The 144,179-nt window shown below is 44.3% G+C and overlaps 3 protein-coding genes across 4 annotated transcripts in view; 2 read left to right on the forward strand and 1 right to left on the reverse strand.

Annotated features, from left to right (window-relative positions):
• Positions 1–7,246, forward strand: part of Ier3ip1 (immediate early response 3 interacting protein 1) — a 13,629-nt gene extending 6,383 nt beyond the window's left edge. Inside the window, exons 2-3 of the mRNA XM_028871961.1 lie at positions 5,223–5,324; positions 6,102–7,246. Coding sequence (XP_028727794.1) covers positions 5,223–5,324; positions 6,102–6,157 — 158 coding nt within the window. The 3' untranslated portion in view covers positions 6,158–7,246. The remainder of the gene's footprint in view (positions 1–5,222; positions 5,325–6,101) is intronic.
• A 4,351-nt stretch (positions 7,247–11,597) lies between these two features.
• Positions 11,598–41,223, forward strand: Hdhd2 (haloacid dehalogenase like hydrolase domain containing 2). 2 transcript variants are annotated; one of them, XM_028871958.2, is made up of 7 exons: positions 11,598–11,701; positions 17,529–17,639; positions 22,125–22,333; positions 26,077–26,161; positions 35,202–35,418; positions 36,646–36,709; positions 39,869–41,223. In XM_028871958.2, the coding sequence occupies exons 2-7, from the start codon at positions 17,539–17,541 to the stop codon at positions 39,970–39,972; spliced, it is 780 nt and encodes a 259-aa protein (XP_028727791.1). In that variant the 5' UTR covers positions 11,598–11,701; positions 17,529–17,538; the 3' UTR covers positions 39,973–41,223. The 2 variants fall into 2 exon arrangements, with proteins under 2 accessions (XP_028727791.1, XP_037053103.1); XM_037197208.1 differs by lacking the exon at positions 11,598–11,701 and adding an exon at positions 13,661–13,851.
• Positions 41,224–46,759: 5,536 nt separating this feature from the next.
• Katnal2 (katanin catalytic subunit A1 like 2) lies at positions 46,760–117,884 on the reverse strand. Its single transcript, XM_028871957.2, has 16 exons — positions 117,630–117,884; positions 89,935–90,005; positions 88,803–88,969; positions 87,348–87,387; positions 82,287–82,401; positions 81,142–81,240; positions 78,250–78,348; positions 77,970–78,047; positions 75,168–75,266; positions 72,698–72,761; positions 72,462–72,580; positions 67,507–67,598; positions 64,626–64,736; positions 49,109–49,271; positions 47,846–47,948; positions 46,760–47,136 (listed from the first exon to the last, which is right to left on the reverse strand). The coding sequence occupies exons 1-16, from the start codon at positions 117,678–117,680 to the stop codon at positions 46,997–46,999; spliced, it is 1,611 nt and encodes a 536-aa protein (XP_028727790.1). The 5' UTR covers positions 117,681–117,884; the 3' UTR covers positions 46,760–46,996.
• Positions 117,885–144,179: the final 26,295 nt, after the last annotated feature.

A 144,179-nucleotide genomic window follows, 5' to 3' on the forward strand; every position in this document is an offset into this window, starting at 1 on the left:
GGCAGCACCAATCTACTTAAAGAAAGAAACGGAAAAAAAAAAAAAAAAAAAAGATGATGGGCATCAGAGAACCTCCATATAGAGTTTGCTTTCATTGTGGCAAAACTAGCCACTGGGTAAGAAACTGACCTTGCCTCGGCTGCTGGCAGTATTCAGGACACAAAAGAAGGTAACTGCCAAACTTTGCCAAGGTAGGGTAGTCCTTCAGAATTCCTGCTTCACAGAAAAGTCAGATATTCTAGACCTCTAGGCTGAAGATGGATGCCCCAACATTGCAGAGGAAACTTGGGTGATCGTCTAGGCAGCCAGATGTCTCTTTCATTCCTGTAGTTTTGAAAGTTATTTGCTCTGTACTTCCTGTTTACTCAGGTAATATTATATCCTTCTCAGGTCTTTGATGGGGTTGAAGATTAGATAGTTACAGTTTTGTTACCAGATTTAAAACAAACAAAAGAGTTGTAAAATGTATAAGGTTGAGAGACATAAATGCTTGAGTTGTTTAGGAAAATGTTTTAAGGTCTAAAAAGATATTTCTAGGTTGGTAATACAAATTATGACAGAAAGTGAATTAAGTACAAAACTTTGTACTTACCAAGATAGGATAGATAATAGAATACTTTCTCTGAAATTGACAAATACAAATGGACTGGACATTGTGAATGTAATTCTTACCTGATAATTGTTCTTATTATATATAGTTTTACTGTGTTAGAGTTAAACCCTTTCCTTTTTATTTAGACAAAAAGGGGGAAATGTTGTGGGGATATTTGTTTACACTGAAGGTGTGTCACTGTGGTTGGTTTAATAAAGAGCTGAATGACCAATAGCTAGGCAGGAGAGAATAGGCAGGACTTCTGGGCAGAGAGAGGAACTCAGGATCAATCTAGGCACGTGAGAGATGCCAGTGAAATAATGAAGAAGTTGAACATACAGTACAGGTGAGAGGTAACTAAGCCATGTGGCAGAATGTAGATTAATAGAAACAGGTTAATTTAAGTTATAAGAGCTAGTTGGGAAAAAGCTTAAGCTAAGAACAAGCTTATTTGTGAGCTGACAGCCCAAAGAGCACTTAAAAAGCATTCCATTGCTTTTCTAATCCACAGTCCCAAAGTCCATATTACTTCAAACAAAAACATGGTCCAGCCTATCACAGCAATACCTCAGTCCTGGTACCAACTTCTGTCTTAGTAATGTTAGGTTTTCTATTGCTGTGAAGACATGGTGACCACAGCAACTCTTATAAAAGAAAATATTTAATTGAGGTGGCAGCTTACAGTTTCAGACATTTAGACCATTACCATCATGGCAGGGAGCATGGCAGCTGCAGGCAGACATGGTGCTGGAGCAGGAGTTTTACATCTTGATATGCAGGCAATAGGAAGTGAACTGTCTCACTGGGTGTGGCTTGAGCATATATGAGACCTCAGAGCCCACCTCCACAGTGATACACTCCCTCCAACAAGGCCACAGCTCCTAATAGTGCCACTCCCTTTGGGGGCCATTTTCTTTCAAATCACCACATCCATCAATGTATAAAAAAACATTTATCATGACCAAATGGGGTTTACCCAGAATTGCAGGATTAGTTCAACATTTCATCAAAATAATGCCAGACAGTGGTGGCGCATGCCTTTAATCCCAGCACTTGGGAGGCAGAGGCAGGTGGATCTCTGTGAGTTCGAGGCCAGCCTGGTCTACAGAGTGCCAGGACAGGCACCAAAACAACACAGAGAAACCCTGTCTCAAAAAAAAAAAAAAAAAAAAAAAAAAAAAAAAAAAAAACCAACCAGAAATCACATGACCAACACAATAGGCACAGGAAAAACATTCAGAAAGCCCGGTACTCTGTTAATAGTATTCATCAAGGGTGCTGGGGAATGACTCAGTTGCTAGTGTTTTCTGCAAAAGCAAGCAGGTAAGAATTTGATCCCCAGCTCAATCATTCTGGGGAGGCAGAGACAGGAGGCTTGCTGGCCAGCTACTCTAACAGAATCTGCAAGCTACAGATAAATAAAGACAAATAAAGTGGGTAGTGATTTTGGAAGCCACTAGATTTTAACCTCTAGCCTGTGCATATACACATACATATACACACAGAAAACAAAAATAGTATTTATCAAACTAAAAATAGGAAATTCCTCAAACAGCTGTATATCTTCTATGACTAAGAATACAACATGGAGGTCCTCTCTTGCTATTTCTGTTTAACATTGTGCTGGAGATTCTGGCCAGGGAAATTTGACAAGAAGTAAAAGATCTACATTGTGAGGTTTAAAAGGCAGATAATATACTCTTGTGTATATAGAAAATCCTAAACAGTTCATTAGAAAGCTGTGAGGCTAATAATCCACAGGCTTATTAAGGTTGTACAACACAAGAAAACACAAAGACCTGTTGTTTGGGGCTGGAGTGACCGCTCAGTTGGTAAAGGGCCTCCCATAAAAGCCCGAGGACTTGATTTAAATCTGTCATCCACAAAAACACTGGGTGGGTTGGTGGCCCGCCTATAACGCTGGCACTCCAAGGATGGAGACGGTGGGGATAAGGGATGCCTGGAGTAAGCTTGCTAGCTAGACCAGTCAAATCTGGGAGTTCTGGGTTCAAGATACAAGGTGGAGAAGAGTCAGGGAAGCACCTGACGTCAGCCTCTGGTTTCTACATGTACACCACGCACCAATGCATATCAAATTCCTGAACAAAACAGTTGAGAAGTCCTGTGCAGCATTTAGAGAGAAACTGTCTGTGATATATTATCTCTTTCCCCTGGTCCTTCACATGTCATGTTTATGTTTGTCTGTAGACACATCCATATAGGAATTATCCCACTCATATTTCTTCTCTGGTAGATAGCCATCTTTATAGGCTTCTTTAAAACCTTTTATTATTTTTATTTTTGGTTTATCTTTCAAGTTTGTTTTCTTGGAGCTGGAGAGATGGCTCAGCGGTTAAGAGCACTGGCTGTTCTTGCAGAGGTCCTGAGTTCAATTCCCAGCAACCACATGGTGGCTCACAACCACCTATATAGTGCCCTCTTCTGGCATGTAGGCATGCATGCAGGCAGAACACTGTATATAGAATAAACAAATAAAATTTTTTAAGTTATTTTAAAATGTCTGTTTTGTTTTTTGATTGTTGTGTGTGAGGGCAAGCACACATGGAGATCTGAGGACAAACTCAGGTATATGTCCTTGTGTTCACCCTGTTTAAGACAGGATGTCCTGTTTGTTGCTGCACAAACCAGCGTTGCTGGTCTTTAAGCATCCAGAGAGTCTCCTGTTTCCACCTCCCATCTCTCCACAGGAACACTGGCATTACAGATGTGCAGCTGGGTTATGTGGTGCTAGGGATCTGAACTCAGGTCTCTGTGCTTGCTCAGCAAGTGCTCTACCCACTGAACCATCCGCCTAGTCCCTAAAACTGTTGTTGAAGGACTTGTTCATCTTATAATTCATGTGTATTAGGAATAAAGAAATGGGGTTATTCAGAGATTTTTATGATCCTAGAATTCACATTATCTTCCCTTTTCTCGGTTTAACTCAGTCTACTATAGTTAGTTCAATTCCACAGCCAAGAATTCATCTTATCTCCCATTATCCCAGATTAGCTCAGTCCACTGGAATTCAGTTCCTTGACCATTTGGTGAGTACTTGCTGTGGTATGGGGCAAAGTGGAAACATGAAGATAGGTGACTGAATTACAGCCCTGTCCTCCAGGAATTTGTAATCTAATGGGAAATTCTTGAAAACCCCTAACCAAGGAGAAGAAAGGCCCTATGATCAGTGGGATTTGGGGAACAAGGAGAAAGAGGGTTTACTGTACCTGGGCCTGGATGTGCCAGTCAGACCCAGATCAGAAACTGCCTTTAGCAGTTGATGGGCAATTGGCTGGGCCATTGACCCTTGGGGGGGGGGGTGCTCGTGGCTCCAGCTCACCTTAACATGCTCCACAGTGCCAGTTTAAGGGGTTTGCAGTCCAGTGATCATTGTCACTGAATTCTGAGTTTAAAGAAAATCTAAAGGGATTGAAACAGTGAGATTTAAGAGACATCTAACTTGAAAGTCTGGTATTAACAACTCTAATGGAGTGCACTGTGGAAGCAGAAACTGCTGACGCCCTCAAGAGCTGAAGGGCTGGAAGCAGACCCTCAGCCAGACTTGGGGGTCGGGGGTGGGCCCTAAAGTCAGCCCTGTGAAGTTGAATTTGAAATTGGTTTCATGCCACAACAGAAGTGCAGGACAGAAGTGCAGCCAGCCATTATTTAACTGTTATCTCAACCCAATAAGAGCTGATGAAGTGAGAGTTTCCTGACGCCTGGTTCCCTCGTGTATAAAATAGACTTGTTCTCCATCTTTAGGTTTAGAGGTTAGCATGCCAGGAATTAATTAACTCTGTAGTCATGTGAGAGTAACAGTGGCCCTGAAATGAGGACAGGAGAAGGACACATTGCTGAAATGAGGACATGTCTCTAGAAGAAAGACACAAAAAGAACTAGTAGATAACGATGAAAGTGTTTGCATGGGGAAATGACAGAGGAGGGAAAAGATTCATTTGTAGAGAATGGCTCAGAACGCAGAAATGAAGAATGATCAAGGAAAATGGAAAACTCTGTGCTCCGAAGGCGTGCCCAAACTGCACATTAAAATTTGCCCACATGATTCCCAGCTACTGCATTTCCATAAATACTTTATTAGATGATTTAACTCCCCCCCCACACACACACACAAGGTTTCTTTGTGTAGCTGTAGCTTTGGTACCTGTCCCAGACCTCGCTCTGTAGACCAGGCTGGCCTTGAACTCACAGAGATCCGCCTGGCTCTGCCTCCCCAGTGCTGCCTGGCTGATTTAACTTTTTAATTGAGTTAGTAATTCTTTGCCCTAGCATATTTTCAGTTCTGCACTGAAAAGGTTCCTTTGATAATTTTAAAGAAAGGGGGGGAAAAATCAGGTTGTGACAGTAACCGTCTTTGGTGAATTGAACACCATGGAATGATTTGAACTGCAGATTATTTTATAAACTCAAAGTGGAATGAAGAGAATATGATTGTTGCCACTATCAAAAGAGGGGAAAAAAAACTATCGAACTCAGTATCTTAACTTTAAGATATATGACTTTATACTTTGTCTTTACAGGGCTCAAACTAATCTTTTAAAAGATGAGTAATGAGGGAACAAGACAAGCACATAATACATTTAACTCAGCTAATCATCTTTATCTTGCACAGTTGGCTGGGGAACAGACCAGGGAATTGGCGGATTCGGAGAGGAGCCAGGGATTAAATCTCAGCTAATGAACCTTATTCGATCTGTAAGAACCGTGATGAGAGGTAAGAAGAAAACTGTGCAGGGCACTTTAAGGTACAGTTTTGTGGTAGGATTTAAGTAGCAGAGCTTTTGAGAGTGGGAACTATCGGGTTCTCATTTGTAGTGGGAACTCTTTGTTAACCTGGATTTACTGCTTGAAGGCTGCTGGTCTCTTTCTTACATTGCGTCTGATTTCTAGGAGATGGAATGTTACTAGTGACTTCCAGGTTGTAATGTAGAAATAAAGGTTCTACGTTTGCCATTGTATTGGACAATGAAAGAGTGCAGATGGCTTGTATTTAAAAATTGAGATTAGAGACTTTTCATGTCTTTACAGTAACTTTGGATTCAGTGTTAATAAGTTTATTCTTGATGGAACTGCAGAACTGTCTCTGCACTGTATTTGTGCTCAAGTGTGCAGCCATGTGGATATGCCTGTTCCTCTGTGTTCCCAGAGCTGCACCAGCCCTCCAAAGATGCCTCTATGCATGTAGACATGCAGTGTGGTGGTCCACACCTATAATCTCATCCCTTGGGAGGCAAGGAAAGAAGGTTGTTGCAAGTTCCAGGCCAGCTTGGGGTACAGAGGGAAATGTGTTAGGTTTTTATGATAGTGTATTTTTCTATTATTACTATTTTTTAATATTTATTTTTTTCTCTATTACTATTACAGTGTGATTATGATGGCATATTTTTAGATACTTCCATCCTCCTTGGAAGCTGCTTGCTACTGTTTAATTTTTTTCTTCTATTTTTTTTTGTTTGTTTTTTTATAATAACAATTTTTTTTTCCCTTTCAGTGCCACTGATAATAGTAAACTCAATTACTATTGTATTGCTTTTGTTATTTGGCTGAACATTGGGAAATCAGAGACTCAGAAGAGATGCCCCGGAAGTTGCTCTTTCCATCGTGACTGGAATATTCATGTTTTAACAGGCTCATCTTGCAGCTGACAAAAAAATGTAAAGTTGACAATAAAACCAGTTTCTATTTATCTGATTTTTTTTAATGTTGCACTTGTAGTTTCAATACAAAAAGATGAGATCATCAGAGGCAGGAACGCTCCAGGATTGCACACACTTGTTATGGTTAAAAAAGGTAGAGGTTGTTAAAGGGCTGATGCCTCTGCCTTGTTAGAGATACTGTTCTGCCTCACAACTCAGGGATGAACTTTTCTCCAAAGTTTTGGAATTCCTTGTCGTTTAGGTATGAATTAAGAGTAATTAACTTCCTATATAAACTTAAAGAGTTTTTTAAAGGAACAATTACATATAATTGACAAATTGGTAATTTTGGTAATTTATTTGAGCTCTTTGGTTAACTAGTCTACGTCATCTCTGCTATAAAGAAATGTATAGATAACTACATGGGGCAGTACCCTGATTTCAGGGAGAATTCTAATTCTGTAAATCAGTTGTTTGGTAACTGTGGTTTTAAGTTCTTTTTATGCTGCTGTTGAGCTGAACAGTGAGACCAGAGTATATACGTATTTTCATTGGTAGAAAGTCTTCCCTTTTTACAACAATGATCTGGTTGATAAAATCAGTATAACTGTTAGTTGGCAAAATCAGCCCATACAATCACAAAGTAAGCTGTTGGAGTAGCCCTGAAGTGTTCCCTGCTCCCAGGTCATATTTCTATTTCTTGGTGGAATAGCATGGTAAAGGTATGATTCTTGGATGCTCATTCTGTCTGTCAGTAGACCATTTATGCTAGATAATGTTTATTTTTTGTTGTTTTGTTTTTATGTCTTTTGTTAATGTTTTAGGCCAACTTTGTGAGGTTCTTTGCTCATCCAGTAGTACTACAGTACAGTTTTATATGGGAAGATTTAAACTGTGCAACTATTGTGTGAAATGTTTCAGTTACAGTATTTTAAAGGGGTGAGATGGCATCTTTCTGTGTAGGAAAACTTTTATAAATAAAGTTGACTTTTCAACTCAAGCATTTGGTTTGTGCTTTAGTATAAACCTAGCACTATTAATTTGTTGATGTCTGTTTTGTTCTTTATTGCAAAATTGCTGAATAGAGATATAATAAAATTAATATTCATAATTCATTTACTTCTTCAGTGAATTAACTGAATTGCTGACATAAATGAAGAGGATCCTCAACTTTTATGGCTTAAGTGACTTCTAAAACTGAAGCAGGTGCTGAAGACCTTCTGGTCATGTCTTAATTGGAGAGGGCTGATTTTTCATTTGGACGTAAGGATTGACAGCTGGACCACAAAAATGCCTTTGAATGCTTGGCTTCTATGAGGAACTAGCATATTTGGTACTAGAATGTTCCTCTAGCTTAAGAGTCAATAGGCCAGTCTTGGTGACTCACACCAAGTTTTATTTATTTATTTAAAGATTTATTTATTATGTATACAGTATTCTGTCTGCATGTATACCTGCAGGCCAGAAGAGGATGCCAGATCTCATTACAAATGGTTGTAAGCCACCATGTGGGTGCTGGGATTGAACTCAGGACCTCTGGAAGAACAGTCAGTGCTCTTAACCTCTGAGCCATCTCTCCAGCCCCAAGTTTTATTTTTTTAAAACATTGAAGATGATTAAGTTCAAGTTTGAGCCTCTATTCAGATCTTTAAAAAGCGATCAATTCAGGGCATTTCCTGTTTCTATGTACTGAGTCATACAAAATTTTCAGAGACTTTGGTCCTAACCCCACTGTTCATGTAAGACATAACACACCTTTCTGTTGATTTAGTTTGGAATATTGTTCAGGTTCACTCTACTCGGAGCCCAGCAAGACTAGCGTACTCTGTAGCAAAGCAGTTCTGAGAGTGTGAAGCACTGGCTCCAGAACATGTGCTTCTGGGACCATACTCATAATCTAGTTTTGATGTTGGCCAGGGGCCCTGATTTCCCTGGATGAGATTCAGAAACTGCAGTGTCTTTTTCTAGTCGACAATAGTCTGACATTCCCAATTCCCTCCCACATCCTCCCCCTTGTCCATTCTCAGGATTAACAGTATGTGATCTTCGTAGACTCCAAATGTTTTAGTAATTATAGTCCTTGTGTCTGGCCAATGTCTGTGCCTTGCTCTGTTTTCAAGGGTCTTGATACTACTCTAGACACTAAATCTACAACACAATTTTACTCAAGTACAGTGTAGTTCTCAGGCTTTGCTTACGAACTGCAGTCCCAGACTAGAAAGGAGCAGACCTATGATGCTCTGACAGGTAAAGCTCTACAAGGAGCTGATCTTTGACAGTGGTTGTTTCTGTAGGTGTTAGGCAGCAGTGATTGGAGCCGGCAGGCCTGTGGGAGGAGCATGAGAGGGCTGCAGACTGGGTGAGGGCCTCAGCGCCCTTAGTCCCCTTAATGTTACAACTCTGGGGTCGGCCTACCAAGTCAAGATTCAAAAGTTGCTGACTGTGTTCGGCATCATAGCATCCAGGCAGTCCTATGTCTCAGCCCTTGGCAGTAACCAGTGTTCCAGCTTTTGTCTAGGCCTAGGCATTTGGAATTTCTTAGCTCTAAAGACTCGGCTGTTCTCATGAACTATCCCAGTGATCAAACCTACAGTTTATCTTCTCTGGCTCCTTACAGGCTTCTGTTATTTTTGGTCTGTCTTGGCATTCTGCCATTTTGCTCTTTGGTGCTGCCCTTCCCTTTTTTCTCGCTCTGGCCACTCTGGCTGTTTAGCCTCAGCTGGCTGCCCCTATGTAACTCCACCGCGCCACCTGCGGAGCTGCATAAATGCCACTATTACTCTCCTGCTTCTTTGTTGGCATTACCACCTCACCCTACAGGAAGGAAGGAGGGAGGGAGGGAGGGAAGGAAGGAAAGAAGGAAGGAGGGAGGGAAGGAAGGAAAGAGTGAGGGAAGGAGGTAGGGAAGGAAGGATGGAAGGTTGGAAGGAAGGTTGTTCAAGAGAAGCCTTTCATGACACCTCACGTTGCAGTACTAGGAGAGGCGGCACAGGAGTCTCCCTGTTGATGCAGTGAACCTAGACGCTTCCTCCCAGAGCTGAGAAGGGATGTTGGGACCAGTCACAGCTCTGCCCCTTACTACCAGCTTACAGCCACTGGGGCTTGTGGTTGAGGTCAGTCACACTCACAACTGTTGCACCAGGCTTGTTAACAAAATGCCTGGTACAAACTCATCTAGGCCTGCCTCGGGTTGCACCTTCAGAAGGTAGGGTATTCAGGCATGACGGGGGTGTTGTATTCCTCAAGGTTCTCTAGAGTGGCTTACACCCTACTGGCTGACGGCTGTGGTCCAGCTAGTTCAACAATGGCCACCTATCAATGGACAGTCCGAGAATCCAGTAGTGGTTCACTCCACAAGGCTGGATGTCTTGGCTTGTCTTTAGTACATGCCAGATTTCCAAAGCAGGCTCTAATGCCAGTGTAGGAATGGACTTGCCAGCAAGAGCGGGCAGGCAAAAAGAACTACCTTCCTTCTGTGTCTATATAGGCTGCCAGCAGAAATGTGGCCCAGGTTAAAAGTGGATCTTCCTACCTCAAAAGATCAGGATTAAAGGTGGGTCTTCCCATTTCAAATGATTTAATTAAGAAAAAAGTTCCTCCAGTATGGGCTACATCAAGAGTTCCAGAACAGCCAGTGCTACACAGAGAAACCCTGTCTCAAAAAACTGAAAAGAAAAAAAATTGCTCAAGTATCCTCAGCTTGAGTTGTAGTGGATTCCAGATGTCGTCAAGGTAATAACCAATAATAGCCATCACAGTTGTCATCTCAAGACTTTTGTCTTAGCCACTGTTCTATTGCTGTGAGACACCATGACCAAGGCAACTCTTACAAAAGAAAGCATTTAATTGGGGGTGTACTTACAGTTTCAAAGGGTCGGCCTGTTATAATCATGGTGCTGGTGCAGTAGCTAAGCGCTTTACATCCTAATCCACAGGCTACAGGCAGAGAGAACCTGGGCCTGGCAGACCTGGGAAACCTCAAAACCTGCCCACCAATGACAAATGTCCTCCAACAAGGACACACATCCTAACCCCCTCCAAACAGTTCATCAACTGGGTATGCAAATACATGGGGGAAGCGGATCCTCATTCCCACCACCACTGGGTCTGTGGGGTGTTTGGGATGACTGGTGCTGGCATGGGGCAAGTCAGGACGGCTGTTTCAGGCTTTCTGCTCACAGCTGCCTGTTGCCCAGGGTCTTCGCTTGTTACAAAGTGAGTGCTTACAGTAAGGCCTGCTTACTACACAAAGTGATCTTAACAGATTTCTCCACCCCATTTCCTAAGCAGAGGTGGGTCTCCCTCATCTGTCTCAGTGACACTGTTGACTGCAAGACTGCGTAGAGAAAGTGCTAGATGGCGCTCTACGGCATACGGGTTCTGGGTCAGCATCAGAGCAGCAATCTCAACAAGAGGTTCTGTATGAGTAAACCGTCACCTCACACTGCTCCTGAAAAGTTAATTCATTTTCATGGTGTATTAATTACTTTTCTCACTACTGTGACAGAGTACCTGACCCAAAACAACTCAAGATGGGTTTGTTTTGGTTTAAGGATATGGTCTATCATAGTGAGGAAATGCATGGCAACAAAAGCATGAGGCTGCTGGTCACATTCATCCACAGGAAGCAGAGACAAATGCTGGCATGCAGCTGGCTTCTCTCCAAACCCTTTGTAATTAGCCTGGGACCTCGGTGCATAGGATGATGCGACCTACATTAAGGTTGGGTCCTTCCCTGGGATAAGCTCTGCAAACACCTTCATAGACAGGCCAAAGGTATGTCATTAGGCGATTTCAAACCTAGTTGACAAAATTAACCCTCACACATAGTGGACACATAAGGATGCCTATGCCTGCATTCAATTCCTTTGGCTCCAAAGGAGACAAGCAGTGTGCACAAAGGGGTGGTGAAGCAGGCCGAGGCAAGTGGACCGAGATCTTGCTCCCCTAAAAACAGGTAAGGCCCAGGGGAGCTCTCATGGAAGGAGAAGCAGACAAGGAAAGCCGAAGGCACAGTTTTGGATGGCGTGATGGAAAGATGCAGAGGCCTGAAGTTACTGGGACACAAGTAAACGCTAACACTACTGAAGTACCAAAATAGGAGACGTGGGGCATGGGATGCTGAAGGATTATGAAGACCTCTGAAGCCTCTGGAAAGGACAAGAAATAAGGAAGCGAATAGGCGGAGGAGGCTATGTTTGGGCAACGGTGCTGCAGTATGAGGTTCTATACCGAGGAACTGCGGACGTGACTGAATGCTCCCCCGCGCACCCAGGCTCATAGGCAGCTCGCTCGCCAGCTGCGGCCGGCCTCTTCCCCTCTGGAGGCGCACCAGAAACCCCGGGCGCTGCGCTGGGCCGCAGGGCGGGACTTCCGGCGCGTCGGGACTCCATCCGGGCCAGGCGTTGTGCACGGTGACGCGCTGGCCTTTCCAGAGGACGGCGGGGCAGCGAGGGTGAGGAGGCGCGCGCAACCAGGAGGCGGAGGGTTTGGGAGTGGCGGTCGCGCCCCTGCCGGAGGCTGCATCCCCTGTGAGCGGGTTGGGGAAACGCCAGCGACAGACACCCTGAGAGAACTGGCGCCGCTCGGGCCGGGCCTCCCCGCCCGCGTCCCGCCGGTGGCCGCCCCTCTGCGGCTTGCGCATGCGCAAGACCGGTCTCCCAGGGTTTGCCCTGGCGTTCGCCGGGCTGTGTTGCCAAGGCGGGTGTTTCCTATGTGGTCGTCATTTCTGCTGTCCTGCCCGGTAGAGTGCGGACGCCAGGCTTCCCAGACCCTGGAATTCGCGTTAGGGCAGAATCCAGGGGCCGAGGCTCCTTACCCCCGAGAGGTGGAAGCCATCGCAGTTGAGTTTGCAAAGAGGTCCTTTCTTGCTCTTACGTCTGTCTTCCCAGCTCAGAGATAAATGCACGAGTTCAGTTGATTTAAGAGTCTGTTTTGAGCGTCCTCTGTAGGAAAAGGCAACGGACCGCCCTTCCATTTTCAGAGCTCTGCAGTTTAATGGGAGATGTAAGCAGGGTGGCGCAAGGTTGGTAGACTTTATACTGGGGACGCACAGACGCCCCGAGAGAAGTTGAGGTTACCTGAGACTAAGCGCTGAAGGAGGTGGCCAGAGGGAAGGAGAATGGTAAGGGACGCGGCAGTTTTAGACAGCCACCCATGAGGGAAGCAGAAGTCTTAGCGCTGAGCAAACTGAATGTGGGTGTGGGAGTAAAGTCACATCGGTTGAAGAGGCGAAGGACACCGCCGTTCGCTGTTTGGACTTCCTGAGGGTATGGGGATCCTACAGAAGACCTAATAGGAGGATGGCTGGATGAATAATAGTATCATTTATTAATGCACATAATGGTTTCCCAAAAGGTCGGGAACTGTAAGAAAAGGGAGGCATTTTAAACCTGAGTGTCCAAGTGGCATTACTGGAAAAACTCAATGAGAATAATTTATTTGAAATTTCATGTTTTATCATATTTACCCAAGTTTTTATTTTAATTATATTCCACAAATACAAATGCTTTGATAGTTTTATCAAATCCCCAACTCTTGTATTTATCTTGGTGATTTTTTTTTTTTTTTGTAGCTATTATGGCATCTTTATGTACTCTTCCCTTCTCAACCTCAGATTACAGAACCCCACCTTTTCAAGCGTGGAGCACTGTCCATGCGTTTAATACTCTCAGCAATGAAGAAACAGGCTAAGCAGCTAAAATGTCCCGAGTTCATATAGGCAGGGTTCCTACCCAGGCATGTGCACCCTCTGTTCTTATCCTCAGCTGCCGCCCCTGCGTTCCAGGTAATGATTTGGACTGGACTGAGAGACATCGGAGAGGAGGTTTGGGATTTTCCTAACATAGTTAAGAGGTGATCTTAAAACTAAGATCGTTTTAAGAAAAAGCGGTTAGACTGAACACCGAAGGTGGTAGGACTGACTGGATTTAGCATCTGGACTCCTGGTACAGCCACTCATGGTTTACAGATGGAAGAGCAGCTTTCAGGTGAAGATTGAACTGGCCCGATGATTTTTTTTTTTTTAGGGCAGCTGCACTTTGCAGTATTGGATCAGTTCTGCTTGGTATAAAAATAAATGTGTTTTCTTCTTTGCCCTGAACAGTTCCCATCAGTCGTTTATGGGGTTTTTGTTTTATTTTGTTTTGTTCTTTTGTTTTTTTATCCTACCCTGGTAGTCTAGCTGTTTATAACTTTTAAAGAGGGATTCTATAGAATTTGTTCAAACTAAGGATAACGGGCCAGGCGGTGGTGGCACACGCCTTTAATCCCAGCACTCGGGAGGCAGAGGCAGGTGGATCTCTGTGAGTTCAAGGCCAGCCTGGTCTGCAGAGCGAGATCCAGGACAGCCAGGAATACACACAAAGAAACCCTGTCTGGGGGGGGGGGGGGACGACGACGGACACAAACAAACAAACTATGGGTAATGGACAGTGTTGGTCCCAGATTAGAGCAAAACTGTAGACTTCTTTGAAGCCCTTATATTTCTTTTCAGGTTGATACTCATATTTATCATTGCAGTTAGCCCTCCCTATCTGCAGGGTCTGTATCTGCACATTCAATCAACTGCCGATCAGAACTACTTCAAAAAAGCCAGAAGCAATGGTAGGCACCTGCAATTCCATCACTCAGGAGGCAGATTCATGGGTACAAGGCCAGCTTAGGCTGTTTTTGTTCTAGGAAAACCATAAAGGAAGGAGAGAGGGAGGGAGGGCAAGAAATATTCTAAAGGAGAAATAAAATTGTATTTATGCTAAACAGTATGAAGTTCTTGTCATCATTCCCTAAAGGAGTCCATATAACAACTCTACACAGCGTTTATTTACATTGTTTAAGTCCTGTATTGAAAGACTATTCCAGTTGTTTAGTAGGAGGGGATGGCTGTGAGCAGGTACTGTACCACGAAAAGGGATTTGAGGGTTTTGGTATCTCTAGGGGCTCTTGGGACCATGCCCACGGATACCAAGTTTCTTTCATCAAATACTAGTGTGTAGTTTAGTTAACAGGAATTTTAAAGGTTCAGAAGAAAGAACCAGGCATATGTGACCAAGGCTTAACAGGACTAGCTGAAGAAGTGGGTGTATTTTGAAGTTTGTCTGGAGCATCTAAGTTCTGTTTTCCCTTCCTCTCACATATGTGAAGTTCCAAAAGAACAAGGTATGTTCTATGGAAATGATAAAAAAGAAAAAAAAAGATGTAGACTTTTAAAATAACATTATACCTTTGGGTGCTTCTGGAGGAATTAAAACCATCAGTAGTTTGTATGATTATTCCCTGACTCTAATTGGATAGCTGTTTAAGTACAGTTCTTCCTGGTGGTATTTTTCTAGTCTTCTGTGCTTTAGTAATGTAACCTTCAGTTACCTTTTAGTGATGAGACATGGCCTTGCTAATTTGCTCATGTAGATCATGAACTTGCTCTACAGCCCAGACTGGTCTCTTGCTGTGGTCCTGCTGCAACCTCTCAAACGCTAAGATCACAGGGATGCACAACCATATCTTCATTTTGAGGTCACAATAAAGACCAGGATAGAATGTCATAAAGACTCATAAAAGGGAGAATTTTGCACTTGAGCCTTGGTTGACTGCAGCTTTTTTACGTGTGTGTGTGTGTGTGTGTGTGTGTGTGTGTGTGTGTGTGTGTGTGTACACCACTAAATGTATCTGTGTGCAGGCAGGAGCCCAAGGTAGGCAGAAGAGAAAGTCATATTTCCTTGGAACTGGGTTACTTGGAACAGGCAGTTCTGAACTGCTGTGTGGCTTCGGGGAACTAAACCTGGGCCTGTACAAGAGCAGTAAGTGGTCTTAACCACTGAACTGTCTCTCCAGCCCTGACCGCTGGCTGTTCTTAAAAAAAAATTATTTATTTTTATTTTTCGGTCTCTGCACTCTTCTTTCCCAGTAGATATTTGGCAAAGACAAGCAGAATTCGTTTTTTTTCTTTCCTTGGGGTGGGTTAGGGTGTCACGTCACCAGGCTGGCCTCAAACTCAACTGTGTAACTGAGGACGCTCATGAACTCTGGAGCCAGCATTATTGGCCTGCACCACCATACCCAGCCTTTTTCTTAAAATGAACAAATTCTTCTGTGGAGGAGTTTTGTGCTAAGTGTATAAAATGACACCATGATTGCAACTTAACAGTATTCTGTAAAGGGAGGATGAGTGTGCACCTTCAGACCCCGCAAGACCGCAGAGGAATGCACACTGGTATCCACAAGGAGACACAAACTTGTTAAAGGAGGAAAACTACAATTGTTCATGATTAGGAGAACGTAATTATATTGCGTTTATATAGTAGAATACAGTAGTAAAAATGAATGTCCAAAGCTACCCATAGTAACCTAGACATATCTAACATGATAGGGAATGGTGTGGCAAATTGCCAAGTGTACACAATATTATTAATATAAAACATTAATTGTATAAGAAGAGGACTTGGGAAAGAAGGAAATAAGAGGCTTTGACTGTATATCCCTATCTTCTGAAGCTGAATGATAGGTAAAAGGGATGATTTTATTGTTCTTAATACCCTTTTGTATAGCTGACAGTATTCTTTGTGTCCTGGCTAGTTTTATGTCAGCTTGACACAAGCTAGAGTCATCTGAAAGGAGGGAACCTCAATTGGGAAAATGCCTCCATAAGATCCAGTTATAAAGCATTTTATTAATTAGTGATTGACGGGGGAGGGCACAGCCCATTGTGGATGGTGCTACTCTTGGGCTTGGTGGTTCTGGGTTCTATAAGAAAGCAGGCTGAGCAAAGCCATGGAAGCAAGCCAGTAAGCAGCCCTCTCCATGGCTCTGCATCAGCTCCTGCCTCCAGGTTCCTGTCCTGTTTGAGTTCCTGTCCTGACTTCCTTCAGTGATGAACAATGATGTGGAAGTGTAAGCTGAATAACCCATTCCTCCCCCAAGGTTATTTGGTCATGGTGTTTCATCACAGCAATAGTAACCCTAATTAAGACACCTTGTAAAGACAAGAAACAAACAAATAGAAAAAAATAAGTGACTAATAAATGGATTAGCTAATTTAAAAAATTTAATAAATCACCAGGCATGGTGACAAATGTCTATAATGCTGGCACTGCGAGACAGAAGCAGGAGTATTGTTACAAACTGGAGGCAAACCTGGTCTATAGAATAGTTCCAGGTCAAGTATGGCTACATAGTGAGACCTTGTCTCAAAACAAACCCTTAGTCTCAAATCAAATATCATTCCTTCTCTTGAGCCTCTATATTTTAAGCCCACCCCTGCAATGATCTATAAACTGTATTTATCATTAGATGCTATAACTCACAATAGAGATTAATGGGTTGGGTATGATAGCACAGGCCTGTAACTCCAGCTCTTAGGAGGCAGGAGGATTGTAAATTCAAGGTTAGCCTGGGCTGTAACAAGACCCTGTCAAATAAACTAAGTATTTAACAAGTATTTGAGGGAGAAATGTGCAAAGTAAAGTTGCACATTAGAAAGTGAAGAAGCCAAAAAAACAAAAAACAAAACAAAAAAAAAGAAAGTGAAGAAGCGATCTTTAAAAATTGCTACATGGAGCTAGAACTGCAGCCTAGCTGAGACCATGCTATCCTTGCATGCACAAAGCCAGGACTCAATCCCCAACACTGTAAGAACCTGCTGGTATGGTGGTGCATGGCTGGGAGGTGGAGGCTGGAGGGTCAAGGTCATCCTCAGCTGCACAGGGAGTTCAGCCCAGACTGTATGAGACCCTATCTTAAATACACTTAGGTATGTATGGATATATGTGTGTATATTTATAAAGCTTATTTATTGTTACTATATAACTTAATTTTTCCACCCTTAGTAACCCACAAATACTGGCAGCTACCCGGCCACACACCAGTTCAGAACATAGCAGTGGCAACTAGAATGTTTTAATTGTCCATAACCAAGAATGAAAAGACCTTGTTAATGTAGTGTTCCTGTTTATATATTCATTATTCTCATACTTAAACGAATTACTCACCAGAGTTATTCTAAGAAACCTGAAAGTAGGTAGTAGCATCTCATTTTAGCATTTCCTTCCCAAGTTCTAACTCAAGATTAAAAAGAAAATATATAAAAACCTAAGCATTATTAAAAGTTTCATGCATTAAATGTTGGGGTTTTGATTTTTTTTTAATGCTATTTTTTTTTTCCAAAAGAGGAGCAGCTTAACACTAAGCAATATCTTCCTGGATGTGAATGGTATTTTTGATTGCTTACCAGTTTTTAATTGTCCATTGTTTGTTAAACTGTATTTTTAATTTCATTTGCTCTCTCCTAGGGAATGAAGGATGGCAGCGCGCCGTGCGTTGAAAGCTGTTTTGGTAGATCTCAGTGGCACACTTCACATTGAAGATGCAGCTGTGCCAGGCGCGCAGGAAGCTCTTAAAAGGCAAGCTATCCTCCAGGTTCAGATGACAAATACGTTTTTAAGTGCCGCTTTACCAGGGCGGATCATTAGCTAAATGGATGGCCTTGAGATGGCGTTTCACCAGCCTACCATACGTGGGGGAGCTGCCTTGGGTTTCGCTAGAAGATGTATGCATTGTAATATCCTCCGAACATTGTTCTCCCTGCCTTTATTAGGTTTGGCCTTTTGCTCTAGCCTTTTTCTCTCTCTCCTCCCTCCCCCACTCTGGTTTTTTAAATCGATAATGTAAATTGGGGATGAAGACTCAAGAAACTAAAATAATAATTTAATTCTAAAAAGATAGAATCAGTAGCACTGGAAAAAAATCACATGACTCCTGGGATCCAGCTGAAATATGTATATGTATGTGTGTATATATATATATATATATATATATATATATATATATATATATATATATATATATATACACACACATACATACAGGCACACGGGCATGTTCAACCTCCTGATCACCTAAGATCTAACATCTAACATTGAATTTGAAACTGTTGAAAATAATGCTTGCTTGAAAAACTTGGAATTTTTAGAAATATTTCCATCAACTAAATTTGATACTTCCAAAGATTAAAGACTGTCTTATATTTCTGATTCACCAATTACAGTACTAACAAGTACAAGTCTAGAAACAAGCAAACAAGCATGGTAAAGGCATGATAAAGAGAACTGAGGGCCGGGCGTTGGTGGCACACGCCTTTAATTCCAGCACTTGGGAGGCAGAGCCAGGCGGATCTCTGTGAGTTCGAGGCCAGCCTGGGCTACAGAATGAGTTCCAGGAAAGACGCAAAGCTACACAGAGAAACCCTGTCTTGAAAAACCAAAAAAAAAAGAGAGAGAACTAAGGGGCTAGAGGGGTGGGTCAGTAAAGAAGTGCGTGCCCTGCAAGCTTGAGGACCTGAGTTCAGTCCCCAGCACACACATGAAGCCAGATGTGGTAGAGGCTCATTGGCAGGCCAGCCTAGCCAGATCCATAAGCCTCAGGCTAACGGGAGACGTGTCTCAGGAGAGGTAGATAGCACCAAAGGAGTAACGCCTGAGGTGGTCCTCTGGCCATATGTATGTACACACATGCACACCACACACGTGTGCACATTTCACATATATACACAATGTGAACTGAATATGGATGTTTGCTTTCAGGCGTCATAAAAAAATGTAGAGATTTTCAAAACCAACAATATAAAATTTGGTGTTTGTCATTTTCCAGCCTTAGAGTATTCACTGTGTGCTGTTAATCCAAAACTCTGATGACAAGTGTCACCACTGCTGGCTATGAGGGCAGCAGCAGACACAAGCTTTGTCTTTGCCCTGGGACTTACTCTCCATATAGAGGATCGAACATGAGAAGCCAGTATCCCTGGGACTTACTCTCCATGTAGAAGATCAAACATGAGAAGCCAGTGTCCCTGGGACTTACTCTCCATATAGAGGATCGAACATGAGAAGCCAGTATCCCTGGGACTTACTCTCCATATAGAGGATCGAACATGAGAAGCCAGTGTCCCTGGGACTTACTCTCCATGGAGAGGATCAAACATGAGAAGCCAGTGTCCCTGGGACTTACTCTCCATGGAGAGGATCAAACATGAGAAGCCAGTGTCCCTGGGACTTTCTCTCCATGGAGAGGATCAAACATGAGAAGCCAGTGTCCCTGGGACTTTCTCTCCATGGAGAGGATCGAACATGAGAAGCCAGTGTCCCTGAGACTTGTTAGGTGCAGTTGTCATCTTCAGTTGGAGTCATGGTGTTAACTGTATTTGGAGGATTGATGGGCAGTGCAGTGTTTAAAACCACAGCTAGACTTCCATCCTTGACATAGTCTCTGTCTGAGTCAGGCCTTCTAGGGCCAGGATGGGTGTCAGTGATCAGTGAGCTTCTGTGAAGAGACTTCCTAGGCTTGCTTTCTCGCTCTTCTAAGTATCTCAGGCTTGCCTCCAACTCAGATCTAGCGCAACGTGACCTTGCACCTCTAACCCTCCTTCTTTAATCTCTCGGGCTAGAATTGTAGGTGTGGGCCACCACCCCCAGTTTATGCAGTCCTGGGGAATAGAACCCAGGGTTTTGTGCATTCTAGGCAGGCACTCTTCCAACTGAGATATATCCCCAGCTCTATTTATTTTTAACAGCTAAATTTAATTTTTATTTTCTACATAGAAAACACTAGAGAAGCTGAGCTAAAAATTCATGCTGACTTTCTACCAGCTGTATAAAGGGCTTTATAAAAACTAGTAAAATTAGGCAGAATCACTTCAACTCTCTGTTTTTTATTAAGAGATTTCTTTGTGCTTCCTTTACTACTCATCAGAGTCACTGTGGCTTCTCCAACGCCAAAGCTCGAGATCTCTCTTCCAGATTGCCTTCTGGTTGAAGCGAGCTGATGTCTACTCCAGTTGCCCTCCCAGCCCATGGTTCTTTTGATTTTCTTTGATCTACACTTGAACTATGGAAATACTGATGGCAACTTCAGCATTCCCTATCTAAGATTATTACCATTAATTTCTAGAAGCAATTTACTTTGGAATCTATTTTAGAATGGATGCCGGGCCACTCCTCTTAGCACGAGTGAGCTCAGACAGTCTTCCCACAAGCTGTCAGTCACATTGAGGCACTGCAGACTGTGGGATGTGCTGGTGCTTCATTGAAACAACCGGCATTCATTCACAATAAGTCATGGACGTTCAACTCCAGACCTCATGTTCAAGATAAAAGCTATTGTTCATACCTCTCTTACTTTTGATTGTTGTATCATATTCCTCCATATATATATATATATACATACATACATACATAAACCCACACTAAACAAGAGTTCTGGGTTGAAAAAGAGGACTTATTTCCCCACCTGTCTTTAAATTTTTGTCCACAAGTTCAGCAAAACCACACATCACTACTAGGTCTCACTGCTTTGAAGAGGAGCCTTCTGCTCTAGATGCGAGAAAACCCTTTTTATCTCTGCTGACATCACAGAGACACCTCTGTGATGCTGTGTGACCCCTGAGCCTGCCACTCTGCCAGGCAGGAGGCTGTCCATGGTTCTGTCAGAGTCACTGGAAGATTTTCCTACCAGGGAAATCTCTGCACTGGCAATACCACTGTGGTTTCTATAGAAACAAATAGACAAGGGAAGCTGAAGGACTAGCTGTACAAAAAGTTGGTTTGTTTGTTTTTAAACAACTCATTGAAACTGATGTGGTTATTGCACAGTAACACCCAAATTTTTAGGATAAGAGCCATGTCAACGTGGTTTCTTTTGTGAGATAAACCACCACATTTAATGTGTTTTGCTGAAAATCGACCACACAAATATTATAGAGGTAATCATGATTACAGTGAATTAATCAAATAAATTTATTTAATGTTCTTTGGGTGAATTCTTAAAACTCTTCTATTTTATTTATTTGCTTGCTTTAAATTGTGTCTAGTACTTTTATGCCTTGTAGCCTTCTGGGGAAGACATAAAAAACAACAGTCTATTAATATAAATTCTAAATTATAGCTAAATTGTAATCACTTTTAGGTTTTATGTTAGAACACTGTTGAACCAAGAAAAGAATATTTTTAAGGATAGATTCACAAATTCTTTCTCTGAAACCATGCCAATTATTCAAAAGCAGATTGTGGAATCAGATTATTCCTGCATGTAAACAGTTCAAGAGAAGACAGGGCCTTGCTGTGTAGCCCAGGCTGGCCTTGAATTCACTGTATGGCCCAGGGCAGCCTGAGACTTTCCATTCTTCTACAGTTCCTGAGTCTGACAAGAAAACCAGTTTTGAGCATCTCTGAGCTGTCCAAGTAGTTTCTGTTGATAAACAAGTGACTCACTGGGGTGTGACCATCTCGACCAACATCTCACTTTGTGAGATGTACTGGATTATCTTTGGGACTTGTTTTTTTTTTTTTTTTTTTTTTTTTAATGTTACTTGCTTCCAAATTACTTTTCCAAGTCTCTAGTAACTGTGGCATTCTTGGTTCTTTTAGTAAGGGAAATAAAACACTATGCCAGAACACTGAAAACACCGTCATGGCCCCACTGCTACCTGGCTGAATAAAACTGGGGAGTTACTTGCTCTATAAGCCTTAGTTTTGTCATGTTACACTAGTGGATGGTCTTTAAGATAGCTCACCTCTCAGACCTGTGAGGACAGTAGGGTTCCATTTCTTTACTGAACTCCACCAGAAAGGGTAGCTAAAGTCCAGAAGGCCCCACAAAAGTAGATGTAGCTTTCAAAGTTTAACATTCCAGCTTTTGGAGGTGAAGCACTGCCCATGGGGTGTAGATAATTTGTAAGCATTGGGAGATTTAAAAAGACCAAAAAAAAAAAAATCCAAAAACTGTCCATAACAGCACAGTTACTGACCCTCACGCCCTGACACTTGACCAGCTAGCAGGCTTTCTGGACTAGGAGGGGAAAGCTGCCTCTTCACTTGTGAGTTTTACCTTTCCAGGTTACGTGCTGCTCCTGTGGTGGTTAGGTTTGTGACCAACACAACCAAAGAGAGCAAGCAAGACTTACTGGAAAGGTTGAAAAAATTGGAGTTTGACATCTCCGAAGACGAAATCTTCACTTCTCTGACGGCGGCCCGAAACTTGGTAGAGCAGAAACAAGTCAGGCCCATGTTGTTGGTTGATGACCGTGCACTGCCTGATTTCACAGGTGAGAGACTCGGAAGAAGTACAAATGAGTTCTTCCTACCTGAAATCATGGGGAAGAGGCATCTCCTAGATGTCCCTTTTATTACTGAATGGTCCACAAAACAGACAGACAAAACTGTAACAACCTTGTCCATAGCAGTACAGTGACTTCCCCTCCTAACACTTGGTGGGCCAGCTCTACCACATTAGGAGCTTCTGTAGATGAGGGCATGAAAGCTGCCTCTGTCCTTCTGAATTGGACTTTTCCAGGTCACTGCCTGTGTTGATAGAGTTTGAATCTGAGTTGATGTTTCTCAAATCCTTTTTGGTTTTTTGAGACAGGGTTTCTCTGTGTAGCTTTGTGCCTTTCCTGGAACTCACTTGGCCTCAAACTCACAGAGATCCACCTGGCTCTGCCTCCCGAGTGCTGGGATTAAAGGAGTGCGCCACCAGCACCTGCCTGAGTTGTTTGATTTTTAATGCTACTTAGAGCATTCCAATGGTTTAAAAAAAAATATTTTGAGTATTACAACTCTTAATCCAGGATATGCTCTCTTATCTTGGTTAAATGAGATAAATCAAGGCTTTCTTAAAAATAGATGCCATTGTAGATAGTACAAGTATTTCACAATGAATGTGAAATATTTTTCAATAAAGAGAAGATTCTTTTCACTTTGGAAAAAGTAACTATAGAAAAATGTCATAGTTGTATGAAGCTTTGCTACATTGTTTTGTTGTTATAAATGAAACTTTGTTGAAATGATACAATATACAAAATAGATGTGACTATTTTAATTATAATGCCATGTGATAGCTTTACAGATTAGGACCTCCAAACCTGTATGTACTAATAGGAAATATACCCATGTCTCACTCAGAATTGTCACAACTGAAAAATAAATGTATTACCATCCCTGAGAACTTTGCAGGTTGTGTAGGTCTTCCAGTGAGTGTGCCTTCGCAGTGACAATGAGTGCTCAGACTCTGTCTCTCTGCCATTTCTCTGCTGTCTGTCCTCCTGGAGAAGTGGCTGGCTCCTGCCTAGACAGGCAGTTAGTGAGTCTTGCTTGGTACAGTATGTTAGTAAAGAAACTACCGAAGACCTCATGATGAGGGCATGTCCAAAGAACACTAGAAGGGATGATTTGAATATCGAAATGAATGATGTGGTTTTTACAACACACCATACAGACAAGTCCAGTGATGCTCAGTCCACTATTTATAGGCCATGACTGGAGATTGGGAGGGCTGTAGCTCCTTAACTCTGAAAAGAATTAAGGGACAAGCACTTACCGTACTTCTTTAATTCAGCTGTATTTTAAGATAACCAAATAGTTGATAAAAATTAAGTTCTTTGTAGAAGAATCACAGATAGAAATGATAAAATTAAACATCAGCACTTGATAAGCCCTCAAGAAACAGGCAAGACTGTCAATAGATCTTAAAGCATTAGCTGCAAGGGTGATGTGGCCTTCACAGTGGAGGGGTAACAGCTCCTCGACTCGCTCATCAATTTCAGTGTCGCCGCAAGTGGAATAACCAGAATCTTTCATAGTATCACCTATGAAGTAACGGTGGATATGAACCTCTACAGGCTCTCAATCTAATGTCCTGTGTACAGGAAAGGTAGGGAGAAAGGAACGACTCAAACACTACTGCAGACAATCAGCTCAATGCAGAATGTTTGGCCTTCTCCAGGGTTAGTGTCTAATTACACTGAGAAGGGCTGGAAGTGAACTTATAAAGTGAAAAATAAAAAACAACAGTCAAAAAAATTTTAAAAAAAGATAACAGTCAAAGGCAACATGGGCCTTGGGGTTACCAGTTTGACACTCCCTATATTAAGAAACAGTTCGAGATTTGGGGGGAAATTCGAGATTTGGATGATGTTGGGAGCTATTAACTTTTTGGTATATTTATATTAAGGTTTTTAATATTTCCATTATTTATTGATTAAAAACAAGTACTGAAACATGAAAGGGTGAAATGACATAATAACCTGGGATTTGCTCTAGAAAGACTTTCCAAAAATACAAAGGCTGATTGGTTGAAAATGCTGGATGACAGATTATCTAGGCTTATAATACTAGGCTTTCTGCTCTCATGTGTTTATGAATATTTTCATGATAATGAGAAAGGTCATGGGACAGCAGTGGCTCATTGGATAAAGGCACTTGCCACAAGCCTGAAAATCTCTGGGTTTGATCCAAGGGGACCCACAATGTGGAACGGGAGAAGCAACTCCAAGTTGTCCTGTGACCTTCACACTTGCACCATGGCTGGCATGTGTGCATGCTCACGCTTGTGTGAACACACACACACACACACACACACACACACACACACACACTTAAAATGTAAGATTTTACAAGGCCATGTGATAGCCCACAGAACTGTCAAGGAAGCTGAAGAGTTAGTGTTCGGGCTGTGAAGCCTGAAGCAGTGTGCAGCAGCGCCCACAGAACTAATCAGGTGCCACTCATGTCCCTGTGAGTGATCTCTGGCTAGACCCTCAGCCCCAACAGGCACTGCAGCTGGAACCTGATAAGGTTGGTAGCCACTTGGGAGGAGTAACTTCCTGCTTCCCTGTGTTTCAGACTGACTAGCAGAGCTTTAGTCTCGGGCCACCCTCCTTAGCTGCAAGGAAACCCACTATTCGGGTATTCTCTCGTCTGCCCTGTGATGCCACATGAGCCAACAAGTTCTCTGGTTACCAACGTGATGCGGAAGCTGAGCAACTGAAAACCAAGACAAGTTTCTGTAATCAACAACATTGTTTCTGAATAAGCTGAAGGATAGCGAACAAGATTTGAGTCTGATTTTTCCATTCTGACTAGTAAAAACAATTTTAAAATTCTACCTATTTTTAAAAAAATTAAGATTCTGATGTGGCAGCAGTAAGCTAGAACGTAAAAGCAGAATCCTCAGTGAGGGCTGAAAGAAACCTGCCATTCAGTGATGGACTCTACCTCTGGGAACATGTTTATGTACATGAAAATAACCAATGCATGTGAATATTTTAAGAAAGTGAAAATATCTTTGTCAACATTATCTCTGCTTCAGTAAAAATACCCAGTTCTCACTATAAGTAATTATTTTAGTTTGTTCCCTTAACAAACTTTAACAAGTTATGTAATACTCATGGCAATTAGTAAGGAAGAAATTTGAAAATGTGTATCTGAACACAATGATTGGCAAATGTGAATTAGCAGATGCAAAATTATGTGTATGAAGGTACATAAATTATTATTATGAAGGTAAATGGGTTTGTCATATCTGAAGTCCTGTTATTAGATACTAAAGCCTTAAGCATGCTTTAATATTCATGAAACTAAAAGTAGATTCGGAAATTATTATATCAACACGATAGTGCTTTCCATATATTTGTCTATAATTTCCCTTCCCTCTTAGAATTCCATTCCCTCATCAGTCACTGTTGCTCTGATTAAACTCATAGATGTTCTCCTGGTTGTAATCAGTAAAACAGTTTGAAATCAAGAATCGCTAGTGAATATCGAGTTGCAATTTTCATTCAGATATTCTAGGTACTCAATAGCTATAAAACCATATATGAAGAATATAGAAAAATATTAATGTCCCTCTCTTCTCCCTCCTCTCCCTACCCACCCCCTCTCTTTTTCTTTCTCTCTCCTCTTAGACTTCCAAAATGTACTTCAAATTATGGTGGTAGCAAAATATGCACATAATTGGAGATTTTCTTATGCAGTGTGACAGCTTTAAACTCTTACATTCTTCCATTGCCAGGAGTACAAACAGACGCTCCCAATGCTGTGGTCGTGGGCCTGGCACCAGAACATTTCCATTACCAGCTTCTGAATCAAGCATTTCGGTAAGCCAGCTATTTGTCATCTGCCCGGATGTTCTCCCTTCGTTTCTTCTTTAGATTTTAACACATGAGATTTTATATTTTAACTTCTGATTACCTAGATTGCAAATGAGGACAAACATCTTCAAAGTCACTTCAGTGTCAACATTAATAATACTATCTTGGGTTTTGTTTTGTTTTTATTCATTCGTTTGTTTGTTTGTTTATGACAGGGTTGCTTTATGTAGCTCTGGCTGTCCTAGAACTTCCTTTTTTTTTTTTTTTTTTTTTTTTGAAACAGGGTTTTTTTGTGTAGCTTTGCACCTTATAGACTGGCCTTGAACTCACAGAGATCACCTGCTTCTGTCTCCCAAGTGCTGGTACTAAAGGCTTGTGCCACTATGCCCAGCTTTGTTTTTAATTTTTTAAATTACATTTATTTCTGTGTGTGTGCGTGTGCGTGCGTGTGCGTGCGCGTGCGTGTGTGTACATGCATACATGCTCACTCACATCTGTCACTGCATCGAGGTCAGAGGATAGCTTTCAGAAGTTGGCTCTTTGCCGGGCAGTGGTGGCGCACGCCTTTAATCCCAGCACTCGGGAGGCAGAGCCAGGCGGATCTCTGTGAGTTCGAGGCCAGCCTGGGCTACCAAGTGAGTCCCAGGAAAGGCACAAAGCTACACAGAGAAACCCTGTCTCAAAAAAAAAAAAAACAGAAGTTGGCTCTTTGCTTTCACCGTGTGTGTCCTGAGGATCAAGTTTAAGTCATTGGGCTTGATGAAAGCACCTTTACCTGCATCATCTCATTTTGTTTTTGTTTTTCTAGTCATCTGGATGTTAATATGGGATGATCATTTTTCCCTCTTATTTATAGAATCTGTGTTCTAGAACAGGAATTCATAATAAAATTCCAACTGGAAAGGAAGTAGGATTTTTGTGTGGTTATTATTATTATTATTTTATTACTGTTGGCATTTCCACTGAGAAATGCTGGTCACTGAGAGAAAGTAGCCTCCAGCTATCACCTGAAAACAGTGAGGATGATTCCCATCACTGAGGAGCCAGGCTATGAAGAGTAGAGTCTTTGGCCACATTTTCAAAGCAACTAACAGTGAGCGCTAGTGAAGGACTGCCCTGGAACAGTGTCAAGATGAAGATTCAGGTAGTGTCCAGGTAACTTGCTAAATCAGTAGGTTGGGTGAGGGGCTGAAGAAGAGTAAATCCAGGAGAATGTCAGATTCCAGCCTCTGCAAGTAGAGGAGCGCTCTGCTCAAACTTTAGTGGAGAGTGGGTGGAGATATTCGACTTGTGAGACAGCCAGGTAGCGATTCTCCAGCAGTGTTCACAGACACACAGCACTCCAATGCTGTGAATTCAGTGTGTGTGTGTGTGTGTGTGTGTGTGTGTGTGTGTGTGTGTGTGTAACCTACACCAGCTCCTGCAGCTTCTCCCAGAAGGAAAACCATGGACTTGTTCTCTTACTTTCCAAAATAAGTTGGACAGAATTTACCTACAGATCTGATCTGGAGCGAGATTGTGGTTTATTTTTCCTTAAAGTTTTCATTTTCTCATTATGCTTTTTATTTCTTGTCAGACAACTAAACAGTGTAATTTGCCTTTGTATTTATGGCAAGTAGATAGTTTAAAATATAACAGAAGGAGATGCTGAATTAATTTTCAAAAGTGTCAATGTTTTGACAGAGGACCAGGAATGGAGAGTGCTTGCCCGCCATGCACAAAGTCCTTAGTTCAGTCCCCAACACCACATACATTGGGAGTGGTGTGGCATGCTTTTGTAATCCTAGCACTCAGAGATGGAGGCAGAAGGGTCAGAAGTTCAGTCATCCTCAGCTACATAGAGTTCAAGGTTAGCCTGAAAAAACAAGACACTCTATCTCAAAACAACAACCAAAAATACCCAAACAAACAAAAGAAGGGAAAACAAACAGTGGCCTGGTATTTGTCTAGTATTTTAGCCCCAAGAACACTTTTTTTCTTTTTCCTAACAGTGTAAGGACATACAAGAATCACCCCAACATGTACTTGATGTAGAATTCATCTATTGATGTGTAGGCCCTGTAAGAAACTTTAATTAAACACAGTAGCAGGTTTCCACATCTGGCTACATTGTTTGCTCTCTGTTTTGGAAAATAGCCATCTTCATGTCAAATCTGAATGGGCAGAAATTGCAGTTTGAGGGCAGTTTTTTCTCTCTGTACATGGTCACTGAATCCTTGGTTAATGGGTTAATCCTTGCAAACCACCATTGTGTGCAGCTCTCGTAGGCACTGTGATGCTCAAGCCTTTATTTAAAATTCATCTAGTAATTGCTGAATGGCTTGAGGATCTATTTCACAGTATATGGTATTAAAATATCTTATGCTTCACAATCCTTTAATTGTCCTGCTTTAGTTTCTTGTGGAATTGTCTGCCCTCCTTTTAGAAGACCTCCAGCCATATCAGAGTTGGGGTTTCTTTGAAATAGAAACCCTGCTTTGTTCCTTACTCCTGTTACCTCTTATGCATTCCTCTAGCCACAGATTTCAAGAAGAAACTATTGATTGATTTTAGCTGGTAATTTGGGAAGGACATATTTAATAGGAAGTTGGGAGGTCTCTTTTAAATGAATACTAGACTCAGGGTAATAAAAATGTATGTTGACATAATACTGGCTCTGTAATTGCTCGGATGCTGTCTAATTAGTACACTTTCCTAACCATATTGATTTTTTCAAACACCACATTTTAAAGCATTACAGTGTACTTATAGGTCAACTCTAATTTCACAAACGCACTTAACAGCTGGATGGAGAGTTAACAAAGCTTCTAGGTCTTGGCCTTGTTTGCATATTGATGTTCCCACAGAGACTGTGCCTTCCAACCAGTGACTGCAGCTGTTTGGATTATATGTGGCAAATATAGGCATCTCAAATGAACCACCAATTAAATTACTATTCACGTTGATAATGAGAATAAACGTTGGATGATAAAGCCCATTGCATAACTGCCTTCACAGGCATTATGCATCAAGACAGATGCATCAAATTTCATATTGCACTGCTTCATCCCTATTATATTTTTAATGAACTGGCCTCTCTAAAATGCATGGCACATGCATACATCTGTCTTACCTGCCTGAGTAAATTGCAAATGATTTTAAAGAATTGATTTGGGGAAAGGATGTAAATCAGCTGTTAAAAAAATAGGCATGATCTGGATTTGTTTTGTCTAAAACATTCAAATCCTAAGAACCTGTGGTAACTTCTTTCCTCATTGCTGAATATACACTACAGGAATAATGTTCCTGTACCTATCAGCTATTTTAAGAAGTAGAAATTATCCATACATTTGATATCTCCTACAAATGCCAACCCCTGCCCAATCCCTTGGTAATCATTGCAGTATTAGGACCATGAATGTGGCTCTCTGGTTCTCATGCATTTCTTTCTTTTTTTTTTTTTTTTTGGTTTTTCAAGACAGGGTTTCTCTGTGTAGCTTTGCGCCTTTCCTGGTGCTCACTTGGTAGCCCAGGCTGGCCTCAAACTCACAGAGATCCGCCTGGCTCTGCCTCCCAAGTGCTGGGATTAAAGGCGTGCGCCACCAACGCCCGGCGTCATGCATTTCTTTATCTGTGTAGTTCTCTGTAGTTATCCCTAACTGGTGGAAAGTATTAATTTTTTATCTTTTATAATACTTCTTCTCCAGTTAGCTTTCTTTCCTAGAAATACTGTGCACATACTGGTGTATGCTAGAACATCACAGTACACAGAGATGCAGGGCATCACTACTCCACATTCAAGCACGTAAGGGACACTGTCTGAAAGGCAGCTCTGCTGATGACCTCTCCCCATCTGAGCACTCTCCCAGGGTTGGAGTTGTGCAGAGTTTTTAGATTGGGGAGGGCTCTTTTCTTCTTTTAATTAAACATCTAGGGGTGGACTGGAGAGCTGGCTAAGCCATTACGAGCACCAGCCACCCTTCCAGAGGAAGATCCAAATGCATAGGTTCCCTCACAGGCACACAGGCAAAACATTCATACATGTAAGTAATTTTAATTTTTATACTTCCATGGGTTTATATAAGAAATTTAGTCATTTTAACCTCCCATTCCACTTTCTCATGTGCCTCCCTCTCCCACTGAACCCTTCTTCCCAACAAGATGGGGAAGAAATTCTTACAGTTGCTGTTGAATAGAGGAGTGCTTGCTTAGGAGCTTGTCTCCTTTATAGCAACAAATTGAGGTTGAGGTGTTCCAGTATATTGAATTATGAATCAGAATAAGACAACAGTAAGAGACAGGGTAGATGAACAGTCATGACCTCTGTGAATGCTGTTTGCACGTAAGGCTTGAATCTATGCAGAACCCTGGGCAGGAGTAATTTCATAGTAGTGTGGTACCAAGGTCAAATTAGAAATTTGTTGTGAGAGTCTTCTATTTTTGAAATCGATATCTGCTATGCAGTCCTAGTAAAAGTCCAAAAAGGATCAGCGAGATGGCTGAGTGAATAAAGGTGCTTGCTGCCCATTGACCTGAGGACCATCTCTGGACCCACATAGTGGAAAGAGAGAGCCTACTCCTCCAAGTCCAAACAATAAGAAGTTAAAGCTTTGGACATGAGGACTGTAGAAATGTACCCCAGAAGATTAGACACCTGTGTAACCTAGCTGTGTTCACAATAGAGAGCACTGCACCCCGACACTGCTGGTGGTGCTGCTCTCCCCCAGGTGGCCCCTGCTCTAGTTTCTGTCACGAAAGCCAGTTCATGAGCTTCGCTGAGTGAAACCATGCATGGGTCACTTTGTTGTTCTGAGATTTGTCCACGTGACAGGCAGCGGGGCCTCCTCTTGGCCTTGCCCATTCTTGCATTGTGTAGCGTGGCATATTGAATGAGCTTTCCATGCCTCTTCATCCACAGCTCCTGGGCTCTTGTTTGTTTCCAGTTTTGCTGCCTTGACCATTCTTCTGCACGTCTCTGGGGACATTCCGTTTGTTCTCTTGGGTGTGTATTTAGGAGTGAAGTTGTCAGATATTGGACGGAGTAGGTGATGGTTTAGTTCCATCAACATTGCCGGTTTTCCCGGTACTAGCACAAGTCATACATTCTCACTAGCTCCCTCCACTTCCTCCACATCCTCACCAGTCTGTTGACTAGCTGTGGAGCTGTGGCTCTTCCATGTGGTACACACAGTGGCTTCTTAATTTCTCTTTGAGTAATGTTGGAAAGCTTTCCATTTGTTATTGTACATTAGATGGCCTCTTTTTTTTTTTTTTTTTTTTTTTTTTTTCAAGACAGGGTTTCTCTGTTGTAACAGCTCTGTCTATCCTGGAGACATCTGTAGACCAGACAGGCCTCAAACTCACAGATCCACCGGCCTCTGCCTCTCCAGTGCTGGGGTCAGAGGCATGCACCACCGCCCGGCATGTAATTGGCTTTTATGTGTTATATATACCAGTGTTAGTTTCCACAGGGTACTGCAGAGATTTCAGCCCAGACTGGATTGGCCTTTTCACTCTCCTATTATTATGAGAGCACAAAGTTCTTAATTTTGATGGGGCCCAGTTTGTCACTATTTTCTTTTGTTCTGCTTAATAAATCTTTATACCCTGAGGACATGGAGATACTATGTTTTCTTCTGTAAGCTGGTGTTTTGCTGTTAACAAGTAAGTACGGGATCTTTTTGAGTCTTTCATATGAGGTAAGAATGCATGATTGAGTGAGGCCTGAGACAGGCTCTTCCTGCCTAGCCCAGCCTGGCATTGAATTTGTCATCTCCTGCTTAGCCTCCCAAGAGCTGGGTTATGGGTGTGCATTTCAATGCCTGGTGAAGGAGTAGTTTCTTAATACATATTCACTTGTTCAGAAAACATTATTATAGAGAGAGACCTGCTCTTTCCCCTACCGAATGACTTGACATAAACCAAATGACCATGTGTGTTGCTTGTTTCTAGACTCTCCCTCTCTACGGTACCATGACTACCATACGATTACCTTGGCTATGCTTCATCCTTTGTACTTCCATATAAATTTTAGGAGCTCCCGGGCATTCACTGATGCTTTATTAAATATATGGATTTGCATCTAAATGATGATATATCTTCCAGCCTATAAAAATAAAATGTATTTTCATTTATTTGGAGTTTTGTTCAGAACCACTTTGTGAGAGGTACGACAGTGAGGAGTACCACTAAAGGGCGTTTTGGAGATATATTCCAGTAAGGAAGACAAACCAAACACAGATGGATAGAACTACTGTGGCAAGTCAAGAGGGGCCCATTTACTCCAAGGAGATGGAAATGTTCTCTTTTATGCCTAACACCTAAGCCCAGAACTGTCAGATGGCAGGAGAAATCCCTGTGGACAGTATGATACCATTTGGGGGGGGGGGGCACATTGAGTCTGCGAAGCAGGACAGAATTTGCGAGTTTCCCTAGGAAGTGAGAGCAGATGGTGTCTGAACGGTTAGGAAGGTGGCTGGAGATGCACTGGGTGGGGTGGGGGAAGACCTGGCCGCTATGCGAGCTGCATTCCTTATCGCCTGCAGTGAGGACTTAGGAAAGGTTTTAAGGAGGAGGGAACATGCTCAGACTCCCACTGTTGGCCTGTGCAGTAGACTGGAATACTAGGAAGAGCAGATGCAGGAGATCTGCTGGGAGGCTGTTGTGTCCAGTTCAGGGGAAAGAAGAGGGTTAAAAGAAGTTAGTAGTTCTGAAGACGGAGATAGTGGGAAATCCAGGTAAACCTGGGGTCCCGGCTTGAGTCACTGGTGGGAAAAGCAGGCAGGGGGGTTTTGAGGGGCTAGGGTGAGGGAGATTGGCTCGTTGGATGTTTAGAGATGTCAGACAGAGACTCAAGCTGTAGCCCATCTTCAGTGGAAATGCTGACAGACGGATCCTGTCCTCAGTGAAGTTACGAAAAGATGGTGTCGTGTATCTAAGAGAGTTGCAGGTTCTGACCCTGGCTCTGGATCTCTGTGGAACAAGAGAAAGTGGACTTGGTGTGTGAGGAGACCCCTCTAAGATGCTCTGCAGCGTTGAGTTGTAGTACCTGTACCCATCTGCTTCTGGGCACCTTGTCTCTTACTATGCCGCCTTGAGTTTTCTGTGTGGCTCTCTTCTCCAGCTGGGATTTTTTCACTTCTTTTCTTTGCTAGTCTGAATTTTACAGGCAGAGGCTTTGCTCTCACGCCTTCTTGTCTTTCCCCCTCATTTCTTATGCCACAGTAGGCTTAAGTTAAAAAGTGTTCCTTTCCCGCCAACATGTTACTTCTAGTAACAGAAATAGAAAGCCACCCATTGTTGCCCTCAGCAGGAGCACTCGAGGTAGAGAAGTAGCTGCTTTTACTACACTTACCATTTTCCTGGACAGGCTGGCCTTGAACTTGAGATCTTTCTGCCTCTGCCTCCACAGAGGGGATTCTGAGAATACAGGCATATGCTACTGTGCCTGGCTCTATTTTCATACTTTCTGAAAAATATTTCACCACAAAAGACCTTTAAACCCGTGCCTAGAAAACATTTACTTAAATGTGCTTCAACCATTCCAAGATCCAGAGAGGCTCATGCTCAGCAGAGAACAAGAGCAGCCTTTCCAGCCACTCCAGAGCTAGCTCGGGCTTAGAGAGATGTAGAGGAACCCACAGGTTCAGCCCTTCCAGGGAAGACACTCCAAATTAAGTACACACATCAATCAAGATGGTAATTCTCATCCCCAGTTAATATATAATAAAATATTAACCAAGCTAAATCAAGTGAGTTTTTAGTTTAGCTATATAAGTGGAAAGCAATTTTGAGGTCTGTTGCATAAAGAATTTCAGTTCCGTGGTGCAGAAGCAGTGAGGTTAGGAGGCGGGGCTAGGTGAGTCATTGCTATCACTGTGGTTCTTTAAGTCCATCAGAGGGGCCGTACATGCTCTGTCCTGCAGGGACTGTGAGCAATCTGTAGTAACTAACAGTAAACCTCTGTAATAGTCCGGCATTGGTTTTTACTTAATAAAATATTTAATCATAAATGTCTGAATTCTGCATCTCCCACAGGAAGTTATTTCTGTACCCACTGACAAGAATAATTTAGCAGTTTCATAGCTGAGCGCTTAATTACTCATAATTGTGAGGGATAAGATGTGATGAATTCTTCCTCCATGGACATACTAAATATTTTAACTAAGTAGATGACTTAAAGTAAATTAAGCTAGTGAGGTCATTTATTTCATGGTTAAATCAGATTAAGTAATAATATCATGTCTCACATCCCGTTAGACAGTAATCCAAACGTGACTGCCTCCTGTGTAACTAAAGCTGTTGTAGGGACAGGTGGCAGTTTGAGGGATAGGCATTAAGTTGTGGAGGTTGCAGGGTCTTTGCCCCAGTCACTAGCTCCCTAGTTACATGTAGAGTTTGTTTCTCACACTGCTGGGAGTCTTGGCACCTTTCGTCCAGTCAAGGAGTATGGTTCGTCCTGTGGTAGACTTGGTGGTAGGCCGTCCTTCAAACCTTGGTAGTGAGCTTTGGGGTGACAGCCTGATTGCAGTGTTGAGGGCAGTTGGAAGGCTGTGTGAGGAAACCAGAACGTTCTCTGTTAAACTTCCAGAGGAAAAAGAAACTTACGTTCTGAAGTAGAGGAGACAAAATTGCAAGTACTTGGTACGTGCGCCCCTCCATCACGGCAGCAACAACCCTGTGGTGGCTTCAGAGGCTCTGGAGCCTCCTGCTTCCCATTAGGGAGGGAACAACTCGTCTCATTAAGTTAAGCTTCTTCCCTCCAGTGCCTTATTTAGCTTTAGTTCTCTTAATTCTCCTTCCCTGGTGATTTGGGTAAAGTGTGTAAAATCACTAAAGGTAAAAGGTTGAAGCAATCCCAAATTTAATAATCTATCACCTTTCTTTAGTGTATCTGTGTGCAATTCCCAGCAGTTCTTTGTGAATTCATTAGAAGACAGCGAGTCATTAAAAGTTAATATGAAACTATTTGTTTCTGTGACTGTGAATAAAACCACTTTGTAAGTCTGACATTTTTCCCACCCAAGAAAGACTTGCTTTGAGCCTGTCTCCATTTCCTCATCTCTAGGTTGCTTCTGGATGGAGCCCCTCTGATAGCTGTCCACAAGGCCAGGTATTTCAAGAGGAAAGATGGCTTAGCCCTGGGACCAGGACCGTTCGTGACAGCCTTAGAGTATGCCACAGACACGACAGCCATAGTAGTGGGGAAACCGGAGAAGACATTCTTCCTAGAGGCCCTGAGGGGCACTGGCTGTGCACCAGAGGAGGCCGTCATGATAGGAGATGTAAGTAGAGGAGCCCAAGGGATGTCCTGAGTTGTCTGCCATGCGAGGAGATACAGCTTCAAATCCCTGCTTCCTGGAGCAGCTTTCCTGTAGATATTCAGTGGTATTCCTGTAGAAATAGAGATGTTGTGTCTAACATGTCTCCATAGCGACTGAATGTATATATGAAAAGCCACTTATACTCCGGTCAGCTAAATTCTTTATGTGTCCTGCTAAAGAAAACTCCAATACAGATCTCAATCTTTTTAAATGTAGCTTATGCAGAAAACAACCTATACCAGAAGAATTCTACCGTCGTTGTCTTTTGGCATATACTTATGGAATTACCGAATCAACATATCTATTAGCGAGGAATACTGACCACTCTAGCTCTTTGAGTAGTGGGGCGGAGCCGGGAATGAGTAGAAGCTGTGGTGATGTGCACCTTGCTTTTGGCCTCACAAATTGAAAGATATAATTTGCTATGTGTGCTGTGTACGGTAAGTTGGTATGAATGGTTTGTTGTAGCTGTAAATGACAGCATGCCAGGCTGGAAGCAGCCACTAAGATTGTCTGGCCTAACCCTTGTTTTCCACATCAGGAAACTGAAACCTAGAGAGGTGGGTCTCCTACGGAGCACAGCTGGATGGAGACCTCTGTGGCTGGACTTCCTCCTAGTTTCTTAGTCCCTGGTGGTGAAAGTGTCACCATGGCTTCTTTCCCAAGAGTGTTTACACAGAGTTCCTTAACCCTTTATACACATGTTCTTTTCTTGCATTTTAAGAAAGAAAAGCAGGGGTGGTTTGAATAGATACGGCCCCCATAGACTCATTTGTTTGAATGCTTGGCCGTAGTGAGTGGCACTGTTAGGAGGTGTGGCCTTGTTGGAGGAAGTGTGTCACTGTGGAGGCGGGCTTTGAGGTCTCCTGTGCTCAAGCCACGCCCAGTGGGACAGTTGCTTCTGCTGCCTGCAGATCAAGATGTAGAACTCTCAGCTCCTCCTCCAGTACTGTATCTGCCTGCACGCCACTGTGAAGATAATGGACTAAACCTCTGAACTGTAAGCCAGCCCCAGTCAAACGTTTTCCTTTATAAGAGTTGCCATGGTCATGGTGGCTCTTCACAGCAATGGAAACCCTAACCAAGACTCGGGGAATTTGAGGTGGCCAGTGCAGCCCATCAGTCATTGCTGGAGTTGGTTGGCGAGCTGAGTGAAGACCCTGGACTGAATGTCTTTATGTTTTCCAGGACTGCAGGGATGATGTCGGTGGGGCTCAGAACACTGGCATGCTGGGCATCTTGGTCAAAACTGGTATGTATCTCCTACCTCCGCCTTTTCAAAGAGGAGGATGGAGCGGGGCCTGGTGGCACACCTTTACCCCAGCACTGGGAGGCTGAGAGTGGAGGATTACAGTGAGTCTGGGGCCAGTCTGGCCTATGTAGCCAGTTCCAGGCCAGTCAGGAAGCCCTGTCTCCCAGGAACCGGGATAGTAGAAGTCACAGTTGCAAGAAGAGCCTGGGCAGGGGGGCAGAGCTCTTCGGCACTTCGGTTCTCTTTCTGCCGTAACTAAAAGGAGCCGAGTTTAGGATTCCAGGGAAAAGGCAGCGGGGAAGCGGTGCTGCGCAAAGGCAGGGCAGGCTGGAGATCCACACAGTTGTAGGATTTCCTAGACACGTGACTCACGTCAGAGTAAGCAGGAGGCCTGCGTCCCGGGGCTCTGAAATAACTCCTGTATTGTGTGGCTGGACAATGAGGAAGCTGATCTCCAGATGCTAGATGCTTTTATCCTGTCTGTTCATTGTGCACTTTTTAAAAGAAATGCAGAAAACATTTTTCTTGTCTCTTAACTTGTTCTGTTTTGGTGATCAAAAGTTTAGGGGCCTGGGAATACAGTTCTGTGGTAGGATGCTTGATTGCCCAAGGCCCTGGGTTTGAACTTTAGCACCATAGAAAAACAAGAGTTTGCAAACTATTTCCACTAAAATTAGTTCCCTTCCCACAGTCTCTCAAGTTTAGGAGAAGGAAATGCCTCCTGTGGCAGGCTCTGCTAATCCAGTCTTTGGACAGTGGCTGATTGCCCTGTGTCCTGGCCTCAGCTCTGTGCTGACTGCCTGGCTGGATCAAGCAAGCATGAAAACATGAAGTCACAGAAGAGTTATTCCAGGACCGTGACCACAAAAGGGTGATCTCTTAAGAGCTGCTTTGAGTTTAGCAACAAAACCAAAGTGTAGATGCCTTGAGCATGTGAGGGTCAGTGAAGTTATGTTCAGTAAAATAGAGCCGCCAACAGTCGCTGTGTGCAGTGTGAAAATGCTCGAGCTCATTTGGGGGCTGTTTGGAGCCTTGCAAACGGTAAACGCCATCACTTCAGAATGACCACAGCATCTCTTCAGATTTCTCCATCATCTCCTACCCAGGAGCATTACAGCCCTGTGATGTAAGCAACAAGGAAGCAGAGGAGAAGTCAAGAAAAACAGCCCCATCCACCCTCCCCGTGTTCCGTTCTCACTCTCCTACCTTTGAGGGAACCCAAGGATAACTATTTTCCTTTTGGCTTTTGAATGTCCACGAATGTTTCCCCCTTTTAGCTCATACAACTAAGGATTTATAGCAGCCACCAAAACTGGATCGGTGCAGTACTGTGAATGGCCATCTGCCCTGGCTGAGCTCGCCTACTCTGCTTTCTTTGTGTCCAGCTGTCATGGTCAGCAGCCTTCTCAGCTGCATCAGATCAGTCCTAAAGCAGCCAGCATCTGAAACATGCAGTCAGTAAAGCAACTATGGCCCTCAAGAGAACAGGCCGTTTGTACTGTTGATCTTGGGGAAACTAAGAGGAAGCCCATCCTTCTGAACCGCGAGAACAGTTTAGTGGACAAGCACTAGCTGTCCCGGGATTTAAGATTACTCTGAACACCTGAATTCATGTTCAGTAAGAAGCACTTTTCGTGGACTGTCTTGAGCAGTTTTGCCTCTTAGTGGTAGCATATGGTCAGTGGTTAGTTTTGTATGCTCAGCTGTTGATAAAAAAAAAGACTTCTTTCTGTTCAGCATGTGAAATACTGATGGAGAGGACAGTGAGAGGACTCTTTATCGAAGAGCGTCAGTCAGCATGGCTTCTTTACTTTCCCTCTCCTCGTTCTTTATTGACCCCGGAAGGCACTGCTGCTGCTGGGAAGTGGGCAGATGTCACACTGTCTCGTTAATTCAGCCAACATTACTGAGCACCTGCTTTGTGCCAGACACCATGACGTGGGCAACAACTAGACCCACACCTAAGCCACTGTGTCATTTGAGCCTAGCAGGAGCATTCCAGAATGCCATGGCTTGGACACCAACTTGTCCCTTAGAGCACTGGTTCTAGAAAGTGGGTGGCACAGCAGTAGTCGGGCACTGACATGCCAGGTAGGAACTCTGCCGGCAAGTTTGCGCGCAGCAGTGGTCTGCCGTGTGGACTAGTGCCTTGAGGGTGTGAGGACCAGTGAAGCACGCGTTCATCACCTTTAGACCTCTGATGCTGATTCCTTCACTAGAAGAACTCCTGTAGGACAGAACAAGAACCATCTTCTGAAAGAAGAAGTCTGTTTTGTGAGGGAAGCTAAATTCAGGCGGAGAAACCCTGATACAACTGAAGGGTAAATAGAGGTCATAGAAAAGAAGACAGTGAAAGAAAGTGAAATGCACCGCAGTCATGCAGGCCACAGGCCAGTGCCGCCTCCCTCTTGGAGGGTGGAGCCAGCCAAGCTGCCTTTTTTCTCCTCCTCCCTCCCCACCTCTCTTCTCTCCTGTCCATTTTTTAAAGGCATGTTTAGAGAATGCTTACCCTGTGGCCATCATGATGTTAGGGGCTAGGAATCCTTCAGGGAGCAGAGCAGACATAATCCCTGCTCCCAGGAAACTTACAGTCTCCACAGCTGTGAGTCATTAAACAAGTGGGTAGCCACAAATCAGAAACAACTGGATGCTAGGAGGGAAGGGGAGGGCAGGGAAGGGGACCTTGGGGCCTCCTTTACTTATGGAAAACCTCCCTGACGCCCCCTGCATGGACTGGTTCCCCTTTGGACTGACTGGTGTGCCAGGCCCATGAATTCCAGGGTCACAGTTAGGCAGCAGGCCTGCACTTGGCACCTGGAGTATGGCTAGTCTCCTGCTTTAAAAAGCATTGATGTGTTAGATCACCAGCCCATCTTTAGGACAAAGGCTGGGGAGAACATGATTCTGTGATTTGAAGGAAGCCTTACCTGTGAGGTGACCCCATACCTAGAACTATCCATTGTAAAAGATCAGAGGGCTTGGGATTTGATGAATGTGACGGTTCTCTGAATTGTCCCCTTATGTCCTAAAGCCTCAAGGAAAGGTGCTTTTGGGGGAGATAGAGCCGTTGATTCTCTGGTGATTGCGGGGTGCTCCTGGGTGTGTTGAACTTGGTGTTCTGGCTGTAGCTCTTGTTCACTGGCTTTGCCTTCGTTTCAGGGAAATACCGAGCTGCAGATGAAGACAAAATTAATCCACCTCCCTACTTAACTTGCGAGAGCTTCCCTCACGCTGTGGACCACATTCTGCAGCATCTCCTGTGAACCCACATGTGACGAGAGGCTGCTTGATCCACAGTGTCCATTGTCTAGACTGGATGGATCCCTTTCTAACCCAGTGGCCTCAGTAGACAGCGCCATCCAGTGATGATCCTGTTGAACCTTCTTTCATTGCACATTAATTAGAAAGAGGGGTATTGAATTGCAGCCAGCCCTAAGCCTTGCTAATCTCTTTTGTTTTGTAAAAGAAGATGAGACCTGAAGAAAGGGAGAGCCGAGATTTTGTGCCATTCCTGTTAAAATATTCATCAGGTTCACTGGGCTGGGAAGAGAAGCTCCTTGGGGAGTAGAGAAGCAGTAGTTCTCACTTCTCTTTGCTGGAAATGAGAGGGGATTGTCTGTGAGTACAGCTGAATCATACAGGGATGCACGGACGGTGCATTAGGCTGTCATGGAGATGCAGAGTTCACTGTGAAACCCAGCAGAAGAGCCAGGCCGAGTGCAAGGCAGAAGCAGCGTGGCAGGTCCTTCTGCTGAGATCCAGTGACGCTGCTTTAACAGATGTGGAAAGCCAAATCTTCCACTGCACTCCCAGCACAGATGACTTCTTTTTCTCTTCATTAGCCAGAGATGACTAATTTAAATTTAGAACCCGAATTTAATTTAAAATAATATTTCCATTAATAACCTATTCATTGCAGATACCTATTATCCTGTGTAACAGTTGTTTTGGAAATTTTATGTAAAATTAAAACTATCAGTATTTTACAGATGTTTTAATTAGACATTGTTATTAACAGGAACAGTGCAGAAACTGAAATCAAGCCTTTAATGTCTTATAGACCGTGCATTTTTGAAGTTAGTGTCCACTGGGGACCTATTAACTGTACATTTGCAAGATTTCATTATTTTTGCCTCGGGCACTGTGGGAGAAATCTTTTAGGAACTATTGGGACAGATTCAAACTTTTATGTACTTCTTACTACAGTTGTAAAATGAGATCTCGTCTCGGCGCCTGGATTATTCTTCTCGTGTTAAACCCACCCAAATGAAGGAGACTAAGTAGGTAATGATTTTCCTGGTGCATTTGCATGCTGTGCTAATCCGAGGCCATGGCAATTGTTTTACAGGGCTCTTGGGCATTGAATTATTAGAATGTAATTGTGTATCATTGCCGTGCTCACCTTATTGAGGCACACACTAATGTTAATGAGCTTCAACATTGATGCTTGTTTAGAGATCAACTCTGTCTTGGATGGAAGGGAACAAAGCTAAATAAATATACTTTAGTAAGTGCTTCTTTCTTGGTTTTGCAAATGCCCCAACCTACTACTTACACGCTGTCAAGTGCAGATGATCACCATGCCCAGTCAGAAAGAAGTGCGGAGTGGCTGAGGGTACAGCTTCTGGTGCCTGGCGAGCAAGAGTAAGTCACCTCGACCCTCACCACACAGCATTGCTGTGAGCATCAAACGTGGGAACCCATAGTAAGTACTTGGCCTAGACAAACTGAAGAGGGCTGTCTTGATGAGATTGATCTTAAGGGTCAAATGCTGTGCTGCATAGACCTCGGGAAGAGCGGCGTGTGGAGGAAAGCTCAGCCTTGAAAGCAGCACTGCCCTGGTGCCTGGGGAAGGGGCCACATCCATCTGTGGTCTGTGATTCGGGTGCCAAGGGCAATTGTTCCTTGCTGGGGAATTATTATATTCCATAGCTGCTGTGCACTAACTGCTGTGCTGGACCCGGTTATTGTGGGAAATATTAAGTGTAGAAGAAAAGGCTTTTACCCCAAGGGGCTTTCTAGTTGAGACCCTAAGAGACAATACTGAAGATCACTAGGAAGGTGGGACTCCGTGTCCTCTCTGGTGAATCCCCCACTTGCAAGATGGAGTGAGGTGTCACGGCTTCCTGCCCAGTTCCCTCAAGTGGTCCCACATCCCTTCCCTGGCCAAGACTGAGTCATTCTTCTTATGTCTGCTGCCACACAGGCAACTGAACCAGTGGGGTGAACTAAATATCACAGGGATGTGATGCTCTTTGGCTGTTGTGGATGGAGGGAAGCAAACAGTGGGCCTGATGCCCTGGAGACAGGACAGAGCGAGAGCAGAGGCAGCTCATGGTGGATCAGGTGCCTTGGGGGTCACAGGATGGGAGAGACCTCAGCCAGGCATCCAGCCTGGAGAAGCAGCTTGCTCCAGGGTCCCTGAGAACCATGGGAATCTTAGTTCAGGGTGTTTCTGTCACACATTTAACACACATTAGGGCTTGTTAACTGGCCTGTCTGGAGGTCCAGGAGGATAGTGCAGAAGCTTATCTTATACTTGCTAGAAACATGTAGTGGGTAGCCATTCCAGCTTGGATCTGGAAGTTCCAACCCCCATTGAGACTCTGGCAACTGTCACGCCTACGAGGCGGGGCGAGGGGAGGTGCCGGAAACCCGGGAGCTGGATGGGCGAGCGCTCTCTCTGGGCGCGCTCTCTGCGCCTGGACCCTGGACGGTGGAGATTGACTGTGCAGAGCTCCAGAGAACACCGCTGGATTGCGATACACCTTCCCCAGACCCCCGCAACCTATCTATTCCTTCATTTGTAAGTCATCCACTAAATAAATCTTCCTTTTAACTACGTGGAGTGGCCTTTATAAATTTCCCCAATAGAAACACTCCAGAAAGCGCCTCAGCCTGTTAGGCATCTTGGCCTCCTGCAGGAAATGTAACTCAGATGTCTAAGAGGTATCCTCCATAAGCTAGCTTAGTCTTTCTTGTTGCTGTGACAAAATGCCTGTGAAAAGGAACTGGAGGAAGGGAAGTTTTAGCTTACAGTTCACAGTACAAGTCCTTCATGGTAAGGAATTCTAGGCAGCAGGAGCTTGAAGCAGCTGTCCATAGTAGAGCCCCACTCAGAAGAATGTACCATTCTGCTCAGGGACCTTTCTCTATTTTATATAGCTCAGGATCTCAACCAGGAAATGGTGCCACCCCAGAGCACATAGTTCTTACCATCTCAACAAAATTAAGATAATCCCCCATCAGCAGCCCAGAGTGATTCTAGGTTCTATTGGGACAGCACTAGCCATCACCCAGGCCATCTCATAATTAAAGGGTTATGTTGTATTGATATGAAAGACTGGATCCATATTGGTCTCACAATTATGTTATAGGCCAGAAAATGGACTAAATGATCCTATGAGAGTAGAAAGGGGCTGACGATAGGGCATGATGGGAAATGATGGGTCTCATGAGCACGGAACACACTGGTGGAATATGAGCCCATCCAGTGGCCCATAACACAACTGCAGGTTGGATGTAGTTCTGCCTGCCTGCCACACCATGTATCAGAGCCTATCATAATGACAAGGCACAGAACAGAGACCACCTCACTGTGGTGGCTCCACATAGAAAGGGACCACCCCACTGTAACGGCTGCACAGATGTCTCCAGGTGTGATGTCAGATGCTGCCGTGGAATGATAGCACTATCATCTCACCCTTAATCCCACACTTTAAAACCCCAGGATCCCGTGGGGCGGGGAAGGTGGAAACACCCTGTATTTATTATGTTCAGTTAGCTTTGGATCAGTGGTTCCAGTAACATGAAATTAAAGACCTTAGGCGCCTGCAATAAAAAATTTTTAAAACTGCATTAATCTATTTGACCAAAACTCTTCTCCCTGAGTGGCAGAATGAATCCCTTTTTCATATTTCAGCCATTTGTGTGGAGCCATGTTTACATTATCGTGTTTATTTGTTATAAATCACAAAGACGTTTTTCCACATAAATTCATGGGGGTTCTGCTGGCATTTTATGAGACCAGCCATCAAGACCTACTAGCTAGAAGCACATTTCTATCTTTAAGAGGCAGCAGTGAGACATGAGGTCAAAAGCCTTATGAACTGCATAGATCACTCACAGCTTTGAGTATCTGCAAGAGTCTGCTTCCATGTCATACACATTGGAACTGTTTCCATGACTGATGTGCCTGAGAAATTTGTATTTATTAAGTGCTTACTAAGATGAGTATCTTCTAGTCAGGGCGCTGAGGCATAAAACAAAACAAAACAACAACAAAAAAAAAACAATACAAAGGACTTCGACAAATTCAAAACAATGGTAGACTTCATATATGGAGTGCAAAGACTGAGTGCTTGGGAACAGTTTTCATAACTTCTGGGGCCTACACTGTTTTAAAGAACATTTCATTAAATCAGTGGGAAAAGGACCTCAGACCGTGGAGCTTAGGTCTGAGGAGGGCAAAGGGAATCCAACACACAGTTACCAATACATTGCGGGCAATGGTGAGGAAGACAACCATTGACAGTGAGGCTGGGTTACTGGAGCTAAGTGTGGTCCACCAGCTGGGTATCCAAAGGATGCCAGTGGTACAGGAGCAAGGGGTGACCAACCCCAGCTGCCAGCATTCTGAGAACGATGTTCCGATGCAAGTCTCTCGCTGCTGTTTCTATGCAGATTACATCTGGCAATGTTAGGCCTAAATTTCCATGTTGACCTGGGTTAGTCACTGCTGTGTCCTTCAGAGAGTCTCTGGCCCTCACCAGTTCACCTCCCTCCCTGCCCCTGCCTCCTACAATACCTAGCACACTTTACTCATGTGGTATCAACTTCCTTGGTACCACTGGCATTGGAGTTGTGAACTCTGATTTACAATGAATAACAATAAAATACCCCACATGTTGGATTAAGTCAAATTTTATTTACTCCAACTACTAAGAAGTCAGCTCCTCATACTATATAAGATGTGTGTATAATCTTTTTTAAATGCTTATGTGTGCATGTGCACATATGTTCTAGAGACCAGAGAACTACCTCAGTGTCACCCTCAGAAACACCATCCACCTCCTTCGAGACAGGATCTCACTGGCCTGGAGCTCACCAATTAGGCTAGCCTGCCTGGCCAGTGAGTCAGGGTTTCCTCCTGTTCTCTGCTACTTCCCCAACACTGGGGTTTTAAACATGCACCACTAGACCCGGCATTTTTACGTGAATGTTGGGGATCAAACTCAGGTCCTCATATTTGTAAGGCAAGCCAACTGAGCCATCTTCCCAACAATTAAACCTACTAAAAATTAACTCTAGGCCCCTCTATAGTTCAGGGGACATCTCAGAAGAGGGGACAGAAAAAAATATAAGAGCTGGATGACAGGGAGATGGGCTGCAAAGCACTCTCTGCTAAGCATGTCATAGTACTGCAATCACGAACTCACAGCAGCTGCGGTTACCTGAGCTGAGCTGCACAAGACTGGGCCTATTGCCGGGCAGGGCAGTGGTGGCGCACACCTTTAATCCCAGCACTCCGGCGGCAGAGGCAGGTGGATCTGTGTGAATTTGAGGCCAGCCTCGTTTACAGAGTGAGTTCCAGGATAGCCAGGGCTCTGTTACACAGAGAAACCCTGTCTTGGGAGGGGCGAGGAGGGGAAGATTGGGCCTATCAATCAGTCACGGTTTGGGGAGGGGCTTACGGGTCTCTACCCTTCCCTGGGTAACTATTGTTTATTGATGGATGCTGGGGGGAGTCACTATATTCAGTTGTATGCCCACAGATGAGCCCACCAGTTCCAATGGATAGTTCCATACCCATGGTCGTGCCTTGGTTAAACTCAATGAGTAATAAAACAAAAACAAAACAAAACAAAAAAATTATCAAGGGAAAGGGAGAGGTGATGGGAATAGGAGGGAGGAAAGAGAGGGTAGGCGATGAGAGTAACCAGAATGCATTATACACATGTGTGGAACTGTCAAATAAATTTAATAAAGAGGGGGCTGGAGAGATGGTTCAGTGGTTAGAGCACTTGCACTCTTTTAGAGGACCCTAGTGTGGTACACAGCACTCATGTTGGGCAGCTCACAACTGCCTGTGACTCTGGCTATGGGTGACCCAGGGGAGCTGACACACTCCTCTGGCCTCTGTGGGTGGCATCCTTACACATGTGACATACACTCACGCAGAACAAATAACTGTAGACACTCCGGAGTAAACCCATGTGCTAGCTGGTCTCCTTTCCCCACTAAAGGGAGAGAGCCGAGAATCACAAGCCCACGGGACCAGCCAGTGGGAGAACGCAGGTGAGAAGGTCTAACAGTGGAAGATGCAGAGTAGATGGCTGGATGCTCAGCGAACTGAGCAGCAAATTCAAGACAAGGCCAAAGATTGCACACATACACACACACACACACACACACACACACACACTCATCCTTCAGGATACTCGCAGAGACTGCAGCCTTCCAGGCACCAGGGGAGTGAAATGTGAGGCAGGGCTGAAAAGTCAGTCAGCTAACACACTAACTGGGATCCAGAAGCCCTGAGTAGCCAGGGCAAGAGAATGGACGCTTTCCTATATTCTCTGGGAAAACAGGAGCTAAGAGCTTGGGGACGGTAAGGAGGGTGGCAGGCAGTGGTCATGGCGGTCAGCTGGGGCAAGACGACTGAAAAGAGAGGATGGGGACAAATGGTTCTGGGGTCTCCTTCCCCTGGGGCAGAAGTGGGAGAACGGAGTTACAGGAGGCGTTCAGCTGTTAGGAGAGCAGACTGCTGGGTGGGCTAGTGTAGCACTTTGACCCCAACCCTCAGGAGGCAGAGGCAGGTGGGTCTCTGTGAGTTCAAGGACAGCCTGGTCTACAGAGCAAGTTCCAGGCCAGCCAGCACCACACAATGAGACCTTGTCTTGGAAGAAAGGGAGGGAGGGAGGGGGGGGGATACTGATGGTATCTGACAGGCATTAGAATGTGTTACAAGAAAGAAATTAAGAACAGAGACTAAGAAAAGACTTTTCTTCAAAATGAAGACCTCAGTTCACAAATAAGGAATACCGCAGGAAACTTCTTCAAAATTTTATAGTTGAATTGTGAGAAAAACCTCCATTACCTAACCCAACAGCCTGACTTGCAACCAAAATCTTCACTTTGCTGACATCCATGACACAAGATCTCACGTTTCCAAAATAATACAGCTGTCCAAATTCATCTAGCATTCAAGGATAATCTCCTCCCTTCCATCCTAGTCCCACTGTGGAGGCTCTCGCTGCCTCTGGCCAGGTCAGGCTGAGTGCAGCTTTACACAGACTCAAACTTCTCTTGCCAGTCCAAGTATCTCTCAGTCAGATTCTTTGCTGAAGGCTTGGTGTGAGCCAACACATCCAAAAAGTCCTCCGTAGTCACGGTATCCAGCTGGATCCCAGGTAAATTGCTGCTTTCTAGACAAAAAGACAACAGTCAGGACACAGCGATGCACCTAGAGGTGACGAGTTCTTGAAAGGCTACTGGGCCAGGTCTGGGGACAGTGCATGATATCTCGTTCTTGGCAGCTAATGCAGCTCAAATGCACATCTGAAGAGGGCTGTAGGGGGAACTTTCTGACGTGCAACTGAGGCTTTCCGCCCTGACCTCCCCCACCCTGCCTCCAAAAGGGACTTAAATATACTATTATCAAAGTACTATGTGCTATTTGTCTAGTACCTCAGGTGGGTCCAGCCCCACATCAGCATGTGCCAGAAAAAAATAAAAACCCAGCAATGGGAGTCTTGCAGCAGAGGATGCAGCTGACTACATGGGGGGATGATGATCTGACTACAGAGCGTACAAATGTAAAAACCACAGAGCCTGGAAAACCAGGCGCCAGGCTCCCCCTGCTGGTCAGAGTGGGTGGGACTTTTGCAGGCAAAGCAAGCACTCTGCCACTAAGCTGTGTCCCTTTTAGTATTTGTACTTTGAAACAGGGTCTTGTTAAGTTGCCCAGGCTCGCCTTGAGCTCACTATGTAACCCAAGTTGGCCTTAAACTTGATCCTGCCTTGGGTCCCAAGTGGCTGGGTACAAGCATGCACCACCACATCCCCCCAAGAGTTGGGATACATAAGCACAAATTTCTCTACCAAGCCGCCATCGCCGTGGGACACCAACCATACCTGACTGGCAATTTTCAAGCACATTGAAGATCTTTCTCACAGGCCTCATGGCTGCCTCCCTGCAGACTAGCTTAATGTCAGAGCCTGAGTAGCCCTCTGTCTCCTGAAAGCGTAGCAAAGCCAGGATCAGTCAGCAGGCAGAATGCTAGTGTCCACTTCATTCTTGTAGGCAGGATCCAGTGTCGGACAGTGGCTTAGAATTTTGTCATCCCTGTTCACTATGCCAGCATCCCTGGGGAAGCAGTGCTGGAGGGAGAGAAGGTGCTAAAAGTCCAGCTAACTGGCCATCTGGGCGACAGACTCCTCAAACCTTCAAATATGTTGTGAGATGCCAGTTGGAGCACTGGACACCCAGTGTTGCCCAGTGGGGCCCTGATCCTAAGTCCACGATGACTACAGTGAATATTTTGTTCATGTGTTAAATAAGGCCATTCTTGCTTTTGAGGGACTTTCGAAAACATTGGGTTTAAATGTCTACCCGCAGCAGATATCCCGGGAATGATGCCTGTGATGGTTGTTCTTGACTGTCAACTTGACTACATCTGGAATTAACTAAAACCCAAGCAGCCGGTAAATCTGTGAGGGATATTTTAATTCAGATCTTTCGAGGTGGAAAGATCCACCTTCAGTCTGGGCCACACCTTCCGCTGGCAGCCTTTATAACGGACATGGAAGAAGGAAGCTTGCTCTGTCTGCTTGCCGTCGCTCTCACTAGCAATTCCATTCCCTCACTGGCATTAGAGAACTATTCAACTACGTCTTTGGAACTCTGGAGTGTACTGAAGACCAGCTGAGACATCCAGACTCGTGGACTGAACAACCACTGGATTCTTGGGCCTTACGATGGTAGACAGCCATTGTTGGAGTGGCTGGACCACAGCCTGTGAGCCCTTCTAATAAATCCCCTTTACATGTGTATGCATATACATATACACTGAATAGACATATACTCATTTTATAGTTCTGTTTCTCCTGTGAACCCCGATTAATACAATACCCAATGAGGATTAACAAGATATATACCTTGAGCTTTTCTCTGCAAAGGATTCATCAATTCATTCATCACAATAACCCTCTCTGGATTCTCTGCTACAGGTCCAGGATTTGACTGTGGGCTCTCTGAATCTGAACCCTGTGCTACTTACTCCCTGCAGCTCCCATTTTCTGCTCCACTGTAGCCCCGTCTCCCGGAACCCATTCTTTCCTGGGGAGGGGTCCACTGCCCTGCTGGGCAGCCTGGAGCCTCCCTCTAAGGCTGCCCACCTGGCTTAGCACGTTGTACTCCAACTCTGTGTGCAGCTCCAGGGCATGGCTCTTGCTCACAGGGGGCAACCAGTGGTATATCATGGCTTGTCTGGCCTCTTGGCTGGGGAGACCAACCAGAATCCTCTTCTCCAGGCGCCGTAACATGGCACAGTCCAGCTCCCTGTATCACAAGACAAGAAATGGATGGAGCTGCAAACAGTGCTTTGGATAGACACACAGACAGAAGAGTTCTTACATCTCTTTGTTTGTTTGTTTACTGCATGTGTGTGTGCATGGCACATGTGTGGAGGGGACAGATTTCGGAAGTTGGTTCTCTCTTCCTACCATGTGGGTCCCAGGATCAGGCTTGGAGGCAGCTGCCTGTACTTACCGAACCATCTCACTGGTCCCAGGAACTATATTCTTAGGGCAATTCGACTCTACAAGAGCCTCTACAATTCTGTATCTTAACTGTTACTGTATCTATAATTGAGTAGTCAGGGCAGTTACTTCATGTTGTTTGAAGAAAGAAAAAAATGTAAAGATGTGAAAAGTTGGTGAAAAGGAAAAGGGAGGAAGAGAGAGAGAGAGCACCTTCAAGACTTCTCGCGTGAAGGAGGTACTTGAGTGACAATGGCAGAGACGGTTCACAACTAGGCAGGTGACATCTCAGTGAGGTTTTAGTATCAGCTGCTGGACTTGATCCTCCTGCCAGCGAGTTGGCTATTCTGCACCATCACCTGAGCACTCCCGGAGTACATTCACTTTCTGAAACTCATCCATCCTGGAGCGAATGACCACCTCCCTCCACTGCTCTGGTGAACTCAGCACCAGTACTCTCCTTCCTAGGTGCCCAGTGTCGACGTAGCCTTATGAAACACTCGTGCCTGCTTCCAGTAAGCCAGGCTTATGCAATTTCACACTAGTAGGTAGTTTTCCCAAACTTCTTAATTTGAAAAATTCAGTAGAATAAAAGAATGTAATCCATCTATATCCCTGCCATCTTGACTCACTAGCCAACAACACCTGGCCACATCTGCCTCATGTAGCTTCCCATATGGTCTTACTAAGCTTTTCTAGCTAAATTGCACCATTGACCCCATCTCTAAATTCCACTCCCTCATGCCAAAGCTCTCTCTGCAGGATTTTCCAACCAAATACCACAGACATGTATTGTATACAGTCATGTCTCCTAAACCTGTTACTCAAAGCCAGCCTCTTTGTCCCAGAGAGAAGGAACGGGGCTCATTGTAAAATATTGTGCATCCTAAATTCATCTTGTGTTTTTCTTGTGGCACTGTGTGACATGTCCTCCTGTTACCCAGCTGCAGATAAAAGCTGTGACAAAAAGCACTAAATGCTTGATTAGGGTCAGGGTACTCATTATGGAGAGTCTGTTTCTCAGGTAGCATGATTCTGCATTATAGCATGTCGATATATATATCTCAGCATCAGCGACATGGTGTCAACTGCTGCAATCATCTGATGATAACCGAACTCTCCATTACAAAGGGCACATCTTCTAGTAAGTATTAAACATTGTGTGTACAAGCCTTTGACACCACATGATTTCCCATCTTCTCTCAATTAGTAGTTGTAGAATCTGCTGGTGACCTTTATTTGAAGGAATCATTGTTCACATAAGCTTTCATGTAGTGATTTAATATTGTTTTCATCCCAGATGTTTTACTAGGAATCCTGTGGCATTATACATCACCATTATGTAGAGAGGAGCTTTTCCTCACCAGTGGGGGCTGCTTGGTTACCTTAGCTTACCTTGCTATTAATGGTTCTTTTTGTGTGTGATCTGTGAATTCTTCATATGTTAAATATTCAAACTCCCAAAAGCCTAGAAACATTTAGTTTTCTATACTAGAAATGAGGAAATGCTTGTGTGCTACCCACCTACACCACTGATAAAAAGTAACAATTGAGTCACGTGTAATCCAGTGGTCAGTGGGCTGAAGGAGGACTGAGGGGTAGGGGTCAGCCTGAGCTACAATGAAAGAACTTTTCTGAGAGAAAGAGAGGGGCGGGGGGACGGAGGACTTTAACTTAACTAAGATGGTGTTTAAAGTTGAGAGGGGACACAGTCACCCCCACTTCCTCCTGCGGCACCCTAAAACAACACTGAAAAGGTTTGCAAGTGGCATAAACCTACAAAGGCAAATGGAACAGGAGAGCTGGTAACAACAACAAAACCCTTAAGCTGGGAAGCGCACTTTTCAGTGAGAGCTGAGAAGCTGCTTTCTAATCAAGCAGTGAAGAAAGCCAAGAGACGGCCTGGTGTGAATCAGACACACATACCACCACCACCACCACCACCACCACCACCACCACCACCACCACCACCAAAAGACAGCCTGGTGTGAACCAGACACCCCCACCCCCACCCCCATCAAAAGACAGCCTGGTGTGAACCAGACACACACACACACACACACACACACACACACACACACACACACACACACACACGAGACCTGGGATTGGCAGCATCTCTTTCCTTTGGGGCTGAGGTGAAGATCAAAAGAAAAGGGAAGATGGGTTAAGAAACAGATCACAGATTTCTTCCCTGCATCCTATGGAGAAGACTGCCTCCACCATACTCGGCAGGCGATAATGTGGAGCATCTCTGCTTTGAGAAACACCAAGCAGGTTGAAACAGTGTGTTGTGTTGACGGCATGATGTAAGTCCTCACTCAACAGTAAGGTGCCAGCTTCCTACCCCTACATGACTGGCAGCCAAGTGCTTGTCTTCCAGTCAAGAGACTACAAATTTTCATTTTGCAGCTTGAGCATCCAAAGAGAAAGATCAGAAGACATGCTGAGGGTTTTCCAACACAACAGCTCTGTCAGGCTACACATGGAGCCATGTGGGTGAACCCTCCCCACAGGCACAGAGCTTCCTCGGGCATTTTTAGTGTGCTCATAAACACGATCAGGCAAAAGGGAGACTGTTTCTATGGACGGCTGCTAACACAAGACAGACCTGAAAACAAGCAGACAGGGAATGAATCTTAAAGAAAATAATTTAAAAAAAAAACCACTCTTCTCAAATAAAAACATGTTGCATTTAAAAAGAATCATTCAGAGGGGAAAAACAGCAAAATAAATAGATAAAATTAAGAGTATATAGGAAAGTTTAAAATGGAAAACTAGCAAGTTCCTAAAACAAGAAATACATACATTCATTAAGAAATTCAAAAGGATAAAAAAAAGTTTTTTTCCTTACTATTGCATGCTGCTCAAATTTTAATTATTGTATAGAACTTGAACAAAATTAATGGTTTAGATAAACAAAGTTAATAAACCTCTATTATCACACACATATTTCAGGGCTGGAGAGATGTCTCAGTGGTTAAGAGCACTGGCTGCTCCTCCAGAGGACCCAGTTGGATTTCCAGCATCCACACAGCAGCTCACAACTGTCTGGAACTCCAGCCTCAGGAGACCTGATGCCCCCTTCTGACCTTCACAGGCACCAGGCACACTTGTGGTTCACAGATAAACACACAAGCAAAACACCCATACACATAAAACAGCTTTAGAAATTGTATCAGTATCTAGGAACAATGACAGCGGTCAAACACCAGTACCCCGATACACTCAGAACCCCTTCAAAACCTCTGAAATAGCGTGTTTACATTTAATGTTATCTGCAGAGAAAGCCCTCTATCTGAGTACTGACATGCACTGGTAGGCCTCAAGCGTCTTTGTTCTACAACTCTCCATAGCAACTCTCTTGCTGTGCCAATTTCACAGATTTGCTTTGGGTTCCTAGCTCCATCATACTCAATGAAGGAAAGATTCTTTTTTTAAGGAGAACATTAGTCTAGAAGGCCAACAAACCAATACCAGGAGTTCCAGAGAAAATAACAGAGGAATCTCAGGAAGACAACAACTCAAAGGAATGGTCCAGATCCTAGTGAAAGGTTTTCTGTATTTGAAATGTTAATGAGACCTAAAGTTTAAACAGCATTTACTAACTGATGGTTTGAAGCATTTTACAGATGCTTTTCACTTACTTTTCACCACACCAGGAGGCTGGCTATCCTTGCCTGCATTTTGAAGATGAGGAAACAAAGGCTTGAGAAGGGTAAGTAGCTCACCTGAGCTACTGACGCCTCAGGGCTGACAGGATGACTTAGAAAACTGAGGCTGATACCATTCTCTGCCCCCTGACTCCCAAGCTGCCTCGTGGTGAGATTTCGGAACACCAAGAACAAAGAAAGGATGACAGAATTTTCCAGAGAGAAAAACCAAGTTACATACATACAATGGATTAAACACAGCACTTCTCAAGCCATACATGGTAGTGCATACCTGGAATTCTAGAACTTGGGAAGCTGAAGAAAGAGGACCAAGTGTTCAGGATTAGCCTGAGCTACATAGCAAGTTCTGGGCCAGCCTAGGCAGCAGAGCAAAATCACATCTAATTAAAAACAACAGCGACAAACTTTATCCATAGCAACATGAGATGTTAAAAGAGACCAATGCCTTTAAGATTTTGAGGAAAAAAATAATTTCTAATAAAAAAAACTATAGCTTGATCAAGCTATGGATTGACAATACAGTTAGCTTCCACATGTGAAACCTAACCAATAAAACGAACCAAAGCTGGGCAGGATCCAGGCACAGAGGAGGAAATCACCAGGGTGGCAAGGCTAGGACTCGGTCCCCTCTGCATCCATGGTGCACAGGACAAGCAATTCAGTTTGGACCTGGTATGAAGGTTCTAGAAGACATCCCTGCAAGGAGAAGAGTTTGCCAGAATGGTACATCTGAGGCTATCAAGCAAGTGTTGATTGGACAGTACCTAACTCTTGTGCCCATCTCATCCTGAGTGGCTCTTCATAGGAAGATCAAGACAACAGAAGCAGATGGAGGGGGTGGGACAGCAATTATTCAATACAGATGTCTGTATTGATCAACTAATGCCCTAAAGTGAGAGATTTACCTCAAAACTGCTTGTGGGTACAAAATAAGTGCAAGTCTCTGACAGCCAGGCCTGATGAATGCACTCTTAATGACATCAATAATCATATAATCATATGAGAGAGGAAACAAAGGACAAATGGAATGTACCCAGAAATCATTCTTTATGCCAATATATTTATATAAAAAATGTAACCTGTGGCCACCAGAAAAGACTCCTCCTGGCTCTTGCACTTAGATTTTACACTAGTTATTTCTGCTCTCAAGACTCCTTCCTCCTGGTTATTCAGTACTTCTATCCCATTGGTGGTCAAGTCAACCAGTAAGCATGGGATACATATGACATATGAAACGCTGCAAGGCTCTCAGACCTCTGCCTACTGTAAACACAGAGTGCTATATACCCCTGGCCACCCTGAGCACTACCAAGGGCTGCAATGCCTTGGATCTGACATCCTGACTAACTACATCAGACCTTCGGGTACCCTCCTCAGGCCCTGACCATTGTCCTTGCCATACTGCATCGCCCTGGGACTGAGATCAGTCCCAGACTCACAGCATGAGGGAACCAAGTGTGTTCCCTCAACAGTTCCAGTATTTCAAGTTCGAGCTATCTCTGTATGCTAACAGAAGAGTCAACTCCCACTCAACAGACAAAGTCTTTGCAGTCCTTTCATAACCACCATGAAGTGGATGGTCACGACAAGCCCGGGAGAGCAGGCTGAGGGGCTGTGATCTTTGACAGATCACGGGGAGCCAGAGGTTCAAGCACTGTCTTCTACAGTGAGCCCCACGTGGAAGGCCGCCTACTTACACATTTCCCCAATGGATCCACTCTTTGTCCGTGAGTCCACTTTCCATTCTAGTTCTGACTCTCTCTGTGTGTGTGTGTGTGTGTGTGTGTGTGTGTGTGTGTGTGTGTGTGTGTATTGTTTATTGGGCACACTGAAGGGAGGAAGGCATGGCAGTAACTGGAGTGCTGTTGGCATCTTTGTGTCATTTTCTTTATGGGGACTTACTACTTTGTCAAAAGGGAAGTCACTGCTAAAAATCCAGAGCAAGTGCTCTGTATGCAGTAAAGGCTTTTGATTTGCTTTCATGTCTATCATAAAAATCACTTATTACACCAGGCACGGTGGTGCACACCTGTAATTCCAACACCTGTGAGGTGAAGTAGGAAGAGCATAAGTTTGGAGAGAGCCTGAGCCATATAGTGAGTTCAAAGCCAGCCTGAACCCATAGCAAAAACACTCTTTCCTGTCTGCACAACTCACAGGGTGCTGACTGCATTCTCAGCTCATAGCTATTTATATATATGTGGAACACTGTTCTATCTAGTTTCTAGGGGCCAAGTATCATGGACAATATGCCTTGGATTCCTGCTTCCTTCATCATGCAGAGTATTGAAAAGTTCTCAGGAAATCCCACTCAGGCAGGTGGGGTGAACGAACTGTGCACTAGCTTTGCATAAATGTACTAGCTTTGTACAAAATGGTCTGCTTTCTTAAACTCCTTGAGTTATTTGCAAAGGGGAATGTGCTTTGTTGAAAATTAGTACATTGTAGCCATAATTAGTTCAGGCTAATCAGGAGAAGCTCCATTGATTTGGGCAATGGGAACAAAGCCCTGTACTTTCATTCTTAGCGAAAATCATGGAAATTGTGAGTTTCAGGACTAATCTGCCAGGCTCACGTGGCAGTGCCTCTGAAGAGGACTTGACAGGGCTTCTCCTCTTATCTGAGAGGCCGGAGAATCCAGCAAGTGCAGTCTTTGTGTACTCATGTGTGAGCTACAAGTATCACCCCTAGGAGTGAAAATCACCTCACATTATCTATTGATTACTCCCACCTCAAATACAATACCAATAACTGAGGAAAACTGATGGCTCTGACCACAGCACAAGGATGAACTAGATCAGAAATCTTGTCTTAAGCCCTCTTTAAAAACTCAAGTTTAGCCGGGCGGTAGTGGCGCACACCTTTAATCCCAGCATTCGGGAGGCAGAGCCAGGCGGATCTCTGTGAGTTCGAGGCCAGCCTGGGCTACCAAGTGAGTTCCAGGAAAGGCGCAAAGCTACACAGAGAAACCCTGTCTCGAAAAACCAAAATAAAAATAAAAATAAAAAATAGAAACTCAAGTTTATGAAAAGCACCTTTTGAATGTACAGCGGAACCCTCCTGGAGGCAGAAGCAACATTCTCAAATGTCAAAAATAAAGAGGCTCAAAATCAAGACTGGATAGATAAAGTTGAAATTATGGGGGACTTGGGATATCTGCCTCTTGGTTGCAAAAGGGTTAGGTTTTAAGGCTTCAGGTGGGGCAACCCAGAAGGCCTGGGTTCCTCAGAGGTAGAGCCAAGGCTTGCAACGTAAAGCAAATACCCTATATGGCTGAAGGGCACATGCGCATTATGATAGCATGGGTTAGGATATTTCCCCATTAGCAATGGAAGCCATCAGGAAAACGAGTCTCCGCCTTGCACTTTGGGGAGAGAAAGTCTTCATGGATAGTTCAAAGCTATTGGCCTCATTGTCATAGTCCCAGATATCTTAAGCTGAGAAGAAAAATTAAGTCAAAGTGGTGGTTCAAAACCCAAAAACAGTCAACTTTTCTCTATAGGGTCCCAATGCATGACTCCCATAGATAGCATCTATGTCATTAATAAAATTATAAAACAACCATTAACAAATAAACCATTAATAAAATCGCATGTAACGACCACCATGAATGAAAGTCAGAAGAAGGAAAAACTAACAATAGAAATACATTCCATTGACTGGAGAATAAAATAATGTTTAAAACCTATAAAGAAGGAAATAGGTGGCTCAAAAATATGAGCAAGAGACTTGCACTTGTCACCTGTGGCTTTCAAACCATAAATAACCAAAAGGAGACCGAAAGGCAGGAGGAGGAGGCAGACTGGCTGGGGACCTCAGCACTTAGCGACTGCCATGGCAACCGGCGTCCGGGGCTTTCCTGCCTCCCATCTGTCCTGACGGTTCACTGGAGAAGACCGTAACTCAAAACTGGACAAAGCTCCAAGAAAAGTTGGCTCTCCCCAGCCACAGGGCGAGAAAAGGGAGATTTATAAGACAGAAGCCCTTTCGATAGTATCTGTGCTGATCTAGCCAAGCAGTGCCGGAGGTACCCCTCCCAACGAGAGGCTGGAGCGGGGCAAAGAGGGAGAGAGTCCTCGAAAAGAAAAGTTACAAATGACGGGACACTGGCATAATGGAATCGTTTATAGAATTAAGCAGGTTTGCCGAGGCGACCACAGTACATCAAGCCAGGAACACACAGCAGGCCACGGCACAATACAGTTCCACCCAAGGGCTGATTCCATTCTGTTGCCCCATGTGCTCCACGTGCATGGTTTGAGCACATGGTATCTCTGGAATGTTAGGTCACTAGCTCTTGTTTTCATTTCCGTTTGTTTGTTTGCTGTGCTGGATGGAACCCAAGGCCTCACTCACGTGTGCAAGGAGAGCACTCACTCACGTGTGCGAGGAGAGCACTCCCCTTTCCCAGGTAGGCCCTGCTTTGTGCACAGTGCTTACAGACCTGTGGTAGACCACTTTAGGAAAATGCAGATGGGTCAAAGTCCAGAGTTGGAAGACAGAGCCTCAGAGAGCACTTCTCCTCCCCCAGGGCCAGAATGCTGGCGGCTGTTGAGAAGAGACCTGGGGTTGTGTTTACTGACCTTTCCCATCACAAACACGCACATCTGTAGGAACGCCACACCAGGAAGGCGCATCCTGGTCTGTTCACATAGGTGGTAGAAAAGCAGCCAGCCTAACAGCTGCCCTAGGAGCGAGCATTTTAAATCTTGTAGAAAATGGAAGTACAGTGACAAGGAGATGTCCACTGAGCCACCCCCGGTGTCCTCCAAGCCACCCGGGACAGTTTCATTTGCAGAGCAGGAGTCTCTTTGGCCTTTTCCTGAGGATTAGAAGAAAGCTGTCTTCTAGTTTTTTAACCTGCTCTGTTGGACCAGTATCTGCTTTCCTAGAGCGTTCCCGGAATTTCTAGCCATTTGGCAAGCAGCCAGGAAGACAGGCGTGTCCGCATGTCACTCACAGCCCCCACACCTTATTTGTACAAACTACCATAGAGTTAAATAGACATCTCTAGATGGGATGTGCCTTAATGGCGCTGTTCGGCACTGCATTCCCTCTGGACTGCTAGGCCTGAGCTTGTGAATGTGCCACAATCAAGGCAGGTCAATTAGCCCTAATTATGCTCACTAAGTTTCTTAACATCGCTATTACATTAAGTGGTAATATTAAATGTGTAACATTTTTTACTCCTCTCGTTGCTCACTTACACATGAGATGACACAGAGAAGTGGTTCCCTGTTGCTTCCTTCTGGCCCTCTCCCATGCTGCAGACCAGCCAAGACAGGTGAGCAAAAACTGTACGCCACCTCACTGCTGAGACAGCGGTAGAGAGTTGCCCAGTGCCTGAGTGATGCTCTCGATGAGGACCGCCCCGACTGTAAGGGATTTGATATTTCAGAACTGAGTCTTCACATGGGGCTTTGAATTAGTTGTTTCTCCAGGCTAGACCCCTTGGATCAAATGAGCCCCTTTCCTCGAGTAAGATCCTGAAGCCAAGGAAAAATCTTATTCATGAGGAATATTCTTTCTTCCTAGAATCTTTCCTTATGAAAGGGATTGGCAGTATGCCATGAGGGAGTTAAAAATACAAAGCCCTTTCACCCAGTAATTCCACCTCTAGATATCTTTCATAACAACCAGAACTGCACCCAAAGGTGGTGTTCTGTGCATGTGTGCACACTGGTTTATGTATGCCCACTCATGGGGGGGCATGTATGTGTGGAGGCAAGAGGACAATCATGGGGTGCCATTCATCAGGTGCCACCCCTCCCCCTATTTTGAGAGAGTCTCTCACTGGCCTGACGCTTATTAAGTAGTCTTGGTTGACTGGCCATGGAGCCCCAGGGATCCATCTGTCTCCACCTCCCCGGTGCTGGGATTACAAAGCTTTACTGACTGAGCGTTCTCCCTAGTCCTTCCTGTTCGCAAAGGCCTCTATGCAAGGAAGCTCATTTCATTGTTACTTGTTCATAGAGAAAGTCTGGGAACTTCATACGTCTTCAGCGGAAAGGAATGGTGTAACGGAGGTATAGTCCACATGTGGGAATTCTGGGCAGCCATCACCGAAGCCAGTTTTCAAGGATTATTTAATGACATTGGAAATGCTCTCGCTATAATGTTAAGTAATGAAAGCAGCACACTAGTGGGACTGCAGAATGGCACAGCCTCTGTGGAGGGAGATTTGGCCGGCTACACCCCAATTCCACGTGCATTACCCTTCGCCCCGTGATTTCCTTCCAGGAACCTCTCCCAAGGCTGCACTGGTGAAAACATATCCATGCCCACTCCCTACTGCATCACCATCTGTAATGGAGAGAGCAGGAGCCGCCTGTGGCCATCACCAGAGGACGGATTAGGTCAATTTTCAGAGATTCACAACTGAGGACTATATAACTATAAAGGCGGGACGGAAGAATTTATGGCCTTATTTGGAAAGATCTCCAGGATATTCTGATATTTTGTTAAGAAAAAAAGCCAAAACATAGAACAATTTATATGGTATGCAGCCTTTTGTGTAAGAGATAAATACAAGATGTGTGAGGCTACTACCTATAAAATATGGAGTGCTAGTTATAGTAAAATGTTTCTAAATAGCTAGAAGTTGTAGATTTTAAAATAATAAAAAGCTCGAACTGTAAACACGTGTACTAAAACATGTAAATCAGTAACAGCTGTTTATTCTCATCACTCAGCCCTGTACTGTGCATGCCGTACTTTGACACCGTTAACACTTGAGTACACTTACTGACACCAGCATCAACAGACATGTGAGCAGTGTTCACACTGTGCAGTGTGGAACCTCTGTGGCTCCGTTATTACCTCCTGGGACCACTGTCTATGCAGCCCATCACTGCCTGAGACACCATTAGGTGGTGCATGGCTTCAGCACAGCCATAGGATTATGCAACTGTTACCACAAGCAGTTTTAGAACGAACATTCTCTCTGCCCCAAACCCCTCACATAGCTGAGGCTAACTTCAAAATCACCATGTAGCCAACAATGACCTTGAACTCTTGACCCTCTTACCTCTACCTCCCAAGTGCTAGGATTATCTGCCTGTGCTACCAGGACAGGCATTTACTGAATTTCTTGATTGCATCAAGGGGGCTGCATTGAGTGAGTGGCTTACATCATCTAGGTGTGCCCTCCCTGCCTGATGGTAAACCTCGACAGTCCACTTAACGAGGCTAAGAGACAAGCCTCTGAGCAGGTCTGGGAAGGCATCTGTAGGAAGGACTAGTTGGAAGAAGACCCTGTTCAGGACCAAATGGCACAAGTATAAAAGGGTCTGTGAGAACGCAGAACGGCTTGCTGCCCGCCTGGCTAGCGTCTTGCTGGTGACTACATCGAGGCAGTGTAGCTGATGTTGCTGAGCCGTCCCTAACTGATGCCAGAATCTAGCTTGTTTGGCCTTCCAGAGAGGACTGAGAAGCAGTAATTCCCCAGCTCTTTCAGGCCTTCAGCACAGACTAGGGCTGCTAAGACATCCATCCCCTGTAGGAACTGAGCAGCTGCCAGGCTCTCAGCCGTTCTAGTGTGCAGATGGCCAGGGTTAGACTACCAAACCACCATCAGTTGGAGCCATTCTAGCAAACATCTCCCTTTGGTTTGTTTGTTTGTTTTTGAGACAGGCTCTCACTATGGAGCCCTGGCTGTCCTGGAACTCATATGTAGAGCAGGCTGGCTGGAGCTCACAGAGATCCACCTGCTTCTGTTTCAGGAGGGATAACAGGTGTGTTCCACCAGGCCCAGGAGAAATCCTGTTTTATAATATACATACGTGTTAGTGGTTCTCTTCCTCTGGAGAACTCTAATCCACCCTATAATAACAGATACCCATTTTTCAGAACACGCACATACAAGGACCTGGCTTTTCTCTCTTCTGCACACTGCAAATAGTAATGATAGTAATAATAATACAATGAAAACATATAGCACAATTAAATGGCACAACTGCTTAAAAGCACTGGCCATGAACCATGCAGAATGTGCTGGAGAAAGTTTTTTTTCAAACTCACAGAACTCATCAAGGGCGGTACTGCATTCCTGTAATCACTACAGCCAGGAGGCAGAGGCAGGAAGACCCAGAAACCAAGGGCAGTCTGGGCTATGTAAGAAGATCCTGTCAAAACAAAACAAAAGCCAGAAAAAAAAAATCACTCACAAAACACAATGATATTGTACCAAAGGTTCTAAAGCTATTTCTCAGTTTGGAGGAGGGGACTCACTCACTCACTGATAGTGGTGACACTTGTTTTTCTACATTGGGGGGAGGGTAGCCAAGCAGCCCCACTGGCTGAGGGAAAGCCCTCTTATAGTGATTCTAGCTGTCAATCAGAAGCCATGACAAAACCGTAACCTCTAGCAATGGGTCACATCGTGGTAAGTACAAAGCCAACAGAAGATGGGAGGTTGGGGAAAGAGGGCAGGAAGGATTGCAGCTGAGGAAGAGCAAGAATGCATCAGGGTTGCTCCAAAGCGATGTCCTTCCTTCCCGAGCAGAACATGAAGGTTTTACCCAGGGAACCCACGCACATTCATGTAGGAAGGCACGTTTAGGGGCAGGCACATTTCTGGGCATACTTGGAAAGGTGCACATTTCTGAGCACGTTCAGTTTAAGGTTATAGGTGACAAGGTCACTCTTCAGAGAGTTTTAATTAAAATATAAAGAACAGCTATTTTTTTTTTTTTTTTTTTAGTTTTTCGAGACAGGGTTTCTCTGTGTAGCTTTGCGCCTTTCCTGGAACTCACTTTGGAGACCAGGCTGGCCTTGAACTCACAGAGATCCTCCTGCCTCTGCCTCCCGAGTGCTGGGATTAAAGGCGTGCGCCACCACCGCCCGGCATAGAACAGCTATTTTTTATGTGTATGAGTGTTTTGCCCACATGCATGTTTATGAACCACATGTGTGCCTGGTATGGGAGAAGGTCAGAAGAGGACATCGGATCCCCCAGGACTGGAGTACAGATGGTTGTGAGTCATCACATGGGTGCTGGGAATGGAACCTGGGTCCTTTGCAAGAGCAACAAGTGCTCTTAACTACTGAGTCAACCCTGATCAGGAGATGCTAAACTCAGAGAGATGTAGAGCAGAGAAACCAGACCAATAGATCTGAACCCACAGATCAAGTTTGGCATGGACAAAAGTGAGAAAACAAGACACTGCCCCCTCAGGAGGTGATGCAGTGTGATGCTCCTGATACTGAGGTAAAGTCTGAAGAAAATCTGCTGAACTGAGTCAGCCTCATTTTCAGCCTCGAGTACTCAGAGCAGGAAGAAGACACTACCAAGAGCACAGCTGACCCTGGTCCATCAACCATCAACACCGGCAGAGCTGACTTCAGGACTGCTGAAGTCACGGTGAGGGGAGGAAAATGTGTGTTCGAGTCTCTCAAGGTACAGACCTGCCACACTCATGTCAGGCGCTTTATCGCTTCACACCCACCCTAGTGAGCACCCACAGCCCCGAGGCAGCAGAAAAAGACACAAAAATCAAAGGCAGTTTGGTCCATTTCAAAGTAACAGTCCTTGGAAAGTAGGGGACAAGGACACAAAACAACAGAAAAAAATTAATAACTGACGGGCCAACATCCGGTTACTGGGTTGTCGTGTCTTGTGGCAGTACAGAGGGTGTGACCCAGGGCCTTGAAGCACTTGTGTGTGGAGCTGGCCTGTTTAGAACTCTGGCCTATTGTCTGTCCTGATTTCTCAGAAGGCTAAATGACAAGTGTCCCAGTTTGGCTGAATGCAAACATGGGTGACCCCATTATGACTTTAGCCGTTGGAACCCCATAGAGAAGCTTAGCATCAATCAATGGCTTCCAGTGATGTTCATTTAAACATTTAAATAGTAATTCTCTATTGGACTCCACTTTTAACATTGTGTATAACTAGATCTTCAAAATGTTAAATGCTGATCACCAGAGCATAACAGAACAAGTATTATAAGTGTGCAGGGAGGTGGGGCCAGGTTTAGATTACAAATGTATCTAAAGGAACAGATTATAAACTAATTGCCTAAAATTGGTCTCGGTCTCTTGTTTGGGACCTGGATGATTAGCATGATCAAAGGAGCTTTCTGTTTGTCCCTAAATGTGGAAAAGGAGATGGGGTGGGGTGAGATAGCCCCTCTGCTTACTGCTGTATGGGGTGGGGTGGGGTGAGATAGCCCCTCTGCTCCCTGCTATATGGGGTGGGGTGGGGTGAGATAGCCCCTCTCTGCTCACTACTGTATGGGGTGGGGTGAGGTGAGATAGCCCCTCTCTGCTCCCTGCTGTATGGGGTGGGGTGAGATAGCCCCTCTCTGCTCCCTGCTGTATGGGATGGGGTGAGATAGCCCCTCTGCTCACTGCTGTATGGGGTGGGGTGGGGTGAGATAGTCCCTCTCTGCTCCCTGCTCTATGGGATGGGGTGAGATAGCCCCTCTGCTCACTGCTGTATGGGGTGGGGTGGGGTGAGATAGCCCCTCTCTGCTCACTGCTGTATGGGGTGGGGTGGGGTGAGATAGCCCCTCTGCTCACTGCTGTATGGGGTGGGGTGGGGTGAGATAGCCCCTCTGCTCACTGCTGTTGACCACCGGCTGATTTGCCTTTCATGGCCTTGACCACCCTCTAAGAATGTTTCCTTATATATCTCCTTCCCTATCCAGGACATAAGAAATAATAATGTGAAAATGTTCTGAGAAGTGTAAGAGGATTATAACATTTTTAAAATATATTCTCTGAGTCGATATTGTTTTCCCTAATCAACATCTCTTATTTCCCAATTCTTCTAGAATTGTTCTTAAACCACTCTGGGATACAGTTTGAATAGGAAACTCTGAGAGTAGATTATATTTTCAATTAGAGATTATTTAGTTTTCTATTTACTATATGGCATTAGAGAAAGAATTTTCCTCCTAACTTAAAAAACTTTAATTTTAATACCAATAAAATCAAAACATTATTTCCGGAATGTTCTTTGAGAACTAGAGATATTAAGCATTTATAGGTCTATGCAAAACCTCTGCCTGATTCAACAACAAAGTATAGTCCCTCCTTATGTCCTAATTTCTGTTGCTTTAATAAGAATATTTAAAAACCTGACAAAGGCAACTTAAGGGAGAAATAGTTTATTTTAGCTCACAGTTCCAGGTTACCGTCCATCACAGCAGGGCAGTCGGGTGGCAGGACCCCCGGCCAAGAGCAGAGAGAAATGCATGCATGCATACATGCCTCCTGATCAACTCCACTCTACTCCTACATAGTTTAGAGCCCACACCCCAGGAATGGCGCTGCCTACTCTTATGCTGGTCTTCAGATTCCCTGTCATACCCACATCCACTATGGATCCAGTTTGTGTATAACTTCAATCCCTCCTCCTATAGCTCTCACTGACATCTTCATCTGTATGTAGTGGCTCACGAAAACGTGTGTGTGTGTGTGTGTGTGTGTGTGTGTGTGTGTGTGTGTGTGTGTGATGTGTTCTCTGGATACCTTACCATGGCAGGTTAGACGCCGCTAAGACAAACACGAGATCCTCCGAGTGGGCCAAGCCGTCCATCTGCACCAGTAGCTCCGTCTTCATCCGAAGGCTTCCCTCGTGCTCTGCCCTGCGGAGACAAGGAGACAGGATTCCCTCTCACGGCAGAGCCTTTGCCTCACAACAAGGGGGGGCTCACAGCAACCGCCCTGCGACTGTAAAACAAGCTCCATTCTGATAGCAAATAAGTTAAAGAAAATGGGCAAGGTAAATGATGCAAGGATCATATTTAAAAGAAAAACAACGGTTGATGCAGAACTAAAACAAAAACAAAAACAAAAAAAAACTGAAGAATGGTTAAATGCAACCCAGCTGTGTCCAACGGCTCCATTATTTAACCCTTTAAAAATGCCATAATTGCCAGGTGTGGTAGTGGCTTGACACTGGTGAGGCTGTTTGGGAAAGCTATATGGAAACCTACTATTTTATGTTCCGTGCGTGCATGCGTGCGTGCGTGCGTGCGTGCGTGCGTGCGTGCGTGCGTGCGTGCGTGTGTGTGTGTGTGTGTGTGTGTGTGTGTGTGTGTACATGTATATGTGTGTGCACAACATGCACACACACACATATTCATATAAAAGAGTTTAATTGGAGTTGCCCTTCACAGGGAATTATACTCATCTCAGAACCCATCCAAAGGTTGTCAAATAAAAAGTCCCACACTCTGCTCTCCTCTGTTGTTGGTCAAGGGTGTCCTAGAGAACCCCAAACAAGACAGGCTATTGCTGCTGCTCTTGACTGCCCATCAGAACTTGACTGTAAGACACTATTGCTGAAGACCGCACATCCATTGGTCATAAGACATTGAGAAATCATGTTAATATTGACCAGAAGCTTCCTCCCTACTGGGTAAGTACCAGAGGGTGCTATGCAGGATGCTGGGGGGTCATCAGCAACGGATGTCAACAGTCTTTTGTTGTTACTGTTTTCCAAGACAGGGTCTCATGATGTATCTCTGGTTGTCCTGGAATTCAATATGTTGGCCAGGCTGGCCTTGAACTCACAGAGATCCACCTGCCTCTGCCTCCTGAGTGCTGGGATTAAAGGCGTGCAGCACTGTGCCTAGCTTGGGAGTTAACCATCTTATCCAGCTGTGCCCCCTGTAAACTGCAATAACGACTGGGATAGTAATAGTCACGTGAGTGTTACGGAGGTAGCCAGCTGTTTTCTGACTGGAGCTAAGGCCCCCTTCTCTGGACACGGTACATGCCTGGTACTGCAAATCCAGCCCCTAACACAAGGGTGGGGAGTTCACAGGCCCCAGGGGTGAACCTACTACTATTATTTTGCTAACTGGACATAGTATAAAACTGTACTCTAAATTCATAACTCCCCATAGACTAGAGGCGCTCTCATACTTTATCAGAGAAGTTTCTTTGTGCAATAGATAGTGGCTGATGCAGAAACTCAAACTGCCAAAGTGCAGAGAAGTGGCTGGGGAGCTCAGCCACACACCTATAACACCCTTCCTCTCCTGAAGCTCAGGGACCATTTCAGAGATGGGGTAGAAAGGCTGTAAGAGCCAGAGGTGAGGGATAACTGGAGTAAACAGCATCTCCTGGACATGACAGGTCCGCTACACTCATGACCTCACAGCAGCTGTGAATGCCTGCACCAGACCTGCACAAGAGCAAGCCAGTCAGCATGGAGTGGGAAGGCATTCATGAGCCCTCACTCCTAACTGAGGAGCTACGGACAGTTGATGGCTTCTAGGGGAGGGAAAGTCAGTTTTCTTAATGGTGTGGTTCCTGGTAACTGAACCATGCCCCAGAGGATGGCCCTGCACTCAGAAGTATATAGTCAGCACAAAGAAGAGTCAATGAATTTTCAGATAAATAATTTTTAAAAAATGAAGACATGAGCCAGGCGGTGGTGGTGCACACCTTTAATCCCAGCACTCAGGAGGCAGAGATAGGCAGATCTCTGAGTCTGAGGCCAGCCTGGTTTACAAAGCAAGTTGCAGAACAGCCAGGGCTACACAGAAAAGTAAGAAGTGAGGGGAGGTGCGGACCTGAAGAAATTAAAGGGAGTAACTGGGAGCAAATGTGCTCAGAATATACTGTTTGAAATTCTCAAAGAATTAATAAAAATATTTTAAAATACATTTCAAAAAACTTAAAAATGGGGCCTGAGATGGTAGCTTAGTTGGTAAAGTAGTGCTGTCTAGGCCTCAAGGACCTAAGTATTGATCTCAGCATCCACACAGAAAGCCAGACACACACACACACACACACACACACACACACACACACACACACACACCATATGCCACACTCACAAAATCAAGCTGGCAAACCAACAAGCCTATTTGCCCTTTTGAAAGCACAACCAGAAAGCATTTGTAACCTTCCTTCTGAGGACATTTTTGGACTCTTAATCTTTAGAAATAATGCATGTGACAGATGTCAAAGAATCTCCGCTTTCCTCGGCCTCGCACACCATCAAGGACCGCCTCCAGGGAATGTGATGCAGAGGCAGCCCATCCTGTGGCTGCATGGGCCAGCCCCAGTCCCCACTGGCAGCCCTCTGGCTCCAGAGGAGGTTATTTTGAGGCAGCCAGGCCATCATGGCAGCCTGGGATCCTGCGGCTGGATGATCTTCAGGCCTGAAAGCCACTCTGTGGGGAAGGGGGAAGGGAGGATGATATTTCCTCCGGTTATAAAAACTATTTAAATCAGCTACTCAGTTAACAGGATCTAATTTAAAGACCTTTCCATGTGTCTGCAGAAAATTTGTGGGCTTATTAATAGGCTCATTCTGCTGGTAAATGTCGATGGGCTTCCGACCATCACACACACTTACAAAAGGGAGAAATGATGACCAAAAAAAACCAAGTCTGTTACCCAGGAGTCATGCCTCTCTGACTCATCACAGATTCCAGCTCGTCTAGGAAGATCGTGGAGGGGGCATGATAGCGGGCAAGTTCAAACAGCACCTGAGTGAGGAAAAGCGAGAGCAGGTTCAGATATATATTCTGAAGTTAGTCCTTGCCATACACTTCAACTTAAGCCCTCAAATAGTCCCAGATTAAAAGTTTAGAAGTGTTATAATACTAAGTACTTGTTCTATACCAGCACTCTGAGGCAGCTTTATAACCATCACTGTTATTTCTCCCTAGTTCTACCCTAGGGGGCTGGATGGTCCAATTATTTCCATTTATCATTTGATAAAATTAGAGCCAGAGAGAGTGGGTAGCTAGTTCCAGGTTACTAAAGATGAGAGCTGAAGACAAAACTTAGTTCCCAAGCTTCTAATTGACTAGTTAACCCCCAGGGACACCTGCCAATCACACATTTCCAGTGGACACAAACATCCTTAAAATATATAAGATCATGTAGTAACTTCCCCTTTCATCATTGGGCACAACAGGATTATTCTCAGAAGGAAGAAATTCAGGAAAAGGACAGTCGTGGATAACAAACTGAAAATGTCCTTCTTGGCTCCCCGAGTGATTCCACGGGGGCCCCCAACCTACCTCAACACTGATGGCTAGGATCATGTTCTTTGAACACTTTTTTTCTTTGTTTGTTTGTTAATGTTGCTGGGTTTTGTTGTCTTGAAACGGCTTAAGCTAGACAGGAACTCACAGTATCACTCAGGTTGGCCAGTGAACTCGGAGTGATCCTTCTGCTCTGCCTCTCAAATACTAGAGGAGCAGATTCTCAAAAGCAATTTTTGATTGAATATGATGTTCTGTTCCAGAGTAAAATATTACAGACTGAACAAGAACAAGAAAGCAGCCAGCAAAAGAACAGACATAAAAACCAATAATAAAGAACTCGACAGGGAGATATAGTGGTGGTGAACAGTAAAAAGAGCTAAATCTTTTTTTTTTTTTTTAATCCTGCAACTGATCTCTTGAGCACCATATACAATTCTTTACTGGTTGATTAGAGAATGTGGCAGAGATATGGGAAAGAGCAGAGATTCTTCAGTTGCCATGGGGGATTTATTCTCCATTTCACTCAGTATAAGGAAAGCATCCCAGGACAGTAAGAGGGTTTTGAAAAGCTAGAGCCTGGCTTTCAGGAGCCTCGGCAGAACATCCTTCCAAGCCTCTGGACACTAAGGAGGAAATCTCTCTCATCCCTATGACTCAGGCATGGTGAGTCCAAGGTGATGTGTCAGCACTTCCCTGTGCCAGAATCCTGGTTCATAGGACCTGGCTCCTTCTCATAAACTAAGAATTTCCTTAATTGAAATATCCCTTCCTAGACAAAGGAGGGAAGCTAAGGAGAGTCAAAAAATAAAGGAAACTTACAGGATCAGGAAGTAAAGGGAACTTAAAAGGCTCAGGAAGTAAAGGGAATTTACAAGGCTCAGAGAATTTACAAGGCTCCAGGAATAAAGGGAACTTTCTAGGTTTAGAAAGTAAAGGAACTTATAAGACTCAGCAACTAGAGGGAACTCACAGGCTTGGGAAATAAAGGGAACTTATGAGACTCAAAGAATAAAGGGAATTTACAAGGCTCAGAGAATAAAGGGAATTTACAGGCTAGGGGAGTAAGAGGAATTCACAGGGCTCAGCGAGCTCCTGAAACACAAGATTTACAAGGCTGATCCTCTGGTTGTAGAAGCATGAACAACCGGTACAGAGAGGAGATTCTATGATTGGTGGAGCTCCCTGCAGGTTGTTCAGGGAGCAGCAGGTATGCAGCCTCCATGAATCAGCACCTAAGCTTGGGGACCTTTTTGGTGGTGCAGATGCCTTTACTTCCATGACCACTCACCTATGCTCCAAAAACTCCCTGGTTGACCCTTGAATAGAATTCTCCAGTGCCCTCTCTGGGTGGATACACATTTGTTCACACTTCCCCAGCTAAGTCATGAAACAAAGGGCAGTTCTGGCAAGCTTATCACTCACACCTCTCTCATACACTGTAGACCAGCTAATTAGGAGCAAATAACTTTTCTTCCTGTCACAGACAGAGAGGCCCAATTATACCTGATTTTAAAGGTGACTACAATAGCAGCCATCTACACGATGAAAAGGAGGATAGTAGAACCCTCTATCAGACCTACACACAGTTTTAAGGAGCTTAGTCGGGTGTAGGAGACCGAGGGGCTCCTAAACATGAAGTTAGAAGAACTAGCTGCGCTTAGAACTTAGGTCTCCACATTGCTCAGATTACGAAGTTTCCATTCCCAGAGAATAAATAGAACCCTGGTAAGTGCTTCTAGAAGCATTAGTCTAAAATGTCCAGAGGTGCTTGGAGGAAGTTAAATCATCTGGGGGAGGGAGATGTAATCAGCAACAGGTGTATGCATTTGCTAAAGAGATCACTCAGCTATTCAATAGTGTTCAACTCCTAAGAGACAGCAGCATTAGGAGAGGAGGGGGTTCACAGCCCAAAGGTTCCCTATAAATAACTCCTTAATTGGAATAGAAAGAGCAACCAATGGGAGAAAACGTTTTTCTGATTTAGGGGAAGGTCCTAAAGGGTTTGCTCTCTCTAAAAACCTTTACAGGAAGGAGAAGTTGACAGAATGACTAACACTCTCCAGGTGAGGATCTTCCCCAAATCTCAAAGAACGAGGAAAAAGTAACCTCCACAAGGACATAAGATAAGATCCTTCAAGACTGGCAGAAGTTTCCAGTTTCCTCTTGAATATTTTTTCAAATATTTAAATTAAAATATATTTTTCATAAGAAAAAAGAAATATAAGTATCTTCTAAAGTAACTTGTAAAATGCTCAAATTAGGGGCCTGGGAGATGGCTCATTCAGTGAGGTGCCTGCCACGTGAATAGGAGGATATGAGTTCATATATTCCAAATCAAAGAAATGTATGTTCTCATGCATTTTTCATAAAGCCAGATTTATTCTTTTAAATATGTGGTGAAAGAGATGGAGAACTGGGAGAGGGAGCATTGCCTCACTCCTGGAATAATACTAAAGCAGAAAAAAAAAGGAACTAAATAAAATGCAGAGAAGGGAGCATTCTTGTGACTGGCATTTCTAGCCATTCAACACTAAACAAGAAACATCTTCTTTCCATCTCTGTTGAGGTTATTCATGAAATATACAAATGTACATGTCTGTCCACCTAACGTTCGTCCAGGGAGTCTGGGATCTTTCTTTCAGCACCTTGCAATGTCTTGTACTCATGGTTCAAAACACTTTTTGTGACAGGACATGAATCTATACTATTCAGGGAAGGGCATCTTTTGTGAGTTGTATTGCTGTTACTCGACACACAGAAATTAAACACACACATCCCAAACAGTTTTAGGTTGATAATGATTGCAGTTAATTAAATCTCAGCTCTTTGAAGTTGAGCTAACCAGAACTCTGGAGATGCACACGTGCAGGCGCAGATAAGCAGGAATCCCTGGGGATGTGACCTGAGATAGATCACTTCTCGGACTTTTGGCTAAGATCAAGTGTGACCTGAGATAGCCTCAAGATAAAGATCAAAGCAGAAAATGTAGATATATATTTTCACAGATTTCATCTTGATCCAGGCATGGTGGTATACATCTATAATCCCAGCACCTAGGAGAATGAGGTGATCCCAGCATATGGATCATGAGTTCAAGGCCAGCCTGGACTACATGTACAAAAAGATCTTGTCTCAAAACAGCACCACTACAATAAACAGAACAACAGGAAAGAAAGACAATGTTGAGGGGTTGATAAAAATTCATAAAAACCTAAACATTTGAAACAACTTGAAAACAGTATCAAGGGGCTCAGGGCTAATTTAGTATTATGGCACTTGCCTGGCATGTGAAAGGCCTGCATTTAATCCCCAGAAAAAGGAGGAATGAGCCGGGCGGTGATGGCGCATGCCTTTAATCCCAGCACTCGGGAGGCAGAGCCAGGCTGATCTCTGTGAGTTCAAGGAAAGCCTGGGCTACCAAGTGAGTTCCAGGAAAGGTGCAAAGCTACACAGAGAAACCTTGTCTGGAAAAACTTAAAAAAAAAAAAAAATGAATAAATAAGTAGTCAAAGTAATAAATAATAGATATGGTTTTATTTTTTTAACAAACCCTTCTAAAATATTCCATTATGTCTTCCAAGCAGTCTATAATCATTTGGAAATTAGCTTTTGGAGGGAACATAATTCCAGAGTAATACTTTAGGATAATTTCTTTTCAGAAAGTATATTTTACATTCACTTAGTATTGATTACTTATCAGTCCTCACACAGCAGGCTATAGTCTAACAGGATTTCTGGCAAGGACCCCCTTTATGGTGAGGTGTACATCATAAGCAGCTGTTCTCTTAGGGCGACAGGAAGATACAGCAAAGTGTTACAGTGTAAGAGATGCTGTGAGCCAGGAATGAGATACTGTAAAGATGGGAATGGCCTTCAAGTAAAGAACACAGTGCACAGGCATGAGCAGAGAAGAAAAGTTGCTCAGAACATCGGAAAGAATAATTAAGGTGTAAGTCTCTCGATTCCTCCACAGAGTACTTTCTGTCGGGTCTGGCACACAGCAGCGGCCTCTCACTAAACGTTGACTGGATATACTGTAGGCGCTTAATAATGAATGGTTCTTGAGTGGAGGAAAGAGTAGGCCACTTTAGAGACTTTTATTCTAGCTTTTATTCCTAAATTGTGTGAATCAAAAAAGGGCTGTTGGTAAAATTCCAGAAGAAGAGAGTCCATGTTTTGCTGATGGCAATATGATTAATATCCACACATGACAGTTAAATCCACTTCCTGGGCTTTCGGTAGTCATGATCCGAGTAGAGTCTAACATATATATCACCTTAAACAAATAAGCTCTAACATAGCTTTGTACTTTGGTATTCTAGAAAACTGATTTATAAAAATGTTAAGAATTCTTACCCGGACAAGTTTTTCTGAATCTCCTCTCCATTTGCTGACAATGGTGGATGCAGAAATGTTAAAGAAGGTCGTTTTGCATTCAGTGGCCACCGCTTTGGCCAGTAAAGTCTTTCCTGTACCTGGGGACACATGAGGACAAACATGAGCGGGGGCTTCTGCTCCTGGCTGGCCTCACTGACGTCTCCCACGGGCATCCTTCATCCCGAGGACTGGGCAGAACAGAAAGATGCATTTACCTGGAGGGCCGTAAAGCAGCAGTCCTTTCCAAGGGGAGAGAATTCCTGTAAAGAGCTGAGGGTACTTGGAGAACAAAGAACAAGATGAGTATGAATATACCAACCCGCCCGGCCTTAGCAGGCAGGGCAGGAGTTCCTGAGAAACAGCCACTCCAAAGCTCAGGCCCCCTTTTCTAAGGTCTGCTCCTTTGAGTGTATCTTGTTTGTCCCAGTGGCATTGTCACACTGGGTAAAAATGTCTGACTTAATTTTTGTGGCTTCTGGAAAGCAATAAATGAATGAATAATAAATAAATAAATAAACAAACAAACAAGAGAAAGAAAGGTATATGCGGGTATTTTCTCCTCTGTGGCAATATTTATTTCTTTTTCTTTCTTTTTTTTTCTGAGACAGGGTTTCTCTGTGTAGCCCTGACTGTCCTGGAACTCACTCTGTAAACCAGGCTGGCCTCGAACTCACAGAGATCCGAACTCACAGAGATCCGTCTGTCTCTGCCTCCCGAGTACTGGGATCAAAGGCGTGAGCCACCACTGCCCACGACAATAGTTATTTCTTATGCATATAATTTCCTTTCCCTCTGAGAGCTCTATGTGGAACATTTAGCTCATTTTAAAATTGTAAAGAAGACAAAAATCCAAGATGACGCCTAGAACCGACCCATAAAGGTGTATGCCCATGTGATGGTCAATGGTGAAGCCTGCTGTAGAGGCCGGGGACACTGAGTCTCAGAGGATGCTCACAGATTTCAGGTGAGTCTCTTCTATTAGTTCAAGTTCAAACCTTCTAGGATCTGGACAGGACTGGTAGATGACAGGGGGGAGGGAAACAGTAGTGAAATTACTACGTGTTCTTAGTGTCTCACTAGAGCTGATGGCAAACGCAACACCATCGCCTATGGCGGGTACAATACGATGGAAAAACATGTCCAGAACAGGGGGAGGGGCTGCAGCTTTGTGTAGCTCGCTTGCCTACCGTGTTAAAGGCTGTGGGTTTGTTCCCCAGAATAATGAGAAAGTAACATATCCAGAATGCCAGTGAAATGCTCTGTCCTTCCTAAACGTCCTGTGCTATGGCTTCACTCTTAGTTCTGAATGTATTTCTCACTCCTACCTGAGCAGAAGAAGGAGGAAAGGAGAAAGATAATCTGAATTTAATGTTTTTTGTTCCCTTAGAATGAAAGTATCCTAAAGTCAAGAGCTTCATGGAATCAGAGGTAGCAATATAGAGTTGTTGTTGTTGTTGTTTTAATGAGTATGTAATCCTGGCCTTAGGAAATTATAGACGCTAGCCCCAAATTCTGCATAGTTGCTTCTAACAGAGGAAAGTACAGTTCTCCATCTGGTTCCTGGCCCTCTGACCTTGCCCAATGTGACGCTATAAAATATAAAAAGTGATTTGAAAATTAAGATGAACAAATGGAAGAGGGGCTATGAAAAAGCTCTCGCACTAACACTTGATCTTTCTTCCCTCTGTCTAAGAACCTGTGAACAAGGCTGAACTTGCTTGTAACAGGATGCAGTCACATGGAAAAAGCTCGGCTGCACATCATCCCAACTTTTCACCCAATCTTCCCAACCACTGACGCCCTGGGCATGTGATAGTGCCAGGCAAATGATACCATGTGGAAACAGATGAGGAAGCCTGGCTGGGTTGAGCCTAAACTACCCACCCACAGAATGACAAGTGTATTTATGTTTTAATGAGTGTTGTTTTAAGGCCCTGAGTAGTAGGGTAGTTTGTCAGATAGCAAACACTGTGCCATACTCTGACCGTCTCCTCACCCCTCTTGAAGAGTACTGCTTTTTCTGTCTAACTATTTTGTGAGGTATGTAGAAAATGGTCAGAAGTAAGTGATAAGAACAGCATGCTGGCCCTGCTGGCCATGGCTCTGAAAGGGACTGTCTATCTAGCTGAGACAAAGCCCTTGATGGCAAGGGGGGGGGGCATTTTAGAACTGAGAGGAATCTAAAAAACAAAAGTGAGAGGCCTCTCTTCTGGGAGGTACGTCTACTCTTTTAGCATACTGTTAGGGAGGCAAGCTAATGGGTTAGTGTTTAGCATCTGAAAAGTTACATTCCACAATGTCTTAGGTCTTCAGTTACCACTGAGCAGACATTTGCTTTAAAACCAATATAGAATGTGACCTTTAAAAAAGATTTGTTTTTGTGTGTGGTAGTCTGCACAAGTACCTGAGGAGACCGGAAGAAGGCACCGGATGCCCTGGAACTGGAGTTATAGGTGATTGTGAGCCACCTGAAGTGTTGCCGGGCACCTACCCAGGGCCTCTGCAAGAGTTACAGCTGTGGAACAGACTTGCCCTGGTGTAGCGTGGACTGGGCTTGATGCTCCAGCACTGACCAAGTGTGGCCCAGTCAAAGGCTAACGTAAAACTGATAAGGCACCATGCCTTCCCTTCCTGACACAGCTTGTCCAGTTGATAGCGATCAGAAACATGGTTTCCCATACTTACCCGTATTGGGTACACAATGGCTTCTTTGACTAACTGCTTGGCCGCATCCAGTCCAATAATGTCATTCCATTTTATGTTGGGATCATGGAGATAAATGTCCTGCAATGTGCATTTGATTGTTTTGTTAAAACTAACATTTTCTTCTACTTCTGGAATAAACATGGCAGCAAAGAACACCTTACTTAATAGAATATAATGTGCTGGTGATAAAAAAAAAAGTTTCATAAGTATTATAACATGTATACATACATTATAATTTGGGGTTAGTTTACCAAAGAGATGGAAAGTAGTCAATGATTTTCCCCAAAGAAAATATTGATAGTATAATATGGTACTTTTGAGGGGAAGGAGTGTCTAGCAGTGAGCTATGCCTGCCATTAGTCAATAGCAACCTCTGCTGATTTATGACCACAGTCAAGAAGTGCCTTCAAATTATCCTAATTTTTAGAGAAAAACATGTCCTTACTGATGCTGGGCGTCTGGTCTGTCTAGCTGTTTGATCTGGCAAATGCTTTTGTAATTTGTTGCAAAGAGATGCTTCTCCCACGCTCCCCTGAAACCAATTTCCGTTTTCCCCAGTGAGCATTCCCAGCTTCCAGCTGGAGCGATTGCCTCTGCAACATTCAAGGAGGCCAACAACCGCGTGCCTGCAGTTCCCCTCTTACAGGAGAGCCTGCAGCAACTACCCTAGGGCAATCAATTAAGTAGCTTTTACTGATAACTAATTTACAGTTTCCCAATTTCAATTTCACAAGACGCCTCTGAACAGTCACTCAGGGGCCCTTCTTGAAGGAGCTATTTCAGGCAAACAATGTCTGGAGTACTACTTTTTTTTTTTAAGGTCCTTTCCTGTGTCATTCTGACTAAAAGAACACGTCTAGAAACTGTTTCTCTATCTACTTATTTTGTGTTTTTTTTTTTTATTAAATAAGTGATATGTGCACATGTTTCAAATATAGTAAAGTATGTTTTCACAATGGCATAAGATGTTATGGTCCTACGTCTATCTCCCCTACCCCCAGGGTTCTCCACCAGGAGTTCCACTTTACTGAGAAAAAGTATTTATTAGGAATGATTGAGTCACACATAGTGTTTATCATCCATTGCTGGACAGGGTGGTAGATAAAGAACCCAGTCTTCTGTGTTTTGAGAGAGGGTCTCACTCTGTACCCCTGGCCTGGAATTCACTGTGTGGTTGGGGTCCTCCTGCTTTGTCCCCTCTGAGTACCGGCATGACAGGGATTCTATCACACCTGACTCAGGCTTGCAAAACTTGGGGAGAGCACGCATCTCTTATTAAGGCCTTTCTTAGGAAATCATGGCACACAATGAGGATCCATAGATAAGTGTCTTTCTCTCCATAGTCTAGAGATGACACCGGGATGGTGTTTGATTTCCCAACCTTATTATTCCCAAAGTTCTTCCCTATATGCCTCCAGAGCCACCTGTCACAACTCAACAGGTCTGCCTCATGAAGTAATGATCCTCCCACCACTGGAAGCCCCCTAGGGAGCTGTGTCACCTCCTCCAGCAGTGTGGGGTCCTTTCAGGTCACTTCCATGCTCTGCTTCGAACTTCAGTCACGCTGTCCTTTTGCAAAAACAGGAGGGAGACTGGATTTCTGTGGCTATGAGAAGCTCTAGCCTCTGCTTCCTTGTACATCCTGACCCAGCTTAATCTTGATCCTGCTTCCCTGTGAAAACCTCACAGCTGGCTCCTCTTCTCCACCATCCACCTCACTGAAACTACCTATCAGCACACAGGTCACCTGCCACCCTGAGAGGGACGCCATTCCAAGGTTCTCATCTCTCTGCCCAATTCTCCATTCTGGATACTGCTCAGGGCCCCTTCCTCTAGAACCCTGCCCCTCCCTCCACCCCACCTGTGCTCTGAGTGCCTTCCAGCCCCTCTTCCCCATCCTTTCCTTCATGCTCTCCAGGTGCACTCATCCATACTCATCCAGGCAACCAGAGTCTCTTGAGGTAAGCCTGAGCCCAGGTCACTCCCCGCTGTCTGCAGGCCTCTGGGTTTGCAGTGGACCTCTGCTGACCGAGCAGAGAGGCTCCAACACCCTTGCATCCCAGCAACTGGGCACTTTTTGGAGGATTTTTAAGCATCTTCTTGACCCTACCTCAGTTTCAGTCTTCAATTAAATTGAGATCAGTGGAAATTAGAGAGTCTTCTGTAATCAATAATCTATTCTTATCTCAAAAAGCTTGCCTAAAACGATATAGCTAGAAAGAGAAGGCTCTAGAAATCAAATACAGGTCAATTGATTTCAGGGCTGCGTCACTGGCCATTAATTTTCACTGCCTTTGGGTTCCAGAGTGCAAGCTTGAAGTATCTGTAGCCTCATGGTAAAAATCTTTCTTACAAATCTTGTTTTGCTCATGGAAATTTCCAAGCGTGAGGTCATTACGCTCCCAGACCCTGTATTTCCAGACTGTGGCTCTTTAAACAAAACACACGTATGCTCCTTGCTTTTCTTAGAACCCTCTTTCCTCAGCTCTAGGGCCCGCCAGAAAGCCTTTCACCTGTCCCTTCCATTCTGTATCTTTTTTTGCTGTCTGTTTTCTTGGCCCCTATAGTAGGATGGTGGGCTTTTTCTATTGTAATTTTATGATTCTATAATTTATTTATCATGCATTATTGTGCCTCTAAACAATATGAGTGCCTCTGCAAGTGGGGGCACTTTATAAATAAATGATCATATTTATTGTTATTAATAAAAGAAGCAGCCCACAATGCTCCAGGAGCCCTGGTCTGCCTCCATAAATTTGTGAATTGAATAGCAGATCTTACCCGGCTCACCACGGCTGCCAATTCTCGCATCTCACTGTTCATGCCAATAAATGCACTCAGAGGTTTCAGCAATCGTTCCTGGTGAGAGGAGCAGAGAGGCTGGCGTTACAGAACTGCTTCATAATTCAGGAAGAAAAACAGGATCCTGGAGAAGTAAACGGTGATGGTTGCAATGACCTTTGACTAGATTTCACAGTTCTCTGGACTCGGGGTGATACTTCCAGAAGTTCCCCGAGATTTGGGCGGTTTGAAAGTGAAGGAACATATGTTGGTCACTTACTGAAGGGTCTGGGTTACATTCGAAAGTGTTCAAGGCAAGTTCATTGGTGGCTCCTTTGATGGCATCTGTGAGCAGCCCCCGGAAGTCAATGATTTGGCCCTAAAAGGAAGCAATGGTTATTGAAGCCATAAGCACACGAGAGCGGAGTAGCCTTAGTAGCTACGTGTTTATGTCCTTGTGTGTCAGGCAAACTTCGTCTTAAGAGAAAGCTGAACTGCTGCTGAGCACGATGATGTACAAAAGTCAGGACTGTGTAAAAATACAAAACTAAATAATCCTTCAGAATGGAGTTAGATGAGTAAAATGCGTGGCTGTTCTGCATCCCTGACACTCACTGGCTACTTGCCCTGTCTGACCACATGCCTTTAAAACATCACATACGCAGGAAGAGCCCACTGGGACACGGATAAAGATCGGCCCTGTGTGCTGAGTAGAGGATGGCCTGGGACAAAACAGGTATGCAAGGTTCTCAGGCTACAATCACCCCTGCTGGTGGTGGTGAGTGACATTTTAATTTTGCTTCTGTGAAGGGAAGCCAAGGGAGTTAAGCAATTTGCCCAGGGCCACAAGTAACAATGACTGAGGCCAGGACTCAGACCCAGATATTTGCAATTATGTTTGATTCTGAAATGTCTTCCATAGTGTCACGAATTTGAATATCTGGTCCTAAGTGGCACTGGTGGCACTCTTTTCAGAGGCTGCAGAACCTTTGGGACACGGTGCCTGCCTGGCAGACATTGGTCAGTACCAGCAGCCCTTTGCAGGTTACACTTACCTCTGACTCTAGTCTAGCTTCTGCGTCCTGGCTGGATACCACGGAAGGACTTCAACCACAAGCTCTCACTACCACAGACAGAAGCAGTCCTGCCACACCTTGCCACCCTGCCACGCCAAGCCACCCTGCCATGCCTTGCCACCCTGCCATGCCTAGCTGCCACGCCTAGTCACCCCACCACGCCTTGCCCGCCACGATGGCCATCCCCGGAAGCAGGAAGCCATCTCCTCCCTTCCTTAAGTTGCGTCTGTCAGGCTTTTGGCATTTGGTGACAACACAGAGGAACTAGCATAATCTTCCCAGCTCCTGGCGCTGTTTTCGGTAGAGTCAGGAGAGGAAATCAACAGAGCAGGCAGGACACACTTACAATCACCAGGGTTTACTGAGTGTTCACTATGTGGCAGCCAAGACATGCGCTCTCCTGTCACTCCCATATGTAAAGCAGGCGGTGTTATATTTCCCATCGTACAGATTAGAAAACAAAACAAGACATAAGGCTTGACCACAACCTGACCACTGTAGCACTGTGGACTTGGGCAAGCTGACTCCCAAGCCTGTGCTCCAAAGAACATCACACTTTTGACATCTTCAGCAGGGTACCAGAATCCGAGCTCGAGTCTCTAACATGGTGATGAGAGACCCTCTGGGGGGAAAACTAGGCACTGTCACTCAACCCAGGAACATTGGAAAATCAAGGAGGGGAAAGAAAATCTATCTACCTTTTACCCTGAAGCCATTTCTGCTAGAAACAGAATTTATAGCCAGACTATTTCAAAGGTTAAGTGCTGGGTTAAGTAGTCCCTTCCCCGTGACTCACTCAGAGGCACCTGTTTATACCAGTGTGAGACATTCACAAGAGACTAAAGCCACAAACCTGCCAGACACACCCCAGGGGACTAAGAATTTGACAAGGACAGTGAGGACTGCCTGGAGCAGCTCTGGTGGGAGGCAAAGGCGCCATCTCCCACAGCGGTCACTTCACTGAGGCCTCCCGGGAGCTGCAGGCCGGTAAGGCAGTCCCCATGCTCTGCAGGCCAGTGGGCCTGGTAGACCTTCCAGCACACACCACAGGGGTCAGTTTGTCTAAAGGCAGGCCAGAGCTAACCCAGCAGCCCATGGTTCAACAGCTTGACTGAAGGAGAAGCGTTAACAAAGGACAGCCTGGAGGGCCTCTCAAGAGGACCCTGAGGTGCTCTTCCTTACCAAAGGTCCACTACCCCACCTGTTACATCCACCCCGTCCAGGACTTTCCTCTTGGAGAAACTATTATTTACAAAGCCAGACCAGAGTTTCATCAGGAAAAAAAAGGCAGAAATAACTAGTGGTATACACCTTTAATCCCAGCACTCGGGAGGCAGAGGCAGGTGGATCTCTGTGAGTTTGAGGCCAGCCTGGTCTATATAGTGAGTTCTATGCCAGCTAGTGAGACCCTGTCTCAAAACAACAACAACAACAAAAACCAAGAAGGAGGAAGAAAAGGATGATGATGAGGAGGAGGAGGAGGAGGAGGAGAGCAGAATATCTATTAAGCACAGGATCAGCTCTAAACAGACTAGTTTTCATGGTTCACAAAGAATTACACTGAAGTCTGGAGCTGAACTTCCAAGCAGAAGGGCATCAAACTGCCCTTGGCCAAAAACAGTGACATGGGGCCCTCCAGGCTGTCCTCCGCTGGCTCACTATAATGCCGCACACCAACGTTTATTTTGTCATCGCGGGGGTATTTGTGTTTTCTTAACCCATTTTGATGCTGGGGAGCAAATACAGAGTTTTGTGAATGGAAGGCACTCTATCACCTGATTACACCCCAGCTAATCACTGAATTTTTCAGCTGAAAAGAACATAGAACCCTCTCTCTTCTGAACATTCCATTTGCAAATGAGGAGCCTGTGGTCCCTAGAGAAGGACACTCTAGATCATCCTTCCAGAAAGGAGAGGGCAGATCAGAATGACATTCCAGGTTTCTGATCCTCACAGGATAGTCCTCTTACCTCACAGCCAACCTTTAATACTTTTGTTTTCTCTTGCATGTTCAGCAAACATCATGTGCTTTCTTTTCCCTTTTCTAGAGAGAAACAAACTCCCCTTTCCATCCTAGAACCCGGAGTTCCACTTACTCTCCGTGGGTGGGCCTTTTCCTCGGTGCCGTCTTTGTGGATTTTTGATATGTTTAGGCCAAAGTCAGCACTCTCTACCTGGGTGTTATTGACACTCTCCTGGAGAAAAAGGAAGACTGTGAGAAGCTAGATGTGGAAGCAGCTGAGACCCTGGCTCTGAGTGCCCCATGCAAAACCAAATGCTGGATACCACTTCTGTAAAATGACAATCTGGCCAATTTCGTTCAGATTTACAGGACGAATTAATCATGTCCCCATACCACAGGAGGGAGCTAATCCCAGAGGCTGAGAAGACTCCAGACCATGGGTTCTAAGCAGCCCTGCCTGTGCAAAAACACCGGTACTCAGCCCACTCCCACTTGTCCTTTTCTCCTCTGGCCAAGGCTGCCAAGTCTGGGGAGTCAGCAGAGTCCCCCAGCCTCCTGTGGAACTCCCCTGTCCCCCCACATCCCCTCCCTTCTGCCTCGGGAACAGCCACAGACCCTTGTCAAGTCAACTGATGCCCACAGTCACTTCTTTCCATCCCACCAGTCCTCAGCATTAACCTTTTCGGCACCTTTTCTCAGTCTCCACTGGTCCTTTTTCTTTAATACCTGGAATGTTTTGTCCTAGATAAGAAGGTTCTGGACGTAGATCTCCTGCGGCAGGAGCCATTGATTTCACTCATCTGCTGGGCCCACTTCTCTTGCTCCCTCTCCCGTCTAGTGTTGCGGTATGGGGTGAGGACTAACCCTACATGCTTTGCAGGAACCCAGCAGGAGATCCCACTCTATCTCAGCGGTTCCGGACCACACTGGGGAGCTGGAGGACATGTCTGGGATGGGAAGACCTGCTTTCTGCACTTATCTCAGCCATGAGAATCTTACCAGCCAGCCCCAAACGGTCCAATAACCTCACCCGAGCTGAAACTAGAGAAAGAGCTAGCAGATTTAGGAATCTCTCCATTTCTTTTTCTTTTTCTTTCTTTTTTTTTTTTCCTCCAGCCTACTAAAATGTCTTATTGTATTCAGGGACCACTGCAGTTTAATTAAATCATTCAGCAATTTTTAAAAAGAGAAATTCAAAAAACAAAGAAATAAATGATTTTTCTTGAGGCCGTTTATCAGCCAAGTGTGGTATTACCGACATCAAGCAGTCATCTCGACCTGTTTAGGATGCTCCTTGACAGATCTGGTGTCCCCTGTCTTCCCTGCTGAGGTTTTGGGTCGTAGCCGCTGCTGATATATCTTGGGGAGATTTTGACAACTGTCATTTGTCACCCTAAGAGAGGAAACAAAAGCCTTCACGAAAATATTCTAATCATTTAATTCAAGGTAAGTAAATAACTAGTAAATAACTTTAAAGAAAGTTCTTGAAAGATGCATGCGCACAGCACAATGAGGCACTTCCATCTGCCCTCTACTTGCTCCAATCTGACCTGATTCCAACTCCCTCCTGGCTACTCACTGGGCTCCTCCCAACCAAGCTAGAGTGTCCAACCCTCCCAGAGACCCAACTCACCCTCTTCCGGTCTCTTTCACACCACAGGGGTTCCACAATTTGGAAGGTTGCTTTAGTTTCCAAAAACCCACCCATATGAATCAAATGAAAAATTTTAAAAATAAAACACAACAACAAACATTGCTTTAGAACATTAGTTCCCAACCTGCGGGTCGCGGACCCTCTGGGAAGTCAAATGACCCTTTCTCAGGGGTCACATATCAGATATCCTGTATATCAGATATTGACATTACAATTCATAACTGTAGCAAAATTACAGTTATGAAGTAGCAACAAAAATAATTTTATGGTGTGGGGAGGTCACCTCAACACGAGGAGATGTATTGAAGGGTCGCAGCACTGGGAAGGCTGAGAACCACTGCTTCAGAAGAATACTTCCATTGTTAACATCTCCCACTCTCCTCATGAGCATTAGACCAGAGGAACGTGGGGGTGATGGGAGGAAGCGATCCTTGTACTCAAGTTATAAAACGTCAGAAGACCTAGGGCTCTGGGTTGTAACCCTGTATACTGAATATACTTCCTCTATGTAAAACATCTCTTAGCATCAAAAACATCAAAGGGCCTATATGTTTGAGAGATGGATCAGCGGTTAAGAGCACTGGCTGCTCTTCCAGAGGACCCGAGTTCGGTCCTCAGCACCCATATCAGGCAGCTCACAACTGCCTGTAACTCCATCCATCTCCAGGGGATCTGACACCCTCTTCTGGCCTTTACAGGTAACTAGACACAGATACACCCAAATATATATAAGTGATAAAACATTTGGGGGGGGGCTATGGAAGGACAGCAAACCTTAGCCCATGTCCACTGTCACATGTCATTCATCTTTGTGAAACGATTTCTCATCAGTAGATTCATTTCTGAGAAAACACATTGATGGGGCTGGAAGTCAGGAGAGTGGCTAACTCTGGTAAAGGCGGGGTTTATGGGAAGGGAAGGGATGAAGGGAGTCTGCTGGTGGGCAGCCATGATAGGCTCGGCACACGCATTTGAGTATGTGTTACACACTGCTACAAGGGCAGAACTAATTTGTTCAGTACATCCTCATCAGTAGACCAAAAGGAAAAAAGGGTACTGGGATGTTTGCATTTGCAATGGAAGACAAGGTCAGAGACATGCACGACCTTCTTAGGAGGCCAACATGGGCTCCCATGTCTTAAGTGGCTCTCTTTTCTCAGCTCTTTGCAAGGTATCTGCAGGAGGTTCACTAGAGGAATGACTCTCATGTTCTAAATGATCTCAGACAGCTTCTGCCTCAATTCCAAGTCATTATGGAAAAGAAAAGCTGATCATCTCTATAATAACTACCATGTCAGTAATACTACTGGTGTCCATACTCTAATGTTCACTCATGAGACATGGTCATGGGCCATTCCTAGGGCATCTTTTTTTCATCTCTAACTTAGACATAAGAAAATCTGTCCTTCAGGCCTTCTGCTAGCACAAAAATGAAATAATCATGAAATAATTATCAAGCATTTTATACATGCAAACTCTGCTAATAGGGTTGGTTTAAATGAAGTTATAAATAATACACACACACACACACACACACACACACACACAGTCTCAACATCCATTTGGGTCTCTCAGATCTCTTGTCTTCCCATTTTGATTTCCCACTAACAGCAAAATGAGCCACAAAGTTTGCTTTAATACGATTCAAGACAGAAGCACCAACGATTATAAAATTCTTCTGAATATAGAAGCAAACTTCTTCTGCCTTAACTTTATCCACCAGTCCTGTGCTCAAGAGAATTCCACAGAGACGGTCCAGCCTCTTGCTAGGGTTGTCAACTTGACTGGATTAAGAAACACCTGATGAGGGGCTGGAGAGATGGCTCAGTGACCTTTCCCAGCACTCATGGTATTCCAATTCCAGAGGATCCGATGCCTTCTTCTGACTTCTGCAAGCACTGCACACATGTAGTGCACAGATACATATGCAGGCAAAACACTCATAAACATAAAATAAAGAAATGCCCAAGGCATTAATGAGGCCCACAGGCCCACACATGTCTGTGAGGCTTTTTTCGGAGAAGTTTAATTGAGAAGGGAAGACCTACCCTAAAAGTGAGCAGCAGCTCACTTCATCCCATTGTTGTGGGATACGTGTACACTGTGTGAAGATATATTGCTGTGATTGGTTTAATACACAGCTTTAACAGCCAATAGCTAGGCAGGAGGTATAGGTGGGACTTCCAGGCAGAGAGAGTGGGAGAAGTAGGAGGTGAATCTAGGCATGCAGAGACACCAGAAGACACAGAGAGGAAACAGGAGGTGCAAGACGCAAGATGACAGAATGTAGATTAATATCAAGGGGTTGATTTAAGTTATAAGAACTAGTTAAGAACAAGCCTAAGCTATAGGCTGAGCTTTTGTAATTAATAAGAAGTCTCCATGTCATTATTTGGGAGCTGGCTGGCTGGACAGAAAAAGACTTGTTAAACAGCGTCCCGTGGGTTGGAGTTCTAGAACTAACAGAGAAAAAGGAGAAAACCAATTGTCCTTCTCCTGCTTCCTGGCCAGTGACACAGACCAAGCCACTCCTGCCACCATGCTTTCCCACCATGATGGACCTCATTCTTCTGGGTCCAAAAGAAGCCCCTCCTCCCCTAGGCTGCTTTTTGTTGGGTATTGGTTGCGGTGGTGAGAACTAACACAACCCTCAGGAGGGTGAAGGAGATGCTGTGCTGTTCTGTATTGTAGCCAAATACCTCTACTTGTTCCTGTCACTGCTAACGTCACCTGGCTCCCAGGTCCCTTCTTGCCCTGGTTAGCTACTCTTTGCCCACTGTCTTTAGACCAGAATAAACTAACCTACTTTTTGGACGGTGTTTTTCTATCGATGAGGCCTGAGACCACATCAGAAATCACACTTCACTCAAGCGGTGTTGCCCTACTGTTCACTTGATTTCTAGGTGCTTGATTTTGCAGTGGAGAAGCTACTTGTTAGAACCTGAACCTTATCCCATCAAATTCCATTATCTTAGGCCCATCCCACAAATTCTCAAGCCTTTTGGGACCCCAATTCTGTCACCTGTCTCATTAGATAACTTCTCTCCCTTGGATCCTCAGCAGATCCATAACTGGTAGAAATCTCTGGTGTGAGGCACAAAATTAGGAAAGAACACTTGGATGACTGATGGGCAATCCAATGACACGCCCTGTTACTGAGCAAGTATTTCAGCATAAAATGGCGCCCAGAGCAGTAGAGAGATGGTTTAGTGGCTAGGAGCACTTGATGATCTTGCAAAGAACCTAAGTTCAGCTCAAGCACCCATGTTGGGGAGATTGCTACTGCCTGTAACTCCAGTTCCAGGGGATTTAATGTCCTCTCTGACTCTGTGAGCACTGCACAGATGTGGTGCACACATACTTACATGCATTCAAAACACTCACACACATAAATAAAAATAAAATAACAACAACAACAAAAGACCTACAGTGGCCAGAAACACTGTCCATTGCTTTCCTGATCCTCCTCCCTGACTAACCATTTGGTGTTCAACTTTTATGCTTGCCATATACAGACATCAACTCAGAAGAACTGAGGAAACCCCAAATGGCTACATGTGCCACTACCTCCCCACATTTCCTTTTACATGTGGCTGTCCAACATTCGCTCACCAAGCACCTACCAGGCGAAGTACCCTGAGCACACAGCAGGCATGAATGTACTGAAAAACAATCAGAACCCAAGTACATTCCAAAGTTGCTACTCACAAGTCATTATCATTTATCATCAGAGGCTGACTAGCTTTATGGAAATTGTTAATAAATCAGTAGCACCTCCGTCAAGACAATGACACTGTCCCTAAAGGACAGCGCAAAGCAGTGGTGGCCTCAGGCAGAAGACAGTCGTAACCACTATTCTGAAGAATACATGGGCCATCCAGCCATTGTTAGAGACGATGCCAAGCAGCCCTGTTGAGGTCCCTGTGTTCTTTCTTCTCTGGCTGGATACAGGGAACTAAATTCACAAAACTGAGGCACTTGATGGGGCATACAGAATACACACCTCTCAAGACCTAACTACTTATTATCTCAATCTAAGTTTCCTTTTTCTGGCACATTCTAAGATTTAGAAAATATTTTTTTTTCATTGCTTAAATTGAGTGTGCAGTGAAGTTCCTTCCAGACTTGTACCTTCACCTACCCCTGAGCTTTTGGCGTTTTTACACTAGCAAAAACCTACAGTCTCTGCTGCCCCAAGCCAGCCAACCCGGGGGCATATGCCAAAAAGCTTGTTCCGTCCTTATAAAAAGCAGTGGTGGGAACTGAGCGTCAATTTTTTAACCTTGGAGATGCAGACTTTCCAGGCCACATGGCTGAGAAAGACTGGATATCACTGAGCATAATTTTTAGTGACCTGGGAGGCTCCAAAGACACTGGCTTAAGTCCAGGCAGTGGTGACAGGAGGGGACTCCAAGGTCACATGGCCTCAGTCTGTATGGCTGGCAGACAGTCATGGAGGTGCACAGGAGAGTCTTTAGGAAAGAGATCCCACAGACTCTGAAGAGTTAAGTTGATCAGGACTGGCATGCTAGTGCACGCCTTTAATCCTAGCATTCAGGAGGCAGAAGTAAGTGGATCTCGGTAAGTTCAAGGCCAGCCTGGTCTACAGAGGGAGTTCCAGGACAGCCAGGGCTATGTAGAGAGACTCTGTCTCAAAAAAAGTCTATCAAGATGAACCACTTTACCTTTTGTTCTTCCCTCCATTTTTTGGTGGTAAATTGTTTTCTACAGTGGAAAAACAAACATAAGGGGTAGAATTTAGTCTTAAGAGAGAGCAAACAAACTCCCAGGTACATTTTTCTTCCACAGTGTTCTTATACATTCTTACATCGTGTGATTCAGCCTTCTGGACCACAGACAGCTATGCTAAGGAGAAGAGAAGGGACCAGAGAACAGAAGGAACTCACAGCTTCTCAGAAATTTTGAGCCATGCAGAGAAAGACATCTCAGTTAGGAAATGTATCAGAGACCCCAAATGTGGGAGCGATACCCACACCAGGCTGACTTTAGGCTTGACAGTCCACAGAAGTTTCATGAATTTGCCACTGTTTTTCTGGATCACACAGCACTCTAGGACTGCATGGGTCTGACAGGAATTTATTTACTGAGTCCAATTCTACCTACAGACCTGGAGAGTTAAGGCACCGTGTTTAGTATCACAGGGGAAATGAATGTCAAGCTAGGTGAGAACAGCCCATCTAGAAATCAGTTCCTTGAGAACAGGGCTTGTCTCTCTGTGTAGGAGCCAGTGCCCAGATTAAACAACCAGCCAAATAAGCTGAGCTCTGAGCCCTTCAGTGGAAAAGAGCTCAGAGGAAATAAAAAAAGAATATAAAAATCGCAGACCTCTTTCAAGTCTAGATTTGGCCCTGGCTATTTTTAATGGATGTTTCTCTCGGTTTCCTGGTCCCTACATGAAATGTTAACATCTGTGGCTTGACAAGTGCCTTGTAAACAGGACAATGATCTGCCTTGGTTTGTAATTACTTCCCCTACTTACAGACTTCTAAGTCAATGTTACTGCAAACCTAGGCCCTCGCCTTTAGAGCCTCCTTGACTGCTGACCTATCCTGGGTCTTTGCATTCTATTGATCACCATCTGGATTGATGGCTTTCAAAAGCATTTCATTATCTATACATGAGCTATTAGCTTCACCAATACTCATTTCCATGTTATTTTCAAGATAGATAATAGGTCTTCCTAACAAGAGGTCTTCTGTCATTTATCGTCTTCCAAGAGCCCTTTCCATCACTCCAGAAGTTAATGCTGGTCTTTCTTCTAAAGAGCACCGGCAATACACCCGGGCTTTGCTTTCATTACCCTAAAACACGGTCCTCAAACAAATGCCAACAGGACTGACTAGGGGATGTCAAAATCCAGGCAATCCTGTTTGAATAGCCAGTTCTGGGTCCAAGATAGGCTCCAGGTCTTTCTGGTCTACATTTCCAGGAACATAAAGGAAACAACTAGTCATGTTCCTGGGAACATATGTTTTGGGGGGAGGATAGGATAAGCTGGTCTTCAAACTTTTGATCTTCAAACCCCCACCTTCCTGATATTGGGGTTACAGAGGCAGGCCAACAGAAACACCATTCTTAACAAGAGCATAAAGCGTCATTTCTAGCACACAGCTATGTACCTGGGTCTGGCGCCTTCTTAACCATTTTGGGGTACTTCTGGAACTTTACAAAATAATAGCTCTCATATTCCATCAAAATTGTTTCCAGGTCAACATTGTCACAAACTTCAAAGCGCCGTAATCCCAGTTTAGACTCCTCCTCCAGAGCATTAGCTGCATCGACATAGCTGTGGGTTTACATAAGAGAAAAGAGTAAGTCCGGGTTAAAGGGTGAAGGCAGACGGGCCGCAGACCCGGAGACTCAGCACAGAGAGCAAGCAGACGGTAAGCAGCACATTATAGAAAAATGGGTGTGGAAGAGAGGTTTTTTCTACAGTAAGGAAGCTTACATAGGATTTTTTGGTTTGTTTTGGATTTTGTTTTCTGGGTTTGGGTTTTTTAATGCTGCTACATGGCAGGGGCGGGGGTCCTTTTTGGTTGCTGGTAGTTTTGTTTTTATTTTTGTTTTCAGGTTGGTTGTTTTAGGGACAAGGTTTTACTACATAGCTCAAGCTGTCTTAGAACTCACGATCCTCCTGTGCCAGCCTCTGAAGCCCTGAGATTACAGACATGTAATTGAACCACATGTTAAATATACCCAAATACTGTCATTCACAACAGTTCTCTCTGGAAGTTACCCGCTTCTAGTGACATCTATTGATGTTACCATTGTCCAAAGCAATTTTGAAAATGCTTACAGTTAAATAAATAAGTCAATTAAGCAACTGTCTTTGGATTGCCTTTCCTCAGTTTTAGCCAAATATGGGTGAAGCTGCTGTATTTGGCTACTTTTTTGTTGCTGTGTAAAATGCCATGAGGTAAACTATGGACTTGGAGAATGTCATTGTATTAGCACCGCTCACCAGTTATAACAAATTAACTACATTAATTTGAGATGTTAATAATAAGGGACTGGGTTGGAGCTCAATTGTAGAGTGCTTTCCCGGGATCCATTGCCAACAATGCAAATAATAATATTATTAATAGTAATAGTAAGATAGGAAACAGGTGAGGAGAAGGAATATATAGGGACTCACTATACTTTCTGCTCATTTTTCTGTAAATATAAACCTGTTCTAAAAGTACAGTGTAGTCTCTGCTTTTGAAGGGTCGGAGAGGAGAGGCATCACCATAGACACGTGAGATAACATACCCTTCTTGTGTTAAATAATGCAAAATCAAAATGAGGAGATTTTTCCGCCGTGCTTCTGTTCTCATCTCGTACTGTAAACAAAGAGGAAAGTTTAGTTGGGACAGCAGGACACAGCAGCGCTCTATACAAAGAAAGGCTCGGACACAAAGGCCATCTGTCAGAACCCACAGCCTGTCTTAAAGGCTGGCCAGCCTCCATGGTCTCAGTGGCTGCAGAAAGTTGTTTTCTACCGCCTGGTTCTTCCTCAGTCCAGCTCCTCATCAGTAAGTTTAAGAGACACTGATTTGAATTAGGACCGCGCGAGACTAGCTGAACTTCCTGCCAAGCTCGCTAGCCTTTTATTGCCTAAAACCAGAAGGAAATAAATATACATACTCCTGCTGTTCAGATCAGGTTAAAGAACCTACCTGGGGGGCTCACAAACTCTACTCCCAAGAGATCCAACACCCTCTTCTGGCCTCCAGGGGTACTGCATGCACACAGTGCACAGACATACAAGCAGGCAAAACACCCACACAAACAAAACAGTAAGAAAGATTTTAAAACTTGTGATCTAGAAACAGCTTGACAACACACATTCACATGATAATGTATCTTTAATTCACTCAGAATCCAACCCAGTTCCTGGATCAACTCAGTTATGGGTTACCCCAAGTCATGACCATACATCAAGAACCCAGACTGGCCACTGAGATAAGCAGGGCCAGTGAAGGGAAATTCCAGCATAACAAGGTTATCATCCAAGCTGGATGAATTTGCCTTTATTTGCAATGCTAATGTGCACATTTAGTACTCTGGGATCTCAAATGCTCCTGATGTATTCTCTAAATATCTATATCTAATAACACTTATCCCAATTGAAAATAACTCCTTATCTAAAGAGACCAAAGGTAAGAAGTGTGGGTGGTGGTGGTAAATGGACTCTGTAGTCCAAATTATGTCATAAAGTCTATGGGCATGGGCTGGTGATGTAACTCCGTTATCAGGGTCCTTGCTTAGCATGCATAGAGACCTGGACCCAAACCCCAGCACTGCCTTAAACCCAAAACTGGATGAGATGGTACATGCTTGTAATCCCTGTAATTGAAAGATGGATACAGGAGGGTCATAAGTTCAAGGTCATCCTCAACTACATGGAGAGTTTGAGGCTAGGAAATTCCTGTCTCAAAAACTGAAATTTATATACAAACACTCATGATACACATGACCTCCATAGCTTTCTAAAAACTAATGTTATAAAATAAAGCATTAATTAACTACTCAAAAAAAGTTGTCTTAGTTAGGGTTTGTATTGCTATGAAGAGACAACATGACTACAGCAACTCTTACAAATGAAAACATTTAATTGAGGGAACTGGCTTACATTTTCAGAGGTTCAGTCCACTATCATCATGGTGGGGAGCATGGCAGTGTGCAGGCAGACATGGTGCTGGAGCTGAGGATCCTACCTCTTGACTCAGAGGCAACAGAAACTTGACTAAATGTCACTTCCCTTGGAACATGACTAAATGTCACACCGAGGGAATCTCGAGCAAAAGAGACCTCAAAGCCCACCCCCACAGTGACACACTTCCTCCAACAAGGCCACACCTCCTAATAGTGCCACTCCTTTTAGGGGTCATTTTCTTTCAAACCTCCACAACAGTAGTGTTTTTTTTTTTTTTTTTCCTTTTTCTTTTTTGAGCATATAGCCCAGGATGACCTCAAACTTGCTATGTACTTCAGAATGACCTTGAACTCTGATCTTCCTGCCTCCAATTCTCAAGTGCTAGAATTACAGACACGAGCCACCATGCCCATCTGCTTTTTTTTCTTTGAGTTACTTTCTATTGTAGTAAAATATGTATAAGTGTTTAGGCAAGAGGCACTGAATACCTTCAATCCCCACCTTTCATCTTCAGAATGCCTTTGTCTCCCTCGCCTGAGACTGTACTCATTGAGGACCACTCCCTGCTCCTGTTCTCCCCAGCCCCTATAACTACCATTTTACTTTGTTTCTATGGCCTTGCCTATCCTGGGTCTCTCACACTAGTAGAAACACACAGTCTTTGTCCTTTCGTGTTTGGTAAACTTGACTTAATACAAGGTCTTCAATACGATGTAGCATGTGTCAAACTTTCCCTCCTCCTAAACTGCAAATGGAACTGGTGAGATGGCCCAATAGGTAAAGGTACTTACTACCAAACCTGACAAACCAAGTTAGTCCCTTGATCCCTTTGGTGGAAGAACTGACTCCCCTGGTCTTCACAACACACACTCACACGCGCATGCATGCACACATGTACATACACACACAATAAGTGTAACTTTTAAAAATCATTATTTATTTTTATGTGTATGAGTCTTTTGCTTTCATGTATGTCTATGCCAACATGTGCATGCAGTGCCTGTGGAGGCCAGAAGAGGGTGTGAGATCTCCTGAGACTGGAGTTGCAGACCTGTGAGCTATCATGTGGGTGCTGGATTTCAGATCCTTCACCTCTGCAAGAGCAGCCAGTGGTCTTAACACTGAACCATCTCTCCAGCCCATACCTTTTTAAAAACTGAAAATAATACACTATCATAATATTTTTAGAATAATCTTTTACCAAATAGTCTTATACCAAATCCTACTACATTAACCCCCAAACTCACTTTCTATGGAAGGGGGGAATCAACTGTTTTAGCTAATCTAATATTCTGTTCCATGCCTCTGAATAACACATCAGTTTCACGAAATATGACTACCCTGTTAAGCTGGATGAGATTTAAGCATCTCACACCCTCCTCTCCCCCTCCCCTCACAGTTACATGAATATCCAGTGACTGTACTATTAGGATCATGTAACTATTGTCCACAGCTGAGCCACAAGTTATTATGGTTATTGTTCTATGACAGTTGTATTTTTTTCTTATAATTAATAGTTATTGTTATTAGATTACTTTTCAATATACTATTGCTTATTGTGGTGGTTTGAATGAGAATGGCCCCCAGGCTCATATGTTTAAATACTTGGTCCCCTGTTGGAGAAACTGTTTGGGAATGATTAGGGGGTGTGGCCTTGTTGGAGAAGGTGTGTCTCTGAGGGATGGGTTTCTTAGTTAGGGTTTTTATTGCTGTGAAGAGACACCATGACCACGCCAACTCTTATAAAGTAAAACATTTAACTGAGTGTATTAAATGAACTGTTATTTAATTACAGTTCAGAGGTTTAGTCCATTATCATCATGGTGGGACATGGCAGTGTGTAAGCAGACATGGTGCTGGAGAGGTAGCTGAGAGTTCTACATCTTGTGCAGGCAACAGGAAGTAAACTGAGACACAGGGAATGGTTTGAGAATATATGAGACCTCAAAGCCCACCTCCACAGTGACACACTTCCTCCAACAAAGCCACACCTACTCCAACAAAGCCACACCTACTCCAACAAAGCCACATCTACTTCAACAAAGCCACACCCTATGAGCTTATGGGGGCCAATTATATTCTACTACCATAGTGGGCTTTGAGATGTGAGCTCTCGGCTGCTGCTCTTGCACCTGCTGCCTGCTACCTCAGCTCTGCTGTCATAGCCTCTAACCCTCTGAAACTGTAAGCCCCAAATGAATTCATCTATAAGTTGCCTTAGTCATGATGTCTTATCACAACAATAGAAAAGTAACTAATATACTTATATCAAATCCCCCAAAATGTCCTATCACTTTCCTCACTATGGAACACATCAGAGAGTATGTCTATTACATGCCTCCTCTCCCCCCATGGCTTCCCTCCAAGAACATCTGAGGCAGTCAAGCATTGGGACAGCTTAAAGCCTAGAACTTGGGTTATACGCACACTCCTTACCTAACCATGCCCCAAGCAATCTCGGACCCTCACTTGCATCAAGCTGCTCCCAACAATGCAATAGGTCACTCTCCTTTGGCAACTCCTTGATAACTCCCCTTCTATTACCAAATACATACTGGAGTTATCGGGATCTATAGACAATGGGCCCATCTAACCTTGACTGGTTTTGGATCCGTATACATTAAAGCAAATTGTGTCCCCTTAGTGAACTTATTGGAAAAATCCCCTTTACTTACTATCTTATGCCTATGCCCAGTTTGCTATATATAGCATTAAAATTAGAGGCATCATTGGAAAGGACATGCGCAGTAGGGAAAGGCTTATAGAGCTCAAGCCTATCAATCAAAACAGAGAACCACCCACACCATATCCCTTAGCAACTGACTCCTACTCCTGGAGCCCATGAAAGGACTTATCAAATAGTAGCTGATGGTCTTGGGCACTCTAGCTCAAGTAGGCTGCTGGTCCATTGCAGTGTATCCTGCTTTCTTTCTCGTTACATAAAACTTCTTGTTGCTTTGCTGCATGGGTGCTCTTGTGCAGTTCTTTGGATACAACACCAGGAATCAGGAAAAAACTGGTTGAGACAGTGACTTCCTGTAACACCTCCATCTTCACTCCGCTTTAGGTTGGAGCTATACTGTGATTGCCCTTGGAAACTTTCCTTCCTCAGGTCAGGTACTTGTCTTGTTGCTATGACAAAATACAACTTAAGGGAAGAGAGGTTTATTGTTTACAGTTCCAGGGACTGCATCACAGTAGGGAAGGTATGGCAGCGGAAGTTGGAAGCAGCGGATGGCCCTGTGACCGTAGCCAGGAAGCAGTGAGAAATGAATGCTTAGCTCACGGTCTGTCTTTGACTCAGTCTAGGACTCCCACATGTGCGGTGGGTCTTCCCACCTTGGTTACCCTAATCTAGACAATTCCTCACAGACAGGCTCAGAGGCTTGTCTCACAGAGATCTGCCTGCCTCTGCCTCCCAGGTGCTGTGTGTGATTAAAGGAGTGCACTACCACACCTGACCATTGACAACTTTTTTAAACACATGAACAGAGCAGGCAAGATCTTTGGGACACTGCAAAAAGATAAAATCTAAAATTATGAGCACAGAAGATGGACAACTTCATGTCAAAGGCATAGAAAATATTTTCAAAATTCACAGCAGAGAATTTTGTAAGTCTTAGAAAAGGCCCCTCCAATACAACAGGCATATATAGAACACTAACTAGATGGAACCAGAAAAGAAACTCCCCACATTATATTTCAGTTAAAACTCTATATATCCAGAACAGAAAGTGTACCACAATATGTAAGAGAGAAACACCCAATCATGTATAAAGGCAGGCCTATCAGAACAACAGTAGATTTCATACAGAAACTTTAAAAGCTGGAAGGGCAAGGAACGATACATTTTAAATTCTGAAAATCAGAGATGCCAACCCAGACTACTATACCTGACTGTCATAATTGATGGAGGAATACAAACAGTCTACGACCAAGGCAGGCTAAAGGAGCTTAGGACACTAAGCTGGCTCCACAATGGGGGCTAGAAGGGATTCTTCAGACTGCAGAGAAGTATAAACACTGTATGCTGGGGGTGGGGGGTGGGGGCTCTAGAGGAACAGGAGGAAGAGTGGACTTCACAATGTGTCAGAATCGCAGCAGCTGACTATTTTCAAATCTGTGGAGAATCTTTAAGCACTGAACCACCAACCTAGGAAAATACTTGATCAGGATGAACAAGAAGGTGAGGGCTCTGACTCCAGCAACAACAAACCCCCTGACTCTCGAGATGGAGGGAAGTGCAGATCCTAAACTGATCTGAACACAGTGCACTTTCTCAGAAAGCCTGGCACGATGGCACAGGCCTACCAGCCTAGGAGGTGGGGGCCTGCTTCGCAGTCTCAAAAGAAGAAAGGGGGAATAGCCTATCGGAGGGACACGTGCAGTTTCTGCTGCATTCTTGGGAAACAGTGGCCATTCCACCTCTCTCCAAAAGTATTTCCTTTTGTTTGTTTCTCAGTCACTACATGCACAGTCTCCACAGACCTGTTGTCTGTGGTAAAAGACACAGAAGGTAAAAATCACAGAATACCCTATAGTTTAGTCAGATAGAATCCTACTTGAGAATGGAGCCATTTTAAAAATGGCTTCCAAAGGGCTGGAGATGGTAAGATACAAGAGGCCTTAGTCTCCAGTACTGGGAAGGGGGAGAAAGCTTCTGTATTCATTACATAGACTGTGAGCTTACAGTTGGGAGTCACCAGCCTTGAAATAAAGTAATTTTTATTTTAAAAACAAGGTAGATAGAAACTCACTGTTTGTACAGTGGAAGAAGTACTTGGCTTACAATTCCAGGACAGCTCATCACAACAGGGAAGTCATAGCAGCAGGATCCTGAAGCAGCTGGTCACCATCCATAGTAAAGGATGGAAAGAAAAGGATGTAAGCAGGCTGCTTGCTTGACTGCCCAGCTAGCTCTCTTCCTTCATATGTAGTTCAGAGTCTCCTGCCTAGGGAATAGTGCCACCCTCAGTGGCCGGGTCCTCACATACAATGAAGGCAATGAAGACAATCTCTAAGAGACATGGCCACAGGTCCATCTGATCAAACAGTTCCTCAACTGAGGTTCTTCCCAGTGGTTCTGGGGAGTGCCAAACTAACCAGCACAATGGCCATACAGAATTGCTTGTTGGTTTTAAATGGAATGTCTTTTACTCTTCGACTATTTCACATATGTCAACACTTCATCGTGACCATATGACCCCCATTTGTTTTCTTTTACTGGTAATTTTGAGACAGGCTCTCCCTCTGTAGTGCAGGCTAACCTAGAACTTTTTCTCTATCTCAGGCTGACCTTGAACTCCTGCTCCTCCTGCCTCTGCCTATGAGCCTGAGCCACCATGCCTGACTCACAAAATTTTAAATTAATGGTATAAAGTCTGCCAGGCCTACAATATCCTTCTGCTCATGCCCTTCAAATTAGCATAGAAAATCATCTTCTGAATCAAAAACCAAGAATGAGCCGCCAACAAATGGTCAATTGAAAGTGTAAGTGAGAGTGTGCCCCAGAAATGGACACAATTAGATGCTCAATTAATTTCTGTCTACCAACACAAAGCAGCTCAGAAGTGAACATCTGATCTTGTTTGCCTGTTTCAATGATCTGGCTGTTTACTTCTTCCTTCCTTCCCTTTGTGGGCTATTGTGCCACAAAATGCCTCCATTATCAGCTTCAAAATTGAATCCTACGATACTGCAGCCTGAGGAAAAGGAAGCATTGAATATCATTCCCAGATTTAGACCCCGAAGATATTTAGGAAATGCTACTGTATGTACACTACACGCCACATTAGTGCTTTCAATTTCCTTTTACGGGTGCAGTGGAGATTAATTTTCATGAGCTCGTTTCAGTTTCTGTAATAAGATCTAAATTTCGCACTGAGCTTTCCATCTTCAAAACAAACAGTTAAGAAGGACATATCTCTTGTTTCAAATGCTTTCGATTATAGTTCTAGTCTACAGTCCCCGAATCTAATATTCGCCTAAAAGCTTGAGTAGATGTGCCCATAGGTACTAATCTGTTTTTGTTTGTTTTCTGATTACTCCCTGATTTTACTGAGAAACTGCCTAAATTTCACAGGCTGCACACCCCCAACGGAACACTAGAACTCAACAGAACACTAGAGCGATGTTCTAGTTCTAGAACTAGAACTAGAATGTTTCAGAATCCAGGAAGGAGACTACTGTATTTAATACAGAGCTAGAATTGACCAACTGTGTGCCTGAACATGAAAAGAAGTCTTGAGGTAGATGTGGTGGTAGGGAAGGCCTGTAACCCTGGCATTGATGAGGAGGGAGACTTGTTTACAATCATGGGTATTCCATTAGTTTGCATAAGAAACGCCATCCATAGTCTTGGGCATTTGAACACTTGGTCCGCAGATGGTGGTGCTGTCTGGGGAGGTTCAGGTAGTGCAGCCTTGCTGAAGGAAGTACATTGTTAGGGGAAGACTTTAAGACAAAAGGCCTTGTGTCGTTTCGTGCAGCTCAGGATGTGAGCACTCAGCTTTCTGCTCTGACTGCCGGGCCGGCCGTCTGCTGCCATGCTCTCCCCTATTATGGACTTGAACCTTCGGTGACTGGGAGCCCAGCAAACTTCTTTTATAAGCTGCCGTGGTCATGCTGCTCCCTCACAGCAACAAAGTAACTAATACAAGTATGAATTGGTTACTGGATTTAGGAGTTCAGAGAAGAAATATAAAGTCTGGGGAAGCAGGAAAGATTCCATACCACACCATTGTCATTAGCAGTTTATAAGATTAAAAGGTAAGCCGGGCAGTGGTGGCACACTCCTTTAATCCCAGCACTCGGGAGGCAGAGCCAGGCGGATCTCTGTGAGTTCGAGGCCAGCCTGGGCTACCAAGCGAGTTCCAGGAAAGGTGCAAAGCTACACAGAGAAACCCTGTCTCAAAAAACCAAAAAAAAAAAGGTCTTGACTGCTATTACTGCTTTCAATATCCTTAGTATTATAACTTTGCAACTCAAATAATCCTAAGTTAAGCTTTTATAGTTTTAAAACTGACAGTTGGGCATGGTAGCATACTTCATAATTATAGCCATTGAGAGGTGGAGCCAGGATGATAATAATAGTTTCAGACCAGCCTGTACTAATAATCTGAACAATAAAAATAAAAATAATCATCCGAACAAGATTTAGAATAAAGGTCATTTACACTGTTTTTTAAATTTCAGGATTGTGAGTCCAACAAAGATGTACACTGGAGTCAGGCATGGTATATACACTTGTAATTCCACCACTTGGGAGGTAAAGCCAGAAAAATCAAAGTTCAAGGCCAGCCTGGGTTAGATGAGACCCTGTCTCAAAAAGGAGAGAGGGACAGTGAAAAGGCCTCCTCTTGGTCTACCTGTCCTGTTCCTATCCCACATCAGTAAACCACGATCGATCCCTAGAGAATCCCGACCCCACCTCTCCCAGTCAATTCCTGGAAAAGGCCACGCCATTGCCGTCTGATACAGGCAGGACTCAGACAACCAGCGGGAGTGCCACAGCGCTTGGAGGAAACCCAGTCTGACCCAAACACGCCAGGTCCAAACTGCTTGAGCAGAGGAGAGATGGTGGCAGACCGGATTCCCCGGGGCAAAACGGATCTCAAGCACTCCCAAGTCACAGAAAGAGAAGCCGCATATACCCAGCTGGCACGGAAGCCTCTCTTTGAGGCATACTTTACCTATGACCAGCTACTGAAGAAAAAGACACTGAAAACTTCAGCCTCCACTCAAGGAGAAAAGAAGTTTAAAAGTGATTCCCTAAAGGGGCTGGAGAGATGGCTCAGCGGTTAAGAGCACTGACTGCTCTTCCAGAGGTCTTGAGTTCAATTCCCAGCAACCACGCGGTGGCTCACAACCATCTGTAATGAGATCTGGCGCCCTCTTCTGGCCTGCAGGCAAACATGCTGTATACATAATAAATAAATAAATCTTTAAAATAAAAGTGATTCCTAAAGCATAAGCGAAAATGTGGGCGTGGTTTTATTTACCTACGGAAACGCCAGAGAAGCTGCAACCTGTGAAAACAGATGGAGCAAGCTGAAACGGTCTCATTGAAGCCACAGGCAGCCACACTCTGCATTACCCAGGCTACAGACCAACATAGCCCAACTTCCTGCCCCAGTGGACGTCCTTCCAACCAGATGGAAAAACACTTCACCCCAGGAAGAGGAGGAAGAGGCTGGCCATGTTGGCCACAGTGAGTTCTAAAGTGCCAGTGGATTCTGCTGCTACCAGGTGTGGCGATCTTCCCAAAAAGATGGCTTTGCAACCTGGTACTCACAAACCAGGTAGATTTCATCTCAAAAGTGACAGGAATCCCCATTTCTGTCCTTGAGCCGGCTCTGTAGGAAAGCGCCTGCCTGCTTAGCTGTATGGCACAGACACACACAACCAGGAACTACCTGAAGAGACAAACCAGTTATGGAAAATTCACCGTAACAAAGGCGTTAAGAGGGGAGACTCCTGAGAAACACAGCTCTGGTGGGGAACAGACATTGGCCACACCACCCTGCCATGTTCCGGGAGGCAGAATTTTTTTTTTTTCTTTTTCCGGAGCTGAGGACCGAACCCAGGGCCTTACCACTAAGCTAAATCCCCAACCCTAAATTGAATTTTTCTTTAAAGATTTATTTATTATGTATACAGTGTTCTGCCTGCATGCCAGAAGAGGGCGCCAGATCTCATTACAGATGGCTGGGGGCCAACATGTGGTTGCTGGGAACTGAACTCAGGACCTCTGCAAGAACAGCCAGTGCTCTTAACCACTGAGCCAGAGATCTCCAGCCCCAGAGGCAGAATTCTTTTTTTTTTTATTTTTATTTTTATTTTTATTTTTTTATTGTTGCTTCCAAATAACTTGTATTTAAGAGAAGAACATCTCAACTCAGAAGCAGCACCAGCAAGACAGCTTGCCCAGGACTAAGGATACAGCAGAAAAGCCTCGTGGACTTCCCCGCTTTGTCATTATCCAGGCCCCAGAAGCTACATGGTGCGGCAGAAGGCTTTGAACTCGCTCCAGCTCCACCACTGAGAGTCCTTGAGAAGTTGTCAAAGTCACTTCTCACTTCCAGCCTCCATCTCTGAATCTTAAAGGGGGAAGTAGAGAGGACTAGTCCAGTCAGGGATGTGTTTGTTGTGTGAGCATGAAGATTTGAATTTGATATCAAGTAACCACATTTTTTTTGAGGCAGAATTCTGGAACAGGAGGGGCAGCAGTCTACCACAAGGCCATGACCCCACCAGTCCTCCCACACAGAGACACCCCCGCTAGCAGTGCCAGCCACAGGAGCAGCTTGAATCCCACAGCTCATGACACCAGAAGGGTTCTCACCACGCCAATGGTCAACGTCAAGCCACTGCTCAGATTGCCCACCCCGTGGCCAAGTAGGTTAGAGGTTAGAAGACTGGACCAAAGATAAACGGGAAGCACTCCTCGGAGTGAAATTCCCACAGAAACTAGAATCCTTCTCATGATCCCGACTAGGGCTCCGACCCCTGCAGGTTTCCAGGGCTGTGCCTGTCACCCCACCTCAAATAGCTGCTCCTCCTTAAAAACCTGCTTTGTAGACAGTGCAGGATTTGCATAAATAACTATCTCTGGTTACACTATATAAACCAAGAAATTACTAAAACATTATACATAGGATTTTTGCTAAATCTCAGACTAATGACAGACACCCAGAGTCTTAGAGTCTTGAAGTTTAAAACACTGACAATTTTTGACATATTTATTTGAAGCCTGTTAATTTTTTTTCTTTTTTTCTTTTTTCTTTTTTGAGAAAGTGTCTCTATTATGTAGCTCTGGCTCTCTTGGAATTCACTATGTAGGCCACATTGTCCTCAAACTCACAGAAATCCCCCAGCCTCGGTCTCCCGGGTGCTAGGATAAAAGGCATGAACCATCACACCCAGACTTATCTTATTTTTTATATCTACAGTAACTATACTTGTATTCAACAATTTTTCTAAAATTCCTTTTTTATTAACATCAATTAATTGTACTAAATAATGGATTTTTGTATGAACTTTTTTTTTTTTTTTTTTAAGATTTATTTGTTTATTATGCAGTGTTCTCCCTGCCATGTATGTATGCAGGCCAGAAGAGGGCACCAGATCTCATCACAGATGGTTGTGAACCACCATGTGGTTACTGGGAATTGAACTCAGGACCTCTGGAAGAACAGTAGGAGCTCTTAACCTCTGAGCCATTTCTCCAGCCCTGTATGAACTTATATTCATGTATATAATGTACTTGAATCATATTCACTTTACTTGTCCCCCTCTCTCTCCCACTGGTCCCCTTAATTCCCTTCTACTTTTACTTCAGTCTTAGTCAGGGTGTCTATTGCTGCAATGAGACACCAGGACCAAGCAAGTTGGGGAGGAAAGGGTTTATTCAGCTCACACATCCATTACTGTTCATCACGGAAGGAAGTCAGGACAGGAACTCAAGTGGGGCAGGAACCTGGAGGCAGGAGCTGATGCAGAGGCCATGGAGGGCTGATGCTTACTGACTTGCTCCCCATGGCTTGCTCAGCCTGCTTTCTTATAGAACCCAGGACCTCCAGCTCCGGGGAAGCACCATCCACAGTGGGCTGGGCCCTCCCCATCAATCACTAATTAAGAAAATGCCTTACAGCCAGATCTTTAGGAGGCATTTTCTCAATTGAAGTTCCCTCCTTTCAGATGACACTAGCATGGGTCAAGCTGATATAAAACTAGCCAGGATGGAATTTTAAAAAAAGTCTAGATTCTGCATATGAGGAGCATGTGGGATTATCTTTCTGGCTTCTTCGGCCAAGCATTGTGATTGTTTCACCCATTTTCCTGCATTTTTTTGTTCCTTTGTGTTCCAAATTTCCTTGATAAATTTGATTATATAAAGACAATGATGGGTGGCTGGAAAGATGGCTCAGCAGTTAAGAGCAATGACTGCTCTTCCAGATGGAGCTGGGTTCACAACTATCTGTATCTCCAGGATCCAATACCCTCACACAGACATGTATGCAGGCAAAACACCAATGCACACAAAATAAAAATAAATTATATTTTAAAAAGACAATGATAGACAAGGAAGACATAGAAAACATAGTTCACTGTAAAGAAAACAAGCCAGGCACAGTAGCACACAGCTGTCATCCCATTGCTTAAGATACAGATTCAGAACTACACAGTGAATTGAAGGCCAGAGAAAGTTACATAGTTGTTGTCTCAAGGAAAAAAAATGAAAAAGGAAATCTCCAACCCCTCCCCCTTGTCCATAAGGAAGCTCTTGCTCTCTGCTGTGTGCCTCTGAGTCTCTGTGTAAGACCGTTGTTGGTGGACTCTCTTGCCCTGGCAAGCACCATCTTCTCTCATTCTCACTTAGCTGGTTTCCACATAACTCCAGAAATATTCATCTAAGGTCCCTTGTCTTGACAGGGCCCAGCAAGCCAAGAAGAGCAGGAGTTAAAGATCATTCTCTGGTGTTCAAGGCCAGCCTGTGAACATAGGCTCAAGGTACACGTACACACACACACACACACACACACACACACACACACACAGTCTCTGAAATAGCACTTTCTCTTCTCAGAGTTTATCCTTATGATATACCCATACATATGTGTGTGCATATTTTCTGCTGCACAGAACATGACCATGGCCCTTGAAGCCACCTTTTCCAAGGCTATTTACTGCTCCCAAAAAGTCTGGGCCAGGCATCATGGTGTACCCCTTTAATCTCAGCTTCAAAAGGTAGTTTGGCAAATCTCTGTGAGTGTAGTCAGAGCTACGTAGTGAGACCCTGTCTCAAAAAGAAAAGTCTAAGACATTGAGTGGTGATGCCGACTTCATAGTGACCCAGTCAGTCACAAAAGCTGAGTCTCGGGCCCAGCAAGTCAGGAGGCCTGTAAGACACCAAGGGCTCTGTCCTAGAAAGAAATAAAAGATGTCAAGCTGCTTCAGCCCACTTTCCTGTCCCAGTTTTGCTTTGCTTGGAGTGTTTTGGAGACACAATGTCACTGTTTAACCTAGGCTGGCATCAAACTCGTGAGCTTCCCACCCCAGCCTCCTGAATGCTCCAATTACCGGTCTGTGCCACACATGATCACTTTTCCTATTCTGTACAAGGCCCAGAAAATTTCAATCCCTGAAACTGGACCAGGATGTTCCTGGATTGCCAGCATCTCCTTAGACAGCCCGTGGTTTTCTCCCTCTCCTTAAGGGATCTTTTACAAACACAGAGTTTTCATAAAGACTACTTTATCAATCTTTCCCTTCATAGTTGCTAATATTTTGTACCCCCCCCCCAAATCTTTCTTACCTGGTATGGTAGCTGTGGTGGTTTGAATGAGGATGGCCCCCATAGGCTCATATATTTGAATGCTTGGTTCCTAGTTGGTGGAACTGTTTGAGGAAGGATTAGGAGTCATTGGGGGTGGGCTTTGAGGTTTTAAAAATCCATGCCAATCTCTCCCTTTGACTCCAACTTATGGATCAGGATGTTAAGCTCTCAGCTACTGCTCCAGCATGCCATGCCTGCCTGTCTGTTGCTCATAGAATTACCCTCTATAGCGGTTTGAATAGGAATGGCCCCCATAGGATCATAGATCTGAATGCTCTGTCATTAGGGAGTGGTGACATTTGACAGGATTAGGAGATGTGGCCTTGTCAAATAGGTGTGGCCTTGTTGGAGGAAGTGCATCACTGGGGGTGGGCTTTGGGGTTTCCAATGCTCAAGCCAGGCCCAGTGTCTGACTCTGTTCCTGCTGCCTGTAGATCTGGATGTAGAACTCTCAGCTACTCTCCAGCACCATGTCTGCCTATGTGTAGCCATGCTTTCTGCTATGCTGACAATGAACTAAACCTCTGAACTGTAAGCCAGCCCCAGTTAAATGCTTTCCTTTTATAAGAGTTGCTGTGGTCATGGTGTCTCTTCACAGCAACAGAACACTAAGACATCCTCTGAAACTGTAAGCAAGCCCCCAAATTAATGGTTTTCCTTTATAAGTTGCCTTGGTCATGGTATCTTTTCACAGTTGTATTAGACTTTTCTAGAGAAACAGAACATATAGAATGAATCTATATACAGAGAGAAAGGGGATTTAAGATGTAAGAATTGCTTACAGACTGTGGTTCAGCTAGTCCAACAATAGCTGTCTACCAATGGAAGGTCCAAGAATCCAGTAGTTGTTCAGTTCATGAGTCTAGATGTCTCAGCTAGTTTTCAGTGTATGCCAGAATCCCAAAGAAATGGGCTCTAATGTCAGTGAAGGGGTGGACTTGCTAGGGAGATCAAGAGCAAGCAGGCAGAAGGACAGCTTCCTTCTTCCACGCCCTTTATGTAGGCTGCCAGCAGAAGGTGTGGCCCAGATTAAAGGTGGATCTTCCCACCACAAAGATCCAGATTAGAAGTGGCTCTTCCCACATTAAATTATTTAATTAGGAAAAAAACCTTACAGGTGTGCCCAGTCATTTGGGTTTTAGTTAATTTCAGGTGTAGTCAAGTTGACAACCAAAAACAGCCATCACAACAGCAATAGAAAAGTAACTCGGACAGAAGTACACGGCTATTATCCCAACACTTAGAAGTTCAATCAAGGTCATTTTCAGCAACAGTTGAATTTGAAGTCAGCTTGGAGGACAAGTGACACAGTCTTACAAGGACAACAGAAAGCAGGAATACTTCCCAAGCATTAGGGGGAACAGCAGGGAGGGAGACAGGACACGTGTGGTAAGAGCACAGTGAGACCCTGTCTCAGGAACAAACAAGACCCAACAAGACACAAAGGTATAATACGATCCGCTACACCAGTCCTGGGTGTAGACTTGAAAGAATCTTAGTAAGAGTACAATGAGATGCCTGCTCATCCATGTTCACTGAGACATTATTCACCACAGACAAGTTGTGGAGTCAGTCCAGATGCCCACCAGTGGGGAAATGGACAAAGTGTAGTGTGGATTCCAATGTATTGTAATGAAGGCATAAAGGAAGACCTGAAGGACCCTCTTGATGACGGATCCATTCAACATCTGTCTGTTGGGGTTGCCGTATGGCTGTATGCATTTATCAGAACTCACGAAGCTATACGCCAAGGAGAACAAATTTTACTATATGTTAATTTTTATGAATAAATTTAACAACAAAATTACATTGTTTGAAGGAAAATGGGCAAAATTGGAGATTATCATGTTAAAAAAATAAGAGAATCAGAAAGACAAATGTCACATGCTCTTTCCAAAGAATCTAGATTTTTTTTTTTTTCTTTTTTAAAGCAGAGTAAGGTTGCACATGCCTGTAATTCCAGCACTCAGAATGCTGAAGTGGGAGGACTGTGGAAAGCTCAGTCCAGCCTGGGCTACCTAGCGAGTACCAGGCTAGTTAGGGCTATACAGTAAGACCCTGACTCAATAAATAAATAAGAGACAATTTAGGAAGTGCAAGGAACCTAGCAGGAGGGAGACAGGGTTTATAAGAGTGGGAATATACTTAAAATACAGTCTATTCGTGGATGGAAACGCCAAAATGAAGACCACTATCTTGTGAAGTTAATATATGTAAAAGAAAAAGACTTTCAAGATAGCTAATAAAATAAGGGGACACAGAATGAAGAAACTATTCTCTTCTGCATAAAGAAATATACAAGCACATGTGATGTTATGACATTCAAAGGGATGAGGCACTACTGAAGGCTGTTTCCTCTCCAGCATTTTAGAGCTGTTTCCTCTATCCTGGAGCAGTCTCTCTAGGAGAGGGTTTGTGCTCACGAGACTCAGGAGGTCAACAAACTTCGCCAATCCGGGAAAAGCTGAAACTTATAAGATTCACTAGGGTCCCTTTCCAGAGTGACAGCTGCAGGAAACAGCTGCGGGGGCAGGACCCTGCGCAGCACCGCTGCCGGGACGATCCTCTGACCTGTCATCTGTAGAGAATGGATGGAGCCGGAGTCACCGTGTTAAACAAGTAAGCCAGAACCATAACAACAGTGCCGCACCGCATGCTCTCCGTGCTCTGCAGGGGACTGCCTGCAAGCTGCTCAGACAGCAGCTTTGCAGCTTCAGGAGTGCTCTGCTGGGGTGGGCTCTGCAGCCGTGCAGCTGCTTCTGGCTCATCTCTGCCTCACCCACCCTCGTGTAGCAACCCCAATAAAAACTTACTCGTTCACCAGGTTGGACATTAGTGCACTTGTTACTTTGGTCTGCCATGGGTTCCCTTTCTGCGGTGAATGTGTGTGTGTGTGTGTGTGTGTGTGTGTGTGTGTGTGTGTGTGTGTGTGACTGTGTCTCCATGTGAAAAGTATCAGACAACATAGGGTAAGATATAAACTGGGAAAGGGTCAACTGTAGGAAAAATGGCATTGACTTTTTATTGTAGATTTTTCTATTCGTTTTTAAGACAAGGTCTCTCACTATGTAATCCTAGGTGGCTTGAAACTGGCTATGTAGACCAGGCTGTCCTCAAACTTGCAATGATCCTCTTGCTTCTGTCCCCTAGGTGACAGTATTACAGACATGTAGACATGTGCCAACTCATTCTATAAACAAGCTATGGTCTGCAGCCCTGCTAGCTTTGAGCTCTCAAAGGTAGATCCTTCTACCTCAGTCTACCAAGCCCCAGGGTTCAAAAGGTTCACTGAGCCTGTTTGCATGTTTATGCCTTTCTAAAAATCAAACTGTATTGAAGCTGAATTGATGGCTCAGTGATTAAGAACACTTGCTGCTCTTCCAGAGGACCTGAGTTCAGTTCCCAGCATTCACAGGAGTCCTCACACAACTGCCTGGTGCATACACATGGTATTCTTTCTCTCTCTCTCTCTCTCTCTCTCTCTCTCTCTCTCTCTCTCTCTCTCTCTCTCTCACACACACACACACACACACACACACACATACACACACACACACACAAATATTTTTTAAAAATCTGTTATATCAATTCTAACATTTATACACAACAAAATATATCTAATTGAAGAATACAGAGAGGACTGGAGCAGGCTGAGCAGTTAATAGCACTTGCTGTTCTTGCAGAGGATCTGGCTTCAGTTCCCAACACCAATGTCAGGCTGCTCACAATCGCCTCCAGTTCCAGGTTATCTGTCTTAGTTAAGGTTTCTATTGCTCTAAAAAGACACCATGACCACAGCAACTTTTATGAAGAAAAGCATTTAATTAGGGGTAGCTTAAGTTTCAGAGATTTAGTCCATTATCGTCATGGTGGGAAGCATGGTAGTACGCAGGCAGACATGGTGCTGGAGAGGTGGCTGAGAGTTCTGCATCTGGATTTGAAGGCAGCTGGAAGAGACAGTGAGCCACTAGGCCTGGCTTGAGCTTCTAAAATCTCAAAGCCCACTCACAGTGACACACTTCCTCCAACAAGGCCACATCTACTCGAACAAGGCCACACCTCCTAATGCCACTCCCTAAGCATCCAAATCTATGAGTCTGTCAAACACCACAGTATCTGACACTCTCTTCTGGCCTCCATGAGCACCTGCTCCCACTCAGGTAGACACATACACATAAAATGGGGAGGGGTCCCAGATCAATGAGTTTTAAAAACACACACATACATAATCAATACTCTCCTGAAATTTAGAACTTTCCTATCATCCAAGGATGCCTGGATGGTTATTAGCAGAAGCCAGCTCCTTATTGGTTTCGGGGCTAAGGGCCTGTTTCTGGTTGCCTGTTGGCTGGAAGTTGTCTCGGTTCCTTGTCATTTCGGCTTCAAAGCAGCGGCCCACAAAAGCAGCTTGCTTTGTCAAAATCAGTGAGTGTTTCTCCTGCTTGGAGGCTTTGGGGGTTTTATGATCTATAGGAATATGTTTGGCCATAATTTATTCATATACTTTTCTCCTCCCCAAGTTCACCGTTGGATATGAACTGCATTTCTCTGGGCCATGTCCTTCATTTTTTTCTCGAGTCCTTTCTCTGTGTGCTTCAGTTTAGATCATTTCTGGTATGAGTTCTTCAGTTCACTAATCTACTTCTTACACCATCCATTGAACTTGTCATTCGGGTGCAGTAGTGTATTTCAACTCTTGAAGTTCCGTTTTACTCCTTCCTTCCTTCCTTCCCTTGTTTTCAAGACAAGGTCTTACTATGTAGATGAGGCTGGCCTTGAACTCAGAGAGATCCACTTGCCTCTGCCATCTGAATGGTGCATGCCTTTAATCCCAGCACTGGGAAGGTAGAGGTTAGCCTGATCTACAGAGTGAGTTCCGGACAGTCAGGGCTACACAGAGAAACTCTGTTTCAAAAAACAAATGAAAAGAAGTGTGCTTCCAATTCTTCACAGACTTGGAAAGAAAAATACTCAACTTCATATGGAAAAACAAAAGACCCAGGATAGCTAAAAGAATCCTATACGATAAAGCAACCCTTGGAAGCATCACCATCCCTGACCTCAAACTCTACTATAGAGCTATAGTAATAAAAACAGCTTGGTACTGGTATAAAAACCGACATACGGACCAATGGAATTGAATTGAAGACCCTGACATTAATCCATGCACATATGAACACCTGGTTTTTGACAAAGGAGCCAAAACTACACAATGGAAAAAAGAAAGTATCTTCAACAAATGGTGCTGGCATAACTGGATGTCAATATGTAAAAGATTACAAATAGATCCATATCTGTCACCATGCACAAAACTCAAGTCCAAGTGGATCAAAGACCTTAACATAAATCCAGTTACACTAAACTTAATAGAAAAGAAAATAGGAAGCACTCTTGAATGCATTGGCACCGGAGACCATTTCCTAAATAAAACACCAACAGCACAGACCCTGAGCACAACAATTAATAAACGGGACCTCTCGAAACTGAGAAGCTTTTGCAGGGCAAAAGACACAGTCAATAAGACAAAAAGACAGCCAACAGAATGGGAAAAGATCTTCACCAACCCCACATCTGACAGAGGATTGATCTCCACAATATATAAAGAACTCAAGAAACTAGACGTCAAAGTACTGAACAGTCCAATTAAAACATGGGCTAAAGAGCTAAACAGAGAATTCACAAAACAAGAACTACAAATGGCTGAAAGACATTTAAAGAAATGTTCAACATCCTTAATCATCAGAGAAATGCAAATCAAAACGACTCTGAGATACCACCTTACACCTGTTAGAATGGCTACGATCAAAAACACCAATGACAACCAATGTTGGAGAGGATGTGGAGCAAAGGGAACACTCCTCCACTGTTGGTGGGAATGTAAACTTGTACAACCACTGTGGAAATCAGTATGGCGGTTTCTCAGAAAATTAGGAATCGAACTACCTCAAGACCCAGCCATCCCACTCTTGGGCATATACCCAAGGAATGCTGATTCATACCATAAAGATACACGCTCAGCTATGTTCATAGCAGCACTATTTGTAATAGCCAGAACCTGGAAACAACCTAGATGCCCATCAACTGAAGAATGGATGAAAAAAATGTGGTACATATACACAATGGACTACTACTCAGCAGAGAAAAACAATGAAAGCATGAAATTTGCAGGCAAATGGATGGAACTAGAAAAAATCATCCTGAGTGAGGTAACCCAAACCCAGAAAGACAGTTATGGTATGTACTCACTCATAGGTGGATTCTAGATATAAAATAAAGAACAATCAGACCACAAAAAAAAAAAAAAGGTGTGCTTCACTACACCCAGCTTTCTACTTTATTTTTATTACACTTGTGCTTTTCTCCTTTTTGTGGTCATGTTTTCCTTCTGATCCTTAAATATATTGTGACAGGGTATTTATTTATGTGCGTGTCTTTCCTGCACGTAGGACTGTGTACCATGTATGTGCCTGGTGCCTGTGGAAGCCAGAGGAGGGCATCAGGTCCTCTGGAACTGTGGTTACTGACAATAATGAGCCATGATGTACATACTGGGAACTGTACCCAGGCCTCTGCAAGAGCAGCAAGTGTGTTTAATCCTGGGCCATTTCTCCACTGACTATGTATTTTTTAAAGTTCTTGTCTACTAATTTTGTTTTTGGTAATATTTCTGATCAATTTGGTACTGGCTGGTTTTTGTCCTGGTTTTTCTTGTTTTGTTGTTGTTGTTGTTGTTGTTTGTTTGTTTGTTTGTTTTTTATGGCTGTAGCAATTTTTCATCAGGTGCCAGACATTGAGGATATCAAGACTTTCTGTTTTGTCTTCTCTCTTTTAAAAACATTATTAAATTGTATTTATTGGGGGGAGGGGATACAGGTGGGGTCAGAGGGGCATCTAGGGGAGTTGGCTTTTTCTCTAACCATGAAGGTCCTGGGGACTGAACTCAGGTTGTCAGGCTCGGTGGCAGGCCACTCAGCCAAATCTCAAGGCTCTGCTGTCTTCTAATATAAGGTCTAGACTGACCCAAAACTTAACCAGGTAGTCCAGGCTGGCCTTGAACTGGTGATCCTCCTGACCCAGTTTACCAGGTGCTGCAAATGCAGGTCACCAGGACAGCTCAGAGGGTCAGCATTTCATGGCATTGTTTGAAATTGTTTCATTTTGGCAGACAGGGGAGCTTTCCGGGGCGGTCTGATCCTACCAAGGCTTGTTGAGGAGGGTTTGCCGGAAGCAGGCTTTTCTCAGGCGAGTTCTGCTTGTCCCTTTGCAGTTCTTCTGGAATCTCTAGTCACAAGTTTTCTTCACACAGGCATGGTCAGAACTCAGACATCTCCCAGTGCTGTGAGAGCACCAGTGAGTGGTGGGTTTACAGTTCTCTGGTAACTGGTCTTCTCAGCCTCACACACTGAGGCTGCAATGTGCAACTTAGTCTTTAGCCCAAACTGGAGAATTATGGGGTCACTTTTCAGTGTAGCTCTCTCTTCTTTATGACTCTTCAATCCCCAAATCTCAATGATAAGCACCCCAAACTCCAATATGACTCAGCAAACCTGCCATGCTTCAAGGTCTCCATCCTGTGCCTGTACCCAGGCACTGCTCCCAAGAAGAAAATCATCTCTCATCACTTTGTCTAAAGTCAGTGGTCCAGTGTTGCATATTTAGTTCATTTTTCTTTGTTCATATGTGTGTGTGTGTGTGTGTGTGTGTGTGTGTGTGTGTGTGTGTGTGTACTCACATGCATGCTAGAGATCCACTCAGGTATCTTCCTCAATTATTTCTATAGTTTTTTTTTTTGGTGGTGGTGGTGGTAGTGTTTTGTTGTTTTTTTAATGTGCGTTGGTGTTTCGCCTGCATGTGTGTCTGTGTAAGAGTGTCAGATCTTGGAGTTACAGACAGTTATTAGCTGCTATGTGGATGCTGGGAATTGAACCCGGGTCCTCTGGAAGAGCAGTCAGTGCTCCTAAGCACTGAGCCATCTCTCCAGTCCTGTTGTTTTTAACGACAGGATCTCTCACTGAATCTGGAGCTTGTCAGTTTTGCTAGACTAGCTGATCAATAAGGTTTAGGGAAACCTCTGTCTCTGCCGGTCCAGTTCTACAGGCATCCACCACCACATCCCTCTCATTATATGGGTGCTAGGGATCAAACTTGGGTCCTTACAGCAAGGGAGCTAATTCTGGGACCAGCTATCACATCAGCTACTGGAGTAGAAGGCTACACCAATTTTTTGAGATAAGGTTTCACTTTGCAGCCCTGGCTGACCTGGAACTTTTCAGGCTGGCCTTGAATTCACAGGAATGTGCCTGCCTCCACCTCCTAGGTGCTAGGATTGCAGGTGTGTGCCACGATGCCCAGCCATATACCAGTTTTTAAAAGTCCTTTTAAGATGTATCTGGGTAGGGCTGGAGATGGGGCTTATAAGTTATGAACATCTGCTGCTCTTCCAGAGGACCTGAGTTCCCAGCACCCTAACTGGGTGACTAGGAACTGCCTATAACAGCAGCTATGGGGGTTCTATGCTTCTGCAGGCATCTGCACGCACATAGCAGATACACATACATACAGATAAAAATAAAATCAGGGCTGGAGCTATGGCTCCATGGTTAAGAGCATGTGCTGCTCTTACAGAGGACCTTAGTTCAGTTCTTAGCACCCACAATTGTCTTGTCTGCACTCACATTTGCACATACTCACACATATTCATACATGAAACAAAAAATAAAACAAACCTTAAAAATAAAATCTAAAGAAAAAGGATATATCTGGGTGATGGAATTTCTATTTCTTGGTGATTAAAAGGCACAGTGACTCGTGGCAGTAATTCCAGTTCATGGGAGGTAGAGGCAGAAGAATCAATGCAAGTTAGAGAACAGCAAAATCTACAGTGAGTTTGATTATAAAAACCTTATCTCAACCCTCCTCCCAAAATAAGTTATTTGTGCAAAAGAAAGCCAGTAAGAATGTTTTAATACAAAACCTGGATATTCATGGTGATGCTAATATGTCTCCATATGTACCACATGATGCTGGCAAAGTGTTCCAGATTCTTTGATAAGTCTTTCTTTCTTGGTTCAGGTTGTACAAGAAGAATGTGGTTTAACAACAGCATTTCATTTATTTATGTTCTGGGCTTTTGTTTTGTTTTGAAACATGGTCTAGCTATTCAGCCCACTATATAGCCTATATATATAGCCTAGGCTACCCTTGAACTCCCAACAGTGCTCCTGCCTCTGCCTCCAGTGTGCTGGGATTACAGCTGTGCACACAACATGCAGCTTTTAAAGCCACAGCATTCTGAAAGATGCCCACAAGGCTGCAGTAGTGGTCAGAGTTGAAGTAGTTAATCTTCTTTGTATAAGAACCGAGCAGAGCATAAAACATGAGTTACTTAAAATTCAGCCTAGCTTTATGGTGATTTAGAACTGTTTAATTAGTATTTAGAACTGAACATTGTTTATAGCTATTGGTATTTCAATAGATGCTTAAATGTTTTAACATTTAAAGTTTAATAAGCCTCAGTTCTTTGAAGGAAAACACTGAGGTAATTAGATTTTCAATTACTTGTTTTTTTAGGAATCCATGCAATTAATAAAAGCTAAGGCATTTAACACTCATTTTAAAAGTTAGTCAACTGCTTCATCAATTAGCTAATCATATACTAAATAATTTTTAATATAAAAGGCTCACGCTAGGCAAAGCAGAAACCTCTTAAAAAGTACATGAGAAAGAAGTGGATAGCCCTTGGAGAAGGGCCTCTTCCAACCAGCTGAGACTGGGTGAGAGAAAGGAAGACTGGTTTCCTGTCCTAGTTATCTGGAGTGTACACGTGAGTGTGTACACCAGGCTCTCCAAAAACCATTCCTGGGCATTAATGCAGCCATGATTTGTTTCTAATAGTGTTTTCACATTTAAAACACTGAAACTATTGCTTCTTACAACCTGCCTGGTTTCAGAACATTTTAGAGGTTCTTATATTCAAGTTGGGGAAAAAAGCTGGCAGAGGTATACAAACTGGGTACAATCTTATTTTAGTTTCTTTCTTTCTTTTTTGAAACAAGGTCCCATTCAGGTATCTCAGCCTGGCATCAAACTCACCATGTAGCTCAAGATGACCCTGAACTCCTATCTAAGATGACAAGCATTCAGTGTCATCTCCAGTTCATGTTGTGCTGGAGATGAAACTTAGGGCGTCCTGCATGCTTCGAAGATATTCTACCAACTGAGCTATATTCCTAGCCCCTGAATATAGTCTAATTTTAATTAAACCCTGAATTTAAAATACTGTAAGAGAAAATCTGCCACCCAAAGATACCAATAGCATCAGTATTTCATAGAATCCTATGATACAAATCTGTATTTATCAGAATTCTCAAAAAAGATAAAACTTGCAAGATACATCATATATGCCTGCACGCACACACCACACCAGACACACACACTTCAGGGTGGAGGATGAGGCATCCTTTGGTGTCCTGGGCTGCATTGGCTCCACAACTCCCTTCAGATGGTCAAACCTGTGCATCTCCAATGTCTTATGTAAAATGTAACAGTATTTGCACATAACCCACACACTTTCCCCCATATACCTAAAGTCATTTCTAGATTACTTATCCATTATAAATTCTTCCTAAAGGAGGGGAGAGGAAGAAAAGGAGTGAGGAGGAGAGAAGATGAAAGCATCTTAAAATATGCTACAGTATTTTTCAGACCTGAGGGCATGAATTCCTTTGAACTAAATAACAATATGGCAAATCTGAGAACATACAGGGCCACACCAGATGCTTGTCTTAAAGAAACATTATGGAAATCCTAATACAGTATCCAAATCAGGTGATGGAAATTCCTGTGGACAGCCAGTTCTCTTTATAATGAACTCTTTATAATGAACCTCCTCCCACCTATGCCCTTTTCCCTCCTTAGGACACCCAAGGAGAACAGTCCTGGGCGTGTAACCCTGAGTACATCTAAACACTGCTTTAGCGCCATCTAGGGCCTAAAACAAAGCAAGGAAACAAAACCAGACTTGAATCTTTGTCTTTCAGCTTCAGAAAATACATTTTCGAGAGTATGTTACCTACAGACAGCAGGTAATAAATTAATCACAATTGGAACTAGCTGTTAATGTACAAACTCTCTGGAGTTTGGAGATATGTCTGATCAAAAAGAATAAATCTGCTACTGAGGAAGATGAAGAAGAAAGTGGTGAGGAAGAACCCTGTGACAGACGGCTCTCTGTCTCACTGTAGTACTGTTCCATAGGTTCTGCCAAAGTTTGGGGTTGTTTTTCCAGGTATAATGGAAAGCCATTAAAAGGATCCCAGTCGCCGGGCAGTGGTGGCGCACGCCTTTAATCCTAGCACTCGGGAGGCAGAGGCAGGAGGATCTCTGTGAGTTCGAGGCCGTCCTGGTCTACAAAGAGAGTTCCAGGAAAGGCACAAAGCTACACAGAGAAACCCTGTCTCAAAAAACAAAAAAAAAAAAAAAAAAAAAAAAAAAAAAAAAAAAAAAAAAGTATCCCAGCCAAAAGGATCCCATTCAGTGAAGACTGGGGAGAGGCAGACTCAACCTCAACAAAGCATAGATAAAAGGCTACTGAAATGGGGCAGGTGAGGGCTCACTGGGTATCAGGATGGGGTAGTAACAGGAACTATTAAAGATAAGTTACAGAAGTAGAATGAAGAATATTTGTTGCCATTTTCCTTCTATAAGTGAAACTGTGGGTGATTCGAATAACTTGGTGTCTCTTATTGCTCGATCTCAGAGTCAGGAAGATGGAACAGGTATAAGGAAGGTGGAAAGCTGGTTATTGAACAAGTTAAGACAAAGATACCTAAGATAGCCCACTGGCTAAGTCATCAGCAATCACTGTCTTCTCTGGACAGCACCTGTCTAAGACACGGGGCCACCGAGCAGAGTGCTTTTCAAGTAGCTTGGAGTTTTTCTACATGTAGATCATTTAGGGCTGTGCTTTTAAAACTTGGCGTATGTTTATGACGCCAGGTTCACAAGCCCCATCCCAGTTTGTTTCAGTAAGTCCTGTTGAAGCCTAAGATTCAGCTTTATCATCGGGCTGTGCTTCTGATTCTGACGCAGGTAGTTCAGGTTCAGAGTGGAATGGGTTTAACCCCACCGCCTAGGTGAGGAAGAAGCTATGGGCAGGCGACTCTCTCTAGAACTTGCCTAACAGAAGGATGTGTGGTGTGTGTGTGTGTGTGTGTGGTATTATTGGCACTTCAAAAGGTAGAAGACCTAGAGGGATGGTTCAGTGGTTAAGAACACTGGCTGCCCTAAGGGGTCAAGACACCACAGGGAAACCCACAGAATCAACTAAGCTGGGCTCATAGGGACTCACAGAGACTGAACCGACAACCATGGATCCTGCATGGGACTCTCTCAGGCCCTGTGCATATATGTTATAGTTGTGTGCGTAGCTTGGTCTTCTGGGACTCTTAACAGTGGGAACAGGGACTGTCAGACTCTTTCGCCCGCTCTTGGGACCCTACTCCTCATACTGAGCTGCCTTGCCCAGTCTTACTGCGAGGGGAGGTGCCTAGTCTTAATGCAACTTGATATGCCGTATTTGGTTGATAGTCATGGGAGGCCTGCACTTTTCTCAATAGAAATGGAGGAGTGGATGGGGGAGGGGGGAGAGAGGAGGTGAGAGGGAGGAGAAACTTCTGTTAAAAAATAATAATGATAACAAATTTAAAGAACAACAACAACAATGGCTCTGCTCTTCCAGAGGATCTAGGTTCAATTCCCAGCACCTACATGGCAGCTAACAATCATCTGTAACTCCAGACCCTGGGGCTCCAGTGCACTCTTCTGGCCTCTGCAGGCACTGAACTCAGGTGGTACACAGACATACACACAGATAAAATACTCACACACACACAAAAGAAATATTTTTTTTTTAAGATAAAAGACACTAGAGCAATGATTCATAACCTTAGCTACACAATGTAGTGGTCACCTGTGGAGCTTTAAAATGTATATATCAATAGAAAGGACCCATCTTGAATCCCCGAGTAGGCGCCAGATGTCCGTATTTTCTTGGCTTTAATTTTATTCATCTTTCCCCAGCACCCGCAGCACCCCCCACCCCACCCCCAGTACCCACAGTATTGTTTTCATGCCCGGTGCCTGCAATACGATAAGCTTTCCATTCATGCTCATTGCTGTGGAAATATTGCTGGCGGTAGCAGACGACCTAGACCACAGGATACCATGGGATGTATTGTAAATTCACGAAACCCTCGTGTGAAAAGGATCACAGTTAATTCTCTTACTTCACAGGGAGACCCTGAAGGGGGTTACGGGGAGTGAATTAATGCCTATGAGCTCTAGCCTTGGTAACGACAACTGAGGACCCAAACCTAGAGTTCTTTCTTCGAGTTAGTGGGAGGTTTTTTGTTTTGTTTTGTTTTGCTTTGGGGGGTGGGGAGGCTCTTTCAACAATCTGTCTCTCTCTGTGTGTCTCTCTGTCTCTGTCTGTCTCTCTGTCTCTCTCTCTCTTTCTGTTTTGTTTTTGAGACAGGGTCTCACTATGTATCCGCCCTGACTGAACTGGCACTTGCTATACAGACCAGCCAGTTTCTGCATCCCGGGAGCGGAAATTAAAGGCGTGCATCACCTCGCCCAGCTCAACAGTCTCATTTTGCGCACTTCCAAATTCACATCCACGAGCAGCCAGCCTAACCTGACCCTCAAAATCCAGTTTCCTTAATCACAAACCGACCGTGCAGCTCTGTTTCAAAAAGTTCAACGTCATGCCCAAACCCTCCTTGTTTCGACCCCAGATCACCACTTCAAACCCAGCCTCCTTCACCAGGGGAACGTAGGGCCAATGCGCTTGCGCCACTTGGGGCAGCCGCCACTGTCGCCATAGCAACTGGAGACTCGCGAATCTGCCTGTTGCAACAAGAGTTCCTGGCACAAGCCTGGGTTTTGCTTGCTTGGGATAGCTTTCCTTACCGCTTCCCGCGCCTGGTGCGTGAGTTTGAGAGTCTGGTAAGAAAGCTCCATTAGACACAGACAGGGCCCCACAAAGAGTGAAGAGGAGTCCCCCGACCGGTGTCTAAGGACAGCTACTGGAAATCCGACGCTCAACCAGCCCGCCCCCGTCGGGATTGGCCAGGGCCCAGACGCCCCAGCCAATCACCGGCCTCAGACAGCTTCTTTAACGAGTCAATCAAGGTTTCTCTAAACGTTTGATCCAGAGCGTTTGCGCGATCCCAGTCAATCAAGAGACTGGGGGAGTGTGATTGGTAGAACCGTTGGGGGCGGGCTTTCCGATTGTTTGGTTTCTCCTAATTCGTACTTGTCCTTGGTCGGGGCAGTTGGTGAGGCGGTTGTGGCCCAATGGCTGTGTTTTGACACCCCGCCTTCGCGTCAAAGGGTAAAGGTTAGGCAGTAACCCGGGCTTTTCTTTGAAATCGTGCCCGGACTGGAAGGGTACCAACACTGACTGTCGGGGGCCTTCAGGAATACAACCGCGCACCAAGCTTTCCCATCTTCATCTGCCTGTGCATCAGCCTGGTTTCCGTCAGGAGTGGACACACGTGGACTCCAGGATTTCCTTCTTCCGTTTTCTTAACTATATTAAGTCATTCAGGACCTCATTGGCGTCCCTTTTTTTCTTTCTTCCCTCCCTCACTTCTTCTTCTTCTTTTCTTCTTCTTCTTCTTCTTCTTCTTCTTCTTCTTCTTCTTCTTCTTCTTCTTCTTCTTCTTCCTCCTCCTCCTCCTCCTCCTCCTCCTCCTCCTCCTCCTCCTCCTTCTTCTCCTTCCCCTCCTCCTCCTCCTCCTCCTCTTCTTCCTCTTCCTCACCTCCTCCTTTTTAAGAAGCTAATGTAGAATAGAACATTTTCTTTTAAAGATTTATTTTAAGCGGCATAGTGGCTCACGCCTTTGCTCTTACACAGAGAAACTGTCTCAGAAAAAATAAAATAAAATAAAATAAAAAAGATTCATTTTATTTTTGTGTGTGTATGGGGGTAGAGTGCCCATACATGCCAGAAGAGGGCATCTGATCCCCTGGAGCTGGGGTTACAAGCAGTTATGAGCTACCATGTTGGTGCTGGAAACCTAACTGCGTCTTCTAGCAAGAAGTGCTCCTCACCACACTGCCATCTTTTCAGCCCCACTTGTTTCTTGTTTTCAACTTTCTGAGACTGGGTCTCATCCTGAGGCATTGGCTGGCCTGGAACTCGCTATTTTCACTAGACCGACCTCTATATTGCTGTGATCCTCCTGCCTCTGCCTCCATAGCTGTGGGATTTACAGGCATGACTCACTATTCTGTGTAGTCAGAGGGTTCCCCGGTCCGCCCAGCTGCTTATAAAGTAATTGCTCTGAGGCTTAATATTAATTGCAAACTGTTTGGCCAATGGCTCAGGCTTCTTGCTAGCTAGCTATTATAACTTAACTCAACCCATTCCTATTAATCTATGTTTTGCCACGTGGCTCGTGGTCGTGCCGTTACCTGTGTGGTGGCATGTTGCTCCTTGGGCTGCAGGCTCCCGGCTCCCGGCTCCCGGACTCCGTCCTTCTCTCTGTATTTCTGTTTAGATTTTCTGCCTGGCTCTAATCCTGCCTTGCCATAGGCCAACACAGCTTTATTTATTAACCAAAGGGAACATATATTCACAGCATACAGAAAGACATCCCACAGCAATTCTGTGTCTTTTCCCTTCTGTCTTTTTGGTCCAAACCTTCCTTCTTGGTAATTTTCTGCCTTCTTCATCCATTCTCTCCCATCCAGATACAAAATACTGGTGTCCTCAATCTTAGAAAAGTCTTACCTTCTTAACTGTCGAATTAAGATGCCTCTCAGTCACTATGAACATTCTGGAAGAACTAGTCTTTCTCTTCTCCTCCCATTCACTTTTCAACACATTCTACACTTGTACTTTTGAATTCTTTCCTATTTGGAAAATTCAATAACAAATTATTTTACACTCAGTCTTTTTTGGGGAGGTTGGGTGGGGTCTTACTTGAGGCAGTCCTGTCTCAGCCTCCTGAATGCTGGCATCACGGGCATGAGCAATCACACCCAGCCTTCTTAATTCAAATTCGTCGTTTTTTAAAATTGTTGACCACCACTTTAGAAGTACTAACATCAGTAATTTATTAAACATCTATAGCACCCAGGTACTATGTGACTTAGAGTCAATCCTACCTCGTTTTATTGTGCTGTGCTTTGTTGCCCTATAAAGCAACTGTATTTTTAAAACCTTTTTTAAAAATTTTAATTATGTGAGTGTGTGTGTGTGTGTGTGTGTGAGTGTGGGTGCCTGCAGAGGTCAGAGATGTCAAATCCCCGGAAGCCAGGTAATTGTGAGCTGGTGCCATGGGTACTGGAACTAAAAATCAGGTCCCCAGCAAGAGCAGTGTGTGCTCTTAACCACTAAACCATCTCTTTAGCCTGCATTTTTAAAGACTGAAGGCATGTGGCAGCCCTGCAGTAAGGAGACAATTGGTCCCATTTTCTCAGCATCTGTTTAATTGCTAGAATTGTGCCACACTTCATAATTATCATGACCCTTTAAATATTCTCTGTATTATTATATTTGATATGATGACCTGTGGCTAATGGTCTGTGATGTTACTGTTATAACTGCTTGGGGGTGTATTTTATACTATATCCATATAAGATAATGAACTAAACTGGTATGTGGTGTGTGCATTCATACAGTCCCCTACTAATTAGTCTATGGATTCCTAGATACACAACAATATTGAAATCAAGCCAATTAGCAATCTACAGTGGTCTCTAAGTGTCCAACTAAAAGAAAGAGACCTGTGTCTCTCACTTTAAATCAGAAGGCTGTAATGATTAAGTGAGCAAGATGTGTCAAAAGCCAAAATGGGCCGGGTATGTAGCTCAGTACTAGGACATTTGCCCAGCTTCTGTGAAAGCCCCAGTCCAATCCCCAGTGGTACTATATGAATGAATGAATGAATGAATGAATGAATGAACGAACAGATGAGGACAGGGTAGGCGGAAAGTCAGATCTCTTACACCAGCTAGCCAAGTCGTAAATGCAAAGGGGAAGTGTCCGTAGGAAACAAAGTGCTGCTTGAGCGAGCACACTGGACAAGGAAGGAAGGCAGCTGGCCTCCTGAGAACACTCGGAACAGAACACGGAGCCAGCATCTCATCCCGAGCAAGGGCCTCGCTTCAGGTCAATGAAAACCAAGCCAGGTAAGGAAACAGCAGCCAACTCTGAAGCTCACAAGTTGGCTCATGGGGATTAAGGAAATAAGCTGGCTTTACAGTGTAACGTACAAGGAGAGGGGCTCAGGGAGTGAGAGCGCCCGTTGCTCTTGCAGAGGACCTGGGTTCGGTTCCCAGTACACACTGTGGCTCACAACTGTTTGCAACTCCCTCTCCAGAGGATAAGCCCTCTCCTGGACTCCACAGGCACTGCATGCATGTGGTGTACAAACATATGCAGGCAAAACATCCATACATATAAAATTAAAATAAATAGTGTTTAAAAGTTTCCTGTGTTCCTAGAAAGTTTTTTTTTTTTTTAATGCAAAGGGAAGCACAAAGCCTGATGTAAAAGCTGAAGCAAGTTGTCTAGAAAATGAAGCTAAGATTCTTGATGAGGGTGGCTATATTAAACTAATTATCAGGCTGGGATGTAGCTCGGTTTCAGAGAGTATGTATGAATGTAAGAGGCTGGGTTCCATTCACAGAGCTAAATAGACCAGGCATGGCAGTGCACTCATATTCCTAGTACTCGGGAGGCTGAGACAGAAGTTCAGGGTCACTTTTGCTTACATAGAGAGGTAGTCTCTAAAACAGTCTGAGACCCTGTCTTTTTTTTTTCCTGAGACAGGGCTTCTCTGTGTAGCTTTGCACCTTTCCTGGAACTCACTTTGGAGACCAGGCTGTTGCTGGAGGGCTTCTCTCCAGGTTCCCCAAGCCCCCGCAGTCCCACAATCCACTTATAAAATAATCACTCAGACGCTTATATCACTTATAAACTGTATGGCCGTGGCAGGCTTCTTGCTAACTGTCCTTTTATCTTAAATTAATCCATTTCCATAAATCTATGCCTTGCCACGTGGCTGGTGGCTTACCGGCATCTTCACATGCTGCTGGTCATGGTGGTGGCTGCAGTGTCTCTCCGCCCCAGCCTTCTGCTTTCCTGTTCTTTTATTTCTCCTCTCTGTTAGTCCCGCCTATACATCCTGCCTAGCCACGACCAATCAGGTTTTATTTATTGACCAATCAGAACAACTTGACATACAGACCATCCCCCAGCACAGCCAAGTGCAGACCATCTCAAACACCTGCACTCAGGCCCATGGTCCTAATCATCCTCTATGCGGACCTGCTTGGTAACGCCACAAAGAACCCAAGAAGGGCTCCCACAGGACATACAGAACATCCCACAGCACTTCCCCTTTTCTTTTTTTTAAAAAGGAAGGTTTTAACTTTTATACATCTCCAAAGCCAGCTTGGTATATTTGGGAATTTGGGCGTAGCTTCTCTTACTACTTCCTGCTGGAGGGGGGCGCTGTATCTTATGGGGACACAAAGAAAATTTTAGGATCATGGAGTAGTCCATGAGGCTGTATCGTCTGAGCCAGTTGCCTTGAAACGATTCTGGATGTTGGATCATCTGGGCCATGGTGTCATCAGAGACCTTTCAGGGGGTTGGCTGGTCAAACCTGATTTATCTTAATCTGGAACAAATCCACAGCCTCTGGCTTTCTGTGGAAACAAAAGCAGAATCTCTTTTCAAAGCAACATATCCTTAGACATAAATTTCAAAATTGAAATACCTTTAAAATATACACATTGATTTAACTGAGCAGTCTTTACAATCACATGTCTTTCTGCAGTTAAAAATCCCAAAGACAATATAATCCAGACTCTCTGTGTGATATTCATCTTTACATGGCTTATTTTTTATATTACTTTTACTTTCTCTTTAAAGACTTTATTTTTTTTAAACTTTCTATTTCTTTATATAACTGTCTATGTTCCTTTTCCTCTCTCTTCCAAGCCTATGTACATTTTTACACACATTCTAAAGCATTTAAAGTCTTGTTCCATCTGAATCTGTTGCTTTAAACTGCAGCATTTGTGACTGAAACAGCTCTATGGCTGCTTGCTCCGCCCACCTCAGCTTCCCAACATGCCTGTGGTGCCTTTACTGCCAGCTCTGGGAGCTATCGTGAGTCTATGCTTTTATCCAAGCAACGTGTAGCCCAGAAACCTTTTTTGTTTTGTACTAGCAAAGGCTAAATCCACCACGCAGCTTAATGTTCCACTTACAGAGGCCTCATTCCCGCCATACTGCAGATCGAGCGCACACGTCAGGAACCCGCCAGTAACTCAAACCGGCAGCTGCTGCTCACTTGAGAGAGACAATTAGGAAGCTGTTTTCAGCTCCGTTTTAGAATCTTTTCTCAGATTTTAGGTGGAAACTCTTGCCAACACGTTGGGCGCCATTTGTAGCTGGGGAGCTTCTCTCCAGGTTCCCCAAGCCCCCGCAGTCCCACAATCCACTTATAAAATAATCACTCAGACGCTTATATCACTTATAAACTGTATGGCCGTGGCAGGCTTCTTGCTAACTGTCCTTTTATCTTAAATTAATCCATTTCCATAAATCTATGCCTTGCCATTTGTTGCTAGAGTTTTCCTGCCTTGCCCACAGTTAGGACAAATCTCTGTCACCTGCCAGTCCCACAGTCGCTCAGACCCAACCAAGTAAACACAGAGACTTATATTGCTTACAAACTGTATGGCCGTGGCAGGCTTCTTGCTAACTGTCCTTATAGCTTAAATTAATCCATTTCCATAAATCTATGCCTTGCCACGTGGCTGGTGGCTTACCGGCATCTTCACATGCTACTGGTCATGGCGGTGGCTGCAGTGTCTCTCCGCCCCAGCCTTCTGCTTTCCTGTTCTTTTATTTCTCCTCTCTGTTAGTCCCGCCTATACATCCTGCCTAGCCACGACCAATCAGGTTTTATTTATTGACCAATCAGAGCAACTTGACATACAGACCATCCCCCAGCACAGCCAAGTGCAGACCATCTCAAACACCTGCACTCAGGCCCATGGTCCTAATCATCCTCTATGCGGACCTGCTGGGTAACACCACAAAGAACCCAAGAAGGGCTCCCACAGGACATACAGAACATCCCACCGCACCAGGCTGGCCTTGAACTCACAGAGATCTGCCTGCCTCTGCCTCCCGAGTGCTGGGATTAAAGGCATGCGCCACCACCGCCCGGGGAGACCCTGTCTTAAGCAAACAACAAAGCTATTATCAGCGTAGAGGAAACAGACTTTCATTGGGAAAGGATGCTATCTAGGACTTCAGCATGTAGAAAGAAGTCAATGCCTAATTCAAAGGACAGGCTGACTCTCCTCTTGGGAGCGAATGGGACTGGTGGCTAAGGAAGAAAGCAATGTTTATTTCCCATTCAAAACCTCCTAGGGCGCCTCATCATTTTCTTAAATCTCTGTGTTCTATAAATGGAAAAACAAAGCTTGGGTATCTGTACATCTGGTTACAACATGCTGTACTCCATACTTTAAGAGCTTTTCAGAACTACTGATCAGAAGACAGAAAGTCTTTCAAAATAATATTGTTCATCGACAATTCCTGTGGTTACCCAAGTGCTCCAATGGAGACCTACAAGATTAATGTTGCTTTCCGAAGCTGGATTTATTAGGATCGGACAGAGTTTCTCTGTCTCATCACCACTGACATCTGGGGTCACACTCTTTTTTGTTGTGGGCTGTCCTGTGCACTGGGGGAAGTTCCCCTCCCCTTTGTCTACTAGATGCCAGGACCCTGCCTTCAAGTTGAAACAACCACAAGACATCTTCAGGCCTGGCTGTCAGGCTTTGTTCAGAAATGCACCCTGGACACCACCACAAGCTTGAGCTCCTGTTCCGAATATTCAGTCCCCAGCTTGCAGCACAGTTTTAAGGGTTGTAGAGGCTTTGACGGGTTGGGCTTGGTGGTGGAACAGGTGACTAAGAGCAAGCCTTTGAAGCCGATACCAAGCCCTGGTTCTGGCCTGTGTTCTCATTTCCTGTCAGCCGCCTCACAGACCCTTGGCCAGAGCCTCCCCTGTGCCTTCCCCGCCATGATGGACTGATATTGTGAGTCAAAATAAACATCTGCTCCCTCAGCTGCTTCTGTCAGATATTTGCCGAATGGCCACTGGAGACAAAATCGCCCCTCCATTAGAACCATAGGAGACAGGAGGAATAAAAGTCGCCTTAAAGATAAATACAATTACTTGAAAATATCAATGTATTACTTCCTAAACCATTAATACCTACAGAAAAATTAGGAATTCCCCTGCCTTATAAGAAAGCTATCCTAGCTATCTAGAGGAGCAAGGCAGGAGGACTGACTGAGCACAATAGTTTAACAGTAGCCTAAGAACCGTAGCAACCCTGTGATTTATGTATATGAGTGGAATACCGGCATGTATGTCTGTGCGCCATATGTGCCCAGTGCCCAAGGAGGCCTGAAAAAAGTGTCAGATGCCCTGGACCTGGAGTTACAGATGGTTCTGAGCCTCTGTGTAGATGCATAGAAGCCAACCCAGGTTCTCTGGGAGAGCACTCGGTACTTTTAACCACTGAGCCATCTCTCCAACCCTGAGGACCCTGTGTATTTGAGAGAGAGAGAGAGAGAGAGAGAGAGAGAGAGAGAGAGAGAGAGAGAGAGAGAGAGAGAGAGGAGTATTTAGGGGCTGGAGAGATGGCTTAGTGGTTAAGGGTTGGGAGGACCCGCTGGTCAGAGGTTGAAGTCTACCATAGCTTGGCAGCTCTCTGAGTTTGGCAACATGGAGATTTCCCCCCACCCCCTGTCCCACCCCTACTCCCACCTTGGCAGAGGGCTTCCTGCTCTCTACCTGACTACTTGGAGACTGTCTCTAGGGTCAGATGCATGACTTACCTGTGTGACCCTTGACATAGCTCCCTGTAGCTTTCCCCTGCTACCCATACGGTAATCAGACATCATGTTGGGAGCTTTGCTGTAGGCCTCTGCTGCTACATACGGAGCCTTACAATAGTGCTGTTTAATGCAATCTAGGTGGTGCCCAGCCATTGTCCCCTCACTTGGGAATAAAGCTGAGCTATAACACTGAAGTAGTCTCCCAGAAGGCTATTTCCACTGTACCATTGCCCTCATGGCCCAGTAGCCAATGGACCCACAGTTAAAAGCACTGGCTGCTTTTCCAGAGGAATCACCCACATGGTAGCTAACAACTATAACTCCAGTTCCAGGAAATCCGACATCATCTTCTGGCCCCCAGAGGCACTGCAGACATGTGGAGCCTAGACATACATGTAGGCAAAACACCCATATACCAATAATAATTTTTTTTTCAAATGTAAATGATTTGTACTGGGAGTACTGGACTCAATCCTATAATCCCAGCATTTGAGATGATGAAGCAGGAGAATTGCTTTAGGTTTGAGACCAACCTAGACTACAAAGTGAGTTTAAGACCAGCCTGCATGTGAGAAGGGACTTGTTTACAAAAAAATATTATTTGGGACTGGGGATGGGCTCAGTGGTAGAGTTCAAGCTTACCATGCCTTGGACCTGGGTTCAACCATAAGCACTAAAATATAAATAATAAAAATACCCTCCTCAAAACAACATCAACAAAAAATCAAAAACCAAATTTATGTGTTCTATGAGGATTAATGACATTTCTTTCTCTACCTCTTTTTTTTCTTTTGGTTTTGGTTTTTCGTTTATTTGTATGTTTAGACCAAGCTAGAACTTGGGGCAACCCTCCTGACTCCCAAGTTCTACACCACCATGCTTTGCTTTATTGGCCTTTCTCTACATTAACAAAGTACATTTTAAAAGTATTGAAAAGGGAGCCGGGCGTTGGTGGTGCACGCCTTTAATCCCAGCACTCGGGAGGCAGAGCCAGGCGGATCGCTGTGAGTTCGAGGCCAGCCTGGGCTACCAAGTGAGCTCCAGGAAAGGCGCAAAGCTACACAGAGAAACCCTGTCTCGAAAAACCAAAAAAAAAAAAAAAAAAGTATTGAAAAGGGTCAGCTATTAAGCCAGGTGTGGTGGTGCATGCCTTTAATTCAGGAGGCAGAGTCAAGTGAATTTTGAGGATAGCCTGGTCTACATAGTGAGCTCCAGGACAGCCAGGGCTACAGAGAGAGACCCTGTCTCAAAAAAAGACTGTTATTCTACTTGTTCTTTTCCTTTTGATTATAGCAAGGGCATTTTAAAAAGGATTTATTGTTTTTATTTTATGCATGTTGTTGGTTACGCTGCAGCACTTGTGGCTGGCCGCCATGCTGGCGGAGGAGAGTGCTGGATGTATTGGTGATGGGAAGAGTCACGAGCCATGGTTACCTTTCTAGAGCTTTACTGGGAGAGAGAGAGAGAGAGAGAGAGAGAGAGAGAGAGAGAGAGAGAGAGAGAGAGAGAAGAAGGAGAAGGAGGAGGAGAAGGAGGAGGAGAAGGAGGAGAAGGAGGAGAAGGAGAAGAAGGAGAAGAAGGAGGAGAGGGAGAGGGACCGTGCGGAGTGGGGGGTATGGAAGGAGAGAGTACAGAAAAGAGAATGCACAGAGGACAGAGGGCACACCCACTTTTTAGGCTGGGATGCCGTCGCAGGCTGGTTACGTATTTAAGTACATAATCCTTACATCCCAGACTTTCACTTATTATTATAAAAAAAAAAAAAAAAAAAGCAGGTAGATGGGAATAGGGGAGTTGTTCCTCTCAAAAATTCCTTCAGCTGACTTTTGGACGTCAGTTGGCTCTTGGGGGAATGGAGAAGGGGAGTCTTCCGAGGTAGACAGGTGATGTGGGATGCTGTCTGTCATCTGTTTGCTCTGGAGACATGTATCCCTCTTGGCTGTGGCTGGGAACTTTCTGTTTGACAAGATGCTGGTGACACAGAAAAACTTAAGAGAGAGAAAAGAATCATTATTATTTTATGTTGACATTTATCTGAGGTAGATCTGGCCTATCCCTGTGGATTTTGAAACATGTTAAGCTTTATCAGAGACAGATTATTTTAAAGCACCTGTTTCCTTTACTAGTTCGGCATCCAGGAGACAGGTGATCAATTGTTAAAAGCATCTCAGAGTAATAGATGTTTATATTAAAGTCTTTTTTGTAGCACCCAGATGCTTTTGGGTCTGGGGGTGCAAATACCTTTTAGCTGTTACAGTTTCTTACTTGATGGTCTCTGGACTCCGGTTCCATGGTGGTCCTGTATCATTGGCTGAACAGTGAGTTAGAACAGGGGACTGGAGCCGGGCAGTGGTGGCGCACGCCTTTAACCCCAGCACTCGGGAGGCAGAGCCAGGCGGATCTCTTTGAGTTCGAGGCCAGCCTGGGCTACCAAGTGAGTTCCAGGAAAGGCACAAAGCTACACAGAGAAACCCTGTCTCGAAAAAAAAAAAAAAAAAAAAAAAAAAAAAAAAACACCAAAACAACAAGAACGGACTGGGAAGAGAAGCTTGTGGTGCATGAGAACTTATTTTTTTTTGTAATTAGGGACAAGGCAAAGATCAGGGCCCTGTCTGTATGCACGTGGGAAACACAGGTAATAACTCTAAAAGTGCAATTAAATCTGGTGAGGTGGGTAAGGCTGTCCTCTGTACCTGACAATAGAGAAAGGAGAGGTGACATCCCAAAAGTCCCAGGACCAAGTCAGTGGCTCTGGTGTCCAGAAGGAAAGAAACGGATCGCTTCCCTGCTACGTTCTGGGTTCCCTGCCATGTCTTTAGCCAAGCCTAGGTCTGCTGGAGGTCTTAGCTTGATGTACCCATGCATCTTGGTGCCTGGGGGCAGTCAGCTGTATTGGAGAAATTATTTTGGCCACTCCACGTAGTTAAAAGGATATTTATTTAATGGCATAACTCACAAATTAAGTGAAAGGTAGGTCGCAGGGTCTGGGGAAGGTGTATTGCAGTCCAGCGGTGTTCTCTAGAGCTCTGCTCAGTCCACCTGCAATGTTCAGCATCCTGGCACACAGAGAGCGCACAGAGCGCTGGCCCATCCAGCTCTTGGGTCTCCAGGCGCCTCCCCTGGCCCCACCTCATAGGTGTGACAGTTGCCAGAGTCTCAATGGGGGTTGGAACTTCCAGATCCAAGCTGGAATGGCTACCCACTACACAGCTGACTCTTTGTCTTTCTAGGCGGCACTTTTAACAAGGCTGTTGATGGCCTGGCAGGGCATTCGCTAGCCGGTGGCCTTTTCCTCACTTAAAACAGAGACCCAACAGCTTTTGGGAGTTGGCGTTTGTCAGCACTTGAGAATTTTGTTTTCAGGCTTTTATCTCTTCCCTGGCACACCTTAAATGCCACAGATGACTCTCTTGCCTATGGGACCAGGAGCCTTGCTCTCCAGATGCTTAAGTTTTAGTTGGGGAGGTCTGGGGAACAAGAGATAGATTTTGTTCCATGTCCTGAATTTTTTCCCCCTGATGATTGTTGGCTTAAGGACAGCTTTTGGAAGATCTGCCAGGAGGCAGACTATAAACCAATCCTTTTGGAAGATTTGTCTGAGCCTATTAGTTGATTTTTGGCTTAAGAGCCATCCTGACTACTGTAAACTTATTTATATGAATCTTAGTTGCTTCCAGACCTGTCTGTGTCTCTCAAGGCTGTTTGAGAATAAGTGTGTGGAGTTAAGGTGAGTTAGGGCGAGAGTCATAGAAGCCACCCAAGGCTGCCGTTTGAGCCCGCCCACTGCCGGGGGAAGTCAGACAAAAAAGGTTGCACATGGCAGAAGCAGAAATGGGGAGGGAGAAGGGTTGAGAGCTTTAGCAGAAAGTTTGGGGATAAAGTAACTCTTTTATTTGCTCGTTCACTGGCAGAAGTTCCCGTGATGCTGTTATGTGGCCAGGTTTACCGGTACCCGCCCCTATCTGCCAGTGTAGGTGGTAAATGTATCCGCCCCTTTGTCCCATGGCTGTAGCCAAGAGAAAAATAAAAAATTAAAATAACAAACTGGGATCAGACTCCAATCTCGGGTGTTCCTCAGAGTGGAGAGAGATCTAAGAATCAGTTCAAGTTCCTGTCCCCTTTGTCAAGGGATGGGAAGGGCTGTGGCTGCACTGCAGTTGGTCAACGGTGGACCCTAGACAGCATTGAGCCCCTTGTCAGGAGCAAAAATGTGCCTGCCGTTGCAGCACAGCCCGAGGACAACCCCCGGGGTGTCCGTCGCAAAGAATATAGCTCAGACTATGGCCGCGAGAACGGCAGACTCACTGTGGTGAAGAACCATGGCGGTAGCAGTAGTGGTAGCTGTGTAGGGGTCCGGTGGAGGCAAGGGATGTGTGCGCTCGTGGTCTCGCTGGATGGGGGAGGAGGTGGCAAGTGGCATCGGTAATAGCAGGTCCTCGGTGGTCTATCCAAGTCTGAACGACACCAAATGTTGGTTATGCTGTGGCACTCGGCCTGCAGCGGCCATGCCAGCAGAGAGTGCTGATCGGAAGAATCACAAGCCATGGTTACCTTCTAGAGAGTTACTGGGAGAGAGGGGGAGAGAGGAGGAGGAGGAGGAGGAGGAGGAGGAGAGAGAGAGAGAGAGAGAATGGCGGGAAGAGAACAGAAGGAGGGAGTGGGGAGGGGGAACGCACAGAGGGCACACCCACATTTTAGGCTGGGACGCTGTCGCAGGCTGGTGACATAATTAAGAACATAATCCTTACACATGTGAGCCTCATACATACTTAGTGACATGGGTGGCTCACAACCATTTGTAACTGGGGGATCCAACACCCTCTTCTGGCCTCACTGGGTACTATATGCATATGGTGTACACACAGTCAGGCAAAACACTTATATACATAAAATAAGAACAAATACATCTTTGAAAAAAATCATTACAATCTATCCATTTCTATTCTTCATTGTCTGACTCCCTCCTGAGCAGCCATCTCTGAGCAAAAATTATTAAAAATGGGTCTTTATGATGCTAAAAACAACTTTTGAAACTGCCAACTTTTTGTCATTGGGAAGAAAGAATGTTTTCATCCTTTGGGCTTTCTGTGTTGATGTAGCTTTCTCTGCTAATAGTTGCTGATGCACAAGAATGCAGAATCTCTGAGTGAACCTAAGAGTGAGATTCACTTGTTCTTTTTACCAGCATTTTATTTTCCTCCTTCCCCTTTCCCTTTCCCCTCCCTCTCTTTTTATTCCTCCCTTCTTTCTTTCTCTCCTTTTTGATTTTTTGAATTTTTTCTTTTGCGTGTTTGATTTTTTTTTGTTTGTTTGTTTGGTTTTTTTTTTTGAGACAGGGTTTCTCTGTGTAGCCCTGGCTGGCCTCAAACTCATAGAGATCAGCCTACTTCTGCCTCCCGAGTGCTGAGATCAAAGGCATGTGCCACCATACCTGGCCAATTTTCTTATTTATCCTAAACCACAGAACCAAGCCTCTCCTCAGAAACAGGTAGGGCTTCAAAACTCTGTCTAACGTGATACAGGGTCAGGGGTGGACTCTTGCTCTGTTCTAAGAAATGTATGGGTGCCGTTCAAGCCTTGTTTTCCTATGTAAAATGTGTAGCTGTGCGAGGATTAAATGGAGCAAGCAAGAGTCCAGTTTCATTAAAGATTGGGTTTGAACTGGATATGCTGGTGCACACTTTTTAATCCCAGCACTTGGAAAGCAGAAGCTGGTGGATAGCTGTAACTTTGAGGCCATCCTAGTTGACATAATGTTGTCCCAGGCTGGCCAAGATACATAGTGAGACTCTATCCTCAAAAAACAACAGCAACAAACAAAAAAATTGATTTAAGATGAGCATGGCTTAATCCAGCACTCAGAAGGCAAAGGCAGGTAGATCTCTGTGAGCTCAAGGCCAGTCTGGTGTACATAGTGAGTTCCTGGTTAGCCAGGGCTACATAGTGAAACCTTGTCTCCAAAAATTTGGGTTGTTTAATTTTTAGAATTTTTTATCAACAAAATAAATAAATCTTGCTATATTGGCTTTAAAAACTGAAGACAGCCTGGGGATGTTGCTCTGAGGAAGATGCCTGTCGGGCACAGCATGTACTAGGTCCTGAGTTCAATTCCTATCACTGAAGAAAAAAAAAGTACTAGCCAAGTATGATAGTTCCTATCTGTAATTCTAACACCACTGAGAGAGGCTAGGGCAGGAGAATTCAAGGCCATCCTATACTGTGAAGGCCTAGACTTGACTTTACAGGCTCCATCTTAGGGAAGGGCCACTATCTTAGACCACCTGCTGTACTCAGTTCTAGGAAGAATCTCAGGAATGTGCCATGACAGCTCCAACAGATACAGGGCAGTAAAGTTTAACAAGATCCAGATGTTCCTGCAGACATTCTGTCTGTGATTTATGACCCTTGGAGATATCCAGATAATGCTGTCAGCAAGTTGTGGTCCCTCCACCAAAAGTCTAACCTAATAGTTTCAAATGTAGTTTTGCACCAAAAGTCTAGACCAATAGTTAAAAAAAAAAAAAATCACCTTGCCCCGTATCCCTTCTACCTGATCCCAAAAACCGCCAAGGCATGTAATTCCCGTTTTGTGTTTTTTTTTTTTTTTTTTCCTTTAAACTCCCCCAACCCTTGAGCCCTGGGCCACTGCATATCCCTCCATCTGCTGTGTTGGAGCATAGGTTGGTGGCCCAGGTTCGAACCGGACAATAAAAGGACCCCTATGTGCTTGCATTGGAAACCAACTCCTTGGTAGTTTCTGGGGTTTTTGAGAAATGGGTACAACAGCACTACATAAGTAAGACCCTGACTCAAGAAAATAAAAACAGGTTTTCCTGCCCTCTGTACAGCAAACCCCAATTACCATGAGGTTCTGTTTTATCTGCCCGCTTTTCCAAGTCCTGACTCAGAAAAGAGTACCTTCCTGTAGCGGTAACGCCCGCATTACCGATAACCGTTCACCATGTCCGAGCGAAGGGCTGCGGATTAAAAAATAGAGACAAGAGACAGCGGGTCATCCGTACGATTGGATGTCGAATGCCGTTTACTGAAAGAGGGAAGAAACCTTAAATACATACAGGCTTACAGTACAAATGGAGGAACCCCCGGAGGGCAGAAGTTCGCTACCAATGGTCTACATTCCAGACCCAATGTTCTACATTCTTGCATCTAAGTTGTTAACGCCCAATATGCAGGATACACAAACAAGGAACTTCCCTTAAGCATTCAGAAGGGTGGATACCGGCAGGGAATCTGAATAGGGAGGACATCTGGTCAAGGTCAGCAAGCAAGGCCGCAGCCACTCCCAGTCGGGGGCCAGGGCCCATGGCGCCAACACCTTCCCTCCCCTCCCTACCTCTGTTTTGTTTTATTTTTTGAGAAAAGGTCTCACTTTGTAGCTCTGGCTGGCTGTTCTAAAACTCACTACATAGACTAGCCTGGCTTGAACTCACCGAGATCCACCTGCCTCTGCTGCCTCTGCCCCCTCTGTCTCCCAAGTGCTGGGATTGAAGGCTGGCGCCACTGTTGTTAGTTATTTAGCTGCGTTGTGTTCTTACCCTGCAAGGAAGTGTCACGAAACACAACAGAATCCACTTATAAGAGTTTATTAGAGATACAGGGATAGAGAGTGCGCAGGCCTGTGGGAGAGATACGTGCATGGAGAAGAGGAAGAGGAGAAGAGAGAAGGCCGGGAATATGGCGCTCCGCTTTAAAAACCGGCTGGGGGCGTGGCCAGGTCACGTCACTACTCCACGCATGTGCGTAGATCACATGGTCACGTTGCACGCTTACGTAGCCATGTAACGCCACGGATTCTGGTCACGCGAGATGCCTTGGCCGGAACTTGCTAGGTGGAGGTGTCCGGCCTGACCGGAATTGGCTAGGCGGAAGTGTCCGCCTGGTAAATGCTACCGTTGGGGGGGGAGGCGTGTTGTGAACCCTTCAACTGTGCTCAATATTTTTCTTATGTATGCTTTCCCTAATACTCTGGATTTATCTCTTTCTCTAAAACTCTCCCCAGTGTCATGTGTATTTGTCCACCATGTGGCTGGCCCTACACCAGATTAACTCAAACTCTGAGGTATTTTCTCTTTCTCTTCTCTGTCTTCTTCCTCTGGGCTGCTTGCCTAACCTGGAGTTCTTCCTTCCTTCCTTCCTTCCTTCCTTCCTTCCTTCCTTCCTTCCTTCCTTCCTTCCTGCCTTCCTTCCTCCCTCCCTCCCTCCCTCTCTCTCTCTCTCTCCCTCCCTCCCTCCCTCCCTCCCTCCCTCCCTTTCTTTTTCTATTTTTGGTTTTTCAAGACAGGGTTTTTCTGTGTAGTAGCTCTGGCTGTCCTGGAACTCACTCTGTAGACCTGGCTGGCCTTGAACTCATAGAGTCAGCCTGTCTCTGCCACCCAGATTTTCATTTAAACTCTAATGAAAGTGTATTCAAGCTTTAAAAGAAAAAAAAAAGGAGTATATGTTACTGGAAGGAATGACTGTAGTTATTTGGATCACTATACCAGAAAGCATCGAACAACACAGTTCAAAAAGGGCTGTGACCAGAGCAGCTTGGACAGCTGTTCCTTTCACTCACAAGTGTCCTGCCATTAGCATGACTCACTGTAAAGCCTCGTTAGCCATGTAACACTTAGCCCAAACTTAGAAGACATGGAATGCTTCTCTCCTGGCTGACAGATGGATCAGCCCTGGCTACAGTGTATGATCTCATACTAGAAATAGGTCTGCAAGAGCCTCCTGGAGGGAGAGCAACCCTGATGTGGCCCCCAACCTAAAAGTACCTGACAAGAATGCTTGGAAGTGCCCAGCACGTAGTTCTAGTGGATCTTAGTCACTAAGGTTAGTATCTGTAGATCCCCTTGTTGTTTTCAGCCTTCACGTTTCGTTACGCTATGTTGACCACTGAAATGACCTTCCTTTCTCTTGCTGTCTCCCTTCCTCCCTCTTTACATCTGTTTTGAGCTCCAGATGGAAACCATGCCTTAGGCCTTCCCTCCTTCAAGTGAAAATAAAAGCATCCATTTATCCATTCATTTAGAAGAGATTTGTTTCATTCTTGTTATGAATCAATGTTCTTGGCAAAAGAGACTCAGACAAAGTCTGCCTTCATGAAACTTATTTTCTAGTAGGGACCAGATGTTAGGACTGTTATACCCATAACCCATGAATTAATATGATTTAAGATAGTGGTTCATTTTATAGAGAAAATTGAGCAGTGTCAGAACACAGATAATGACCACAGAGTGAAAGGTCAATGCAAATTTGAACTAAAGGACTGTGGTAGTGAATTAGATTCTCCTTTTAAACTGGTGTAATTTTATTTTATTTATTTATTTTTGGTTTCTTGAGACAGGGTTTCTTTGTGTAGCCCTGACTATCCTGGAACTCACTTTGCAGACTAGACTAGCTTTGAACTCACAGAGATCCGCCTGCCTCTGCCTCTGAAGTGCTGGGATTAAAGGCGTGAGCCACTATAGCCCAGCAGCTGTTGTAGTTCTAAATAAGGGTATTTGGTTATGCTTTACTGCAATTGGCAATGATTTTAGTGGATCAAGGTAGAGAACAAGGAGAGAGTGGGTGTGGTGGCTCATGTCTGTAAAACCAGAATTGGAAAGACAAAAGCAGGAAAACTGTCAGTCTTGCGGCCAGTGCAACTCTCCACCAAAAAAGAGGGAGGGGTGGTAGGAGAGACTAGATGGACGGTTCAGCAGTTAAGAGTGCTTAGTGCTCTTGCAGAGGATCCTGGTTCAGGAGGTTCACAACCACCTGTAACCCCAGTTCCAGGGCATCTGATATCCTTCTCTTAGCCACTAAGGTTAGTATTATATGGGCTTCTGCACGCACTTGGTGTGCATTGACTCACACAGTTACACACACACACATACACAATAAATAAATAAATCTAAACAACAAATCAAGATAAGAGGCAGACATGGTAGCATATACCTTTAGTTCTGACACTGAAGAGGCAGAAGCAGGTGGATCTCTGTAAGTTCAAGGCCAGCCTGGTTTATATAGCAAGTTCTAGGCCAGAGTGGTGCACATAGTAAGACCCTGTCTCAAACAAACATAAAAACAAGACAACTAAAATAAAAAAAAAAAAAAGGAATATGACAGTTGGGCTAGAGAAATGACTCAGTTGGTAAGAGCATTTAATACACTTGCAGAGGAGCCTTGAGCAGCCAAGGCTACATAACGAGACTCTGTCTCAAAACACAAGTCAGGGCTTCTAATTGTTTTGCTAGAACACCACAACCTTTTGCAAATTAGTGAGGGAAGGATTTATTTCATCTTACAGCTTTTAGTCCATCATCCAGGTAATTCAGGGTGGGAACTCAAGGTAGTAACTTGGAAGCAGGAACTGATGCTGAGGCCATGTTTACTGGTTTGATTCTTTTTTTTTTTTTTTTTTTTGGTTTTGTTTTGTTTTGTTCTTTGAGACAGGGTTTCTATGTGTAGCTTTGCGCCTTTCTTGGATCTCACTCGGTAGACTAGGCTGGCCTTGAACTCACAAAGATCCACCTGCCTCTGGCTTCCTGAGTGATGGGATTAAAGGCGTGTACCACCACTGCCTGGCTATTGGTTTGATTCTTATGGCCTGGTGTCATATACTACCCAAGACCATCTGTCCAGGACTGGCACCACTCACAACAGGCTAGATGGCTCCTCAGTCTTCCCACATCAATCACTAATCAGGAAAATGCCCCGTAGGCTCACTCAACAAGCAAGTCTCACAGAGGCATTTTCTCAGTTGTGGTTCCCTCTTTTCAGGTAATTTAGTTTGTATCAAGTTAAAAAACCAACCAGGAAAGGAACCTGCCACAAAGCCTGACAAGCTGAATTTGATCCCTGGAACCCACATGGTATATATTAGTTACTTTTATATTACTGTGATAAAACACCATGAACAAGGCAACTTACAGAAGGAAGAGTTTGTTTAGCTTATGGGTCCAGAGAATAAGAATTCATCATGGGGGGATGAAGAGATGGCTCAGAGGTTAAGAGCACTGACTGCTCTTTCAGAGGTCCTGAGTTCAATTCCCAGAACCACATGATGGCTCATAACCATCTGTAATGAGATCTGGTGCCCTCTTCTGGCCTGCAGGCATACATGCAGGCAGAACACTGTATACATAATAAGTAAATAAATCTTAAGAAAAAAATTATATGAAAAAAAGAATTCATCATGGTGGGGAAGCATGGAAGCAAGCAGTAGGAATGACAGCTGTTGTGGTTTGAATGAGAACTGCCCCCAAAGACTCCTAGGTTTGGATACTTAGTTCCTACTTGGTGGAACTATTTGGGAAGGATTAGAAGGTGTGGCCTTGTTGGAGGAGGTGTGTCACTGGGGGTGGGCTTTGAGGTTTCAAAGCTGACACCATTTCCAGTTAGCTCTCTTTGCCTCATGCTTATGGATCAGGATGCAAGTTCTCAGTACTGTTCCAGCTCCTTGCCTGCCTGTTCTAAGTTGCCTTGGTCATGGTGCTGTGTCATAGCAATAGAAAAAGTAACTAAGACAGCAGCTGAAGCAGCAGCTCAGGGCTCACACTGAACAGCAAGCATGAAGCAAAAAGAGAGAAGTAAAAATAGTGTGAGTCGTTAAACTCTCAAATCAGATATCATAGGTTCTGAGGGACATTTATCACTCATTCAAATCACAATGTGGTGGAAAGAGACACCCTACACCACAGTTACCCTATAACCTCTACATGTATGCTGTGTTATATGGCCACCCACACCCACAGAAAAATAAAAATGCAGTACAGAATTAAAACACACATACATACTGGGGAGGTAGAGGCAAGTGAAACTTTCTGAGTTCAAGGCCAATCTAGTCAATATAGTTAGTTCCAGGCCAGCAGAGCTACACAGTGAGACCTGCCTTAAAAGCAAACCAAAAGCCACACATATACGTGTGTGTGTGTGTGTGTGTGTGTGTGTGTATACTCCACAATGTTATATGTTGTGTAAGCCCCAACACTAGCCTTATAAATCTTATTCTCTTCTCTTCAGTCACTTACTCTTCCAGTTTTGATAATTAATCTTTCACAATGTATGCTGCTGAAATTCTATCACAAATGTATATGTCCATAGATATACAGCATTTGTATTTTTTTTAATTTTGCATGAATAGTTAGCAACTGTTTCAACTTTTCTTTCTTTTTTCTTCTTTCTTTTTTTTTTTTTTGTTTTAAGACAGAGTTTTTCTGTGTAGCTTTTTGGAGTCTGTCCTGGAACTCACTCTGTAGACTAGGCTGACCTCGAACTCACAGAGATCTGCCTGCCTCTGCCTCCTGAGTGCTGGGACTAAAGGTGTGCACCACTACAGCCCGGCCCAACATTTATCTTTTTTGAGACAAGGTCTCACTGGGTCACCCAGCTAGCCTGGAATTCACTATATAGACCAAGCTAGCTTTGAATTTGCAGTGATCCTCATGCCTTAGCTTTCTAAGCCCTGGAATTAGAAGCATCCACTACTATACCTAGCCCAATTTAGCAATGTTTTGGAGATTTGCCCACTTTTACATGTATTTCTGACTTATACATTTCTCTTATTCTATAAATAGTGTTCTCTTCCAGGAATCTATCACACTGTTATACAACCATTCAAGTGATTCATGAGTTTGTCTTCATTATCATCAACAGTGATGAAGTACATGTCTTACGATATGTTGCCTAGTGTGCTTGTATATGGGTGAGTTTCTGTAGCTTAGTGCTTTCTTTATTCAGGTCAGAGCCCAGATACAATCAACAAAATCTATGTAATCCATTAGTAAACTAGAGAGAACATCAGTCTGGGGTTTGGTGGAAAAGATGATTACATTTTCCTTAAAATCATAAGATGAAGCATAAAATACAAAAGCATTAAGGAAAACACAAAATTTGTTTTGTTTGCTTTTATTTCTGTTTGCTGTTTGACTCTAGGCAGAGTCTTTGTGCAGACAAAGCTGGTTGAACTCACATAGCCGAGGCTGGCCTCAAACCGCTGATCCCTCTCCTCCTTTTCCCAAGTCCTGGGGTTAGAGGCATTCAACAGCACAACTGCTGCCTGTCATCTTCACCTGGGATTCACATGGCATGATGTCTGTCATATTATATACTGGTCAAGTACACTTTGAGGGGAAGAGCTGTAAAAATGTATGATTGTCCAAATTTGATCACACCTATCCTTAACAACTGATAGGTTTCACCAATTTCACCAAAACCACATAGCTCCAAAATAAAATGGAAGTCAGAGAAATCTGGCTAGATTGTGGTGGTGGAGGATCAATTCGACTGTAGCAGTTATACCTTACTAAAGCGGCAAATACAAAGTGTTCTGATATTTGTGGCCACTGATTCTTAACCTTTATTCTATGGTAACATATTGATGAATATAATGTATTCCTCTAGGGGGAATTTTCCTATCCTAGTAATCACTTCCCAAATAACCACTCAGAATCTTAATATTAATTATAAATGCTCAGTAAATAGCTCAGGCTTGTTACTAGCTAACTCTTACATTAAAATTAATCCATATTTCTTAACTATGCTTTGCCACATGGCTTGGTACCTTTTCTCAGTACAGCATGCCTGTCTTTTTTCTCTCTGAGTCTGACTATGCCTTTTTCATCCCAGCATCCTTAGTTTGGTTGTCATGCCTATACTTCCTGCCTGGATACCAACCAGTCAGCTTCTTATTAAACCAATTCAAGTGACAAATCTTTACAGTGTACAAAAAGATTATTTCATATCATATTCCCATAAGTAAACCTGACTGAAAAGTGTTTTTTCTTATCTGTGATTCTCAACAGATGAGAAAGTGAGGGTGAGAGAGTTGTCTTTTGTGGGAGTGTCAGACTTTCAGACATTGCAGGGGGTTGTCTTAATTTAACTCAGTTGTGGTTAATGGGAAACCACCAATTTCATGTTCCCAAGTGCAAGGGAAATTTTGTTGTTGTTATGCAGTTCAGTCTTCAGGCAATCCTGTGATAGCTCAGAGCTGTTCCTTCCAGGTACCCAGATTTTCAGTGTGTACATAGGCTGTTTCCCCCAGCATACAAGCCTCACTGGCAATGTTTCTTCCTGATTGAGATCTTGAATCCTAGTCTACTCCTGGATGCTCCACATCATTCTCATAGTCACTGCTTTCTCCCACTTCTATGTGGGCAAATGCAGCCCAGGCCTGTCCATTGCAAAAACATACTGGGCTTCAGTTAGGGGGTGGGTATGATCCAATTCCTTCCTCCCAGAAGTCCCCACCATGCATTTTCCACCCAATATGACTTCCAGTTTTCAAATGCACATGAATGCACGGGTAAGGAAAGGCAGGAACTTTGGTATTCTGAATAATCTGCTCCAGGGAGATAATTCCCATTCTGGGATTTTTAGTGCCAATTAACATGAGACTCAAAATATCTAAGTACTAGAAGAAAGGTACTGGCAAAAGCAATTCTGATTTTTTGTCATTTCTCTTCATGAGGCCTAGTAATAAGGTTGGCTTCTCAACCTTAGCAAAATATTTCCTACCTAAGAGTTCTCTCATTTCTTTTCTTTCTTTTCCCCCTTGGTTTTTTGAGACAGGTTTCTCTTTGTAGTTTTGGTGCCTGTCCTGGATCTCACTCTGTAGACCAGGCTGGCCTTGAACTCACAGAGATCCTCCTGGCTCTGCCTCCAGAGTGCTGGAATTAAAAGCATGTGCCACCACTACCTGGCTGAGTTCTCTCATTTCTAATCATTGAATTCTCCCAATTTCCCTAACCAGTCAATGATAAGGCACACTTGATCTAAAAGGCCAAGCGTGGAAATGCCCAAAGGCAGCTGGAGCTGGAATCCCATGTCCAGCATTACTCCAATCACTGACTAGAACTTTAAGACAACAATAAAACTCACAAACAAACAAACAAAAAAACCAACGAACCAAAAAAAAAAAAAAAAACAAAAACAAAAACAAAACTCCACACAACAAAACCAAGGATCTTATTATGAAGCACAGGTGAGAGAAGGCTGGAGAGACTCTTATTGCCTCCCAAGTAATGGCATACAAGCATGGGCCAGAACCACATCTTAATTTTCTTCATAATTATCAGGACTTGGAAGCAGTAACACTATCAGGTACAGCAAAATGGAAGTGAATTACTGAGGCATCTTAGTTGGTTACAGCTTGTGGTAGTTTGAATAAGAATGACTCCCATAGCTGGGTGGTGGTGGTGGTGGCGGCGGCGGCGGCGGCGGCGGCGGCGGCGCACGCCTTTAATGCCAGCACTTGGGAGGCAGAGGCAGAGGCAGGCAGATCTCTGTGAGTTCAAGGTAGCCTGATCTACAGAGTGAGTTCCACAACAGCCAGGGCTGTTACATAGAGAAATCCTGTGTCCAAAAACAAAAACAAAACAAAAAACAACAAATACAAAAAGAAAAATAGAATGACTCCTATAAGCTCACATATTTGAATGCTTAGTCACTAGGGAGTAGCACTATTTGAAAAGATTAGAAGGATTAGGATTAGGAGGCCTTGTTGGAAGAAATGTGTCACTGGGAGTGGCTTTGAAGTTTCAAGCCCATAGTTTCCCTCTGTGCCTATGGACCTTGATGTAGCTCTCAGCTATTGCTCCAGCACTGCCTGCATGCTGCCTTGTTCCCTGCCATGGTGATCACGGACTAAACTTCTGAAAGTATAAGCAAGCTCCTAATCAAATGCTTTCTCTTATAATAGTTGTCTTGGCCTAAGTGTCTCTTCACAGAAAAAGCCCACTGACAAAGACAGAAATTGGTACCAGGAGTGGGGTATTGCTGCAATAGGCCTGACCATGCTGCTTATTGGCCGAATATAGACTTTGGATTAGGGAAGCAGTTGAATGCTTTAAGTAGGGCTTACTGGGCCATCCTATTGGGAGCATGGAAGAAAATGGTGTTGAGAGCAACATAGATTATGATGGCCCAGCTCAAGCAGTTTCAGAGGGGAAGAATATTAGCAAGTGGCCTAGAGACCATTCTTGCCATATTTTGACAAAGAATGTGACTGCTTTTTGTCCTCATTATAAAAATCTGCCTGAGGCTAAACTGAAGAGTTTTGGATTAATGGCTTTGGCAGAGGAGATTTCAAGATAACCTAGTATTGATTCTCTCCTGTGGTTATTAGTAATTATTCTTATGCAGATCTATAATGATGAAAAGGAGCAAGCTGGACAAAGAAATACAAATGTAGTTTGGGGAGAAAAGGAGCACCTGGAAGTGTAATGGAGCTAAGTATAGTGCTCAGGGAGTTCAAGAGTTTAAAGAAAAGCATGATGTTAAATGAAATAAAGGGAGTGGTGACCTCAGAGCAACACCTCACCAGCTAAGCTTCCAACTTGTGGAAAGGAGTTAAAGAAAAAGCTTCATCAGTAAAGGAAACCACCACCAACAGAAAGGTGGTGAGAATTTAATTGGGGAGGGACGGGATTACAGCTCCAGCAAACAGCAGAGTTTGGCAGTTTCTGCCATGTGGTTCTGGCTTTAGAGTCAAGGACACAAGAAAGTGGTTGTGGAATCTCCCTGAAGCTAAGGAAAGCTGGTGAGATCAGGCATGTTAGAGGTGTCCCTGAATGGAGGCCCACAGAGGCCATTGTGTGAAGCTGTGAAGTTGAAACCTGGAATGCCTTGGAAACCTCAAGGTGTTAGAGATACCAGTCATGGGATACCTGCCAAGGAGAGCTGCTAACAGGATATAGAAACTGCCCAAGAGAGTGAAGTATGTTGTAATCAACAAAGATGAAAGGAATTGGGAGATTCGAAGTGTGCTTTGACATCAGATGTGGAGATGCAGAGTTTGGAGTTTGCCCTGCTGGTTTTCATTTTGTTGGTCCAGTATTTCCTCACTATCCTCCCTTTAGAATGGTAATGCAAACTTTGTGCCATTATATGTTGGAAGTATGTGCTCTGTTTTTTTATTTTTATTTTTACAGGGAATTACAGTTAAGAGATTACATGAAGAGACTTTGAATTTTGGACTTTTAAACAATGTTGAGACTATGACTAACTACAGAGACTTTTGTAGTTGGACTGAATGCATTTTTGCACTATGAAATGGCTACAAACCTATGGGGCCAGTGAGTAGAATGTGGTGGTTTGAATAGCCCCCTAGGCTCATGTATTTGAATGCTTAGTCACTAGGAGTGACACTATTTGAAAGGATTAGCATTAGAAGGTATAGCCTTGTTGGAGGAAAAGTGTCACTGGGGTGGGGTGGGTTTTGAGGTTTCAAAAGCCCATTCCAAGCTTAGAGTCTCTCTCTCTCTGCCTATGGATCAGGATGTAGCTCTCAGCTACTGTTCCAGTGCCCGCCCCCTACCATGATGATCATGGACTAAACTTCTGAAACTGTAAGTAATCTCCCAATTAAATGCCTTCTTTTGTAACAGTTGTCTTGGCCGTGGTGTGGCATCACAGCAGTAGAAGTGCTTGACTAAGAAACAGCACAGTGACTTTTTGTTTTTAAACGTTCTTTTTCTTTTTTTTGTTTTTGGAGACAGGGTTTCTCTGTGTAGCTTTGCGCCTTTCCTGGAACTCACTCTGTAGACCAGGCTGGCCTCGAACTCACAGAGATCCTCCTGCCTCTGCCTCCCGATTGCTGGATTGCGTGTGCCACCACCGCCCGGTTTTTAAACATTCTTTCAGTCAGCTGTAAACATTCCATTTACTGAAGCTCAGGTATTTATTACACACATAGACCTTACTCAGTTTAGGCTTTCACCTAGCTCTTAGGTAAGGATTCAAGAGCTTAGTTTTTTGTTCTGTTTTCATGCATTGGGGATGGGAGGTCAGGGCCTAACATAGTCTAGACAAGAGTTTATCATTGAGCTATGACCTAAGCTTAAGAAGGCATTTTAATTAAAACGGGTGAAGGAAGATCCTAGCGTGCAAGTGAGAACTCAAGACTGTATAGAGTAGGAAATTTTTGCCCATGGACCTGACACTTTAAAAATTCATGTAAGTGCAACGCTCTCAGAATGAATGCATGAAAAGAGGCCTTAGGTGGGAACAATATTAAAAAGGGCTTCCACAAACCTTATCAATGAAATCTGAGTTGTGTGTTTCAGCCAGCTGACACTGTATGGTCACTCACTGTATTTTTGTTTTTTCAGTCTCACACTGTACTCCAGGCTGGCCTCCACCTGGCTCCGTAACAATTTCTGATCCTCCTGCTTCAACCTTCCAAGCGCAGGCAGGTACCCAGTTTTTTTTTAATTTATTTATTTTTATATGCATTGATGTTTTGCCTACACGTATGTCTGTGTGAGGATGCCAGATCCCCTGGAACTGGAGTTACAGACAGTTGTGGGATGCCTTGTGGATGCTGGGGACTGAACCCAGGTCCTCCGGAAGAGCATCCAATGCTCTTAACCACAGAGCCATCTCTCCAGCAACACCCCCTTTTTTCTTATGTTAGGGAGCACCAGTAATCTTTCTTCCATCTCACGTCTCTTCATTGGCTATCAGATTTTCCTGATCTTTCAACTTCACCAGGGTTCTCTGGGGCACCCTTACTCTGCTTTTCTCCTAACCCTACCCCACAGTTCTTTTAACTCTGTTGTCCAGGTCATTGACATTCCCTT

The sequence above is a fragment of the Peromyscus leucopus genome, chromosome 19 (genome assembly GCF_004664715.2).
Source record: "Peromyscus leucopus breed LL Stock chromosome 19, UCI_PerLeu_2.1, whole genome shotgun sequence".
In the NCBI taxonomy this organism is placed as follows: Eukaryota; Metazoa; Chordata; class Mammalia; order Rodentia; family Cricetidae; genus Peromyscus; species Peromyscus leucopus.

What these genes read in the sequence shown, in the direction of transcription:
- Katnal2 (XM_028871957.2), bottom strand. Translation starts at nt 117,680, where the DNA reads ATGGAGCTTTCTTACCAGACTCTCAAACTCACGCACCAGGCGCGGGAA. An exon ending in TCAAGGAGCATCCTAAACAG is followed by an intron (nt 81,241 to 82,286) that starts GTCGAGATGACT and finishes CTTTTTCTCCAG; the next exon opens with GAGAGTGTCAATAACACCCA. An exon ending in CAGAGAGGCATGACTCCTGG is followed by an intron (nt 64,737 to 67,506) that starts GTAACAGACTTG and finishes TTGTCTCCGCAG; the next exon opens with GGCAGAGCACGAGGGAAGCC.
- Hdhd2 (XM_028871958.2), top strand. Translation starts at nt 17,539, where the DNA reads ATGGCAGCGCGCCGTGCGTTGAAAGCTGTTTTGGTAGATCTCAGTGGC. An exon ending in GCGCAGGAAGCTCTTAAAAG is followed by an intron (nt 17,640 to 22,124) that starts GCAAGCTATCCT and finishes TTACCTTTCCAG; the next exon opens with GTTACGTGCTGCTCCTGTGG. An exon ending in AGGCCGTCATGATAGGAGAT is followed by an intron (nt 35,419 to 36,645) that starts GTAAGTAGAGGA and finishes TATGTTTTCCAG; the next exon opens with GACTGCAGGGATGATGTCGG.